The sequence below is a fragment of the Brienomyrus brachyistius genome, chromosome 1 (genome assembly GCF_023856365.1).
Source record: "Brienomyrus brachyistius isolate T26 chromosome 1, BBRACH_0.4, whole genome shotgun sequence".
NCBI classification, from domain to species: domain Eukaryota; kingdom Metazoa; phylum Chordata; class Actinopteri; order Osteoglossiformes; family Mormyridae; genus Brienomyrus; species Brienomyrus brachyistius.
In genome coordinates this window covers 20,549,695-20,693,059 of record NC_064533.1, presented here as the reverse complement: position 1 = coordinate 20,693,059, position 143,365 = coordinate 20,549,695, and the positions used below count along the sequence as shown (strand labels likewise).

Here is a 143,365-nt window from a genome sequence, read left to right as displayed (position 1 = left end):
CTATGGACTATCAGCAATGGTAGGAACCCATCAATCACCACACCTTTATTAAACAGTTTCAGCGCAAGTCAATGGGCAATGGAAAGCAAGGCATTTACAATGAACAGCCTATAGGGGCACTGCATGCAATGCAGGCTATATACATAAGCAGCCATCCTAATTCCTCCAGACAACAGATTTCGAAGAGATTCCAGCTACGAATTCAGTCATCACATCTCCTCCCCGCCCCCCATCTAACTAAGAACATCTTATTGAAAAGAGAAAGAGGTTATGTACCATATTTAAAGACACACTCCAGGGGTTACTGTAGATACAAATCAAGTAAAGATGTTGGAAGCCACTCGAAAACGACATGAAACCTGCTACTTATTTAATCCACTCAGAACTTCGGATCTCATTACAGTGCGGAATCCATCTTCGGGAATGAATGTAGACAGATACTGTGTTTTATTGTTATTATTTCTGGCAGAGAGAGTGTGCTGACTTCTGTGCCGCAGCGGCCAAAGGTCCACACCCAGATGGTATTAGCGGTACAACAGAGGATACATCAAACACGCTTTTCCAAGCATATATGAGCAGCATGGGCCAGCAGGAGGGCTGTCCAGCAGGGACGCACATCTCATCCTGCTCTGATTCCCATCAACGTTTTTAACTCTATTGTAGCGAAGCCCATTCTTCCTACCAAAACGAAACACAGTCATAGTCTCCAAATTTTTCCAGCAGGGGGTCAGGCCTGACTCTGTACAGACTAGTAGCCAATTTGCTGCACAACAAAACACTGTACAGCTACTACTCCTGTCGTGGTGAAGGGTACAAAGTATGTAGAGCTAGGTCAGTCTTTATGCAACCCACACGCACACAATCTGGATTCAGAAGTTAGCTGCCAGCTTAAATTCCAGGAAGGGCCCTACTGTTTGTATTAGTGATACACCAATAAGGAAATTTCTGGCCGATACTGATAGCTGATTGTTTTGACAATTGATAATGATGCAAATACTGATTGTTTGGGAGGTTCTGCTTAAATATGTTTAAAGGGCCACTACAGCCAAATAAAAAAAATTAATTGCATTCTAAAAATATGAAAAAGTATTTTTTGGTAAGGAAACAACTTATACATGAGTCCCAGAGCACTAACTTTCATAACTGTATACATCTTGATTTTTTTGTAACATTTATAAACAAAAAAGGGGCTGACCGTCAAGTGTTATCAATTTCCAAGTCATATATTCTATTTCCGCATTGTCTGCAGTGAATTTTCTTTTGCTATCAAATGTTTGCATTACTGACGAACCAGCGTTATTTGGCAGTACTACAGCCTATTGGAACAGATTTATTTTTCATAAACTCTTCATACTGTTCACGCTAACCTTAAGGTCAGCAATCAAATTTTAGCAGAGCAATGTTTGCAAAATGCATTTCTAACCTTGTGTTTATTAACATTAAAATAATTTCAAACAGCAATTTTTTTCCTGTTTTATATGTGGGTCAGCATATTAAAGGGAATTGTCGGCGGTAAATATCGGCTCATTTTTTAACCATCTGCCGATACCAATAGTTGACAAATCAGTACATCTCTAGTTTAAACAGAAATTTAAGTCCTCCAGTGAAACACAAATGTTTCACCGGAGCATCATGAAACAAAAAATCCAAGGGAGACCCCAAACTGTTGAGCAGCTGAAATTCTATATCAGGCAAGAATAGGACAACATTTCACTGTCAAAACTCCAACGACTGCTCTCCTCAGTTCCCAAACATTTACGGAGTTAAGAGAGGAGGTGAGGCTGGGATCAAATTCATGTTGAGCATATAGTTCTCGTAAAACAAAATATCTCTGTTCCGACATTTGATATGTTGTCTTTGTTCTATTTTTAATTAAATATGGGTATACACAATTTGCAAGCCATCGCATTCTGGTTTTATTTACATTTTACACAACATCCCAACTTTTTTGGAAACAGAGTTGTATATAGCAGCTTTTCGTATTAGGAAAGATGTTTAAACAGCTCTGAAGGGAACACAAAAACAGAGTCAGTTATGAAAACCACTAAAGATAGGCCAAAGGCTTGTATACCTGTATACCATAACAAAGTATTAATAATTTAATGAACATATAGGTATAGTTCCTTAAAAGTAAAACCAACCTGTCTTTCAAAGTACAAAAAAAAAAAATTCTGACTGAAGCAAGTTGCCGAAAATAAAAGCGGATAACATGCCATGTTTTAGGTGGATTTCAAGTTAAAGATATGTGCCAAAACAAATTGGAATCTTTTTATCTGAGGAATAAACGGGTATTGTTTAGGGCAGGGAATCAGGCCTGACCTCACAATTCGATTTTGATTCTTAAATCCCAGACTGAATTCCATTTGGACTATTCAATCTATGTTTAAAATTTTAGGCACACTACTAAACTGTTACCAGACTGTGGGCGTAAGTAAACGTTTGTATAATACCGAAAAGCCGGTGTCCGGGCAAATGTTTCACCTGTCATCCAAAGCCGTGGTGATGATTGCACATGTGCCAAATAATCACTATTCGTGACATAATTCTGACAGCCCTAACTGCAAAGCAAAGTAATCATTTAATTTACCATTGCATGACAAAAATGAGATTATGAAAAACAATATATAAGCAACATGAAATTTATTCTTGTACTTGAATACGCCGTAAATACACCAAAGTATTTTGGTTACACTTTTTCCTCTGCGGTTTTTGTACCCAGCCAATAATAAATTATACCTTCACAATTTTAGTTCATTTGCTTCAGTGTTACCCATGATGCTTGAAAAAACATAATTAACAATATTCTCATAACTGACATATCACAACCAATATCCAGTTACGTCTTATATGGTTTGCTTTTATTTCATTTTTGTGATTTGGCTTTTATATAATGTTCTCGCGTCACCATAAATTAGCGCACTGAAAATGACTGGTGTGAGAATAAAGCCCAACTTATCTTGATTTACTTACATTTATTCGCTCTATTACCATAACTGACAACGGACCAGAATGACGTTGTTAAGCGATTGCGCAATAGTATGGCAACCCTATTGGTGAGAGAAAAATTAGTGCAGCCTATACAATAAGAGGAATGATACAAGTAAAATTCAGTGAAAATATTCTCATTCATGAGGAAAAGGCATGAATTAACTAGATCGATCTTAGGATTTTGTGAATCTATATGAAAACGACAAAACCAGGATCGGGATTAATCATAAAATCAATATTTTATCGCACCCCTAGTCAAAATGGTAAAAGCTGTAATTTGCTTTGGATAAAACGTTGAAAAAAATTGGTTGAAACGAATGTAAATCTTCGATATGACAAACCCCGCCGCCACAACTTTACATCACCAAATAAGCTTCAGAACGAAACACAGAACTAGATCACATAGGCCTGCTTCATTTTAACTCTCTTGCAGCTACAGCAATACATTAATTTAAAAGAACAGATGCCCTGTATTGCTTATTCATTTTGTTACTGATATTCTTTTTGGTGAAGAGTAATACAATTGTTATTATAGCCACAATTAGAGAAAATTAAAACTGAAGGTCATCTAACATATATTAGGGGTGTGACGATATACTCACACGAGACGAGACACGATATTGGGTTGACGAGAACGAGATTTCAACAATATTTAAAGGAAAATTTCAAAGAGGAAATATATTACTGGAAAGCGGCCTTTTATTTGATTAATTTGAAAGACAAAAAAATGCTAAATAATGTAGATGTATGGTGAAATGTCTTAAATAATCAAATAATCATATGCAGTAAAGAACAGAATATCTAGCACCATAAAATCAAATGACAGGCTTCACTCCTATATGACTTTTCAATTGAACATAAATAGAATATAAATACAACAATATAAATAACAAAAATAAAATTATCTTTAATGTTTTCTTCACCGGTGCAGTGGATTTAAGTAAAGAGCTATGACGATGCTGCAAACGGCTTTGCAAAGCTGTATCGTTAGCCGCGGTGTACGGCGTTATTTTCCTACAATGCTTACAGATGGTTCGTGTTTTGTCTGTCACCCTTTTGCCGTCTATATTTTCCGTCGGGTACCCAAAATGCGGCCACACAAAAAATTTAAAGTTGTCTGGGGCATCTACTATAGCAATTTCGTCAGACGCCGACATGCTTGCAGCAGCTGATTTGCAGCGCCTTCGCGAAACCACTTTTCGCTCCGACGAGAAATCTCGTCAAGGTGTAATACCGTGAGATCTCGTAACACTCCTAACATATATGTATTCAAAATTCACTTATGGAAATAGACATCAATATAGTGAAACAACTCTGCGACACTAACCCCTTCCCATAAATATATGGGATAAATATTCAAATGAAAGAAAAACACTCAACCTTTCAAACAAACAGCACAGCTCAGGTGCAATGTACTTTACAACATTAACAAGCATTCACCAGGACAAGGTGGTAAGTACACTACCAAATTCACAACCTAAAAAAAAAACCACAAATACACAGCACAATACAAACGAGTAACAGATGGTCTGCCATAATTTTTTAAATTACAAAGTAGACAAACATTAAATTTAACTGCAGAACAGGTGTCTAGCTGTGGGTCAACAGTTCAGTGTATGAGTCACTCAAGCACATTGGTTTGATGTTGCGATCAGCACTTTTACACAGAAGGTTCAGGATTTATATCGGAATGGTGCAGAATTCCCTAGGGAGGTACAGTAAGGAACAGCAAGTCGCGTAATATAAAACCAGATGCTGTTCTAAATACTAAATTCCACACTTAAGTACAAGGCCTTTATTATATTACAGGTATTAGGACAAAATACATCACTGGTCTCCCGTGTGCAATGGCCAAGGGGTAAGGCTGAAAAGGGGAACAGGGCCATTATGGTGGTTGTTGTAGGAGGCATAGCTAAGCATAGTCTGACCCAACGAACACCCAGTCAACCGCTGATTCCCTATCTGATTAGTTTTCATTTCCCTGTCACTGACCACACTTGGCAAGGATAAATATTGGACAGGCACATAGTCTCCGGCTAGATCTCTATCCAGCAGAAGAGGAACGGATGCAGGAAGACTGCTAATGAAGAACTGGCACCTGTGTATTGCCTTGAGGGTCACTTACACATAAAACACTGCTCCTGCAGGATCAAAGAGCAAAGAGTCTGTGAGAATTTCACTTTCTAGGAGGGACCTGTCATCAGATTGGTCTATCATAGGTAGTCTGACAGGGATCAAGAAAAGCTTTAAGTTTTGCCCTTTTGAAGGTCAAGGCAGAAAGAAAAAATCTAGAGGGAAAGGAAAAAGGTCCAAGTTTAGAAACAACAGGCGTTCAGGTCTCCACAGAGCACTTTCACATAAGGTACCCACAGTGCAGCCCACTGAACTCCATCCAGCAAAACCTGGCATTCAGTGGAGCAAAAGTCAATAACAGGAACTCAATCATAACTGCCCCAGTTTCCGGTAGAGTCTCTGTTGAAGCTACCGCACGTGCTTCTGAAACACAGAGGGAGCCTCTGACCAAAGAGCAGGAAAAAGGGCTTTTGCTTTAAACATTTAGTTCTAACATTCTACACCAAAACCCACTCGAAGCCAAAATAAGTAATAACCAAAAAAGGTCACAGGTTCTAGCAAGTGGATGTTTAATTTATGCCATACTTATTTTTTAAGACACCTCAGTCGGCAAGAAAATTAACAGTCCAGGTTTGAGTCATTGGTTCCTATTTAAAGCAAAATGGGCAACAATAAATCAGAGGGGAAAAGCGGCATCTGTAAACATCATTTACAGTTACAGTTTCTTCGGCTTCATATCAGTTTCATAAATACTTTGTGTTCTACAATAGATTGTTGCTTTTGACGGCTCATTAGGAGTTTTCTCCACGACTGGCAGTCTAGTGACATGCAGTCTGAAGTCGTTCCCGCAGTATGATATTGGCAGACTCAGGTGTGTTTACACAAATACCACCATACTTTCTGCCAAAAAAGCTCATTTTGCATTCCTATCAAAATCAGAAACATTATTGCCTAAGGTTTATAAATTTCTGCATCTGCATTACTGACCACAGAATTCTGCCCGTGTTTGCATGCATTTCCCCCAGGTACACTGGTTTCCTTCCGCCCAAGAACATAGTTCTTCAGATTTAGAGCAAAGATTGGGATGGGTAAGCTCCAGATAACTGGACAACCAATTACCAAAACAGTTGACTAATTCAATGGCTAAAAAGATGGATGACTGAAGAGATGAACGTCTATCTATTTTCCTCCCCTATAAACATCACATGACACCATCCAATTTACTGAGACTCTAAAAGATTCACACTGAACAAATACCCACATTCCCTGAGAAAGCATCAGAAAAGAATGGAATTCTGTCCCATAATAAATACCACATTCCATTTTCTTTAAAGATTTTGACATTCTGTCCAGTCATTACCCAAAAGATTGATCATATGCGATTCTTTAGAGTGGCTGCGCGCAATAGACCCCTTCTACCTAAAGTGACTTGCAATTTTGATTCATTTACACACTGAATGTTTAACTTAATGCAGGGAAGGCACCCTTACTCTAGGGTAGCACGACACGGCGTCTTCTGAGAGCGCATCACTAATGTTTCATTTGCAAATTCGTGTTCTCTCGCCACTTCGCTAACAGCTGCTCTAAATATATAATTCTCATAATTCCGTAAACAGTGCCTGAGACGAGATTCCATCCATCCATTCATTCATTTCCCATCACAGGGCACATTCGCACACCAGTCGCTCGCACACCAGTCGCTCGCACACCAGTCGCTCGCACACCAGTCGCTCGCACACCAGTCGCTCGCACACCAGTCGCTCGCACACCAGTCGCTCGCACACCAGTCGCTCGCACACCAGTCGCTCGCACACCAGTCGCTCGCACACCAGTCGCTCGCACACCAGTCGCTCGCACACCAGTCGCTCGCACACCAGTCGCTCGCACACCAGTCGCTCGCACACCAGTCACTCGCACACCAGTCACTCGCACACCAGTCGCTCGCACACCAGTCACTCGCACACCAGTCACTCGCACACGCACACCTACGGGCAATTTAGCAACTCCAATTAGCCTCAGCATGTTTTTGGACTGTGGGGGGAAACCCCACAACGACATGGGAAGAACATGCAAACATGTTCATGCTCCACACAAGTGACCCAGGTGGAGACTCGAACCCCGGTCCCAGAGGTGTGAACAACAGTGCTAACCACTGCACCACCATGCCGCCCCCAGAGACGAGATTCAAAACTTATAATTCAAATCGTCCCTTCTTTAATGCCTTATGCAAGTTTCTAGATGTCAACAGGTAGTGGAACTGCCTTTTTGAAAGGGCTACTTAGGGCCTTAAAAGCACCGGGTCATTGGATTCATGGGGCGTCTTTTGGTAGCAGTGCTGTGTCTAAACAGAAGTCTGGGCAAGGAAGTTGACTGCATACACAGAAAGGAGAAAAAAAAACGTATTACTACAGGTTTCAGCTTGAAATCACAACAGCTGCCACATGATCATAATAGAAAGCAATCTCACCTGCCTGGCTACAGATTTATATATTCAAAGTGTCTTAAAACCATCAGTAAACTGTATGTACATACACCAAATGTTCACAGACCAGGCCTGCAAAATATCATGTAGCCACCAGGACAGTGTTTCCACAGAGGGACATTCTACAAGCTGCCTACAGACACCGAGTAGACTATGAGTAGACTATAACTCCACACACTATGTTTCCCATAGTTTTATAGTTTTGGGGGGGTGCAGATGGACACCGACAGGATTCAAGGTGTTCATGTGTTTCTTTTAATTACAGCAGTCTATATAAAAAATATAAATATAAAAATATTTTTAAAAACGCAGCTATTTTTCTCTGCGTTTCAGGTGGTTGACGCGACATTTTCCGACGCGCGCTCTCTGTCCGCTGGTGAGATTGTGCCTGTGCACGTGCATCGGGCGGAACTCCGCCATGCGCGATGGAGAGCAGAGAATTGTAAACGCGTGACCGTGTAGAGACAAAAATGACAAGAGGTCATGTAAAAAAGATAAATAACATACGGCTATTTAGTTTGTTTGATAAAAGCAAATGATGTATAGACCTGTTCTATAGGAAAGGTAACCTTAAATGACTTCTGTTGTGATCTGGCGCTATATAAAAATAAAATTAAACAAGATTAACTTCACCTTCAAAGGGGTACGGGAGGTGCCATTGGGGGGGGGGGGGGGGGGGGGGGCGGGGCGCCCCCCTAATATAATGGTAGGGGAAACGCTGCACTTCATTGGTCCACCAGAAGGTTCCATGATAAAACAATTGAAGGACTTTGAGACAAATCAGTCAAATCTGAGTTCTGATTACATCGCGAATCAAGTTACAGCAACTGGTTGTGCAAGCCTGAAAAACGTGAAATGCTGAACACTGCTTGGAACTGTTTCCCTAGGTTGAGTTTCATTATTCCAATACGAAAATGTTTCCAAGAGGCTTTTTATCCAGCCAGAGACAAAGTGGCGGCCCGACTTACTAACCTCCTAACTGTAATACCTTTCATGTCTCTTAAGATACCATAAAACTATACATAGGATAATATGTAAATTAAACTACATGACAAAACTGTTACATTTCACAAATACCCCAAGCTGACTATACTGCACTACTACCAGTATCGCTTCAAGTAAGGAGGCCGAGATGCGCAGATACTGGGATTGACTGTAGCGCCAAAAAACAGCGCAAACTATCCCAGGGCAAGGGTGCTATTAAATTCCTATTCATTAACTTTCTGCTGAGCACATTAGAAAGACATTTGTGAAATCTGTCGTGTAATGAATATTTTATCCAACTACATACGACATTAAAATATTCACCAATTTATAGATCTGTATCCAATCTACTTCGCGTTTATCTAGCTGGAATTTTCTGGAAACACACACGTTTATACCTATGCCCCTGATTTTCACATCGTAGCTCGCACGCCCAATTAGGAATGATTGTAACAGAATGCTGCCGTTGCCGCTGTCCTGCTTGTCCTTACAGTCTGTGTTCTTCGCCTCCCAGCCCGCAGGTTCTTAGTTAAGCTATAAGTTTGACCGCAGGAGAAGCAGCCCTTCGGTTCTCAGTCGAGGATGTCTCCACTGCCCTCATAACCAAAACGGTTACGCCGCCAGACGGTCTATGAAAGACAACCCAGCAACTAAAACCAACTAACCAATGAGTGTTTTAGCACTTTTAAAAGGAAGATTAAGCCAAACAAGATATACTGTAAATGTTTCAATGCAACTTATTTGCATTACATGGCTATGGGAGACTTCTCATCCAAATTACAGGACAAGACTGGCAAGTCCAACTGGAACTACAACCTGGAGTGAGCAACCCTTTCAGGATCTCCAGGGCAGATGAGCCGGACCACAGAGCTCGAAGCCAAGAGTAATACAGGCAATACAATACATTCTTCGCCTCCTAGGTGGCAGGTTCTTAGCTAAGCTATAACTTTAACCGCAGGAGAAGCAGCCCTTCAGTTAGATTACTGAGCGCCAAAATAGCACCTGGTTTAGGGGGGAGGTTATTTTATAAATATAATACAAATGTAATTCATATATCCATTTCCACATAATGGGTAACACACACGCTGTGCACATCTTGTGGTCTTTACAACATTTAAGCATTACAGGAATCAAATAAAACACACAAAAGAAACTGCTGTGAAAGTCCTACAGAATATTCCTAAATACAAATTATATATATACATATTTGGAACTGTGACAATTCTTATCGTGAAATGTATTTACCCACAGTCAATAGTCTACAGGTGAACCGAAAGAACAAATGGCATTCACACTCTTGGGGGAACTTTGTGGGAACATAAAACTTCCCTCTTTTCCTTCTGATTAGGTTTCCTCACTCATGCACACACACATAAAGACCATAAGGTAATCCAATATCAACATTATTCAGTACAGGCTAACCCAGAGACAGTGGAAAATGGTCACCAATAGCAGCCATGCCCATGAGGTAACCAGCCAAGTTAAATGACAGGAGAGCTTCTTTTCCCCAAGAACGTGTTTAGTTTGCATGGGGGGTGACCTACATTAATATGCACTTTTTATTATTATTCAACAGTACATTTAAGATTTAATAAAGTCGGTTTAAATACCGCGGCGAGCAAGTTTTAATCCAGTCATAAAATGTGCTTCTGTGCTGTACCTCTGAACTCTTTAAGAAAAACGGGGAATCTCGTGTCAGGTGCCAGCGAACATGATGCTGAGTTTCAAATAACACACAGTTCATTTGCCATGGGGCAATTTCTGACAGACCTGTACAACGCACTCAGTGCTGGACACCAAGCATCATACCTTCAAGTGACCAAAAGGAGGGGTAATTCAAAATCGAAAGGAGGTGAAGTGATTTGTATGACAGTTAATCTACTGTGAAAAAAATGTCTTTTAAAAGCGTGTGAGCATTAACCGCTTGATATTTATCAGGACTGCATGTCACAACTCTTGCACATATCTTCAGCTACGCCAAACAAAGAAAGAACATTATGGTTGTTAGTCGTACTCTCACATCAATGTTTGCACTCCAAGGACACGAAGACACAGTCGTGGGCGGCAGGCTGTCTAAACATTTCACCAGACCTTGAATATGGTATGTACCACAACACATGTACCTTGTCATCTGATGTAATCTATATACAGTACAAGTCAAAAAGTCTAGACACAGCTATTGAAAATCATTTGTTTTTCAAAAGGATAACTCTGTGCTGTGACAGCTGACCTGCCCCCACGATCTCCCAACCTAAACCCTACAGAGCTGATTTGGGATGAACTGGTTCGAAGAGTAAGAGCAAGGTAGCCAACTTGTGTCCAGAACTTGTGGAAACTCCTTCAGGACTGTTGGAGAAACATCCCAGGTGGCTACATCTCAAAGCTAGTTGAAGGAATACCAAGAGTCTACAATGCTGTCATCAAAGCAAAAAGGCAGCTATTTGAAGTGTCTGATTTGAGAGGCTGAACACTTCTCTTGCAAAATTTGATATGTATTACTTCATTGCCTTGAGGCCTTTAACTCTATGGTGAATAACAGCTAAAATAGAGACAAATGCTTTAATAGCAGGTATGTCCAGATATTTGACTGGCTCTGTACAGTTCAATGAACTACATGTCTAACCTTAACAACCAATTAAATGTTAATGCATTCATCAGTAGCATCCATGAACGGTATCCGAACATCTCCAGAAGATCTCAATACACACCATTACTGGACAGATGTTGGAGGTGGACGCTGTTAATTTCAAGTGTAGCCCAACTGAAGCAGAACACAGCAAGAGTAACTACTGTCTTACTTTGAAGGTGACAGATCAAATCAGACTTGCTCCACTTCATATCTATTGCTCACAACAAACATTATATTCAACTATTTGCAACGTTAAAGTAAGGTTGGGTTCTGCCTTTTTTGTGCCTCCTCTTCCAATCAATTACAAATCCTTAATTCTTTTTCCTGACAATGTACTTGAATAGAAGTGAATTAGTATGTGCTATTAGTGAACCAGATGGCCTACATTGTTTTTGCTATACACTTTGCAGTCACCAAATAACTGGAAAACACACTAAACCAGATGTGTACTGCTGTACTAGAAGTAGGAGAGATTACCATCCAGATAATGAAGCAGAAGCAAGTGGTTTGTGTTGTACTGATTCACTCATTCCATCATTCGTACTCATCTCATTTAGCTTCTCCACAGGGAGCACTGCCTGACTGCAAGTACACCTTGCTGCAGCCTGTGGAATGGGGCTAGGCGAGATGTGGGCAGAGCGAGATGTTACCCATTTACCATGTATGGGTGCAATGACGTTAATGGCGGATCAGGGAAGTAGGGTTACAAGACATAAATATGGCAGATGACATGGTGAGTATTAGTTGTTTAGGTTGTTGTTTTGAAATGTATTTGTTAATTTTTATATGCCTGGCATGTTTTAAATATTAACGTTAATGTGTGTATTTTCCTAATCTCATGTCAGTGAATCGTGAAACCTAATGTTAATGTGTTTTTATACCAATGTGTTCTGCTTAAAAAGTCAAAGGCAAGCACAGTGTTTGTAGACATTCTGTTTAGACTAGTAAACCCTAAGCTCTTTCAGCTCTTAATTACCGTGACACGACAAATATGCATTGTGCCCTCTGCCATCCTTACGTCTTGCATCCTTATATGGTGATTGCACAACATCTCACTCCCCCCCCCCCCCCCCCCGTTTCCGGCAAGCTGGAGTGGTGACTCTCTCCGTGGTTGTGCTGGTAAGACCGGGATGACATCGTCTGACAAACTTATCACACAGGTGAAGGAAGCAAAAGCTGTAAATGGTTGCATTTTTTTTTTGTCCACCAGTGTAGCACACATAAAAGTGTGCAGTAAAACAAGAGTTTCCAGCTCCAAAAAAACAATGCCATTGTAATGAAATGGCATTTTCAACGCATAACCACTCTTAGGTTTAGAACTGACTTTAAAGTTGTACTTACATATAAGGGGTTTAATGCTGTAGCACCTGCTTACCAAACATAATTGAAGTTTACAGGCCAAATCATCCACTCAGATCACAGAACGCAGGTTTCTTTGTTGTTTCAAACATAAATTAAGGCGGAAAAGAATTTTGGGCCTATATTGTGGAAAAGTTTGCCAGCCTAAGTTCAGGATGCTGAATCGGTGTCAGTTTTTAAATCTCGACTGAAGACCTATAACTTCAACTGCGCTTACAAGCAATTTAATACATAACACACCATAACCATGGCTGCTGGTGCTGCTGTATCTGGTCTTTTTTATCTACTATGCATGTCCATTAATGTGTCGATGCATGTTCTGACCACCCACACTCTCTGCCTTCCTTCACACATATCCGAATGGCATCTGGGGTGAGCATCATCGAAGCTGCAGTCCCATGGAAGAGTGACATCGTGGATCTGGGGTGGGCAGCCAGTTGACCTTGGACCCCCAAAGGTTTTTTTCTCCCTATTTGTGAGTTTTTAGTTCCTCTCCTCCATTGTCATCTGGCTTTCTTTCATTTCCCTGTCTATCCTTCTCCTTGCTTTTGTATTACTCTGTGTTTCGTATGATGTAATGTATCACAACACACCCAGGTAAAGTGCTTTGGGACAACACTGTTGTAAATGGCACTACATAAAAGTAAATTGATTATTCATTTCCTTATGACTGATTAAGTGTCATGCATTTGTGAAACAGTCGCGTCTACTCTCATCTTCTTATCTTTGAAATTATCTGCAAATTTTGTAAAAATAAAGGAGGCACATTTTGTCGTAAACATTACTAAGCATTCATTTAAATTATACACATACTAATTTATCCGTTTTCTTTTATGAATGTTGAGTACTTCTCCGTTAGATCACATTTACAAGGAAAGCATCTACCAAACACATTTCCTTATTTCTTCCAAAGAACTGACCGAGTACCTCACTAATGCAGCGACAGGCACTATAGCAATATAGATAAGGGTTAGGACGATGAAATCAGCCTCAGGTGATACACAGATAGGGATTAATGGAGAAATTTTAACTGAACTGATCATTCAATACATGCTTTTGGAAGGCTGCACTTGTCATATTGATTGGAGAATAATACAGAATATTCGTCTTTGTGCATCTTACCTCTGCACTTAAATATACATCTGTTTTTATTAACTCCTGGTTCTGCTTCATTCCAGGGCAGGAGACGTGTATCTTACCTGTCCGGTGATGCCCGTGATGATCGCCACTTTTCTTTTTATCGGCTGCCCATTTAAACTGGTGCTAGAAGACGGTGCTGTACACTGGGCCATTTCCACGGATGTTTAAATGCGGTCGCGCTGGATTACAAACTGCAGTACCTTCCGTGCAACCGGCAGGTAAATCGCGTGTAACTAAAGTGCACGAAGTGACGCATAAGGAACTAAAGTTCAGCAACCAATTGGAAAACAGCAACGCGCCGCCGCTCTGACGACACAAACGCGGAAGCCGTGTGGCTCCAGCTGCCGCTGACTGCCGACGCTTTTCACAGCGCCAACTGGAGGCTGCGCGAAAACCTGGAGGCTCGTGAATTGTCAAAAGTTAGGAAGTCAAGAGTTCACCGAAGAGGAAATGAAAATCCGATGTAGTTACTGCGTTGCTTGAACTGCATTATTTTGGTAGACAGTACGTTGTTGTGATTGCATTTTATTATATGTAAACGCATGTTTGTTAATGTTTAGTATAATGTTAAAAATACCGTTTAATATAATGAGTAAACTCGTGTTAAGAGAGTTTGTCATTATACTGCAGTAAAATGAAATTTCATTGTACTCTAGTATAATGACAATAAAGCTTTCATTTTATTTATTAATGAAAAATGCAAATATGAAATGTACACTTATTATATTGTATACTATTTTGTGTAAATAATCATGAGACGTGTGTGAGGCAGCCTTCGTTTAAATGTGAATTTGAAATTGAACTGAAATGTATTCTTCATTGTTCTCTATATTTTTATGCAATTTAAAGCAAGAAAATACATTTCAGAGATTCATACTTAAATGTAGGCTTCTGTTTCCGGCTGAAAACCCAATAAATCCAGCCAGTTCATCCTCACTCATGACTGGGATGATGGAAAAACAACAGCGTAAGGTTCCAGAGTAAGTAACCTGCCAAGCTGAGTTTAAATCCGCACAAATAAAAACAAATGAACCAGAGCATAAAGGGCTGCTCCACAACACTCCCTAAATGTTAAAAGCTTTTACCTGCCCAACCACTGACATGATTCTCCATCCTTCATTAACTATGAAGTTCATGAGCATTCAATGTATTTTTGGAAAATAAAGGGACCTCAGAGGGCTCATGGGTTATGGGAAGTGAGTTTACGGCATGCATTTTATTACATGCTTCAATGACCCAGGAAAGAGAATTACGTGTGGCAGTGAAATGTGAGATTAACATCAACTCCACGTTGCTCCTCAGCTATATCCTTCACGATGTATTTGACACGTCCCCCCCACCCTGTTCCCCATTATGTCAAGGGAGCTATTTTTGCTGGCATATTGTGGATGTATTTATATAACGGTAAATAAGCTGACAGACTAACAAGGCAAAGTTGTCCCGAAAAACAAATGTCAACGTATCAGAACACACATTGTTTTTCCTCTCTTGAGGTCCCTTTAGTCCCATCTGTAATACCCAGTTTTGTTTTATATTATGGTAAATGCTGATGTAGCATTAAGTCAGAACATAAAATTATTGGAAAAATATGTTCTGGTTCACATCTGCTTCAGTTGTTCCAAACTACTCTCTTCTGGGCCTCCAGACAAACTACATATTTATTCTTTTCCAAAATTACCACACTTGATTAAACCAATTAAATACCTAATTAACTAACTGATCAAGCCTTTGATTACCTAGAACAGGTTTGTAGAATATAACAGATACCTTGCTCATTCCCCTGCTATTTCAATCAAGCAAACTGTTTTGCCTCAGAATCTTCAAAATGTCCATCATTTCTTTTGATCATGAAGCATTGACTCACCCATCCTGTTTTTAACCTCATTTTCCCAGAATTCCCAGAAAATTGCTTCTGATAAAACTATCAGTAGTGTCAAGACAACTTGTCCCAGAATAAACAATAGATTCACAGGAATCTCAGTTATTGAGACTTCTTGAAGATATATCAAGGCTATGACATTGCACTTGCTGAAGGCTTCATGATTAAGTCTGGGTTAGGAAAACAAAAGTGTCCTTGAGTTTCTTTATTTTGTCAAACATAAATAATAATAGGATGGCAAGGTGGCCTCACAGGACAATGGTTGGGGATTGAGTTGTTTTGCACATCCTGTCAAGGACTGGCACCCCATGCAGGGTGTACCCCAGCCTTGTGCCCTATAATGGACTGGCACCCCATGCAGGGTGTACCCCAGCCTTGTGCCCTATAATGGACTGGCACCCCATGCAGGGTGTACCCCAGCCTTGTGCCCTATAATGGACTGGCACCCCATGCAGGGTGTACCCCAGCCTTGTGCCCTATAATGGACTGGCACCCCATGCAGGGTGTACCCCAGCCTTGTGCCCTATAATGGACTGGCACCCCATGCAGGGTGTACCCCAGCCTTGTGCCCTATAATGTACTGGCACCCCTTCCAGGGTGTACCCCAGCCTTGTGCCCTATAATGTACTGGCACCCCTTCCAGGGTGTACCCCAGCCTTGTGCCCTATAATGTACTGGCACCCCTTCCAGGGTGTACCCCAGCCTTGTGCCCTATAATGGACTGGCACCCCATGCAGGGTGTACCCCAGCCTTGTGCCCTATAATGGACTGGCACCCCATGCAGGGTGTACCCCAGCCTTGTGCCCTATAATGGACTGGCACCCCATGCAGGGTGTACCCCAGCCTTGTGCCCTATAATGGACTGGCACCCCATGCAGGGTGTACCCCAGCCTTGTGCCCTATAATGTACTGGCACCCCTTCCAGGGTGTACCCCAGCCTTGTGCCCTATAATGTACTGGCACCCCTTCCAGGGTGTACCCCAGCCTTGTGCCCTATAATGTACTGGCACCCCTTCCAGGGTGTACCCCAGCCTTGTGCCCTATAATGCACTGGCACCCCATGCAGGGTGTACCCCAGCCTTGTGCCCTATAATGGACTGGCACCCCATGCAGGGTGTACCCCAGCCCTGTGCCCTATAATGTACTGGCACCCCTTCCAGGGTGTACCCCAGCCCTGTGCCCTATAATGTACTGGCACCCCTTCCAGGGTGTACCCCATGGATGAATAAATAACAAAATAAAAAAAACAACAAAACAAACAAATGACAACAACAACAACAACAACAACAATAATAATAATAATAAATTATTATTTGGGTATAAGCTAAATTAATTAGTGTAAATGTTTAGACAAGTTTAAATAGCATGGTCAGTAGGTAGAATGCGACAGAAGGATATTCTAAGAATAGACCCGACCGGTCATGTCAGATAATGTTTCGCTAACTGAAGAGACTCCAGTTTGAAATCAGTGGCAGGTCTTAGATGAATCAACATCTTACTTGGCTGCCCACCGTCTGCCTCCAACTGTGCTCTGCTGGGTGCCCCCATCCTCACTGTGTGCCAGATGTATCATGTTGTATTACACTTAACAGAGAAAGTGGATCTTAATGCTGTACAATTTGTGCTGTCAGGAATGTCTGCCGAATGGAGTAAAACTATGAGAGGAAAACAGTTAAAATGCGTCAGATATAATAAATACAGCTATTACGTGTAATTTTGCTGTAGATCGTATGAGGCCCAGCCGTGCTATGCTACTCAGGGCACGCCGTGATTGATAACAGGCGAACATGTGTGTTTTCCATGTCTGTCTTGCTCCACTTCTGCGTAAGGGTGGTCTTAGTGCTCCCATTGAGTTGCACACAAAGTGGCTGCAACACTTTCCATAGCTCTTGTCTCCATCTGTTGGAACAACAATCTCTTGTAGATGGTGAGTCCATCCGGGGATGATTATCACCAGTGTTACACATCTTTGTTTTGCTGCATAGCGGCCCCTGCAGGCGGTCTCCCTTAGCCAGCTGTAGCGGAGAAGTAATTTAGCTGTTTGTGCCCCCCCATCCTACTGCGTTTTGATACCTGGAAGCTTTGAGGCCTTGGGTGCTGCCAACCCAAGGGGAGCCATGCTGGGGCTGATGAAGAACCAGTCGCTAATGCTGGGGGGTCAGAAACAGAAGGCAAGAATGGCAGGCAGGCAGGGAAAGGGGGGGGGGGATATTATTGCAAATGAATGCCTCTGTGTTGCCGAAGTTGTCGAACAATCCCAAAGCATCCCACCGAGGTCCCACACTGGGAAAACATTCCATCCTGCTACAGATCTCATGTTCCCATTGCACTACGAAGGAAAAAAAAGTCTGGACAGGATGTTCCGCCGAGGAGGCCACCCCCATCCCTGGCTGGAGGGGAGGGCTAGTTGGGGGGGGGGGGGGGGGCTGTGTCATGAACCAGACATACCCCTGCTGAGATCCTATCAGTTTGACCGACATGGGACGGAAAACAAAAAGACAGGGTCTAAAAATAGGCTTGGACTGGTTTAGCATCTAAAACAACAGGACGAACAGGCAGGACTGGGGTCATAACAAATCCAGGAACATTAAAAATGGCCCCAGACTCAGACGACTTGCCAATGTGCGCTCGCCAGCAGGATGCGTGTGGTCCATTGTCATGCAGCGACCGCCTTCCTTTCCGCTAACGGACACCCTACCAACGCCCTCCCGCCAGCTTCAGCTCTGCACGTAAATCTCTTCCCATCGCACTCTTTCATGGCTAAGCAGCACCTTCAGTAATCAAGGCCTTCCTCCTACACTAGGATTCTTTCCTTATCTCCTAGCCTGAAGTTTGGGTATTCTATATCCATGTTTAGGGAACAGGCGAGGGACGCCTTGTCACAAAGACCTTCAGCTGATGGTTTTAGCAATGGATGGTAGAGATGCACATGCCTGATCCAGGAAGCTAACCCCCTATCAATCACCACCTGATCACTCAGGCTGGACTTTAGTAGTGATGTATTACACCACACCCATGTATTACAACACACCCGTGTAAAGTGCCTTGGGAAGTTGTTGAGAATGGGACTATATAAAAGCCAATTGAATAAAATATATGATTATTAGGAACCACCTGATGTTGACTCTTGGCATTTGTAAATCATCCATCCATTTTCCAAACCACTTATTCTACTGGGTCGCGGGGGGTCCGGAGCCTATCCCCGAAGCAATGGGCACGAGGCAGGGAACAACCCAGGATGGGGGGCCAGCCCATCGCAGGGCACACTCACGCACCATTCACACGCATTCCTACGGGCAATTTAGCAACTCCAATTAGCCTCAGCATGTCTTTGGACTGTGGGGGGAAACCGGAGGAAACCCCACAACGACATGGGGAGAACATGCAAACTCCACACACATGTAACCCAGGCGGAGACTCGAACCCGGGTCCCAGAGGTGTGAGGCAACAGTGCTAACCACTGCACCACCATGCCACCCCCAGTTGTAAATCAATAGCTTGACAATTACGAACTTTGTGATATACATGCAACTAGGCGTCATCAATGCTGAGGCCTAGATTTCATATTTCAATGTGGCAGAAACCTATAAAGCCGAAAAAAAACACGTTTTTATCTCTTGCTTTATCTGTGGGATCAACAAGCCCGAGGAAAGAACTCTTAGGTTTCTGAAACAATAAGCAGATGCTGAGAATGCTCAGATTTCCAGTTTTACCTGGAGACTGGCCTTTATTCTTATGAAAAAGGAGAGTGCCACCCCACACTTTGGCTGACATGAGGCAGAGAGGTCACACTCCAGGGCTTGATAGACCTTTTCCAGAAATTACTGTGATAGTGCCACATTTGTTAACTTATCCTGTACGCTTTTTGTGTTACGGAATTCAAGCTTCTTATCTTGATTTTTTTCCCCTGTTTTCCCCTTGGCTTTCCGAGGGTAGGTTTCTGTGGGGGATTCCTGTATTCATAGAGAAAAACAGAGCACTTCTCAGAACCTTTATGTCAGTGGTTCTAGACAATGACATGACGCATGAAATGTTCCAACTTTACCATCTCCATCAAAATGTCCCAGGGCACGATGATCACCCATCTGAACCGTTGCCATGCCAGACTGTGGAACAAAAAGAGTACAAGACAGCTGACTTACGAGGTAAAAAGGACAGACTTAACTTGGAAACAGGGAGAGAAATGTGCATTACACTTTAAGTACATATAAGCAAATTCTTTTTGCAGAATTTTAAAGTCTTTTCTGGGTATTTAAACATGAAAATTACACCAAAATCAATAAGAACAATGCACTCACTTTCTTGTAATAGTGTGCCGCTCAACGGGTTAGGCCTTGGTGTCTTTGATCAGAAGGTTACAGGTTTGAATCCCATGCTCAGTAGTGTAGCTATGTCCTGTTGGACCCCAGAGCAAGGCTGAGCAAGGTCCCTAACCTCCCAAAATTGCTCCAGGGCTGTTGGATAAATAGCTGAGTGCAAGGTGAGCTTCGAATGACGCGATGATGTGGCTGGACTGGAATGATGCCACAGGAGATGCCGTGTACTGGGGACGGTTAGCAGCCAGAGAAGCAGAAAAAACAGCACTATAGGAGAGAGTTTGATATTGGGGGGCACAACTTAATAATTGAGATACAATCTCACCTGTCCCTCCCCCCTGGAGGAGGCACAGAAATGCGTGTGTCAGGGCAGCACCCTGTGTGTGTTTGTTTGCTTTTGAAATCCTATTCTGACCATTGTTTTGTTTTTTCGCTTTTTAATTTTTTATCGATGGCTCAGCAAGAGCCGGCTGGCTGGAGCTCACCCAGAGGTCTGTGTATTCCACACCCGTTGCAGTCTCCCACCCTGCCCCCCTCAGCCATCTGCCCCCCCTCCCCCATCCCCGCCATCCCTTGCCGAGCCCTTGATGTCTGGGTTTCATGGGAACGTTTCGCACCACGGTCACCGCTAACTGTTCACCCACTACGGCCCCGCAATGTTTTTCTTGGCCAGAGGGAGCGGGGGCGGGCGGGGGCTCGATTCGGCCAGAAAAGTGGGCGGCGCCCAGCTGGATGGAGGTTCCCGCTCATCGATCATGCTGGGGGGGCTGGTTCGGACACTGGACTCAGAGTGAGGTCTGGTGGTGTTTGGGGCCAAGGGGTGGAGGGGAGGCGTTGCCGTAGGGAGACATGTGAGATGGATCATACAGGCTACTTTGATTCCCCCTTGAGCTCTCCCCCAGCAATAGGGGGTGGCAGCGTGGGAGAATGTCACAGATTATCCCAGAAATATATATATATATACCTCCCCCCCCCACTGATACAGCCCCCGAGCAAACCTTTCTTCAACAAAAAGAGATGGAATACAGATTGGCATGATTAGCAGCACCCTCAGGGGGTGCTGGAGATGAGCCAAGTATCTCTGAAGCCTGGCAGGACAGCAGCCACCTCAATGTGGAGCTGATTTAGCCACAAGATGATTGCAGCTTCCAGCGCCGCCTTTTGAACATCAGTGGAAGGGGCTGCAAGGTCAGCGGTCATGAGGTCTCCTGCACAGAAAGTAACGAACAGAAATGTCAGACGCACAAGAGCAGAAACTTCCCTTGAAAACGAAGCAGCCGACGCCTCCTGTGCAATTGGCAACTTTTTCGCTGTTATTTTAGTTTCAGACTTTCTCAACAGTGTCGTATGTCCAAGAGCACCTGCCTAAGCGTGCAGAAAAAACACGGAATGTAGATTTCGGACATTCGGACGTTTCGTGATGCGTAGTCAACGATTTTGAACTCAGGCTGACTGGCAGATGTATATTAAAAACACACGTGCAACGCGCTGATACGGTATTCCTTTTCGGCTTTGCACAAGGTTAGCATATCAGTTATCGGAATGATAACAATCCAGGTAATGCTCCTCTAAGCTGGTCTAGCCGGCCGTTTGGGTTAAAGCATCATTCAGTGGAGAACAAGGTAAATATTGACTGAGTGGAAACGTAGCGCAGTGGAACAAAGGCTTCAGTGTTTGCCGTAGGCTTCATCCACGCTGCTCCGGCTGGCCCTGACTCTCACTTCTAGGCTGAACGGGCCCTGGGACCCTGCCTACGTCTGTCCGCTTTCTTCAGCTGCCAGCGGCTGCTGGATGTACACGTGGGCGGCCATATTAAACCCCCCCCCCAGGATCCACCACGGTCAACACCGCGTCCGTCATCCTCCTACGCCCACCCTTCATGACCACCATGACCCTCCCCCACTGGGTGACCCGAGCCAGGTCCCAGTCCCCCCCCCTCTGCCCGGAGTGATGGATGAAGGGCCAGAGCTATCTCACAGCAGGGATGAGGTCCCCAAAACGCCCCCAAAACCCACAGAGTCCCCCGTGCCAAGATGAAAAGTTTATTAGCCAGTAGGAATCTCTTATTCTCCTGTTTTTGCAACTCAGTTACTGCCTCGGGGATCCACTCAGTGGTTTATTAACTGCTCGTGAAGTATGAAAAGCCTTGATGTCTGCCAACCACGTTCTTTTAAAATACGTCAGGTTTTCTCCTGGACTCAGTGAAGGGAAGAGAGAGCATGGGAGAGCCATGACTAGTTTTGGTCAGAGGCAGTGAGGTCTTTGTTAGGACATGCAGTAATTACCGTCTGAACAAATATTGGTTCAGACAGTTACAGTAAGAAGCCACATGTATGGAGAAAACATTCTGGGTGCTAAGAGTATCCATTCATTAATCCATTCTTCATCCATCCATCAGTCACCCACTTTTTATGGTCACTTAACAAGTACTGGGTCATGGTCAGTCTGGAGTCTATCCCAGGAAGGAGGTCTATTGTAGGGGGAAAATCCTTAGGAAGATGCAGAACAGAAGCAGAGACAGACACCAGAATACCTGGTCTGCTGCTTCTCCTTTGATTTTTTTTTCTCACTGGCTTCAGGATAAGTTTGGTTTGATTCCATAGATATGATTTGTTACTGCAGTTGTTCGGATGAATGACGAGGTGATGCAGTGTCATTGGCTGCAGAGAACAAACTACATTCATCCCGAACAATGTTCTCACCGCGGAATGTGGCCACTGACCTGCTCTTCTTATTCCCAGTATGTCTGTCTATCATTTTTCAATGACACTGGTGGAGTCACCCAAAACCGCACCTCTTTAGAGAGAGAGAGTCGAGGCACTCAAAGCTCTAAACACCAACCTGGAGCTGGTTCAAACCTGTATTGCTGGAAGTATGACGTGATAATTCTGTCCCCCAACCTCTGTACTACCCACACATGCATCAGGGACAGATTTAAATGCAACTGACATGCAATGGGAACAATAATTCGGCTTTTGTTCAACAAAAAGCCCTGTAGGCTCCCACGTGCCCCCAGCCTGACCCAACGGAGTTTTGCTATGACTGAACAACACATGAGCTTTGACTCCAGTCAACTAATGAGTATAGCAAGGATTTGGAAGCTTACCTCCCCAAACTCCAAAATGACTGTTGCAAGCTTGCAAGCTTTCAGAATTTCACCAGCACAATGACAGGCGCGACTCTATCACCTGAATGTAAACACTCCACTCCACACTCCATCATTTCATAAGTGTGTACCACTGGACCACATCTGGGACACTCCCAGTCTGCTGCATTAAGGATAAAAGTGTTTCTCTCTCTGCCCCCCACCTCAACCCCCCCTCCATAGTGAACACGGACCTGATTTAAGTTTAACGGCCGCAGCGAGGATTTAATCGAAAACGAGACCTGTATTGTTAAATTATATACAGGAAACTAGTGTTACAAAGGGCATTTTTAAGCAGGGGTTGTGGGACGGCAAAGGTGAAGGCTAGGATAAGGATTTTTTATTTTTTGGGGGGGGGGAATGCTTCAGAAATCATCTTTGTGTGTGGGTGGCAAGTTAACCAGATGACAGCGGGAGGGGGTCCGAGGTCAAGGGTTCTGTGCCCTGAGGTGGCACCTGCGTCCTGCCCCATGGGGGGGCTTTGGAACCAGCCACAGCTTGTTGCCGGCGGTGTTTTCCAGACGTTCCGTGGCGGTTCGCACCCTTCCAGTAATTCACTGGAGGGGGGGAGCGGATAAGTAAATTCACTTTGTGTTCTTTTTGCTGTGGCGGACCTTTTTTGACAAGGATACTTTTTGTTATCTTTTTGGGCAGATGAGTACAGCTGGTTCTGATTGTGTGAGCGGAGATCGCCTTGGGACGCCTCCTCTCTCTCTCCCTCCTCTCTCTCTCCCTCCCTTTTAAACATCTTAAATTGAATTTCTCACCGTTTCAACAGGGAACAAAAAATACGGGCCCCGGACCAGGGAGGGAGAGCCACAACTCGCACACAAAACCCCATTTAGACCCTCGCCCACAGGCTGCAGAAACCTGGCAAAATCACTTTCACCTGCTTGGCTAAATGACTACATGTTAAAAGTAATAAAAGCTATTAGCGGGATCAGATTTGCCCCGCATGTGTGCTGATGCAGAGCTGGGCGAACTCCCACTGACCTGGGCTGTCACATATCTTTCTTTGTCCGCTTGAGTTATTTAAAAAAGGCTGCCAATTCTCAAATAGCTTCTCGGGGCATGTCAATAAGACCTTTTATGAAGCAGAACCCTGCAAAAAAAAATAAAAACCTTTATTGTATTTTCAGACGCAAACGTGGCCCGGCAGAGTCGCCGGGTGGCTGGCGTGTAGAGTGGGCCGCAGGCGAGAGGGGGGAGTCGATCTTGTAAATTTCTGCTGTCCAAAAAAGCTGAACACCTACTTGTGTCACGTCCAATGAAAACGTACTCCAGTCTCTCCAGTTTGGACGGGGCCCCCCCTCAGGAGCAATATCAGTGCAGAGGGAGGCGGCAAAGCTGTGAAACGATCCTCATGTGGGTGCAATACTTTTTTTGTTCTTTTTTGCAAAACGAGTCCACTGTGAGGACGAGCATTAGCTATACTTGGCAGCCTGAGGTTTGCTTGTGTCCTGGCGCTTTCACCACAGCTAACTTTTTGAATCGTTGTCATTTTTTTTCAGCCCAATAATTTAAACTAAGTGATTCGAAAGGAGCAGATATGGTCCAAAGAATCTTCCTCAGTGTCTCCTGAGCGGCATTAAGTCCTTAGGACTTTCTGGATAATTCTGCTCTTGGCCAGATAGTGCCGAGTTCTAGGATGAGAGGGTTGCCTGCCCCAGAATGCACGGGGGTTGCGGTGAATCGATGAGGCGTCAACGGGGGGCATGACTCCATCCTGGCAGACTCGCGCGATTCTGACGCGCGCAGTGTAACACGTGAACAAATGACGTGGCGGAACCCAAAAGCTGAAGTTTTTCTCTTGCTGCCATTACCTCCAGTGAGTCCCCAGTGGACTCTCTGCCTCCGTAAATCAAGGAGGATCAAGTACACTCAGTGAAGGGCAGGCAAAGTTGAGGCAGAGATCCCAGGCAGTGGATGCATGGTGGGGTTTTTCTCAATTTTAATTTGGCCTCATACTTCCTTGAGATTGAAGGAGACGCATGACTGCAGAAATCTCCAGAAAGGTGCGTTGAGAAGTGTCGTTTAGGTGTTGTAAAACCGGACCTGGGTATGGTGTTATTTGTCTGTGAGGTTGGGTAAGCGACTCAACACAATGCATGTGAAAGCAAAATCCGCACCTCCAGGCTTCACACGTGGCAGCTAACGCATGTCTGTTTGCTAATGCGTCTTGGGACGGTACATAAAGTACTACTTGTTTTATTTTACTGCCACTTTAAGGGCTGCTCAGGTGTAGTATGCATGGGGGGGGGGGGGTTAAGCACAGTCGTAATGGTGGGGAATGGATCTCTCCAACCTGGCAAATGCTGTCGGTTATTTTCCTGCCTATACACAGAACAAATTGTATGCTGCTGGACGTAGTGTCATGCCCGGCTCGTCCGCTCCTCGTGTGTGCCACGCCCCCTGATTACCCACGTGTGTTTCCCGGATTGTACCCAGCTGTGTCCGTTTGCTTTCAATCAGTCTTGTGTATTTAAGTCCTGGTCTTACCTGTTTGCCTTGTCTGTCATTGATGTAAGTCGGCGTTTCATGTTTCCTGCTCCAAGTCAGTTTAATAAACCCCAGTTTACCCCGACTTCCGCCTGCTTTCTGCCCGTTCGCCTCGCACGATCGCCGCTCTACCCGCGATCGCGAGCGTTCCCGTGACACGTAGCCTGGCTTAAGTCAGTTTGCACTAGTTTTGCACATGTATGTCAAGCTAGTTGCTGGACAACCTACATTAAAGTATGAATATATGCCACATAATGTAGATTCTGTGGTGTTTCTGGGGCTGGATTCTGCTGCAGTCCTGACAGCATTGCAGTCTCTGCCCACTGCAGAGCCATGTGCTGGATCCACACGGCCAAATTATTAGGTTCTTACTGAGCAGATCACAAAGCTATCTTACGAAGAAGCAAAGGTTAGGGTTTCTTTTTCGAGTAAACATCCTGCAGCCATGAAATCCAACACGACAATGTTGACGCACAACAGAATGATTCTCAGCTGTTCTTAGTAACAACTGAGCTTATCCTTCTAGTGCTGCTGTTCCATGTTTTAAGGGTGCAATCAGGCCAACTATAAGCCGGAGCCATTAAGACAAAGGACAAATTGGCTAACACAGTCATAAACACATGATTGCACATCTTCTGCATTAACAGCTGAAGTATCTCCTGAGCATTTTTTGCATGTTAGATGTTTCAGATTACTGGACCCCCTGGGTTTGAGGAGGTGATGGAATGGTTAGGATCGTGGGTGACAGGATCCCATAAACCACATGACAACCTTATTTATGCAATATCTCAGTTTAATTTGAGTGCCTACCAAGCGGTTTGTCCTGTATGATAAGCAAATACAATTTTGTTAGTTCAGTCTATAAAGTTCCATCCATCCACCTTCCATTCTGTTACAGGGTCATGGGAGGCCTGGAAACTGTCACAGGCCCAAGGTTGGCTTACACCATGGGTGGAAAGACAGTCAATCCCAGGGTACTTACTGCGTATTTATACACTTGCAATTTGGAGGTGTGCATTAGCCTAACTGCTTATCTTTTCAAGCCAGGTGGAAACTGGAGTGCTTAAAGGAACCCGCTTAACACAGCGAGAACATGCAAACTCGACGTGCGGAACTGAGGTGAGATTCAAACCCTCAGTGCTGGCAGAGGGAGACGGCAGAGCTACCCACGAGGCTTCTGTGCCACCCAGATCCAAAGAAAACAATAACAAAACATTTTATTATTTTGTTATTTTTCTGCAAGACCATTATTAAATTCCAGCCTAACCCAGCAAGGGGATAACTAGATAATTGTGTTAATAGGATCAGAGAGGGGATCAGAGGTCGACGCTGGCAAGAGCAGACCTGCGACATCCTGGTGACCTTTTACCTCCTTGGCTGACCTCGCAGTGACCGTACCGGGCCAATGGTCTGAGCAGTTTTACACTCCTTCTCACGCGGTCATTCCCCTGACTTCAGCAAAACCCCTTTCTCCTTCTCCCGACAACTCTGGAGAAGAAACCCACCAAATCTAGATTCGGTTTATTTTTTCAGGTGAGCAAACTATATCAAATGTACTGGTTTCTCAGTTGTTTCTAATTAGGCTTCTGGAATTCTGCTCTCTCGTCCGCAGAATGGACCCGGTCGACCCAGCCCTGGCTGTCGTGAATTTCATAGAAATTATTTGAAGAGAGGGAAGCTGCCTTATTATGAGAAAATAGTTTTCATTTTCTGCTTTCAGGCAACCGCAGGATTTAAGGGAAGGACGGCTTGCCTATCACACTAGTACCTTGAATGCTTTTTCCTGCCGATGCTTTCGATTTCATGGTTTTGCGACTATTTTTGATTAAATTCAAACACTGGACATATCGACCGAGACGGCTGTAGGAATCCTGTAAGAAGCAGCATTGTTTCATTTGTTTCAGGGACTTTTTATGAACAGGCAACTCAACAATTGCCACTTTTTTACCTTCATCACAGTTATTCATTTCTATTCGACCATTTTTGTTTTCCAAGGTATTGATTACAAATGAACAATGGCACAGATGTTCAGTTCTAGAACACTGCACCTCCCTTAAGCAGAAATACAAAGTACCTCTTTGGTCAGTATGTCAGTGTGGCTTGGCTGATGGGATAAAAATTAGAAATCGGTCCTGGATCATGAATTTTAGCAGCGCCGGGGGGAGGGGTCCTCTTTCATAACTTTTGTCAAGTAATTTATTTTGCCACCCTGCAGAGTGAAGTTCACCTTGGTGAAAAACACAGCATAATTCTTTTGTCTTGTACTACTGCCCTCTAGTGGACGATGCAAGAAGCTGGATTTCTCTCTGCACTCATGGCTTCCAAGTTGCATTCAGGGCAGGCAAGAAAAAAAATTATGAAGCTGTTTGTCTCTCTGCAGCACCCTTCGTAAAGACAGGAGAAAGTCAGCCTACAGCACAAAAATGACCTGAGATCAGTGTTTGGGACCGGGCTTCTCATTTCCCTCTCACTGGACACATTTCCAGCGCTGAATGAGATCTCTCGCATTGGTGTTAGCTCATATTACATGTAGTATATTTGTGTATGTGACAATGTGAGCTGGGAATGCACACACACTAGGTCTGGGCTGAAATCCTGTGCATTTGGAGTCTTGATTCACAACGTAGGTGTGTTATTATGGGATGGGGAATCCTGCACAGGCCTAATTAAATAGCAAATGTGTTAAGGTAGCTGAGCCGGCCTGGCAGGAATCCATTTATAAACTGAAAATGAAGGATTAGCTGCATTAAAGGGGGGCAAACAGAATGGAAACAGATGTCTGCTGGAAAGTCTGGTCGTAAGAGTTCCGATTTATCAGAAGACTGTGGGATATTCTTGAAATTAGTCAAGGCTTTGATGTCACTGTTCAGATTTCAAGGCTCAATCATAGAAGAAAGAGACCACAGAATGAGGAAATTTAGTTCCTTATGAATTATATTTGTTAATATTACCTTTATTATTGTAAAATATTAAGTATCGCTTTGTCAGGCCACAAATGCAATTTCAGAAGAAAGCAGACACTGAAAGATAAATTATAAACGTAATTTAAAATCATTTGCAAATTACTGAGCCTTTAAACTCAAACGTCCAGGAGACAAACCACACAAGAAAGAAATCAAACAAGCACAGGAAAAAAGAAATAGCACGGATGCAGATTTATCGAATTTAGTCTAGAAATCAAACATAGGCAAACAGGTCACAACTTCTAAACTGATAAAGCAGGAAACTTCCTTAAACCAGAATTGCGCTATATTAATGTAAATAGGTAGTGTAAAGCCTTCGTGGAAGGTGAGGAAACAAATTCAAAAATTGGACACATAATCTGCCGTCTGGAATCGGAGAAACAAGAAACGGGATTCGACGGGCAAAAAGTAACACGTAGCGATAGAACCTTAAAAGCTGGGAAGTCAAACTACAATCCTGAATCTTGACCTAAGTAGCAACAGAGGCTAACAGGAGGAGGGTACCATTGATATTAAAACTGCATTCAAACGCACTACTTTCAAAGGCACATTCGCGGGGACAGGCCGCCACACACAGGTGTCATTCGTGTTTTAGCTTTTCTGTGGTCTGTGTGCATGTTTATTTAGCAGCAGCAGCAACACAACAACATTTCCAGTGATGTTGCCAATGTTGCAGGACATGAGAATGACATTTATAACATGCATCTTGTCAGATGGGGAGACCCCAGGATGATCCCTGTGCTCAACAAGGAAGCTTCAGTGTCACATTTGGCAGCTCGGCCTGTAAAGGGAGCCTGTAAGGTATGACCATGTCATAACCTAATCCCACAATGTGAGTCTCACCCAACATTTCAGAGTCCCTCCCTTTTGAAGTAGAAGTTTCACTGGCCCCAGAGAAAGTCATCAAACATTTACAAGCGAAAGCTGAAGATAGTTACAATGAAATACTAAGTGTCAAATTTGCAATTATCACACATTCACATTTTAGGAAATCTTCCTTCACAAACCCAGTAGCAGTCAAAGCACATGTGGCTCCCTATGCAAGCATCACCGCTGGCATTGCCTATCTGAGACAAAGTGAAATCAGCTTGTAGGACGGTGCCCCCTCAAATATCGCCTAAATGGTTCACTGGCACTGCGTAAGCCAATTTCTGGGGCAGACACTCAGTTCAGCCCATTCTTAGACAATATTAACACATCCAATCTGACAGCACATAACATCAACAGTGCTGAAGCAGTAAGTGAGAGACAGGAGTCAAAGGACTGGGTTTGTGCTGACAGTGATCAGGGTGTCACTATGAATGAATTGTCCTCTAGGGAGACTCCTTACTTACACAAATCACGCTCCTGAAGTAAGAAGTTAACCTTGCATTTCAATGGGAGAGAAAATCTAACACAAAGACGAAGATAATAATGAATTCCTCTGCAATGCTAGTGAAGGTGAAATCAAAAAGTCTTCAAGTATTCTAGAAACTATGTCTGTCTTAACTGGTTAATTTTTTATGAGCTTTAAAATATTTAAGCATTTTAAGACAAAGTTAACGAAGTTTCCCAAATAAAATATTACTCCATCTTTCATGAAGTTAAAGGGAAATACCAAATATGTCTTGAAATCAAATCGCAGATATAAACAAATGACAATGTCTGATGATTTGTTAATTATATTAAAATTTCTAACAGGGCTCATAAAAGCGACACAATGGCAAAGTTTGGTAAGACTACATTTTTTAAATGTATAAAACAGAAAAAAACCCCATTTAGTGTATGGTATAGATTGAAAGGTTAAAAAATAAAAAAAAATCATTTTAAATTACACATACAGCATTCAGTTAGATCAATACAGCTCTGTGTTCTTAAAGAATTACTTATGTTTACTATGATATGCACATGTTACTTAAAAACAAATTGGATTGCACTCGTTTGTTGAAATAAGCACTAAAAACATGTAATGCAATTTATTTACATTGACCATTAAAAGAAAAAATTTTATACCCATTTATTAACCTAAGAATTCAAAACCAAAGGAAATGATGTCAAAATCAGTAATGTCAATGTACTACTTAGAAATTACACACAACTCTTGAAATGACCAAAAATGTAATTAATTACATAATAATACATACATGTAATTATTTTTTTAGGCAGATTACACACTTTAAATTCCCCAGTCTGATGTACTAATTCAAACCCAGAGAATCAAGGGTATTCTGCTCACAAGTAATGGCAGACATTGTTGCAGGCGCAATTCAGAGGAAATCAGATAATTATTTCTGAAAAAAAAAACTAATTCGGGACTACATTCCTACGCTTTAAACATAAGACTCAAAACCGAAAGCATGGGCCGATATGGACAAAAATCATCTGCTAAATAAATAAATGCAAATAAATAAATGAACAAATGAACTGGGCTAAACACTGATCAAGAAAACACATCTCCATATGGTACACGTGCTCAAATCACCAGGTACAGCATTGCTGTGCGACTAGCTGTTTAAGTATAATATTTGCTTATAGACCTGCATGTTTAAAAATCAGTGACATTTTTTGAGATACTTGAGTGGTTTGTAGCTGTTTTTGCATCATAACGAGGGAGGGGGACTCATCAGTAAATTATGATGCGTCGAATGCCATTTAGCTGGGATAAGCACCTTTGCTGTGGTGGAACTGCACCAAAGACCAGCTGGCCTAGATGGGCCCATGATGGTGCATGGCGGAGAGGCAGGTGTGTTTGGGTACAGTGGTGTTGGTCCAGGGGGCTGGGCCCATGTGATTACAGGGCCGGCGATTTGTAGTCCTACTCTGAAGGAGACCGAGACAGAGAGAAAATAGGTAAATCCTTTGGGCACACGGACAGCTTACAAAAAAATGCTTACTCTTCAACAAGTATAATAGGAATAAATTGTAAATTTAAATAATGGTTAAGTGCAATATTATGAGGTTATCTGCAATATAAGAAACAAACAGGAAGCACAGAGTGAATGATTGTGACAAGAAATATGACACTATTTATAATTTACCTACCACTTTTATCCAAAGCAACTTGCAAAGAAGGTTAACGTTACGTGCGCTATATGATTTGGATACACAACCTTTGCATTAACAGTGTTCTACTTGTTGAGCTACAGGAACAGTAATTGACTAGATTTATAGCATTTGTATAAAATTTAGCTGCAATTGAAGGCGAAGTTCTGCTAATTCGCTAACCACTAATTAGCAAAGTTAACTTTTTCGTCAAAGGATTAGCATTTCATGCTAACTTTGAAAACCATTATTGGACCAATTAGCTAAATATAGTTCCGTTTTTAGTAATTCAAGAGCGAAAGAGAGAGCACCTGAAAACGACTGTGCTTTAATGTTCTATTATCTTATCAATATTATATAATTACAGCCTACATTTGGGTTTTCTACTCTAAGTATACAGTGCACATGTAGCCTCCACTATCAACTTTAATAAATACAATTGGGAAAATGGTTAAAATAATTTATATAATTTAGATTTCTTCGTGTCTATGATGTGTAGCATAGAAACTATGGCGAAAGATGTCAGTTATACAATTTTGCTAGTAGGATGTCAGTATGACTATCGACATATCTTGTTAATTGTCTATTTTTGCTCAAAACCGTTTACTGCATGCGTGACAGAAAAGCGCCAGTCCGACTCTAGATAACGCGCCACTGCCGCGAGGCGTGAGTCACGCCTGAAACACGCATGTCATGTAGACCGTGTGCTGCTCTAACCTGAGAACATGGGCGCCGAAAGGAAAATTAACAGGTTTCGCAGCTGCTATGCAATCCGGTGTGTCCCGGACCTTACAGAGGCAAAGTACGTTACTATAATAACGGTCAGTTTACTAAGTCTACAAGTTTACAGTAAATCAACCGTATGTTGGTTGTTGACTGCAAACAAATTTTAATTTCATTTGTTCATTTAATTATTTGTGTGAACCTTGATCATCATTTGATCTTGGTATGCTACACTGTTCTGGAACGGTATATGTCTAAGCGACAACATATTAAAATTACGGCTCTCTAGGTATGTTCTTAATAAAAGTTAGTGGCTAGTGACTGTCGTTAGCTGTTTTGCTTTTCAAAATTTTTTAGCAGTTTAGCTTTATCGAATTAGATGTTGGAGTTAGCAGATTAGCAGTTATCGAAGCTAACTTTTTGGTTAGCTGTGCCCACTGTTTATTTGTACCTGGCTGGATGCTAAGCACACTTCATTGGTTCTGTACCTGTACTCAGTACAATAACAATAAAGTTGAATCTCATGTAATGTAATCTAATCATCTTTATAGTGTCACTGGACTGTGTTGCTGTTTAAACACTTTATGAGACACCGTAGCAAACCTGATCAGCTGTTCCCAGAAGGAGGTGCATGGGATGAATGGCACTTGTTTTTCTGGAGGGAAAAGTGGAGTTAGTTTCAGCGAGCAGGTCAGCCACTGTAAGCATGCTTTTCCCACAGGAGCGTAAGGGCGCAGAGCAGGTACGCATACCTTTTTGTGCAGGTGATAGTGCAGCTTGCGGTCTGACAGCCAGGGGTGCCTCAGGGCCTCTGCTGCACTCATCCTCCAGCTATGAGGTCAGATAAATAGACATGGGCCACCATGCCAAGCCTGGACCTTCAGGAGACTCACAACTGAGCCTGAGGAGACTGAGCTGTATCCTTAATTATTTTTCTGTGGTATGGTCCATTTGTTATTTCATACCAGGGGTGTCCAATCTTATCCGCGAAGGGCCGGTGTGCATGCAGGTTTTTGGGGTAACCTGTAAGTCAGCTGTTCAAGCCCAGGTGTGAGGACTCATCAGTCCTCTAATTAGTAATCTAATTAGGGAGGTGCAGTGAAAGCCCGCCTACACACCGGCCCTTTGCGGATACGATTGGACACCCCTGTTTCATACCGTGGTCCCACTACACAAATTCATAACTTATTTGTTTATTCATTCTTATAATTCACTGCTTTGCCTGCACTGTCTTGTCTTGCATTGCACACTATTTGACCAATCTCATGAAGCCCCATCCTCAACTGCAGTGCAAGAATTTCATTGTGTTACAGGGTGAGTGGCGGTGAAACTTGGACCTTGGACTTGCTAGCGACATACAAATTAGCAAAGTCCCAGCTGCTTTGGTCACAGTCACCGAATAACATAGCTGTGGCCTCCACTGCAGGTCTGAAGGTGACCATGTTCATCACTGGAGCCATTTAAGGCCAGTGCCCATAAGACTTACCTCTTGCTCTTGACTAGGAGCCTGGTGATGAAATCTTTGGCCTCGTCAGAGATATCCATAAACTCCTCATCCTCAAAGGTCCACTTGCAGGAGAGGATGTTGTTCAGTGTCTCATTGTCATCCTCTCCAAGGAAGGGCGACAGTCCGCTGAGCCTGCCAGCAGGTGGCAACATTGGAGAAGGAGCTCTACAATGTCACTGTGCTGAAAGACCTGCATCACTATATGTAAAGTCTCTCTGCTCCAGGTTGTCCATTTCAATAGCCTTGTATAAACGAATGAACCAATAGCCTTGTATAAACGAATAAACCAATAGCCTTGTATAAATGAATGAACCAATAGCCTTATATAAACGAATAAACCAATAGCCTTGTATAAACGAATGAACCAATAGCCTTGTATAAAAAAGGCACCACTTTACAATAAGACTCCATTTTGCCACTTATAAATTGTAGTAACTCATTAATAAAACACCGTATGACAATGTTTATAAATGTCTGTTAACGACTTACGAAGTCTTACAACCTAATTGGTAACCTGATTATAAACCATTCATAAACCCTTCATAAGGGTAGTCTTATGGTAAAGTGGTACCTAAACCAATGAACCAATAGCCTTGGTTTGTGTCAGGTCACGACTATCAAATGTCAGAGTACAGTGTTCTGTATGCACTCAAAATGGGTTATTAAGAGTTAGTGAATAAAGCTTTGGAATATCATGGATTCACTGTCCCCTCAATGTGTCTGTGTGTCCCCCAATCATGGTTCATGTCAGTGGGCACCCCCAGCTGCATCACTCACAGCATATAGGTAATGACTCCCAGGCTCCACGTGTCTGTGGGGAATGACACAAACTCGTAGTTGATCACCTCTGGGGCCAGGAACTCTGGTGTGCCAAAGTTAATCCGCAGCTTCTCCCTGGGTTTATACCTGAATTGGGCAGCAGGGGAGGATTCAGTGAAGATTCAGACCTTAAAGTACATCTGTGCGAAAGAGTAACACTCGTTTAAATGAAGAAGATACTTATTTAACTCACATAATTATGATGACCAGTTACCTGCTATATCAAACACACAATATTCAACTGGGATATGTGCTGATCCAAATAATGTAGGACATCCAGTTAAATTAAGTAAATACTGCTCTGAAAAACATTAGCAGTAACAACCAAAAGGGGACATAAGAGGTATCATTCACCTCCTTGCCAGCCCGAAGTCGATGATCTTTATTTTGTTGGTTTCTCTGCTCACACACAGGATGTTCTCAGGCTGCAAAAGCAAACGGAGTTTAATCAATCCAAGGGGAGTGATACACGCTGTAAAGACAGGCCATGACAGTGTTTCTCAGACTTAGTTCTCTGGTGTGGAGTGTGGCACCTCACCTTCAGGTCCAGGTGCAGAATGTACCTCTGGTGCATGTACTGCAAGCCCTCACTGATCTGTCTGATGAAGAGCACCGTGTCCAGCTCTGTGAGCTTGTAGTTCTCGTCAATGATGCGGTCAAACAGTTCACCTCCAGCCACACTGCAGCAACAAGGATAAAGCATCATGCCACCCAGCACGGAGACCTGATCATCACCCATGTAATAAGCTAATAATGCACTTTTTTCAGTTACAAGAGGAGGTTACCTTTCTGACAAAGCTAACTAAAGAAATGAAACAGGGCTGGTAACATTGCACATGGGATGACCCTCACTAGATGGCACTGTGGAAATGACAAGTATATTTTTGTGCCACAGATTAGGCCCACCTGATGTCATAAAGCTGAGGGATATAACGACTTATTCGGTAAAAATTGAAGTAAATTTATTTGCACCAATAAATAGGATCCTTACTACTCCATGACTAAGATGATGTCATATCTTGACTCATAAGCTGCGTAGAGCTGGATCAGATTGGCGTGGCTGAGCTGGTTCATGACCTGTATCTCATTCTTCACCACCTCCTGTGAACAGAAAACTCACAGTTAAGGCCCATTTGCACTCCTGCATTGCTCACGCCGTGGCCTACGCAAGTCGCCTATGCCGTTGTGAGCATTTATACTTGTGCACCCGGTGTGTGCTGCATCACTCTGCAATTACACCAAAATGCTAGTTCGCTGAGTATGGGGTGTTTACTAAAACATTTTTACTTTATTATAGGAAACAAAACTTGCCAAGCGCTGCAATTTTAATGACTGGTCCATTTCAGGATTATGTAGTATACATGTAAAATTCAGTATTCATAACTTCTTTTTTTGCTTTATAAATATTGCAATAGAATCTACGCTATAGGTATGGCCAGAGGTGGAGATTTCAGATCCAGAGAGTATAAATCCAATCCAAGATTTTGGTTTCAATTAACTAGTTGAGTACTCTGTGACTGTGACTCTTTATACTCAAATGGTTGGTTGAGCGAAATCTTGGTCTGGATTTGTACTCTGGACCTGAAATCTCCACCTCTGGCCATATCTACAGTGTAGATTCTATGCAGAAGTATAAATCAGCCTTTAGTTGGATGGATGGAGGTGATGGATGGAGGTGATGCACATTCAAACAGTCTGCGATGATACAGACCATTTAAACATGTTTGATTTTTTTTTAAATGTTATCCAGGCATGGTCACATGTGTGGCCGCATATGGTCATGTGTGTGGTCATGTGACGATTCTGACACAAGCAGAATGACAAAGCTTACCTTCTCTTTTTGAGTTCTTGCCTTGATGATCTTGGCAGCCAAGGTGAGACCGGATGAGTTTTCAACACATTTGTGAACCTGACCAAACCGACCCCTGTGAATAAAAGTGCAGAATCAAGTACATATTAAGTTCTCATGAGACGTCGGCCATCCCCTCCATACACAAAAACACTGACATCTAGCGATGGTTTACTGCTTTTCACCTTGATTCACACAAACTAACTCAACCTAAATATGTATAAAATTCTTTCAAGGCATTCCAATTGTGTCAGACAAAACAGACAGCTAATGCGAGACATTTTTTCATAAACGGCCACCTGCCCTTGAATGTGAGAAAAGTAATCTAAAAGCCCCCCGAAAGAAGGAACTGCAGACGTTTAAATGAAGAAGAGGCTGGCGGCTTCTCTTTGAAGAAATAGATTATCACTGGCTGATTATCTCTAAGTCAGCATGGGGTATGGTTTCACAGACCGTATGGTGGTGGGGGGTCAGTATATAAATAAACAACCTTTACTCTGGACTTACCCACCATGGGAAAGGATACTTGTCTGTATTGGGATTAAGATTCCCTTCCCACATCCCTCCCCCTCATCCAAAACTGATGTCCCTTTTCATACATTGTGTCCTGGAGATTTGGTTCCACTGACATAACAAAAGCTTCTCACCCTCCCAGGATCTCCTCCCGGTTTACGGTGTAGAAGTTGGAGATTTGGTTGTGCTTGGCCGACACGATCCGGTGATCGAAGGGGGCAGGTGGTGGGGGGCTGCAGTCTGAAAGGTATCCAGAAAGGAGGAGTGAGATGGACGGGAAGATAAGAAACAATAGCTTCAGCCAGCTAGGGAACATTTTAAGTGATGAGGTACAAAGCATGCTTATATATACATGCCGTACAAAGTTTAACCATATATGACCAAAATGAGACTCAACCCACGATTTGAAACAGACAGGGCAGATCTGTAACTCATGACTCAAAGTTCACATGAAGGACACTGTAGAAATTTGTGGTCACTGCTCAGTTGGAGCAATGACAGTTCTGAAGCCGCAAGCAGTACACCACACTACATTAGCATCCGGATGAAACACCATAGTCTCTTTTGCTACTCTGTCCTCACTGGAATGTTTCTGCCAAAACCAGTGGACAGATGTATACACACAGATGTGTGTGAGTCTGATTTGGTTGCATTCTACACATTATACTATTCCTGGTGCTAACTGGACACCAGGGGTGATTTTAGAATTTTGTAAGGTGGGGGGAGAGGCATAAGGGGGGGCATAATTCATACAGAAGACTAACTTTATTATTAGCCAATGATATGTTTTGAATCAGTGAGTGACTGGCAGGAGCATTCTGGGGGCCAATCAGCCTTCACCTAGGGCCAGTGCCCCTGTGGCCCCGCCCCTATATTCTCCTTTGTTGGAGACTTCATAGCCTTTTGTAAAAGGTGCCTGCAGCTCACCAATGATGTACTCCTCTAGTAAGGCCTCGCCATCGTTCTCTTCATCCTCCTTCTGCTCCTCTGCCTCCACCTCGTCTTCCACGGGTTCTGGATCCCTGCTTGTCTCTTCCACGCGACTCTTTTTGTGGGCCTCCTCTTCGCCCAGGAGCCCCGCAGTGACCCTTCTCTTGGGGCCAGCCTCGGGGGCCTCATGGCTGTGGGGCAGGATGCCCGGGTGAGACAGCCTCGCAACACGCCCCAGCTACAGTGCTACAGGCCAGTTTCTATGAAGCTTCCCCTATCAGTGCTTTATATACTTGGCAGTTCATCAGGGTCTAAGGATTTACTTTCCAGAATATAAATGCTCACTTTAAAACATCTTTTGAAAATAAAGTTTCACAACTTCCAAATTCTGTTCTCAAACCTCTTCCCACCCCAATATGCTCTGGAACCTTTTTCTAATGGCAAATACATGTTGACCCATCCACTAGCCCTGATCTAATGACCCCGGTCACCTAGATTCACAGGTCTGTAAGAGGCAGAAATCAATAAACTGCAGGTACAAAGTTTGCCCCAACAATTTTAAGTGCCACTTTCTAAAGATAAAGAGTGTATTTCTGTTGTATTTAAAGATATAGTGTGGCTCTTTAATGTATATGTCAAAGGCTTTGAGCACCCGCCCCTCAAAAAGTCTGCATGGGACCGATGATCTGAGTAGGTTGATGGTTTAAGAACAAGACCTGTGCCTGGGCTATGACTCCTGATGATGCTGGTAAGAGCATGAGAAATACACACCTCTCCAGAGGAAGGGCAACTGGGAGAGGCAGATGTTCGTCGGTGAGCTCAGTCTCTTCTCTCTGAAGTTCATACTCTGTCCCTTCATCCTCCTCCAGAGCCTCTTCCGCATCCTCCTCTTCGTCCTCCACTTCCTCCTCGTGTTCTGACTCAGTGAAGTGCTCCTCGTTCTCTCCTTCCTCATTCACTATGAGGCTGTCCTCCAGCTGTGTGGCCTTGTCCTCCTTGTCCTGCTCCTCCTCTGACGATGACAAAGCACTGCTCTCCTCACTGCTGTCCACGGTTGACTGCGGGATGCTTGGGATAAGGCCGGGCAAGCAGTCACTTCCTTCTGCATCTTGGAGCTCTGGTGTGGCTGGGCGTGCAGACCGCTCTGCATTCTGCTGGTTGAGCTTCTGGATCTCTTCGAGCAAGAGCGCCTTTTTCTTCAGGGATATGGTGTCTGTTGAGGTCCAGACAAAGCACAATGCAGTGTTTGCAACCAGCACAACCACAAGCTTTAAAACTCCGCAAGCAGGTTCATCCAAGATACGTTTAGAACTTTAGACAGACAAAAAAAAATGCAAAAATAGTCAGAATGTTCTACGAGATCTGCTGCTCGTGAGGTCCTTATTTAAACCATTTTGTTGAAAACACACAAAGCCATTCCCAGAAAACAGGGCTTTAAGGGTAATATACAGTACAAGTCTTAGGCATTCAGAGAAAGTTATGTCTAAATGATCTTCCTGTTGGTCTGAAAGGGGTGGCACGGAGGTATAGTAATTAGCACTGTTCTCTCACACCTCTGGGAGCAGGGTTCAAGTCTGGCGTTGCTCCATGTGTATGGAGTTTGCATGTTCTCCCTGTCTCCTGCAGGTACTCTAATTCCTAATCAATCACCTCATTGAGTTATATTACTAATTAAGTTAATTAATTATGAGAGCTGGCAGTGAAATTTAATTAATAAATGGAATTGCTGGGGTGCCCCTGAGGAGAGTCTTGGTGTTCTTCTAGCCATCCAACAAGATATCAGTTTTTGGAAAATAGTAGAAATTCTTGTTTTTTTTTTTTTTATCGTATTACTGTTAATGGGTGGAATGGTGGCTCTGAGGCTACGGATCTGTCCCAGCAATCAGAAGGTTGCTGGTTTGCCAGGAGTGTTTCCTCTCTGTTGGACCCTTGAGCAAAGCCCTTAACCTGCAATTTCTTCATCCTGGGCTAGATGTTAACCTACATCCAGCCCTGCAAGCAGGTCCTCCAACTTGCAGGGAAAGTTTGGGGGTTGGTGGCAGAATTGGGACTCCAGCGACTGGAAAAGACTCACACTGTTCCATTCCATTTGAACTAGTGTGGTGCTGAGGTATCACCCCCTGCACGGCTGCCCTTGGGTTCTCATCCCTGAGCTGGTTTGACATGTGGTGGGTGCGGCAACACGCTAAATCAGCACACGCTCCTTGCCTCTCTCCTCTAACTGCTAATTTGCATATGTTCTAATGTATATTGTGTTTTTTTTCCAGCATATTTACACCTATTCCCAAGAAAAATAGTAATAATTATTTTCTTTGACTGCCTTTGACAGTATTGTACCCTCTGTTGCTATGCTACATGACAATGTCAAGAGAACAGCAGGTCACCAAAACCCATGCTGTGCTGTACCTCCTGCATCCGGAGGCTTCTTCTTCTTCTGGGTCTTCAGACCGTTGAGGCTTGGGCTGAACTTCTCCTTAGCATCCTTGGATTTCTGGGCTTTCAGCTGGGCAACAGAAAAGGTGACAGGTATGGATACAGATACAAGTCTGACGCTGGGTGTTTGTATTGAGAGACAAGGGTAGGCATATAAATTTTGCGGTACTGTAAATAAAACTGTTATCCCAGGCACAATGCACCAGACCAAGGGGAAAGACAGGTTGAATGCTTAACGAGGAATGTCCTCCAGGGGGCGCACTTGCGCAACAGACAACAAAGAACAAGACCAAGTTGTTTGGCTACCATACCTGCAGATACAGATACATTAATATCTGCTATTTATATGAAAAACAGCAGCACTGATAAGTGACTGTCAGAGGATAAACATTGTAGAAAGCAACTTGAACCTAGCTCAAAGCATAATCTGTTATAATCGTTACTGACACCTACTGACAGACTGTATAGTGCAGCTGTGGTGTTTTCCAAACAACTTCTGAGAACCTCAGGAGATTAAGTTACGCCTTGAACCCACTGCACCAGTAACTGCTATGCCATACTCAGGACAGCCTTGACACTCGCTGTATCTCTAAGGTTTAGTCATAACTGCACTTAAGGGTCAATAAAGTCACTCACAATTTACACAAAACCCACAGTGATTATGAAACTGTTACTCGCATAGATAAAAGTGACCGACTGATTAATTGAGCTATCAGGACTTCCCATATTGGTCACAGCACCAGTGACTAAACAACTAATATGTTCAGGTGTTAGGTTAAGTTCAGCTGTTGGTTTACTTATATACTGCATGGCCACAAGGGCACAATGCTGTCTCCATGCTCCAAGAATAGCACTCTCTGCCAGAGATGAATGTGAGCTGTCAGGTATTTTAAAAGACCCATGGGTCATATACGTTTTGTTTTGTTTTCGTTGCACTTCCTGCAAAGCAGTTATCAGAAATGGCTGCTGTCTGAGCTGAAACCAAATAGCAGTGCAGAAAAGCCCCCCCACAGAAAAATATACATATGTGAGTAGCAGAGTGTCAAGCCTGAAAACCCGAGCAGCCTGTGATTGGTAGCTAGGCCCCCCTCGGTGATAACGCAGCATATGCACCAGGTAACAACAAGTCTTAGGAGCCAGTGGGTTACTAGGCAGTAGGCTTCATACAGGAATGGGAGGGGGGGGGCAGCCCTGTCCCCAGCTTACTGCATCCTGCTCTACTTGTTTGCCAGAACATGAGAGTAACTGTCACCTCAGACAGATACCTTCACAGCCAGCTAAGCATGCCTTCCATTTGCCAAATGGATCTGTTATCGGTAGCTGACTGCCTGTTTGAACACACTGTTCTGATATTTTCATTAGGGTGTCAAGTAAAAACTGCTTTTGCTCTAAATATTCCCTAACACTGATATTATGAATAATTTCATATAATTGAGATGTAATCACAAAAATAATACCAAAATATAGCCACATGCGGCGATTATTGGGGTCCAACCACATGCATGAATAGACGCCACATTTACCATCAGATGTTCCATCAGAATCTCTGTAAATGAATGTGTATTAGGTATGGAAGCATTTTGTGTTTGTATGGCTTTATAATATCTACATTACCATATAAGGGCTTTTGGACTATGGGTGTTATTGCACCACCAGAAACTCAACTGACGTCTTTTTTGTGACTTGAGTAGAGGAAGAAATATTGTACCGTTACACCAAATTTCATGATTCTCAGTCATTTACAAGGGTAATTATAGCCTGCTGAAATTTGATTGGCTGTTGTCAGCCATGCTTGACAAGTAGATCAACTTCTGTTATATGATTTGTTGGAACATCTGGCCACAAACACGCACACAATATGTAGCCGTTTTGGACCCCACCCATTTACTGTATGATAATGTTGCTGTCTCACTTATCTCTGTACCTCAACTGTATACCATGTAATCCATCACACCGTGCAATATGGCTGTTCTTGATCATTTCCTGCATTCTCAACTGAGGTTTTCCCAAGTGCAATATATTTATCTCATGTGCAATAGTTCATGTGCATTATGCCCCCTATACTATTTTATTATGTACTGTATTGCTATATGTTACTTATATCATTTTGTCCCCTCCTACTCCTTAAACTTTCTTTACTGAGGCTTCTGTAGGAAGACCCAAACATGATCTCATTGTACTCATGCAGTGACAAGAAAGAGCTTATCTTTTTATATCCAATGGTTTCTGACTTATAAGTTATTTTGAGTTATGGCGCCCCCTATTGGGTGACTTATGAAATTTGGAGAGCAGCCTAGGATTGTCATATCAACTAGACTTAGTAAGTTTATTGAGAAATAGATGTTCCTTTGATGAGAAATAGCTCATTAAGTACAAACAGTTCATATCCAGGAAATTAATTTGTCTTTACAGTGATCAAAATCCTGTGGATAAATTTTTGTCAACAATGTCTAAAGATGTTGTACTTCTAATTTTGTGTGAATCAGACGAATGGCTTAGGGCGAGTTTGAAAAAGTAAATTTTACGTTCAAAATTACGCAAATCAGGAAAAAAATATAAGTAGGTGGAGCTACATAGTAAACTTTTTTGACATGAGCCAGGGAATGTCTATAAAAAAAGAATTTTGTTTCTTTGACTCTGTTCTGGAGATATAGATCCAAAGGTCCAACACTGAGATGCAGCACCACCAACAGGCTGATGGGTATGATTTTGCTTGCCTGAGCAATAGAGGCAATTCTGCAGCACTCCACCAAATGTGGTATTTCTGCACCTTACGATCTGTGCTGCCGTATCGTTTTAGCGCAGAAGAAGAAGAAGCGAAATCCTAGCAAATATAATAAGGTACCAGCACTGTGAGCTTGGACCCCAAATTAGCAATAAACAAAGAGATGAGAATAATGGTTTAAAACCTGGTTATGTATGAATATTTTGTATATAAAAAGGAAAGATTAATACATTTACAGTATATTGAATACACACTAAACTAATCCATCCATCCATCCATCCATCCATGTATCCATCCCTCCCTCTATAAATCCATCCATTTAACTTCAGAAGCTCATGCAGTAATGAGGTCTAGCAAAAAAAAAAAACACAATTAAAATAAAATAGAATAAAATACAAAATAAATACACAATTTGTTAACTTTTAATTTAAAAGTACATCTGCTTTTATTCATTTATATGATGGCACATTTTCAGGATCACATGGCCACCTCTTTGTTCCGAAATCTGAACTCTTCTGTGACTAAACCATCATATAGCCTGTTATTACTCACTGGAAAAATACGACAGCGGGCAGGATTACTATGCACTGCCAATAGCTGCCCAGTTTAACTCAACTGTCACAGCTGGGATAATATTCTCCACTGTGTTAAGCAGATTGTTGATGGTAATCAGAGACATGATATGACAGAATCATCCACTCATCTCCTGCACTGGTTACTTTGTGTCAGCCATAAAAGAGACACTAGAGGTAGCTGAAGCTGTTCGAATATTACAGGTATACAGGTATGTGGTAATAAACTTACTGCAAATTTTGTGGACAATGTACAAACCATGATCAAAGAATAAGCCGTGTTGTTACCGAATTCCCAGCACGTCTGATGTGACCCACCTTATTGGACCTTTTGTTGGTTGATTGGGGTTTTCTGACAGCATGTTTGACCTTAGTATTTACAGTGTTTTTCCCTTTAACGCTTGATGTCGGAGAGGCCTTGCCAATGCAGATTACTTCACTGAGCTTGGAGGTCTTAGCTCCTAGGAAGCCAATCACTTGCTGAAGGCCAATAACCAGCTTCTCCACCCCTTCCAGCTTCCTGGTTTGCTGCTCTGTCCTCTGGTTGACAGTGGACATGATGTTGGTCATTTCTTGACACATCTCTTTTACATCAGAAGGACTCTCAGTCTCAGTCTTCTCCTGCTGACAGACCTCTTCCTTGACTACCTTGAGTATCTCTACCTCCTTCTCAATGCCACCAATGTTCTGGGACATGCCATCCAGCCTGTGAAGGACCTTCTCCTGGACCTTGAGAAGCCAGTCCATTTTTTCACTGAGGCACTTGATCCAGGTTTCAATGAGATTCTGACTTTGCACCTGTGGCTTCTCAGACTCCATGGCTGTCTTTGCAAGAGGAGGTTTGTGGCCCTGCAAGGGATTTGGGTCGTAGACCTTTGCCAAGGAATTGACCAGAGGCAAGCTCATGGTGTTGAGGGTCTTGACAAGGAGAAATTGTGGAGGATTCTCTGCTGGAAACACTTCAACGGATCTCACAAAATCATTTATTCATTCCCTTCTACTTCATCAAAAAGCGTTCACTCCGTAAGAAAACAACAATCAGAGAATGCAAGATGCATGAAGTTATAAGTCCCAAAAATGAACAAAACAACAAAATCAGGCCTGAGGCAACAGAAATGGCAAGCAATCAATGAAAAGTCACCAGAGAAATGAGTTTGAAATGAGTTTGAGCTGCACTAAGATCTTACAGTTAGTCACTCGTTCTTCGTCCAGTGCAACCGGATCCAACTATAAGAACTACCCCCCCCCTCCCCCCCCAACCATACACTCCCAACGTCCCTGTCTCATTTACACCAGAGGATCAGCGAATGAGTGACTGTGGCTCCCTGAACCTCAGGACTAGTGTGTGTGTGTGTGTGTGTGTGTGTGTGTGTGGGGGGGGGGCTTCTGTTCTGGGTGACTGGTGTGATATCTGAGATGCCCAGAATGCCCTGTCCGGCTGCCAGGTGCGCTGGAATTTGGATCATTTACTGCACTTGATCATTGCTAATGTTTCCAAGAGAAAAGGGCTATGACGAAAAATTCCATGGCAAAGATTTTCTCTTTGCTGCAGCTTTGGCTACAGGGGTCTGATCAGTGTGATGAGTTTCCATCATTTCTTGAAAAAAGCAATAAAAACTGCATGTGATATTACAATTAACATTATTGTTAATAAACTTGAGGAAACATATATAAAGTTTTTTTGTCTACATACTTACACATACATTAGATGCATTATTGCATTTCTTTTAGAATTTTTACTGTCTAATAAATGTAAAATGTATAACATTATGGATTATCGGACAAAGATTATGATATGGCTGACCAGCATTTTTGTTTCAGCTCTACTGTGAATTGAAAATTGCCTGGCACCACAAAACAAGTAATCAATGATGTATTCACAACTGGCGTCGATTCTGTAAAATGGGCTTTCCCTGAGGCGATTCCGAACGGCAGTATGGGGGACCTTCACGGGGTACATTTCAGCAGATAACAAGGTGCTCGTGTCACCGTGGTACGTAGGGGCTCAGGGCAGAAAGTGCTCTAAAGCCTATGTTTGCCACTAATATTTGCAAAGGAAGATCGGGAAGAATCATATAAGCAATGTGAGTTAAAACTCAAGTGAAAAGCTCCAACCACACATATGGAAAATTTTACGCATTTGGAATTTTGCATAAAAAAATTAAAAAATCACATGGTAAACGTCATGCAGCACATTGAGAAGATGGACAGAATAACCTTCCTGGGAAAACGTTCATACAGGCCTCTAAGCTGGCTTGGAGTCAGACTTCTAGTGAAAACCCATATTATACCACTTTTAGGATATCTGAGATGAATGCATTCTGGGAAGGTGGGGGAGAGTTGTTGAGAAACAGTTAAATGATATGCATGGGGTGTGTTATTGAAATAGTATCCCTACCACATTATCCATATGAAACCTATGCAAAGGGATGCAAATATGAAAGTGACCTGTGTCACCTGACTCTCTGTATTGAGTGACGGACGTCCTGATTTGTCGCAGATGGCAAATCCCGGCCACCCATCGCGGCTCGCCTGTGCCCATTGGATGGTTTGGAAAAGAGGCCACCACCACGGCCGGGGCTTGCAGCAACATGGGTGCTATTTTGGAAATGAGCATTTGCACAATGCCGGCCAGTGACAGGTGACAAGGACAGGATTAGAAACAAATAAGGACAGGGTGGCCAGAGACTTGCTGCACCTGTCCCCCTTGGGGGCTGATGGGTAGCAAGACTCTGGGGGTGGGGGGCACATCAGTTATTCTGCAGCCCCTTTTGCCTATCAGGAGAAAGCCAACTTGCATGTCACCAAAACAAATGGACCACATTTACCCAGGGTAGATGGATAAACAGTGCATCACATACTTTTTCCACCTTCTAGAACATTCTGACACTGGACAACTTCATCATGGCCTAATTGCAGGACATATGATAGCGGCAATGCAGAGATGTGCCAAATATCTCAGTCCCAAAATGCTGCTTGTCGGCCACAGGATGTTTAGGTGGGAGATGTGTGGCTCAGTAGGTTGGGCCTACTGTGTTTGGGAACAAAGGGTCGTGGGTTCAAATCCCAAAGTTGATAGTGTAATTTCACCATCATCCCCATGAGGAAAGGCCCTTACCCTTGCTCCAGAGATTGCATGACCATGCTTTCTTAAAAAAAAATGAACAAAAGCAGCTGCTAAATAAATCATCACAGTATATATGCAACCATCCACCCTCTAAACATTTCTAAAAATTCCATACACATAGAATGGAGGTAGGACCCCTAAGCCTGGAGGACAGCATCACACACTGAGCTGTTGTGCCAAAAGAAACTCCTCAGGATATTCAAAATGCTCTTTAAAATCCCCCTGGATGTCTGAGCTCAATTCTCTCCCCATCTCCAGGCAAATCTGCGGAAACGTGAGACCGGAATATGAAGTGAAGCTGTTGCATCCCTAAATAGTTGAAAACTGGCTCATGTACTTCACCAAAACAACCCCCCCCCCCCCAAAAAAAAAAAAAATAGAAACAATTATTATTACTCATCTCTATGCTTGAAGTTTCATTCTGAAGGTCGTGCTTTAGACCTTCTGGTCACATATGACATTTGCAAATTTGAGGAGTTTAAAAAAGAGAGGGTGAAATGGCCACGCATGCTGACACTAAGACAAAAAAGGCCACACAAAGTGACAGACACGGGTCCGGCAGTGTCATGGGTCACGCAAGAGGTCACACAAGAGGTCATACAAGAGGTCATACAAGAGGTCACGTGGGCCTGCATGACCATGGGACAGTCAACCAAAAAAAGATCCAGAATTTTTCATATATTGTAAACTCCATCCACAGCATTTCCCTTAATTGCTTAATCCTGCACTGGAATTTTCACAAGAAACTTGAAGCAAAGTTCTTTAAAAAAAAAAAAAAAAAAAAAAAGCTGCTATGGGGAGAAGTGAAAATCATTACTTGGACTTTTTCGATGCAGGCGCCCCCTGTCTAAGTCAGCGCCCCCTCAGAGGATGTCACCTATGTTGCCTAATGAGCTATACAGCTGTCAGTAACACAGCTCTGTAATTATACATGTGTAGACTTAAATGTGACTACAGCAGATAAGGACATGCTGTCTCAGTGGCTGCTGCCTGAGGGAGGTTGATGCGAAACACTAGAGCAGCAGACTGGATCTAATCTCTTGGTGGCGCTGGAGAGAACTGCAGAGGCCCCGGTAACAGCAGGACAAGAACGTGCATGGCGGCTGAAATCCCGCTGACAGCTTGTCACACAGGGTCTCCTGCCTGCTCCTCAACCAAATGCACTGACCAATCCTGCCCTGAGAAGACCTCAAATTCATCAGTCCAAAAATGACTCACACTTACAGGCTCACAAAACCCAGCACACTTCTACCTCTTTACCTCCACTTATTTCATTAATTAACTGAGTGACTGAGAACATAAATAATCTCGTCTATCTGGATGCCATAAACAGACTTCAGTATAATTCATTTCATTGAATGGATGAGGGTATAGCAAATGGATGGATGGCATGATGGGTGAATGAATGGATGGATGGATGGATGGATGGATGGATGGACAGTTGGATAGATGACTGTCTTTCTTTGAGAAGGACAGTCTTGAAAACCCATTACAATAAAGACAGGGGTTTTTAGGCATAATGTTACAACAAGCAACCACCAGGGAATGCTGTAACACAAGCCATCGCAATGAGGACCAGCATCTACATTCAGAACAGATCACATAGTTTTAAAAATTCTGCTGTGAAGTTAGAAATTATGCATAATATGATGTGCACATGGGCACATGGGCTTATCGAGAACAGCGTCTTTCAAGCAATTCTGTTTTCTTTTGTTGCTGAAGTTCAGGTGCATCTTCCATCCTCACTAAGCAGAGTGCAGGTACAGCCTACAATAATAGGTAACCAATCCTACCGAATGACACCTACATGGTACAGAGATAACAATAGCGTCACATTGATGTTTTCTGTACCCATATATATAGTGTTACATTGGAAGGGGGTTAAATTCTGACTCCAAATTCTCCCAATGTTTGTAATCCAAGATCCTGCAAATGCTATTAGCATGTCCATCATAGACCATGTGACCACAGAGCCCTTATTCCAGAGTAATAATAGATGCTGCCAAATAGCAAAAGTCTCCACTGCCTTGTTAGGAATGGAAAAACGGCAGAGAGTAGCATCCATACTGTCCTGATGAGCGTTTCGTGGCCCATGTCATTAATTAGGATTAAGGTCTTAAATCCTCGCCTTCCACAGCCCTCCACATGTGCTGCAGAAGTCACAGACTTCTGGTTCTTGCAGCATGAATGTGACGGGATGTACCAAACTCTGAGCTGCTGGGGGGAGGAGGTTAGCGGCCTTAGAGGCTATGTTTTTATCAGTGGGTGCAGACAGATCGAGGCAGTCAGACCTCCACGTTGTGCATCCTTCAGCCTACTAAAGAGCCAATCAGAAAGCAGCAGCCAGACTGCACGTGCACTCTTATAGAGCCACGTGTCAGAGCAGGAAAAAATATATGGTTGTCAGCCAGTAACAGGGAGGGGTGGAACTATAGTTTTGGCCAATCAGCTCGCAGTCATCCATCAGCTACAAGGACAGGACTCCATCTGAAGGTCCACAGGGTTAGCAGAACTGAGAATCTATTTTGATGTGTCATGTTGTGCTCAGAGAATAGACAGAGTTGCAAAGTGATGGCCAGGAATAGGAACATTGTCTCGGGAGGTTGGGTGATTTGCTAAACGTCCGCTTTGGGTCTGTAAGGCTTCCAGGCTACCTGTTCTGTCGTTTTTAGGCTTTAGCATTTATAATGTTCAGAAACTACAGTTTCTACAACTTGAAATATTGCGCCATTTTTGGAATATCTGTAAGGGCTTACAGGTCTAAAGGTTGAATGAAATTCAAAGTTACTAAACCACAATGCAACCCTCATATAAAATTAAATACCTATTTATTTTGAGAACAGTACTATTTCCACTAAGCTGTGGTTTTACTTCTTCCTGGGTTGCTCAGATCTGGATAATGAGGTCATTCAACTACACACCTGTCCAAGTTTAATAAGTAAAACATTATTGATCATAGTATATACATCATTTAAACCTTCATGGTTGTTGTTGAATATTTTAGAGCTCATATTTTTGGGAGGATTATGTCACTGCTTAGCAAATCCCTACCGCCTATGTCTCCCTCATATTTATGAAATCATACACTGTTACAGTTCAGTTTTAAAGTCGATTCAATTTATTTTTATATAGCGCCTTTCACAATAGTCGCCCCTAGACACTTGACAAGAGTGTGCAAAAATCCACCACTGCATCATTCAAACAAAATGGTGCATGAAACTAGAAAAAGGGAAAGAATTAAAAATATGTTAGGTTTTAACCTCAAGCAGATATTAAACGGAAGCAGTGTGTGACCCACACTGCACACAATCATGGCGCTGCCCGGTCAGACGTCATTCCAGGGGAAGAAACCCAGTTCGGACGTGCCGGCCTCTCGCACAGCAGCTGGGCTTGTTCCCGTGTCACAACGCACTCGTTCTTGCCATTTTTTTTTATTACTCTCCTTAAACATTTTAATAAAGCCAAGTGCTGACAGCTAGTGAAACTGGCCCAGCGAACTGGCGCCTGCATGTGCGTGGTGGCTTGGAGTCTCGTGGCATTGATTCTGCAATGGCGTAACAGGGGAGGGACTGTTATACGAGACAACTAAGGCTGGGGAGGAGGACCGTTGTGTCCTAAAGACAGGTGAGCATCAGTCGGAGCAGCAGTCAGCCAGTTTGGGCCCTGAAGCAGAAGTGCAACTTCACCGTCAGCCAGGTGGAAGCATTTCCCGTTTTCAAAACCAGAAAGTTCATGCTCTCCTATATTCATGTACTTGAACAGACAGGCCGAAAACTATCATGCTGTATGCTGTGTGTCTCAGCAGGTTAGGATGCTGTGCCTGGAAGGTTGTCAGTTCAAATCTCAGGTCAGCAGAATGCGTTTACTGATAAATAAAAACAAAATACATATGAAAATGTTTCAGTGTTACTCCGTCATGGATGCATAAACGCGTTTGCTTTATGATCTGTGTGGATGGGGCTGTTTCTGGCCCAATCAGAGTCCTGTATTCGTGAATGAGTCACCAAGTGAATTAATGAGTGAATTACAGACTGATTGCTGAAAGAGTGGGTGACGGGGGAGGGGGCTAAGGGCCATTGGGAAAGTCTAGAAGCCCAAGGCAGGGGGTGGGTGGGGTGTGTGACTGAGGGAATGAGAGTTCAGCAGTGTTATATAAGCACACTGATGACATAGAGCCATGGGTGCTATCCAAATGGGGGGGGGGGGTGTTAGAACACTTGGCCCAACTGTTATTTTACTTTCATTTTGTTCATGGGTGTAAGGTGGGGGGGATGTCTCCAATGGCATCTCCTAGGGGGTCCGGGGCAGGACTGCCCCCCACCCCCCCTTGATGGGGAATTCCTGATGTGTTTTGTAAAAATGTGCTGTTCAATGTTAGGTGTTTTTGCAGCCATCTCTGATTCACCAGCTTGCCCCTAAATGATTTACACTAAGTGCTTCGCTTGTAAACCACGGATACTGGATCCAAGCTCCTCCCCCGTGCCGGGGATAACTGACCCCATCCGGGACAGCACATTCCCCCAGTCTGCACATTCCTGATCCTGCCTGACGCTCTGATCACGGATGATGGATCCTGTCATAGTGCTCCAACCGCACCATGCAGATGGAGCTGGTGTTAACAGAGAAGCTGGTTCCAAGGTGTTAGCACAAACACGGGTCCAAGAGATGCATGTTTGCCGTGCGTCAGAGGTGGCAGGGTACTGTACACACTGTACAACCCAAATCTCCTTCCTTTGGACATTACCAAAAGCATTACACAGCTCGGGCAGAAGGAAAACCTCACTGACAGCATGGGCAGACTTTAGGAAAGGCAGCGGCACATGATGATGAAGACCGTCCCTTAAAGAAGGAAATTGATTCTTTTTTCAGCTAAAAATACAGGAAAAAACAAGATGTCTGCCTCTTAGTGTTCACACCTTTGTATAAATCTCTTAGACATCACTGGGAGTGGAGGGAGTTTTAGCACAGAGCAGACACAAAGATTCATTGTGTGTGAACGGTACTGAGGTGTTCTGCCCCTAACTAACATAATGGAGCACAAAGGAGCATAAGATGGGTCACGGTGCCATACGCCCACATGCTAACAGCACTGGCGCTACCGCGTCAGCACACAGGTAGCCCAGGGTTCATGGGGCCGAACAGGAAGAGAACATGTGTGCATTCCACATCACTCCGCAAATCAGCTGCAGTGAAGTGCAAAACTTGTAGCTCGCCAAAGGAAATGTACATTTTTGTTTGGAAATGCAACGGTGAAATTCCCCTGGCAACTGTGGGATTTGAACCGGCAGCATTCTGATCCCGGGTGCAAAGTCCTAACCCACTGAGCCATTTGTCGGATACTGGATGTTAAATCCATTAAATCCATTTATCTGAGCAGTAAGCGTATATCTCCGAAGAAATATACACTATTTAACATGAACATACACAAAACTACAAATATACTCGAAAACAATATATACAAAAAAACAACAGTACAATGAAATTAACAAGGATTTCTTCAGTTCTCCAAAAAGTTACTAATCTTACTGGATACTAGTATCTGCAATTGTGAGCTGAGGAAAGGTTTTGAATGCCTAAGCTGTCACACTTTAACATATAGAAAATCATAGTTTCATAACAACATAAACATCATTTAAATATAATTTTTTGGAAGGCCGAAGACTATTCGACAATACCATATATGCCAAAGGTAAACCTGTCTCTTTGTGGAACAGATTAAGCCTTACAGAATCATCACATTTTCCACTATGGGAAAGGCAAGTAGGCAGGTAGTGCTCCATGAGTGAATCTGAAACGTGAAAACGTATGACTTTCAAGTAATATTTATTCTGAAGTCTGGCAAACATAGCACATGCTAAACGGCAAGCTAATGCTAACAGTCATAATAATGCTAACGTCACGGTACTGCTATCAATCTTAATAATGCTAATGCCACAGGAATGCTGACTATGCTAATAAAGTTAGCGCCATGGAAATGCCTGCAGTGCTGTTAACGCTAATGCTGTGGGAACGCTAACACAGAGGAGTACCACAGAAATCCCGGAGCATCATCCAAGGCCAGTCCCAGGCAATTGAGAGCCGTGCTTTTCCTCGGGCAATGGGTCACGGGGTGGGGGGGGGTGGCGCCTACCTGTATTTCAGGTGGAGTGACCTTCTCCCTCGTCTGCTTATCGGTTAGTAAAGTCCAAACCCGACCCCAGAAGAAGGAGGCCACCAAGCAGACACTGCCCACGATCCAGATGTCCTTGTCCATGAGGAATTCCTCCATGTTTCCACGTTTTCCTGCCCTGAGCGTGCTCAGTCCCGTCCTCTGGGTTCACCCGAGGCCCCTGTGTTTGAGGACGCTGGCCTAGCTGGAGGAGGTAGGGGGCGCTGAGGGCTGCCAGGTTTGAGCAAAAGCTAGCTGTTGACGGGCATGCATGCCACAGCCTGATTACGAAAGTGCGAGGCCCCCTAGGGGTGGGGTGGGGGGGGCTGCCTAGTGCTTCTGGTCACACGGTGTCCCCAGCGACCTATAAGGAAACACGCGGCGTGTCGCCTCTGATAAGAGGGGACAGGTGTGTATTGCCCCCCCCCCCATTCTCACCCCCCGCTTCTGATGCAAGGCACCCAGCACACAGACGATTAGCCTGCTGCAGGCCAAGCATAACACAGCTATCACATATGCTGGGGTGAGCCATGAAATGGAGTGAGGAAATATAATTTCAAAAAATGGGAAAAGAACATGGTGGATGACACTTTGGAAGGGAACATTACAGGTATTTTGATATTCGGGCACACAGATACTCCCATACACATGTATGTGTTTGTTTGTGCATGTGTGTGTTTGTCTGTGTGTGTGTGTCTGTGTGTGGTATGTGTTTTCTCATGCTTGTCTACACACACATGCTTGAAGACCAGATCGTACGATGCATTTTCAGCATTTTCCCAAGATTAGATTTTCACTGTGTTATTCATGCAGCTCAGAGCCCAGATTAAGAGAACCTCTTGGGGGGGGGGGGGCATAAGGGTTGTGTCACGAACACCCAGTGCCCATACAGCTAGCAGATAGCGGATAACCGCCTCACAGCTGAAGACAGCTCAACTGACCTTTCTCTAATTTGCACTCAGATCCAGTTACCTGGAGTTTGCCAGCGCAAGCTGGGCTGAACTTGCAATGCAACAACCATGCAACTAAATTAACTTAAACTTATAGTTAAGGCGGAAGATGTGGATGTAAATATAAAGATATAGAAAGAACTGCCTGTACTTTACGCTATTAAGCAAATTATCTCAGCCTGGAAGCCTTAAGGTTCAATAACAATATCTCTTTTAAAGGTCTTCACCTGTCAAGATGAAGATCTCTAAAAACACTGGACACTAGGTGGATACAGACACTGGGGGCTACTGGATGTTGTTTCTACAAAGCATGGAATCAGGTTGAATATCAGGTCTCTGGAGCCTGACTTAAATATACTGCTTCCTCTGGTTACAGCTCAGATCGTCACTTAGCAACACATGAGTGTTTTCATTGGACAGCAGCCTTGCATCTCATTGGGTACATTCCCTTAACTCCTACTTGGGTGAGCCAATGGTCACAAGGACAAAGGTTCCACATGATCACTAACCAGTCTATTGTTGTCTTTTAATTGATATGGTCTTGGATCTTTTCCTCCTCTGTACCAAAGTTTTGGGTTTGACAGCACAAAGAAAAGCTTAAGAACAGATTTTCATTACTTGTGGGGATGTAGCATCCTAGAGAGTTAGCTGGTATGCCTGCTAATTTGTTTAAACCTATTCAACCCTAATATTTGCTCATGAAAAGCTCCTTTTGTGAGAACTGCACTTACACAGGTTATTTTTGAGAAGAGTCAGGGAATAATTTTTGGATTTTCCATCCACCCATCCCTGTACACAGGACAAAAGGTTCCACTCAGAATATTCCATTTTTCTGGAATGACTAAAAACCTGTTGTGCAACGTTATAAGCCACTATATCAGCCAAACGTATTACTTATACAACTAAATATATAACCTGACCATACAAATCATTAGTTCCTGAGCAGCAAAGGAGAAATTAGAATTTTGATTTATGTATATATATGTATATATAATGTAGTGTAGTGTAGTGTAGCATAGTATAATATAGTGTAGTATATTGTAATGTATATATAATATAGTGTACTGTAGTGTGGCATAGTATAGTACAGTATAGCCTATAAATGAGAATAAGATTTGAAAAAGCAAGCCAATAAACTTGCAAATGTAGCCACATGTATCTGTAACATTTGCTGATTAAAAAAAAAAAAAACATTTTAGGCAGGAACGTCAAAAGCAGACTCCTACAGACAATATAGATGAAATACACAGCTTTTCAGATCAGTCATGCATCGCCAGACTTCTCAAGCAGTTGCCAAAATCATCCACAAAGGGGCGCCCCATCACCACACATAGATCAACATTAACGTCCAGCGTGACACATGCCTAAGTCTCATAACCCCGGATTTGTTACATTCTAGGAATGCCATTTACATCGTTGCGATTTTGACCCTATAAACACCTGCCTATACCAATATACTTACACTATATTTTAAAACGTGTGCTTGTGTTTTGACACGGCCATTTTTGAATAGCTATTATATATTGTTTATTTTATATCTTTTACAGTGATTTTCGGTCAAATGAATGTTAAGAAAATATTACAACACCCTGGAGTGTCTGACAAAGCCAACAGCTTTTGTCTAGAAAACTGCACCGCACTGCAGTGTGCCTGGAAAGGGATCTTACACTATAAATATCAGTTTTTTCCCCCTCTTTTAGTATTTCAAGATACTTCACCCAATCACCATAATGAGTCTGGCAGCTCAAAAATCAAACACTGCGACCCGCTGAGAGTTTTTCTCGTTAGGCAGGGGAGGGGAGAAGCCATCAGCTGTATGGTACCTGCTTAAAATCACCTTCCAGCTCGGTGCGCTTCAGCTCCCAGAAACTCCGCATAGTCTCCACCCTCTCCGGCGGCCGGAAGAAGTCCAGTTTCCCTGCGCAAAGGCGACCAGACCGGCTTCGTATGGCGCTGAACCCCGACACCTTGACGGATGACATACTGGACGGAGCAGCCCATTCTGATGATAGGACACGCCGGGGATCTCCTGAAAAATCCGGCTGGGTCGAAGTTACCGCTGGTGTTTTGTGTACACTGAAATAAACGAAAACAATACGCCTGTTAGAGGTTTTGTAACTAATGCTGCTCGAGAGTGTGAGCAACATTTGTGATCACAATCTACTACAAAGTAGCAAAATATAAAATCAAGCAAAATCTTGTGACATATAATGGTAGATTTTTGATATTCAAGGATGTCATACGTGATCTATGTAATTAAGCTTCAGCTGAATGGGATCAGTAACATCTGGATACATGATATGCACTTTGCCGTTCTTTGGTGTAATATTTTAGCATCGTTGAATAAAGTATATCACTTTATACTACTCAGCATGTTATGTAGGTACACGATTCGTAATTTCTGTTACGAATCATAGGGGAAAACTCGATTTGTGGTTTTTCTGGTTTCAAACGGTCTGTTACTAGGGTTGCCACCTGTCTCAGTTTCCCCGGGATTGTATTCTGAGCAACTGTACCGGAAAATTCATATTCTTTTACGGGACATTAATTGTTCCGATTTTATGCGAATATGTACATCTAATTTAGCGTTTCATACCTTCAAATAAAACCTCACTTGGTTTCCTTCTACTGCTATTCTATTCTTTCAGATCATATTTATATATCCAATCCTGTGTCCGTAAACAGTTAAAAACGGGTAAAACACAGCGACGATTGGCCAAGTCTATACTTCTATTTGATTGGTAGCAGAAATGCGAAGTTTACCTTATTACCTAGCAACTGCGCGGACTGTCAGTCTCCCTCGCGCATCCACATCTACATCAACGAAAAAGCGATTTACAACATACAACTGGGGGGGGGGGGGGGGGGCGAAAAGAGAAAACTTTTCTGAATGAATAAGGCAGAACTAAAGAGACTTGAGGGATGTTGCACAAAGCAAATCTGACCAGATAGCTTGTCAACTTACATTGACGCGAAATAGGAGGAGAGGTAAGCGACCTTCCTATTGGACAATCCTTATATTCAGCTTAAGTTTTCTATCGAGTTTTCTGGCGAATGGAAAAAGGCTGCTTAGTGGAATACGTAGAAGGGGACGGCCTGAGTGAGCAAACTGCGTCTGCGCCAAGTCAAATACGGGTAAGAGGCTATAGAGATCCCTGTCTCTATTAACATAGTGCATGACAAAAATGGTTTAATCATCACCCCCCAACCCCCACCCAAAAAAGTGTCCCGGTTTTTCAAAAATCAAACGTGTTAACCCTATCTGTGACAAACTTTATTATAAAATGCGGCATACTAAATTCTATCCAGTTTCATTTTATTGTGGACATTGTCTGAAAATAACCAGATATTAGATGAGCATAAATTCTTGCTCCTCAAACACAAAGTGTATTTCTGATTTTAGGGTTAAAGTTCACACCCGTACAACTTGCACCTGTTTTTGGACTCACTTTAGTTTTAGCTCAATGACATAAGCTAACTGCATGCTGCTTATTTCTAAGCCATCTAAGCCATTTCAAAAGTCCATCATGGCTTTTATGAATTAATACAATGGATATTAAACAAAATAATAAAACGGCAATGAAACTAAAGGCGCCCAGAAATATGCAGTCTCTGAAAAAAAGGTAAACATTTGTACCTTTGCTTCTCACTGGGACTGTACCCTTGTAACTGTACTTTTACGGTACAAAAATGGACTCTGAGGAACATCCCAAAGGTACAAACAGCATTAATGTACCAGCAATGTTCCTCAGAGTCCATATCTGTACCTTAAAAGGTACAATTACCTACAGATAGGGGTACAATTGGCAAACCCTTGAGGGTACAGTAAGAAGCAAAGGTACACAAAAACACTGTACACTGGCAAAGGAGATGCTGCCATGCTAGTGCCCGGTGTTATGCTGAGTTTTGTGTGCCTACTGAGAACTGCATGCAACTCACAAAGTACTGTTTTTCTGTTGGATAAACTAGAATTTAGAATTTAGTGATTAGTCGTCATTGTTGACCTATCACAACACACAATTTTTTTGATTTTTTGCAACACAACAACAAAACATGTCCTCTGCATTTAACCCATATGTGACATAGCAGGGGGTAGCAAATTCAGCGCCCGGGGAGCAGTGCTTGGGGGTGGCACCTTGCTCAGGGTACCTACTGATTATAGCTGTCAAGTAATGCATCCCCTGTGCTTCAGAAAAACAGAATTCTCTTTAAAAGAAATGTTAATGGGGGATGTCTTGCAGAACTGATGATAGCTAAGCCAAAAGAGCCCCAAATATGTGCTGGTGGCCCCATTTCATCCTAAGGCTTAAGAAAAACAATAATAAGAATAATTCCGGGGATGCATTATTCAGCAGACCTGATTTTATAGCTGCCAAAATCTGTATCCACCTTTTTTCAGCCAGGATGACTGTAGCATATCTGGAATTTACACTGAAAAGCCAAAACTCCCTAAAATACATATAACACCACTCCATTGTAAAGTGTTTAAGTACAGTTAAGGTGTTTAAAAAGACAATTAAATGGGGATGCATTAGTCAACAGGCTAGATTGTAAAGCTGCCAAGATTTGCATCCCCCTTCTTTTCACAGGGTGCACAGGCAGGCAAAGCTAGGCATAACACCAACCCATTCGTGCTGGATGTCAGACGTGCTGGTTCTGGATTAGAGGTGTCGGCAGGAGAACAACTGTAAGGGTTTTGGGTCATTTCCCTCTTTGCATCCTCATGACAGATAGTTTCTAAATAACAATCAGCATTGTCCATAGGATAGACTGTAAAGACCATCTCAACAGGGAGCTCCATAAGGCATGATGGCCATGGAAGACGCACATCCATTGATATGCTGAGCTTCCAGACGAACTGTTCATGTAGTTCTTTATATGGCCAACAAAAGGTGGAGATTAACAGGTCTGTTAAGAGCAAAAGTTGCAGAGATTGAACCATTTCAAGAATGGTGAGGTCTCACCATTACGGACACTAAAGTTATCAGTAGCGTATATTTATATCGGGTGGAGCGGAAGATGGGGAATTTCCCAAGATGCATTGCTGGCTCAAAACCTGCATGCAGATACTTGTCAGAGTACAAACAAAGTCACACATTCCTATTTCAGTCATATACATCCTAGATCAAATCAACACACTACTTAACAGCACCAAAAGCATCTAGGAAGGAGCCCGGGTTATGTGGGATGCCATTTTATGATTGGCGGTGGTGTGTCCAGGCTGTCCTTACATGAGGGTCCAGAGAACTCCAGCTGCTTGCTAAACATTATTTTTAGGAACTTAGAAGAGCTGGGGAGGTATGTTTATGTGTGCTTGTGGTCGACTTCGCGAGGGTTCTGGCGGGGTGTCAATGACAAACATTGTGGTTGCAATATTTGAATGACCCTGAACATGGTGTCTAGTGTAGCAGAATCCAGATGCTCGTTCCTGGCTTCTGCATCAAAACTCTGGACCGGTACTTCATGGGCCAGAACCAGCAGCTGGATGCATCTAGCATGACCCGCTTCCTGCATTCTTTCCTTCAACTCCGATTCCCTCCTTGTTACTCTACTCTTCTCGGCACGAGGCCCGCGACCGCGGACGGAACGCACCAGGCAAGCCTGTGAAGATGAGCGCAATAAAGGTGGCCCGTGTTCCTCCGCCAAGGCGAGGCGCGTCAGCCCGGGCACCATGCACTATCGTGACAGACATGTTGTCCTTCACTTGGCCTGGCGGCTGGGGTCATTTGTCAGTCTCCTTTAAGGGCCCTTCTGGGGACTTTAAAAACGACTTAGTAATACTCATAAATATAATAAATAGTGATTTTATTAGATAGGGTTGTCGTGAAATGTCTGGAGAAGGGTGGAACTATCTGAAATGTATTAGTTGCTAAGAAAACTACTGATTGATAAACCATAAAATATGTTTTGCGAATCAACATTCCTCCTTGGTAAGTGGTGGCAGTGGGGACTCCTAGGATTTAAAGAGATGTGATTGTGTCATAAGAATTAATGGTTGTACTAAATTAATGGCTGTATTGAGTGAGTTTCTGTGCATCAGCTGCAGCCAGATGGTACTACAACCAGATCTGGTGTTAGTGGCCAATCAAAGCAGCCAAACCCACTCAGGTGCATAGGTGGCCCATCTCATTTAATTTGTCACTGAACCTCAGCTCCCTGTTTGTCATCCAAGATTTGATTGACATATTACAAACATACATTTCAACTGTACTTTCTGGCTAAAAATTGTATACAATTTTCCCAGACAGAGGCGATATAATTGCACCAAAGATGAACTAAGCCATTTTTGTACACAACTGAAAATTAAACGACACATTTGTCAGTTTATATATCAGTAAAAGACCTTTCAGAGTCATATTTGATTCTTTGTTAAGCACATTTGTTGGAACCAGGATGGGAAAGATGCCATATAAAGTGAATTGAACTGAATTGAATAGTTCTCTGGGGAATCCTGGATCATTTTCACTCAAGATCGCTGGAGCTATTAAGATGCAGAGAGTTACAGACACATGAAATGACTTAAGACTTAAGATATCTGCCACATCTGACCAGTTACCAGGATTATCTTTAATAAAAAAAATTCAGCAAACCAGTTTAGTGGAATAGCTGTCTGCTGGCGGTTCTGACCCGACACAATGTCCAAAGGGTCACATGTTCATCTTTCTTTCACAGTGCAGCATTAGCAAGGCAGTGCAGCAGAACCTCTCAAACAGATCTCAAGATTCACGAAAAAACCTTCCAAAGTCCAAAGCTTCACGGGGCCATGGAATATATCCCACCTGCCCCAGAACACCCCTTCTGGGGTACCAGGGTCACGCCGGAAACTATGTGTTGGCTTTGTAGCACAGCAACGGCCTTGCGGTCAGCCCAGGTTATGCGGGGGCAGGTTTACATACCAATTTAGGAGAGCCCTGTTTCTATGGTCCTCCCCATCCTGGTCTGAAAATAAACTCAGACTGATCCCTGTGTTCCACTAAACATCCATCTTGCAAACAACAGAATGCAAATATAAAATGTTACTAATGATAATAATAAACATCTCTACGCTTATTCAAAGAATTTTGATGATGGTGGCAACTGCTCCATGCATCAGCATGCCTGTGTTTTGTTTAGACGCTATATTAGCATTTGGTATGAATCCAGCCGACCGGCATTACAGGTATTTATTATTCCCATTTGGGGTCCATTCAATAATCAGACACAGATCAGGGGTCTTGACAGGGGAGTGTCCATCACACAGTTATTTTTGCGGCCTAAATCACAGTGTAGAACTATCCTCTGAACTCCTAAACATCACAACCACATTGATCGCAAGCCCAAGACATCTCTCATCAGAAAGACTCACTGTAAACCTGGTACCAATCTCCATATAGCACCCAATGCTGTATGTGAAGGACATGCAAAAATATTATACATTAACACGAATAGCTAACGACACATTTATGAGAGCCGTATGAATTCAGACAGTCAAAGAAATAATTAAATTGAAGGAAAGGGCTTCTAACAACAGAGCTTAATAGTTCAGTGACTCACGTTTGGTGTTTGGCCATGTCAGCTATGCATAAAGACACCTTCTCCTTCCCCCCCATCACAGTCGTCCTCTCTGACTCCCTACTGCTGGTCGCGCTGCCTGAGGGACAGAAGAGGGTCTTGAAGGTCAGGTGCCGGGTCGACAGTCCTGGAAGAAAGCCGAGGCGTCCGCTCAAGGGAACTCCCGGGATCGGATGTGGAGACTGGGAGGGGGCAATTTGACCACGCAGCCCTGTGGAATTCCAAACAGCCCATATGCCGCTGCGCTTGATCATAGGTTTGGCTGAGGGGGGTTGTCGCTGGGGAGGGTGTGGGATGAGTGGGGGCTGCTTAAGAGGAGCCACCTGATAGGCTCAGGAGAGATAGGTCTCCTTCACCTGGGATCTTCTGGGGGCTTCATTTAGAGATTTATGGACCAGCTGACTGTCCGCTGACATTTACTGAACTGTGCTCTTTCACCATTTCTGTATTGCTCCGTCTCATTTAGCCAGTAAGATCAGAAAACGAGCAGAAAAGAAAACAGTGACGTCTCCTTGGTCACCATTCTTCACCATTTCTAGCAGTTTCTGTAAGAGCTCACTCTGGATTTTGGAAAGCTTAATTCATGACTTAACTGGGTGTCAGAAAGATGTGCGGCCGTTCTGTCAGAAACTGCCACCCAAAGTCTTTGTCGGGCTACAAGTATAAGTATACAAAAACACATCTAAAGAGCATCAAGTTTTGGTGGAAAAGTATATCTCCTGTTAAAACCCACTGAAGAGGCCACCAGGGTCCAGTTGTTTATGGGGTGAGATGCTTTAGACATGCTGAGGTTCCTGACCATCCAAAGAAACGGCTGTTGTCTTCTTTGGCTTCCACCTGCTTGAGCTATGACAGAACACTAGTATTACGGCACTGGCTGTGAATAGACTTTTATTAGTCCTTTGCTAATTAGTGCTGTAGTCAGTCGGCTAATTCCTTCATGGTGATGCTAAACGTTTGGGGTTCCTGTCATTCTCCGTCTTGTAAATCACCCTCAGCATTGGTGTGTGACTGGAGGACAGAAAGTCGCAGGACAAAGGGAGGTAGCATGAGGGAATAAAAGGATTAACTGGCATCAGGGGAGACTGGTCATATCTTTCAGCTGAGTTCCTGGGTCCAGTTTTGGTTCCCAATACATTAACATATGATGAGGAAGCCTGACTTCAGGTAATTGGCAGACTCATCTCTAAACAACAAAAACTGACTTTTGGAAATTTGTTCAGAGGATAAAATTTACCAAAAAATGAGATGTAATTGTGTCATAAACATTCATAGTTGTACCAAATTTATGGAGGTGCCGAATGAGTGGTTCAGGAACCAATTTAGAACATCCTGTCAGTTTAACATCACTGGAGGTAGGAATGCTTAATGAAGATCATGACTAAATTCTGGGGGCAGGTACAATTAGGCAACCTTACATTGCGTCGCACGTCTTAGCTGTGGTGAACATCTCCTCCCAGTGTACTGAAACTGTTTAATAAGGACAAGGCAATTCTTTGACAGATTTTCCAAGCAGGGAAACTCTGACTACATGCAAATGAGATCTGATATTCTGTCAGCTGTCAGACGAAAGATGAGTCTGATGAATCATGGGAAGAATTTTGCTACTGTTTTGTTACCGATGCCACGAATAAGGACTAGGGGCTTTGAGGTGCAGGGTCTAGTTTTCATTTTGTGCATCCTGCTCATCACTCTTCCCTCGCACGGTTTCCCTTTTGCCAGGTGGCCGGAGTGTCCGGATCGACCTTGATTTACGGTCTCAACACTTGGCACGTCAGAATTCCTGAAGCATTCTGCAAATGGTTCCAATTGGTGCAATAAATTAGAGAATTTTTAGCTTTGTTGGCGCCTTCATTTAGGGTGTCCACCTAATCCATGTCGGGGGGGGGGGGGGGACACTATGAGCTACTTCAGGTTTTACAAACTATTTTTAAACCGAAAGGCCCCTGTGCTTGGCAATTAGTTCAGTTCTTCTTGTGCTTTTACTGGTTTGTTTCCTTGATTGAGAGACTCATCCAGCTGTTTCACATTAACATTAGTGGCACATGCATGATTATAGGAAACTGACCAATCACCACCCAACAAGATCTCAGAGCTAAAGTGAAATCCAGGTCCTTTTAACTGGAATGGTAGTTTAGAAACCCTGTCATAGCTCATAGTGTCTCCCCTGACATGGATTAGGTGCTCACCCTACCCTCATTACAGGGACAACTTAGAATTGCATCCAAAAAAACACCAATAAACAAAACCCAATGAATCACACCAAATCCTATGACTGGAGGGTGGAACAACTGCAGTCACCTGCCTCTCTTCTCAATACACCCTCCACTGCCAATCAAACACCCTTAATAAGGACATTCACCAACAAATTCTTACTGGTAACGATGCTAAGCACTATTGTCAAAGATTTAGCTCTTCATTTATTGCTGAGCAATTTCCAAGCATTGGAGCATCCCCAGGTTCTTAGACAAGTTTCTGTGTTGAGTACATTGTCAGGAATGTCAGTTCACCCTTGTTAAAGACTACAGACCCAAGGACAGCAGTTTCGTTTCTGTTGTGTGTTCAGTGTTTGGCACTGAGGAGCGATTCACTATTGCCTTCTGATATTTTCAAATCTATAATTACCAAAAAGGTCATTTTCATTTCTCGATGCCAAGAGTTCTTTACACTGGATGCCCTGGAACACTAGTATGTTTTTTCATTCATAAGCTTTGCCATTGCTGTAAGTTTATTAATGGAAGTGACAAGACTGTGGTAGACAACCCAAGTGGAATACATACAGATGATATTTGACTGAAAGATCTCTTAACAAATTACATCAGAAGTTTCATCCATGGAACAAAAAGTCACAGTTTAGTGTGTTTGTGACCTGGCATAAGAAAAATCCCGATTTCTTTTATAACTGTTGCGCTGTTGTTTGGCAAGTTGATATGTCAATATTACCATGTTTCATGTACTTCCAAAACCAGCAGCGTCACACCAGGCTCAGACTTCCTCTACACTTTATCTCTGGCCATAACACAGTTATCACAAGAAGCTCCCCAGCTGGCCAAAATGGAAACCCCTGTCGAGAATCAGTTGTCTATAAATTGTAGCTGGGCTGCATGTGACATTTGGACTCATATTGACAAACAAAATGGCTCAGAGCATGGTATAAATGGGAAAATTGGCATATATTTTTATGTGTCCTCTTGTGTTGAATATCCTCAGATTCATTCATTAATATGCTAGAAATAGCATTTTATCAGCTTCATGGATGTGCCATCAAATGGACTTTCACATAGAATTGCCCAGCTAATGTTTGTGTTTTTGTCCTGAGCTCTTGGACGTCCACTGACCCCAGGACTCCAGAAGTTGTGTTTAGACTGAAAATCTGCTCCCAGACCCCCCTCCCCCCAGAGAGTCGGCAGGGAACGGCATGTTGAAATGCTAAAATGTGTGTGTTTATATAAAGTGGACACTTGAACCTCCTGCCTAGCTGGAGCAGAGGGAGCTGTTAATGCTGCTGCCCCAGTGTAATTGAAGAAAGTCACGCTATGTCCAGATTGGATGGAGGTATACCGATGACGTGTGACATGCCTGTCATTAGATGGCAGAGTTCAATGGAGAATTTCCACAAAGTATTTCTTAGCATTAGCATTAGCTTAGCATAGGCTTAGCAAGTTGGGGACGAGGTTCACAATAGCACCTCATCTCCATCCCTGTCTCTTGGGGATGCTTCAGCCTTCCATTATATTGCTAAGAAATCAAATTGATACAGAGAAACAATGGAAACTCTCAACATTGACCCACGTATCAGTTTTTCAATGCTTGTCTTTGCTTTTTTTGAGGTTACTTCCTAGAATTTTACTTTCCCTCCCTTTAACTCCTTTTCTGCATTACGTGCAGTCACCTTGCTTTGGTCCTTAATTTCTGACTCACATTTCGCTCTGCACCACATAATCCTGAGAGCGCATTGACATGGCAGTATTTTCCGAATCTATTCATAGTTTTTTCTTTTTGTATGTCACATTCAAGTGTTTCCAAACAGTGTAACGGTTCATGGTTGGTGCACTAATTAAATCTGAATTTCCTTTACAAATATTCCCACCATATTGTATGACAGATCTCTGAATCTGAACTGAATTCAGAGCAGAAGCTAAACCTGTTGTTTTTTTACCCAGAATTTTCTAACACTCCTTGTCTCCACAGTCTGTTTTTCTTGCTCACAGTACCAACCAATGGGGTGACTGGAAGCAGCAGAATGGGGGTGGAGTCTCGCAGCATTAAGGGAAGTTGCCCTACTCTCCCCCCAATTATCTGCCCACCTACCCCTCTGGCTTCCAGCCCAATGTAGTCCCCAGATTCCTTCCTTGTTTGGTACTGGGCTGCTTTTTTCACACTGATGGAATCTGAGAGAGGCCTTCCCGAAGAGGGGATTAGCCAGTCCATCTGGGAGGGGGGGTATGGGTGGACCTGGTGGGCGCCGGTGCCAAGGCCCCCGCAAGCCCAGCTGTCCTCTCATTAGAATAAGCTCAACTCCAAAGCTGGTGCCGACACCAAAGAGGCTGCTGTTGTTTGTGTGAGATACCAGAAGAGGTTTGGGCAATAGATACATCCATAAAGGACTGTAAGCCTACAAAAAGGAGGGTACACTATAGTGTTATTCCAGGAAGCTGGCTATAAGAGCTACTGGGAATGTCACGCGTGCAGCAGAAAGACTTACAGCTTCATAATCCTTTAGGACGTTTGCCCCATGATGTCAGAGGGTCTCTATTTTGTCACTACTGCTGTTTTCCTTTCAGAACATTCTGTCCCTGCTCATTAATGCTGCCCATTTCCAAAGAGCCTAGGAAGCTGAAAGGGTTGGTTTCTTCACACAAATGGTTCACATGTAGGACGCAACAGCCTGATCAAGCTAAGATCCTCTGACGTGTCTAATAACCACACTATCCTATAATGACGGGTGGAAAAATACAATAGGGAGGAATGCTTTTTGCCTTGTAAGTGCAAATTTGTTCACTGATTATGTACGTGAATTATGCAGGTATGTCCGATCTTCAGGAGAAGGAGGCCAGAAGAGTTACCAATTATTTAAGCTCTCGACCGACTTGCGCCCTCAAAACCACTCCTCTATAACTGCTTTGATCACACTACTAATTCCACACATGTACACAGTTGTGAGCTATTTCAGCAATCGGGGGACGGGGGGCATCCAGCTCTCTGGCACAGGACCAGACATAAATCAGAAACACTTCAACAGGTTTAACCAAAAGACGTTGCAGTTTTGTATTTTGCAGGCATTGTGTGGTGACATTTGTTTTCGAAGCCTTGAGAGTCGCTGGTCTTTCTAAGTATGCTGATTGTTCCCCTAGCTTTTGCAAAGGAAAGGGTGAAGACCACTGAATTCTTCTGTTTGTCATTCGAGCTCTTGAGTGTTGAACTTTCAGGGTGGAGGTCGGAAAGCTCCCTTCAGTTCCAAACAGATCACCTTCTATCAACAGTAAGTCATAAAGTCCAGGAGGGGACTGTAGAATTTTTTTTTATGGCGTGGCAGAAGTGGTGCCATAATTCATACGTAATTCATATGTTATCATTAGCCAATGATATGTTTTTAATCCATGACTGACAGGAGAGGGGCCACTCCAAGGGCCAATCAGCTTTCAACTGAGGCCAGTGTCTCTCTGGCCCCACCCCAGCATATACCTCTGCATGAAGTATATATATGAGAGACCTTCTGGTTTGCTTTGTTTATACAGTGTCTGACGAAAACATTACTTGTGTAGAATTCAGAATGTTAGCACCCATGCGAACAGAGAAAAGTCAAACACCTCACTTCCCACCCCCACCCCCCCCCCAGCCAGGGTCTTAAACCCAGCTTAAACATGAGTCAGCTTGCCGCTTCTGCATTTTTCATAACAGCAATTTTATGGCACTCGGACAAATCAATCAATCAATTTATTTCACTTGGTCAATTTTTTCAAATATCATCATTTAGCCACAAACACAAACTGTTTCATTACATACAATCCATAAGTGGAAAGGGGAGCAGGAAGAAGAAGAATCTTGCATGTCCTGCCCCTTCCTCAATAATTACAGAGTAAATTACATATGGCCATATACATAAACATAAAATTGAATTACTGGGGGCAGGTTGATCAAATGTCGACTCCAATTGATTCAACCATGATAATCTTTTTATTGGCTTTAGCTTAATTCTGGAATTTGCGGGTGGTTGTTTCAGATTCTGATCACACTTACACATGATTTTTATAAACCTGCAAACAACACAGTCTCCATCAAATTATTTAATCCTAAGTCTATAAGAATGTATTCGTTATCAATCTTCAAATTTCAAAATACTCTCAAATTGTAACTATAAAAAGTATTGCACCAATATTTTAATACGTGCCACAGCCCATAACTTTCTGAAGCACAACGTAACCGCAACATTCAATGGACAAAAACAAGCCTTGCGTGAGATTACCGTTGTTGAATCAGTGAAAGCCTCTTTTGACTGATGCTTTTATCTCCTACTACATGTGTCCTAGGCTGCAAAGCATCCTTTAAGCAAACAGGTTCCATGATACTAAAGTCACTGCATAATTAACTAGTGCGCTTCACTCCCTTTTCAGATTTACTCAATGCAACCTTTGTCTTGAGTGTGACCGCGCCTCATCTTAAAACCTAGGTACGGATCCTTCAAGGAATTCAGTTCCTGAGATAAACTACACCGGACCGTATATTCTTCTTAGTAAGTATTAATGGCCTGTGATTTGTATTTATGATGAAATAACGATTAAAATCTAATTGTGATCTTGGCATATTAGTTCTTGTTTAGGTACCTAAATATCACAAGGTGCGTCTTGACGCTAACGTTAAATATTGCAACGACTGCTGGGGTTCAGCATTTGCCAACTTCCAGATGAGTGTGGAGTGTGACAGCTGGAGAAATGCGTGTGACTGTGGCCATCGGTTAAAGGTTCTCCTCTGAGACCCGGGGAAATACAGCGAAGACGCAATACCTAATTGCAGAATCCTGCAAGTCTTGTATATGTATCATGTTGTTCTTCCATCTGTCCAGAACACATTTGCGTACGGTAAACTGGATAATTTTATTAGGGAGAACTGCATAGCATATGAAATACATTCTTATTTACCGTGTTGAACTTACGCAAATCGCTGCGTTTTCCCAAATAATTATTGTATATTTACGCAAATTAACGTACATGTATAAATCTCTGCAAACATCATTCACTCGTCGTCTACTTCCGGTGACTAGTTTCATTTCCTAATTTCAACTGTGAAAACCACAAGGTCTTGCAGCTCGTAAGTATTTCTTATCTTGTATTTAGTAAGTTACCAGTGCCTGTGCTGTACTAGCAGCGGTTTAGCCACGTACCTTAAATGTGAACCACGTCACATAATCGCCCGCCACGAGCGATTTTTGTGTTTCATTTGAACGTGTAATCGCTTAGTACAACGAACTTAAAACTCAAAAGTAATTATCGTTCATTGAACACATCTAACTATAAGCTGTGGGAATTGTTCTTCTTTGGTGGGGGGCAGTATCTATCACGTTACATGCAAGTGTCACTTTCTGGCGTTTCATTCGTTTTTTCAGCCATGGAAGATCTAAGCAGTGCGAACACACAGTTCTCTCTGAACCTCTACCGGATCCTCTGTGAGACCAAAAGCAATGGCAACATCTTCTTCTCCCCCCTGAGCATCACCTCTGCATTAGCCATGGTCTACCTGGGCGCTAAGGGGAACACCGCAGCTCAGATAGCCAAGGTAGGGAGTCCCACTGTTTCCGTATGGCTGTGTGGTTCCATGTTGTAGACCAAGATCTCTTCAACTACAGGGCAAACGTTCCAGCCATTGTCTGTCAGAACAGGAACAAATAGAAAAATTTGAGTCCACTTTGACAGAGCTATGCACTGAGCAGGCAGCAGTGTTACACAGTTGGCTGCGATCAAATTTCAGCCTGAACCTGATCCTCCTGGTATACGCTTTCACTTGTATACATCTATTCCAGACACAGTGATGACCTTGCATGTGAGGTAACTATCAAAATAATAAGAATCGTGTTTAAAATGTCACAGCTACTGCTGTAGGACAAGGTAAAGTCTCTCTGATAAAAGGAGACACGCTTGTGAGGTAAAGGAACTGAGGGAAAATTGTACAGTGAGGAACTGGTTCCTGTTTAACAGCAAAATGCATTTTATTAGAGAGTACAACACCAATAGGTGTTTGAAATAAAAGCCCTAGAATCCTCTCTGACTGATTAAGGCTCTCCAGTGTTCCCTTTATTTTATGGTTTCAGCAAGAATAATTAACCTCTTGTTATCAGATTGTACAATGTTTGCACTTTGGTTGCCCATGACGACCAGACAAACAGGCTTGGCTGTTACTATGAATGATGCAGTAAATCTTTTGCAAACTTATATTTTCCTGGACTCAGTGGCTGCGGGGCTTGAACGAACTTTGTGACTTTCTGTGAGCAGTTACCACTGACGATGCGCAACCCTGTCACCAGCGCTTTGGTGTCTTAAAATGTTGAAGTTGCTCTGTAAGCAACTTTTTAAGAGACTAACAGTTGCAGCTGCGATACTGTGAGGTTCTGGCAGAGTGATGCTGTTGGAATCTGGTGAATTATAGAAACACGTCATCAGACCGTGACAACGCCCTTCATTTTTTCACAGGGTCTTTCTTTCAACACAACGTCTCATGTCCACTCAGATCTACAGAAGTTTATTTCCGATATTAACAAACCTGATGCCCCTTATCTGCTGAAACTAGCAAACCGTCTATATGGCGAAAAGACTTTCAACTTCCTGCAGGTGAGTCACAGTCAGTATGTTTGTCATTGTCATACATCCTAATGTGACTCACTACAGCCAACATCCCAACTAACAGAGAACTTAGAAATGTTACAATAAAGTAGCAGTAAAGTTCAAATACAAGTTTTATGAATAAGAACAACTTAAACTGGCATTTTGAACTACCACAGGAGTTCTTGGACTCTACACAGAAGTTCTACAAAGCAGACTTGATGCCAGTGGACTTTGTAGGGGCCTCAGCGGCATCCAGGGGCCAGATCAACCAGTGGGTGGAGGAGCAGACCAATGGTGAAACCACTTGTGTAAATCTGGGTTTTAATTTAACTTGTATGACGAGCCACTACCTCCCAACCAAAGTTTTTCAAAAGCCAAAGTAAATTCATATTTTAAAGCTTTGTTTCCAAAATCAGCCTTCAACCAGTAATCTTCCATTTGTAGGTAAAATTAAAGAACTTTTGAAACCAGGATCTATCAACTCCATGACAAGAATGGCTCTCGTTAATGCCATCTATTTCAAGGGAGATTGGTTGAAAAAGTTTGATGCAAACAACACAAAGGAAATGTCCTTCAAAATCAATCAGGTAAAATCATAATTGCTTATGGTAATGGTGCTACTTAGCAGACTTTTAGAATGTGTCAGTTGTCATGGTGTCTATATTTCTTTACTTGTTTTGTTGCCAGAAAGAGTCCAAGCCAGTCCAGATGATGTACCAGAAGGAGAAGTTCCCCTTCAACTACATCTCAGAGTATGAGCTTCAGGTTTTGGAGCTGCCATACAAGAGCGAGGAGCTGAGCATGTTCATCCTGCTGCCCCAAGAGGCCAAAAATGGCTCCAACCCCCTGCAGAAGGTGACCCCAGCTTATAGTCACATGAAATCATCATTGGTGATGACATGTCAGGCTCACTGGATCAGAAGCTTCAACCAGTATTTAGGAAACAGAAACCTATGCAACAAAGCAGCTCCTTGCTGCTAATGGTATGGGTAATGAAAGGTCTGTAGGACACCAAAAATACCAAGGGCAGCTATACAAAGTAAACATTTAAGATCCTTCAATATACATGTTTAAATTCATAAGACCTTCATAGGTCACCTTCATATAATCCTGTGGTTCCCAGCTCAGTGCTCAGGCCTTGTCTCCAGCCTCTCCATACTTATATACTGTTACTCCACTTGTCCACCAGAGGCTGCTTGGCAGATAATCATTGAAAACGTAATGATCTGTTTCACAGACGCCGTGAGCAGGGGAAAACTGACAGAGATATTTATATAAGTATCATGGTAATTAGTTTCAGGTGCTCAAAACCCCAGTGAGCCTGAGCCAGAGAACATTAACCAGGCTTTGGGAAGTTCTGGGCTTAGCTTATGATTCTCCCTGTGATACTGGATTATACCAATAACCACAAGTTAAACATCATTTGCAAACTGCAGAGAGAAATGAAATTCAGTGGTTGTTTTTCCTTTTTGTTGCTAATTTGGTTTCATTCCCTGCACATTAAAGCTGGAGAAAGAGCTGACGCTGGAGAAGATACAGGAATGGACAGAAAGGGACAACATGGATACTGGGACGGACATCTGCGTCCACCTGCCCAAGTTCAAGCTGGAAGAAGACTATGAGATGAAGGCCCCCCTGGTCTCTCTGGGCATGACGGACGTGTTCGATGCAGCACAGGCTGATCTTTCTGGGATGAATGGGAGTGGTGGCCTCTTCCTCTCTACCGTTGTCCACAAATCCTTCGTCGAGGTGAATGAGGAGGGCACAGAGGCGGCAGCAGCCACCGCCGGTATCGTGGCTTTCGCCATGTTCAGGGAAGAGCACTTTGTTGCCGATCACCCCTTTCTGTTCTTCATCAGACACAAAAAATCCAAGACCATCCTCTTCTTCGGCCGATTTTCCTCACCGTAAATGAGCAGCTAACATCTACCTATGTGTTTCTGTTAATCATTGCCAGAATACCTTCCTATAGCTTGTAGATGTACAACACACAAATGCATACTTAATTCCATTATGAATGATTTTTTTTTTTTTTAGATTAAAAGCAATTTTCAAAATATCGACTGTTACTTTTATACAGTAAAAAGCAACGGTGGAAGCACCTTCTTGTGGTTGATATCTTTCTTTAAAGTAAAACTCTGGGTGTGCAAAATCTTTGGTTTTATAAAGTGAAACTAATCTTGTCGATCCGGATATCTATTCCTAGTCATTGTGTTTACTACTCTGTACGATCTCTTAAAACTATCAAAATATATGTTTCTTACACTTCTTACATTTTTGGTGTCACTGATATGTTCTTCAGAAATTCTATGTGAGTATGGTTCTCTTGATATATTTAAATACTCGACGTAGAAATACATATTAAGGATCCACACACATGTAAAAGCATTGACGTCTCTCTTCAAAAACAAGTAGTCTATTATGTACGTGAGGAGGCTGGGCAGCAGTCCTGTTCATTCAGTGAGCTAATGTGGAGAAAAAGTTGATACGTCTCAGAGTTTCTGTATTTTTCTTTCGGCAAATAAAATTTCCCCTTTCTGGTGTCTTAGAAAACCATAGTGTTATCTATTGCCTTTTGTACACTAGAGGAAAATATTGTTCTGCACGATTGCTTGGAACTGGTCGAGATTATTTAAAAAAAAGGGTCGATGTTACTGATACAATTGACTGCATACAAGATACATACTAAATACAAATAAAATATTCAAAGCATCTAGTGAATTAAACAGAAAAAAACAGTATACTGTCACCTTTCTTGACTCCTAACAGTATTCGTGACTGGCATTTTCTTTTTTACCATTTAATACAGAATTTGGTTAAGTTGTTGCAAAAAAGACCGAAATTAGTCATGTTCTGTACATCCGGACACCTGTTACAAATATGAATTCACTACATATAATTAAGTCACACCACATAAACTTAAGTCATTGGGGTTTTTTTAAAGTGTCCAATTATTTTCGCTTCATATACTGTAATAGTATTAATATCTGGTTATTTTCCCTCTACGTGTATTAAAAGCAAAAAAACGTAAAGAACGATGTAATTGCATCTTAAGCCCGCCGGGTGTCACCCTATTTTTTTCTTGTAAATATCCGTGCGCACTGATCTGGATTAAACCATCGAAACAGGACACGAAGAATAGTACATATTAAATGAACGCAACTCCGAACGCAACAGCTCCCTAACCAGTATCGTTATAAACAAAGTTCCAAATATTGTTGTTTGTATTGGCATTAAATAGCTTTAAATATTTTGAAATTTGTCATTTTGTTTGGAATTAGTAGGTGGGGCCCCTCTGACTTGCTGACGATAGTACTGTCCTATGTTATGGTTTCTAATTGATCGCAAACTGCGGTACTGAATCGCTGACATTGTTATTTCAAAGGAGATTGACCGAAATTTGCGCGTGCAGATGCGCTTTCGAAAAGCCTTGCTTGCAAAGTTTTAACTACTACGCTCTCATTAACCGTTTACAAAAGACTGACGACGATAAACAGAGGAAGATGGCCGGGAGTGGCATGGCCCAGAAGACCTGGGAGCTCTCCAACAGCATGCAGGAAGTTCAGAGTATAGACGAGATTTACAAATACGACAAGAAGCAGCAACAAGAGATCCTGGCCGCTAAACCGTGGACTAAAGAGTGAGTTTGCGGTGCACACCTTTAAAGGACAGAACCAGGGACGAACGGGCCCGTGAGTCGCACCTGGCTTGGCGTGTAGCGGTGGGCCGGCTTCCTCATTAAAAACCCTCATACACAAGCTTCGATGATGGATCCATGAACCCTATCTGATATGAAATAACTGGTTAACTTTCTAGTACTACTATTAAATATAAGCGGACAATAAGCAATATTTATGGGGTTTATAATGGGGTAAATTCGGGCAGTCGCGTATACGATGCATGACTATGACGTATGCCTGTGGCAATAACTGGGAGATACTGTGTATATATGGGTCTTTTTTTTGCATTTTTGCACATCAGCCATCATTATTTCAAGTACTGCAAGATCTCCGCCCTGGCCCTACTAAAGATGGTGATGCACGCTCGGTCCGGAGGCAACCTGGAGGTGATGGGACTGATGCTGGGGAAGGTGGACGGCGAAACCATGATCATCATGGACAGCTTCGCCCTGCCCGTGGAAGGCACCGAGACCCGGGTCAACGCGCAGGCGGCCGCTTATGAGTACATGGCGGCGTACATAGAAAACGCCAAGCAGGTCCCGGCCCGTCTCGTTGCTTGTATACTATAAATGTATTGCGATTTTTATTTATTTATTTTTTTGGTGAACTGTGTTTGCAGCTCACGCATTTTGAACAAAGTCTCCCAGAACTGTTATGCAAATCGCAGCAGCTTGTTTTAGACACTGTACTTAAGCTTTTATGCATGCAGTACAGGTGGCATGATTTTAGATTTGCTGGCATGCACAAAAACTTGTTTTTTCATTACGTGTAATGTATTTTTATTTTATACGAAGCGGTATAGAGAACGGATTTCCTAAATCACTGGATCTCGCCCTTTTCTCCGTTCTTCGGTATTAGGTTGGACGCCTGGAAAACGCCATCGGCTGGTATCACAGTCACCCAGGCTACGGCTGCTGGCTCTCCGGCATCGACGTCAGCACACAGATGCTTAACCAGCAGTTCCAGGAGCCCTTTGTGGCGGTTGTAGTAAGTACCACTATACGCCAAATCGATAAACATTTTTGTTATCCGTTTTTCACGTTTTTTATGTCGTGTTTAATTTGGCATTAAGACACCGATTTATTTAAATGTGCAAAATTGTTCCATCGTAGCGCAAGTCTTTTACAGGAAATGTTAGCATAGTGTAATTTTGAGTTGCATTCCTTTCAGATTGACCCAACTCGAACCATATCTGCAGGTAAAGTCAATCTTGGAGCCTTTAGAACATACCCAAAGGTAAGAGATTTATTTTTCACGTAGAATTTTATTTTTCCCAACACAGCTTACAGCTTGAGCGTTATGATTGATTAAATATTTATTCTTAGATTACACCATTGCTAGGTATATGTACTGGCTACTGATCAGCCACTTTTCTCAGTAAAGTGATTTCTTGCTTTATTGATTTGGTCCATATTGTTAATTATATATGTATATAAATTTCACTGAAGCATCCAATGCAGTACTGCTGTATAATAATAGTTGTAGAAATGGGATAATATTGCCGAGCTTGTTCCCCATGCTGTGCTGTTGATTGTATATTGTAGACGCAAACTCTATTCGTAAGCTTTCGTAAGATGCTAATGTTCAGAACTGAAATAGAACAGCATGTCTGAAAATCTTCGCTTTCCTTACAGGGCTACAAACCTCCAGATGAAGGGCCCTCGGAGTACCAGACCATCCCTTTGAATAAAATTGAAGACTTCGGTGTGCACTGCAAACAGTACGCATACGGCAGAGCCAATCTTAGTCCTGTAATTGTCTGGTTAAAAATAAACGGGTGAAAGCCAAGGAAAGGCAGCATTTTTCCATAATGGATTCCAAATGGCCACCTAATGCTATGACCTACAAACGATAAGGTCATAAAGACACAGAGCTATTCCACATTTAACATGTATGAAAAAAATTGGCATTGAAATTATACTAGTCATGGTGTAGTTGACAGTTACAGATGCCTGAATTATCTGTGACAAATCAATGTTTTGTGGCTGTTTTTATTGTACGTGATTCAGCTGAAGTCATAGAGGTATGTTTTTCGTAAATGCAGTTTTTTATGTTTAGGTACTATGCCCTCGAAGTGACTTATTTTAAGTCCTCCCTCGATCGCAAGCTGCTTGAGCTCCTTTGGAACAAATACTGGGTGAACACTCTGAGCTCGTCCAGCCTGCTGACGGTGAGTGCGAGCGTGCGACCGCAGTGCGTGGCTTAGCCCGTGTCCTTAGTCTGGGCTTTTGTCATCTGGTCTTTCACCATTTATATGGCAGTTTCTTTGAATGCTCAGTATTTTTGCATGATGTTTATTTTTAGACATGGGCCAAAAGGTGTTTTAGTTATGTCTATATACTGTTGGTATTTTGAGTAAGTAATTTCATGGAATATAAGGTGAAAAGTAAAGTAGTTTTAATTTGCCTGATATCTTATGCTTCTTAGAAGTGGTTCTTAATGTGCTGCACTTATCCAAATAGCATCATGCATTGGGACTGACTGATTTCTGGTTTAAAAAGATCGCCGTGAGAGTTATATCATTACGGTTTTATGCATTTTGTATATTTAATACTGTGTGTGATGCTTGCACTATGAGAGCCTGTTATCTGTTTTTATTGTGCTTGTGCACAATGACAGTAAACTTCACTTTGGCTTGATGGTGTCATACGTATGGGTGGGAGACACCACCTTGCCTTTAGCTAACATACACGGGTTGTGTTGTGTAACACATGCTATTCGACCCCAGACCGAATTTAATGTGCCACTAATGAATGTGGTCTAATGGCTTGGCGTGACACACCTTTTGCCCCTCCCCCCAGAACTCAGACTACACCACGGGGCAAGTTTTCGACCTGTCTGAGAAGCTTGAGCAGTCAGAGGCCCAGCTGGGGAGGGGGAGCTTCATGCTGGGCTTGGACACGCACGACCGCAAGTCTGAGGACAAGCTAGCCAAAGCCACACGGGACAGGTATCACGCTTACTTACATTCTACTGCCCTGAGATCTGACCAGTGTATTAGTGGTTGTTTGACCATTTCCCATACTGCTGTTTCAAGACAGATTCCAGAGTATGTCATATGCATGGTAGACAGTCAGTTCCACTATGCAATGAAAATCTGCAGGTCCTTCCTGCCATCAACACAGAATGGTACCACTTTACAATAAGGCTCCCATTGCCACTTGTAAATGGTAGTAAGTCATTAATATAAAGAAAACTTATAACTTGTTTTAAATTGTCTATTAATAATTTACAAAGTGTTACAACCTAATTAATAACCAGATTATAAATCATTCATGTACCCTTTATATGGGTAGCCTTATTGTAAAGTGGCACCCACAAAACAAATATCAGAAATACAAATTAAAGTACTTCCATTGAGACAGTAAATACAGTTGTGCTTATGACAATAAATACGTAGACATGGTGCAGTGTAACGTTTTTGAGATCTACCTTGCTTTTACCTGAAATTTAACACTCATATTGGGCACTTTTCAGCTGTAAGACGACCATAGAAGCCATCCACGGGTTGATGTCCCAAGTTATTAAAGACAAGCTCTTCAATCAAATCAATACCTCTGCCAATTAGGCTGGTGCAAGGGGGTGGTCTTGCTCCATGACTGCGCCTGGCTTTATCGCAGAGATCCTGCTGTGTGAGTGTGTGTAATGGGGCTCCAATTAGTGTCTGCTGTTTATGTAAGGCTGTGTTTCAGCTTTATTTGGTTCATTTCCACCATTGTCTGTCATTTCAGTGTATGTTCAATAAATACATTTTTGACAGACGTTTTTGACGCTTGGATTAATGTTGTGTAGCTGCTAGTGGGAATGTTTATATATGACATAATGACTAACTTGTATTTGTTTAACTAGGTTTTTAGTTCATGTACAGTATTATAGAGACAGTTAAGTGTCAGTTACAAAGGGTAATAAATCATTAGTTTTTCGAAGTTTGGGAATGAAACGTTCTGCCTTTTGTCTATCTGCTATTAAGTAATAAAGAAAAAATGGATGACCTTATATTTTAGGGTTCTCGCAGCAAATCTATAAAAATTCCTGAATTTTATTTAATCACCAATAATCACTATTCTACAGGCCAACCCAGATACCTTATACTTCATAAGGGGAGAGTTTCAGGACTAATTTAAAAGCATTTCTTGAAAGTTACCAGCTACTTTCCAAATGCATTGGGTGGTCTGCAGTTCTAACTAATGTATTTTCTTTTTCGGTGAGCAGCAAATCTGACATCTTTCTCGGTTCAGTGTAAACCTACACTGTGATATTTACATCACCAGGGATCATGTGAGCCATCACTCTCACACAGATGCCTTACAACATTGTAACAAGGACTGTGATTTTAGCAGCTCTGTCAGGGGCTCATTTTTGGCTCTGGTTACATAATGGAATTAACATCAGCATGCTGGTTCAAAGATACACAGTACCCCCCCCCCCCCCCCCCCCCCCACTAAGGGAAGACGCAGGGTGGTGTCTTTATTAGTTACACAGCCAGTAACTATCAGGGTTCATCAGCCTTAACTGTGCCGGTGATGCAGTACAGGAACTGGACAAACTGTGGTTCATTCAGTCCTCATTTCTCTCTGTTCTTCATCATGGAGGACTTAGAGGGGGGCTGTGTACTTTAACGCCGTGGGGAGTGATACTACGTAAACGTTTTGTTTATTTTAAGCCAAAAAAATGCTATGTGGTGTTTCATATGGTTTTGTATTTCTGAATCGATTTATTGAATGGTGTTTACGGTACACCTACAACTGAATATTGGACTCATGACATTGGAACAAAGGTCTGTAGTTTTTAACCCGCATAAGGCCTTTTACTACTTACATTGATAAGTCTGTAAATGGGTCAGATTTCTAAGATTTATTTTACTTGCAAAACCTATACAGTGAGCAATTCCTAAAGCGGGAAAATTTGAAAATTCAGTAACAACAGTGAAGTGAAGTACAAGTTGAAGGTAATTAACCTTTAAATGTAATTTATTTAAATATCTAAGAAACAGTCCAGTGTGAACCCATTTTCATTTTCTGATAAATCTTTCTAACATCATCTTTACAGCAATGCAACATCAGCACATTTCCTTTTTTTCATTTTCCCCAAGAGCTCCTATTTAATGAAATCATGCTTTAAGCTTAATCAGTACGAACTGGTACAACTGCAAGATAATTATTTATACCATTGGCGTCCAGATTTAAAAAAAAAAAAAATTATATATATATATATATATATATAAACAGCAATGTGAAGCCATTCAGTCAGCAAAGCACAGAATGAATTGCAACATTTCACATGATCCAATTGCATATTTCACATAAAATAAAGTCAGGAGTTTTAAATAGCGGAATTCCACTCCATTAACTAAATGCATAAGAAACGTATTGTAATAATAAATAGACTCCGCAACCGTAATAAAAGGCCAACGACCTCGCTGTGCAGAGATAAGCACAGGACCTGATGAATGACTATTTATCCCAAGCCTGGCCTCTGAAACCAAGGTGCTGCAAAATAGCTGCTTTCTTACGGGTATCTGGTAGCATTCATGTTTACTTTGGCTATGAAAATAATGTAAACAAGCACAGCAGTGCATGGTCTGTACCCTGGGGTGGCGGAATCAGTGCAGCGTTTCCCCTCCACTCCGACGCAAGGGCGCCCTAGTCACTTATGGGAAGGTTTGCCATTGTATAATAATGTGCTAAATCTACAGAGCTGAATGGGCGACGGCTCCTCAATCCAGCGTGTTATTATGAAGAATGGACCAGCATCTTTGTTGTGAAGAGTAGCATGCATTGTTACTGAAAGGGAATTCCACTGTGGCAGGTTTTATCTCATCATGTCCTAAGTCTAACTTACTCATGTACAGCCATTGCTTTTATGACAAAAATGTATTTTCCTTTACTATTTATCTTCTTTAACATTAGCATGTCAGTTGAAATTCGGGCTAGCTGTGTCAAAAATGAGAATATTTAATTCATAACAAACATCACTGTCTAGCTCTGCATTGTAACTGAAATTGTTAATGTGACATTGTTTCAAACAAGTATGTAAATTAAATTAAAAGCGAAAGTGTGTCATTTATTTAGTTGGAATCCAATTTTTGCCAATAAACCATTTCAATCAGCAATGTTTTTGACTGTAACTTATTTTAACTGTACTACCCCAGCAACAAGCCTAATCCAAATTCCATTAAATTAGACACATCAGAACACCTCATGAACAATGCAATTAACATTTGACATTTAATCCATTACAAGATAAATACTTACAAAAACAGATTTATAATGCCTAACATATATCATTCAACCGATGATTAATGTTCAGTAGTAACCCAGTCCAAGTTTTTACCACCGTCCTGATCAAGGAATATGCAATCAGATTCCAAAAACTGAAGGTCTTTGCTAACTGCTTGATTCTACTATGCTTAAAAAGTAACTTGGGCCTATTCTTAAACATTAATTTCCTCTTGAAAGACGGTTTTGTGAAATGATTTACCGTTTAACGGGCTGCTATAGTGATATAGTGAAAAAATATACAAGAACAATTGTAAAGATCCATGAGTGCAACGAGCATAGGTAATTTATTTCTGCCAGACCAGTGTAATCCATCTAGCGTTCCCTTTGTGAATTCCCCTGTTTGTTCTAGATCCTGTTACCTTTGGCGAAATGACATTACTTTACAAGAAAGGACGTTAATTAACATTTTATGTTATGGTATTCTGTTTAATCAAAAGCGGCTCAAAGGTTTTGGCCGTTTATTGCCCGTCATATTTGAAAATATGTATTGCTTTGTAGGTCTACTACATGCGACAGAGAATTTGCCGCTTGCATTAGATTACGAAAAACCGCCAGTTGTTACTAATGAGTAATATTAACAATAAATATTTTCTCCGGGTTTCAAGGAAACATTCCGTTACTGCAGGCACCGAATGCTTTAGGCCTACTATTTAGCTGACAAAACGCACGTTTTCAACAATTGTTCTGTTTATTAAAATTTACCACAACCAAACCAACCTTTATTCTCCAATTTCAGTTTGTAATAATAAGGCATACATGCCCCTAGGTGTAAAATCTAGAGTTTAGTTACATTTATTCCGATGTTAAGTTTGTACTTTCACGTAGGCGTATAATAAAGAACAAGATTATCAAAAACCTGTTGCACAGTTGTATAATTGTAAATACAGTACCACGATTGGTTCATTTTTTGAGTTCCACTCCAATGTCGTTCTTGTAAAATGAGATGTACCGTGTCAATGCTTTAAAATAAAATGAAGATAAATAATGTCAATATAAGCGCAAACACAAAAACCCGCATGCGTCCCGTTACCATAACAACCGGCCCGGCCGGGCTAAACAAAGGCGTGCAGACTCCGAGTTAAAAACAAGTTTAAACAAGAAAAAAAAAAAAAAACGTAATACTTTGGGCTAATACACAGTTGGGACATAAGAGGTAGGGTACTATTACGGTGCTGGTGTTTAAATGTTTAGAACTATAACGTGTTTTTGATGTACAATTTCGGTAGTTTTCCAGTTTACCGTTAGTTAACCATTGCTAACTAGCCCTAGCTCAGTCATATACTGTACGTACACAAATACACATATGAAGTGTACAATGCAGGATAAACACTGATAATAAGCCCACACGTTCAAATAAAAAATGTTAAGGGCAGGAATTTATTAGGCTATGCCGCTTTTCACGTTCGTGTTTTTTTAACTTTTAAGTTAAGAAAGGTTTTCTAATTTGTTTTTATTATATGTTCTTGTATTATTATTTGTACCTATTATGCCAAACATACTTTTGTAAAGCAACAATTTAAAACATTTAAATCGTACTAAACTGTCATATTTATACAAATAAATAGCACTGTACCCTGTAATGGAGTAGCGTCGCATCCGCGGTGTACCCCTGCTTTTCACATCTCGCAACTCTGACAAGGATAAGTAGTTAGAATATGGATGTAGCTATATTTTAAGTGTTGGTTATGAGGCATTATGGCAGGTATGAAACTATTCATAAACAGGTAAATCTGCCACAAACCTGGAAATACCTAAAGTTGGTTGGTGTGGGTGGGAGGATCGCGAATTAAAGTTTTTGTGTAATTGTGCTAATAGTATTTTTTTCTTTTACAGATCTTTATTATTGGCCAGTTAAATCATAGCGACAATTTTAGCTGGAGATTTCTGAAACGTGAGCTCACCATAAGCAGTCATGGTCTCCCTGAATGTGGACCTGGTTGCCAAATGCCACGCACACTTGAAAAACAGAAGAAGCATGTCCCTTTCACAATATCTAAAGAAAGTCACCCACCTGAATTTTTCCAACAAAAATATTGAAGATATCGTAAGTATAAAACTTCACTGGCTCTCCTTAATGTTATATATGTAGGAAAATACAAAAATATATAAGAATTACAGATACATTTGGGTCAGTTGTTCCAGCATCTTGCTTGCTTTAGATTGCATTAGTATCGTTAAGGTGATGCAGTATTGCAGTGGGAAGCATAGTCACCATTTACATAGCTGTGCATTTGCAGGGGGATATTTCCATGTGCAGAAACCTCACAGTCCTCTATCTGTACGACAACCGGCTGACACAGATCTGCAACCTGGACTTCGCCTGCAGTCTCACACACTTGTACATGCAGAACAATAACATCAAGCGCATCGAGAGGCTCTCCTGCCTGCAGAGGCTCGCTAAGCTGTGAGCACGAATGGGGCTGCCTGGCGATGGCATCAGATGGGTCTGATCACAAGTGTAACGTCATGTTTAACAAGCTGCCCCTCCGCCTTCCTAGTCAAAATAAGAAGTCAAAGTATCGTTATTGTCATCTTCAGCTGTATGATCCATGAGTCATACATGGAGATGAAATTACGATCTTGTTGGCCATACTACAAAAAAATAAATAGAATATAAAATATGAATATGAAAGACACCTAAACGTGTTAATAATATAAAAGTTATTAAAGATATATATAGTAATATTATTCTTTGATATTAATCTCACACATAAACTGTTCTTCATGTATCAGCACTATTGAATGATTACTGTTAGCCATTGTTTGCACCTTAAGTTTTATTAATTCTCATGTACATTTGTGTCGCCTTGGCCTCACAATGGCCACAGAAGTATTTTATCTGCTGGTGGTCAGCATTTCTCATATAATTTTGCTGGCTGGGGTGCGAACACTGAACTCCAATAATCTTCTGTGCCGTTTGCCTCAGGTACCTGGGGGGCAACAACATCTCTGTGGTCGAGGGGCTGGAGCAGCTGACGGAGCTCAGGGAGCTACACCTGGAGGGTCAGAGGCTGCCGCCGGGGGAGAAGCTGCTCTTCATGCCCAGAAGCCTGTTGGCCGTCTCTGTAAGGAATCACCGTCGGGCACATTACAGTCACCTTCATCCCCATGAAGGTCACGCTCAACTCACACTTGAAGAGATAACTCTATTACTATTTACTATTATAAATGAATGGTCCAAAGAAAATAAATAATAAATTACTAACTAGCATAAATGGGGGAAAACACAACATATGTTGTTGGTCTTTTTACATTTGCTTAATCTGTAATGTGCACTTTAATAATTCAAGCAATAAAATTCTGGAGACATATTTAAGACAACATAACTGTGGACATCCCCTATGTAAGTGATAAAATGAAGAATGTAATTTTCTGATTTCAGTTTATTCTGCACATTTGAATGTGGTAAGCCTGTTTACTTGAAATTTGCAAGTGTAAAATAATGTGTATTAATGTTTATAGTGAATGGCATGCTAGAATGATACCACAATATGTAATCTGTATTTTTTTTTTTTTTTACATTTTTTACACCAGGAATCATTAAACGTTTTAAACATAAGCAACAACAACATTGATGAAATTCAGGAACTTGCCGTCCTTAAGCAACTGAAACAGCTATTTGTTGCCAATAACCAACTTCAGGATGTTGCGGTAATTCTTCAAATTCTCTTGATAATATTTAAAGTTTGTCTTAAAACTCAACAATCGTATTTTTCTGACAGTAACCACTATGAGCAGCAGAGAAACATAATCATAATAATATAGTATTTAAAGTGATCTACATTTAAGATTTACATACCAATATAATACTATTGTCAAACATTGTTTTGTTGCATGTATTCTGAGGGTTCTTACATAGCAGAGGTGATCTCTTGGTACTATGAAAAGTCATGAAAGGTAGATTTGTCGCTGAGAGTTTAGCTGTCCTGTGTTCAGCCAGGGTGAGAATTATTCAGTAAATCAGCAGAGTTCTCCCCAGGGAAGCCATTCAATGACATTTTAAACAAGCACACATTTTCTGCTTTCTCATGTGAACTTATTTTCTTGAAATTACATTTCCAGTACATCCAGTAAATCCAACTTTCTTGCGTTTACTGAACATTTTCAAGAAATGTGTTGTTTGCTATCCCTAACTTTGACATGACTAATACAAAATCCACTGAATAGACTTTTAAATATTGAATACAATATAAAATATAATATTGGTTATGATAGTCACAGCAGGGTCCATCAGGCACTTATGCATACTGTGGCTTTATGTATTTTTATATAATTATATGAATCTCTCTTACATCTCCGGCTTTCTGAACATGGCTATATTGTGTATTGAGGCACAGAACATAATACATCCCTTCAGAGCACATAGTGAAAAATGCAATTAAAAGTAAAATGTGCATATTAGTGTTTCTCTGTCCAAAGTATCTGTAAGTGCATGTAAAACAGTTAAGGTCATGCACGGAGGTATCATTAGCTGAATAATACAAATTGTCTCAGATGAAACTGAGGCAGGTCATTTTTATAAACAGGAACTACTTTTCAAGTCTAGCAGATATGACCTTTAATTTATACAACCCTTTGGCCTATTGATTGTGCATATACAGAGGTTGAAGGGATCAGTCTATTTTTAATCAGTCTATTTTTATTCACAATCGAGAAGAGACAATACAAACATTTACAATAGATTATGACTGGCCGTCAACCAAGTGATAAGTGGGTATCCCCATAGTGGCTTTCTACACGACCAGCGCACATGGACACGGATCGACACTGTGCTTCCATGTAGACCCGCATCCCAGCTCACAGAGTGGCGGTTTTGCTGCTGGGAAGTTTTGCCCTGAGTTCCTTGGAGTGACGGGCCTGATGCGATCATTTATCAAAGTGTAGAAGCATGCCGGTGTTGGGGGTGGTCCCCACAGACCTGATTACACTTCAACTGGAAACTGGAAGCTCTTTGGCCGAGACAGGAAGGCGATGACGAACCAGGGAGTGTCCAGAGGGTTATCATATTTCCACCCTGAAATAATGCGCTTTTAGATAAACATACCACAATGGGGAACATGGTTGGGGTCACGCACCCAGGGAGCCTAGTTAGCTATATGATATTAGGGACATTTTCATTAAATAAACAGTAAATATAGGTGATGTCTACAAGTTTACTCATTAGTGCTCTAAGCTTTTCTTCCATTCATTTTTCCATCAGTTTAATAATTCAAGGATCTCTCCCCATGTCTCCTAAAGTGCATTTCAAGACAATTTATAAAATTAGTTTAAGAATGGATTATATTGAAGGGAGTTTATGTGCGACCTGTTTAGTGTTTGTTGGTTGCCAAATATATTTTACTTTTGATTAAATATTAAAAATGACCATGATCAGACATGCTCAGATGTACTTCATTGGAGTCTGGGAAACATCCAAATACAAATGTCATCTGTGAATGCATGATTCTATTGAGAATGGTTTATTGACGTCTCTGAACTCAGTTATTTATTGTTTTTTAGACCTTTTTGCATGCAGTTCAATATAGAGCAGATTTTTCCAGAATTACAGTGATTTTCTAAAAAAATAGCTGTACACTTTTAACAAATCAGCTTAAAAGCAGTAAATGTTCTTTGAGATTCTAAGTGGCATCTGCATGAATTAGATACCATCTCTGTTGCACATTTTCAGGAGCTAGAAGCCGTTTTCAGCCAATGGCCGGAGCTGTGCCGGATGGACCTGAGTGGGAACCCGGTTTGTCACAAGCCCAAGTACTGGGATACTGTGATAACTGTGTGCAGGAAGCTTGGTGAGCCAACACAACTAAGCACTAGTCATGTTCTGTAACAGACTAGTAACACATTTCTAAAACCCAACTCAGATCACTTACACTTCATTCACACTCTGAAATGAGGATCAGATTTTACATCACAATCTCAAAATATATCAGATATTAGAGTAGACTCACACTGAAGCTGTGATTTATGAGTAACAATGAATTGCTGTTTGTATTTCTTTCATGAGGATCTTACGCTGCTGTAAAGATTGTAATAGCAGTACATTCCATATGTAGTCCCCATCAGATTATACCGACTCTCTGATACCGGCACAATATTGAAAAGCTGCTTTGTCTGTATTACACAATAAATAACTCCTTACTTAAATCATACAGCCTTGTAGTGAGGCGTGTTCTAGGTAACATGTATTTTTGCTGCATGTGAAACAGCACAGGGTAGATCTTAGTTTATGTTCTTCATGTGTCATGGTTATGATGTCATACAAATGGTGGGGATGTATTCTGACAGGAATTATTTTTGTGTCTGTCAATCTTGTAAAAAACATAAACATATTAAATGTGTATATGTATACACACACACACACACACACAAATACAATACAGTGCAAAAGTCTTTGGCAGTCAAAAAAAATGTTTGATATTTATTGAAGTAATAACTGTACATTTGCTCGGAAAGAAACACAATGTAGAATCAGAACATATGAAAATGACCAGTAACACTATAAAAACTAACAAAAAATTCTTCTGTTCTCACTATTTTGACACTATTTTGTAACTATTTCACTATGAAGTCACTATTTTGTTAGCCAGAAGAACATCACTTTGGTTCACGGTGATGTATTTAGGATGTCGAATTTACAATAAATTGTACATAACAATGTCTGTAATTCATGATATTTCTTTGCAGACATTTTACTTATTTAAAATTGCTGTGCTTGTTTCATGTCACTGACCATGTTATACAGAGGAGCTGGATGGGAAGGAAATTAGTGAATTTTCCAGACAGTTTCTAAAAAACTGGAAAGCCTCAAGAGAGGTGAAAAAAAAAGTCAGAGAGGAAAGACTAATGACTGGACCGACAGCCTACCTGTTCCCTGGTAAGGACACCTCTGCTTGAAATTTTAAGTAATGTAATGTTGAGTAATGTAGGCCTGTTACACAGCAAACTCGAGGAAAGGATTAATGATATATAAATGAGGGTTTTAGAATTATTTTGTCTATATATAAATATATGTTTTGTATTTCATCATCATCATCAATATTATTATTGTTATTATTTAGTAGTTGTAGCAGTAGTATTCCTAAAGTAGTATGGTTTCAGTGCTTACATAATTATATTTGGCTTCAGGTTACCGTACCTACTGTATTGTATTGAACAAAGTAATGGTACTTGCAGAGTAGTCTAGTGTGACTGCACTATCTTTGCGTAATCTCCAGATGCGCGTCTTTGCCCCTAAACGCAGCGTGTGTTTCTGTCAGCTCCTCATCCTGGTCATACTGTGTGCAGCACTATGACACGCCGATCATTGAACTCTGGACCTGCGGAGTGCAGACACACGGTGGTGCAGTCCGGAACGAAAACTATCGCCCGTTAATGCCGTTAGTGGCCAGTCTAACACTGGCATTTTGGTAATCAATATTAAATCTTTACGTGCATTTCTTTTCATGCACGGAAGGAGTGTGTTTATAAAATATATTTTCCCATTGATTTTAAACCTAATCAATGACTTGTCTCGTTATGGCCAAAAATAATGCACATTATGAGATTTTACCGTAGATACACTTCATACCACTTCTCGTTTCCTTCCTATCTACCAAATGCTGTGTATTTATCGAATACCTCTAGGCATTAAAATATTATTTTCTTTGCCATGAAAACACAACCTTCTCTGCCTCATCCCTTAGATCTGTCTGTTAGCACATATTCGGCCTTTCCCCCATTTTCACCTGTTTTGTGTACCGCTCTTACCAACTGTCATGGTACATTCACGCTGCTTTAAAACTTGATCACCGGTCACCATCTGTGATATGATCTATGATTTTGCAAAGGCCAGTTATACTTTGTATATATATTTAATACGTTCGTTAATACGTCATAGTAACCCATCCAATTTTCCCCCTATTTTTGACTGACACTGGACTGTACCATAAATATCTTACTATACAAATAGGTCTAATACTTAGTGACACCAAAGTTATTACACTTAAGTAATATCAGAATGTGGGATCAGTTACACATCCCCAGCTGAGATGGTCAGGGGTCTTATTGGTCTAGATATAGGATTTGATTTCTCTGTCTATCACTCATATAATTCATAATATCACTCATATAATTCATCAAAGCAGGTGTATGATTCTTCAAAGCAAACTGGTCTTTTACGTGGTCAGAAAAATTATCTTAGTGAAATTTGTAAATGTCTACATTTACGCATTTTAGCCTGTTGCAGTTTATCCTTCATTGCTCATTGTAAAAGCTTTATTCATTCAGTATGAGTCACATGCCAGTAGTCACACTTATCAGGACAATGACTTCTTTAAAACACCCACCCCACCTGCGCATTGTTATTTAATTCAAATCAAATTAAATCAAATCAAATAAAAAAACTTTATTTGTCCCGAGGGGCAAATTTAGGCACTCAGAGCAGTGTTGCACAGACACAGAACCGGACATTAACGAAATAGAACAAATAAAATAAAATATCAGAATAAAAGTAATAATAATAATAATAGTAAAGAAATAAAGTGATGAAATGGTTTCAATATATACATAAGGTGCAAAATTGCAGTTGCAAGTAAGTAAATTAACAGACTAACGTAAGATGCAGAATTAGGCAGGTGAATAGGTAGTGGGGAATGAGAATATGGTTATTCCTTTATAGGGTTTGGTGCATAAAGGCAGAGGGTGATAGTGGCTTCAAATTCACATGTTGAACAGCCCTTGGAACATAAGTGTTTCTTCTCCTTTGTGTCCTGCAATCCTGGCAGCGGATTCGGCGCCCGGAAGGAAGCCACTCAAAGGCTGGGAACAGCACATGTGAAGAGTCCTGTAGGATTCTGAGTGCTGTTCTCAGTGTTTGCAGCTCACATAAGGAGGACAGAGTTCTGACTGGGGATCCACTTATTTTAGAGCACACCTGTTTAGCCTTTACAACAGAAAGGCAAAGAGCAGCACATAGATATTAAACAGAACTTGGCGAAAAGTGATTACAAAATGACTACTATACCTAGAGTAAATCACAATTTACAAATTTATGAGCAATTATAGGAAGGTACAACTAGCGCACGTGTGCATGCAATATTTTCAGTAATAATTAGTGTGAAATACATAAGTTTACATAAGTGGATGTGCGCGTAAATACTTGGGAGAAAATGTTTCAATGACTGTATAACCGGTTTTTCAAACTTCCTGTTCTCTGTCAAGCAGACTACGGACCGTGAAGTTTTCAACAAACGCAGAGGCGCCAATTCTCCCCACATCCGGGGCCATATGGCTCTGTGAAAGCTGTAGCTAAGTTTAACCAAACTGGATATCGGCACTGTTGACAGATCATTGCCTCTGTGCTGACGAATATATCCCACATTCATATTTAAATAAGCTTCGTTGTTAAGCTTCGTTTTAATACACTGCCAATGGTATGTATGGCTGCACTTGTTTCAATCTTAGACCAAGAACTGGAAAGGCGTACTGATAATCAAAATGTTGTATGTTACCCTGACTTACTGGATGTAGGCTATACATCAATCCACGTGAATATGCCGAAGTCCTATTCAAAAAGAATTTAAAATTGTGTTGTTATGATTACCTTAAAGTCAAGCAAGTTGTTTTGACATTAATTATTTAACATCATTCCTATGTGTTTTTGGGCAATTTTATTTGTTGAGTGAGAATTAGAGTTTCGTTGTACATGTAGAATGACAATAAAGATATTCTATGAAAGCAAGAATTGTGTCGCAATAACTCAGGTAGCGTTTCTAATATACTAATGCAACATACAAGACAGTGGTGCTTATGGGTATGAAAAAATATAAGGAAAAGTGTTTGAGAGCTTCGTTAATTTCGTATAATATCTGCATGATTTACTTGTTACAGTATAATTCAAAAATACCAAATAAACAAAGCTACTTATGTATGGTAGCAGTCTGTTTGTCGCTTTCCTTCTGTTAAATTAAATATTTCAGTTGCAGTAATAAGTATGCCTGTCTTAATTTCACAACATTAAAAACCCACAAAACAGCAGCAAAGTGTTTTGGCTGCGATTTTTTCCCCCAGCATTTGGTGCGTTACGTATAATTTTATTCAGTCATCTCCAATCACATTTAACTGTAATACAATAGTAATTCCGTGAATATTATATCAATTCATTTACTGTCAAGTTACCGGGAACACCACAGAACAATGCATTATGCCGACAAATAAACATGCCCTTGTCTGCTGGGTGCACACTTTATCGTTAGTCTGTTACGCTATAATACAACTAATATAGCCACAGAAAGGTACGCCATTAAGAGAGAATACATTTTATGTAAGATATTCACTGCACTCCTAAAGCGGTATTTCAAAATCAAACCAGTAGGTCAATATGAAAGATTCAGAACACAGTAATTAGCGTAATACGCTTACCTGGCTTTTTCAGCTTTGATTCATAATTTGTGGCCCAGAGCAACGTGGTTATTCCATCCTTACAAAAACAAAATTTATTAAGAACAGTCTGTGATGCTCTACGGATAATTCCAGTCGTTAATTTGCAAACATCAGCTTTGCGGACATTGGAAATCAGAGTGATTAATTTACAAGTCTCGCAAGTATTTCCTCAAACTAGCCTGTTGATTGCACTGTTTGGGCTTATTTATTGCCTGCTTATTTACATCAAACTTAGATTAAAGTGCAGAAAATACGTGATACCGACCACATCTAACCATTTTGTCTCAGCTTGATAATGTTTATGAAGTTAATCTGAAAATAAATATTTCGAGCAAGACAAAGTAAAATTGATGTATTATATAAAATCAGAGGGAAATGGTAGGCTGATTTGAATTCCGGAAATTACATTAAATTACCCAAGATCTGGAAAACTTTAAAAAAGGAGTGCTGTGTAGTAAGTGGAAGTTGTGCTTTTTATTCAGTGGTGTGCATTAAAAGAAGAGAATACTAATGTAAAACGTTGCTTATTCATCGTGAAATATAGCTTTCCGTTTTCCAGGAGATGTAACTAAGGGGAAAAATTGTGCTTGTCTCCGGTTGCCAGTGATTTTCGCGTGTTTGATTAATTATACCGGAGTGAGTAGCTGCCAACTTTTTGAGTTTTAGTAAAATCGGGGGTTCGTGAGGCATGTAATTTCAGTCAGGTGAGAGCTTCAAGTCTCAAGCCCAAGAAGCAGCGCATTTTCTTTAACAACGTCCACTGGTTTATATAGCTGCGGATTACTTTCGTTCAACAGAGTGAAGAATTCATCCACCCGGAGAGAGACCGCGGATTGCATCAGTCTAACAAAACACGTGAAATTTCACAAAAGAGCCTTTGGCAGAAAGGTAAATTCGGTTGATACAGATGTTTGTATGCATTTAACCCTAAATGTTATATCAACAATTTTTCATATTATAAATAGACGGCATTAAAGCATACGCCATAAGGAAGATTATAATATTTATTTAAATGTGACACAATCTAAATTAGAAAAAGGATAAGATTTTTTAAATTCTATTTACAATATGTTTCACTGTGGGAATTAAATCAGTAAACGTTTTAAAACTGTGTACCTGAACATGATTAACTGGCATGCATCTCCCCAAAACAACATATTATACCTTAAACATTGACGCACTGGCTGTATTCATTGGAAGCAGAACTTAAATCCTAGTCACAATTAGTAAGAACAGTTTTTACACGTCCTCCAGCTCATTTGTACTAACTGGTTCCTATGACTGGAAGATACTCATCGGTTATATAGGATGGAAATGTCACGGTGACAATGGACAAGACAACTGCATCAAGTTCAAGCTCAAGTCCGAGTTCCAGGGTGGTCAAACCCAGCGGCCTTGGTATTAGAGGACGCCCAGCTGCGGCTAGCGCAGCCCGAGAAAGGAGCAGAGTACAGACTCTGAGGCACGCTTTTTTGGAGCTTCAGAGGACACTACCGTCAGTACCACCAGACACCAAACTATCCAAACTGGACGTCTTGATTTTGGCCACCACCTACATCGCTCATCTAACTAGAACTTTGCAAGATGATGGAATACAAGCGGCAGAAAGCACAAAACAAACTGAAGTGTTAAACGCGATGAAAGGCGAGGGTTATCTGCACCCAGTTAAAGTAAGTATAAGCTATAGAGCGGTGTTCATTTATTCGTAAACATAGAACTGTACAATGAATATTACATAATCAATACATATTACAGAATTATACATATTACATAAAACAATGCATAATTTAAAATAAAATTGTCATTTAATCAATTATTATTATATTATTAATAACACAAAACCAAATAATAAATCAAAATATTCATATATGTCGTTGCATATAATTTTATTAGAAATAGTTTTTCAAAGCTATTTGTTATGTGTACTGATATAAAATAGCTATGGAGTCTACTGGAAAGTGTGAACGTAGCTTTTTAATATCTTTAAAATTTCACAAGTGACCAGTGTCTGTTTCGTAAATATAGGCTACACACATAGCTCATAGTGAAAAATGTAACCTAGTAATTTCGAAGTTTTGACGATCGAACTTTTTTGTTTCTATTACTCTTGTATTATATTGTCATACATAATCCAAAAAACACTGTACCCAAAACTCAGTAGGCCTAACATTTATAAATTCAGAATAGATATATTTTACACATTATATGTTAGTCTATATGATTTGTGATATAATATCATCTTGTCTTACAGAAATGGCCGATGAGATCCAGATTGTACATTGGGACTACTGGACATTTTTTAAACTTGGGTGAAACGAAGGACTCGAGCAATACCCAACTACCACCTGCTTCTCGGTCATAAATTACTTGGCACTTGACTATGTGGTCCTCTTCTGACATACGTGATGTTTAAATTTTACTTTTGTTAGCGAAACGATGACGTCGTTTTCTGAATCTTAATGAAATGCCTATGCATGCCACCTCCCACGTCAAGTTTTTAACAGAGATGTTTTTCCGCTACCTTATGGTTTTCATAATAACGCCAGCATAGAGAAATTGCAGAAATTAACATGCATTCTTCTTACAGTTAAAGGCGTCGAGACATTTCAGTGGGATTACGTATTGTGAATCGTATAAACCTTCACGAACTGTTTGTATATATTTTCAATTTCTTTTGGATTCTTTATGTACTGTAACTCTGTAGATTTTGAGAATTTAATCTTCCAGCGATGACGGGCATGATTATTTCATATTTTACCCGCTGGTTTTGCACTTTCACTTTAAGCACTTGCACTCAAAGCACATTAAACAGCTAAACTCAGCCATTTCAAATCATCTGTCAAAAAAATGTCACTAGGTAACGAAACCATATTTCCATATTATGTGACAAGAAAAGTTGCAAACACTGCACGTACATTGTTAAGTAATAAAATTACGGGAATAGATCAAACCCTTAAGATTACAAACAAACGAGTCTGTGTGTTCTGTCAAAAACGTAGGCCTATTTTTCCGTTACAAAATGACAAACGAAACAAAATTACATTTTTGACTAAAGGTAGGCCTATTTTATGGTATCGTATTAATGTATATGAAAAACTAATTTATCAAAAAGTACTGTGTATTTTTTTTTATCATTTTCATGTACAGTCTGCTGTTCAACGGAGTAACGAAAAGGTTTATAGGTGAAAAAGAAACACATCAATGAAAAGAAAATAACCAATGCAATTAGCAGAGTTCCTGTAGCCTAACTACACTGTCAGAAAAATGGGCACAGTCCTGTTTTATTTTTGTTCCCCAAGGTACAAACAACATATTAATGTACCCCCAATGGTACAAAAATGTTCCTCAAGGTACATTTACCCAGTTAGGGTACAACTGGCGGACCCTTGAGGGTACAGCCACAGTGACTGTGACATTGACAAGTACTGGTACTTTTTTCCTGAAAATGTATTTCATGAGAATCATTATCTGATTTACAATTTACCTTTATTTGTTACGTCTTATTTACATTTATCCCGTGATTGAATTGTTATGCTACATTAAACTGGTGAACTTTAAACTACTAAAACTAGTTTTGTAACTACAGCACCTGTATATGGACTGAAAAAAATAATCACGAAAATAACTCTGTCGAATTTAGGGATTCCGCACACTCAACGAAAAATATACAAATAAAAAAAATCGTTGGCATATTTCATAATTTAAGACATCTTGCTCCAAATTTACTATGAAAAGCCACATAAAATGAAAAGTACATAAATCCCAGACTTAATCGGTGTGAAGTTAAAAAGATTCTTCATGCGCATTCTTGCGACAGCCAACCACCAGGTTCAATAAACATTTACTCCTACGATATAATTGCCCCTTTCAAGGCAACAACACAGATAATTCAGGCATACTAGTAACTAGTGCGAAGTAGCTATTACTTCCACAGTGACCCGGCAGTACTCATTGAGACGCAGAAGGCACGCCGTGCGCATGCTCCGGTATCACTACAAAGGCGATCGACAGAAAGAACGCGATCTTTTGCGCTTACTTCAGCCTCGTGGGTGTGATGGCAGCTGCGAGACGTAGGGTGTTGAAAGGACTTTTTCTTTCGATTTGCGCTGGAAATGCTTGCATCGGTATGTATAATAAAATTGTGTTTATTAAGGACGATGTATTTGTGATATTATTTCGGTTTCATAATAATTCGTTTGTTGTCCACATCTTCATTTCCATTAACTTCTCCAGTTCACTAAGGCGAAAATTGCAGTTTTAGTTGGTTTAATTTGTTGATTGTCGTGGCATTTTGTCTTATTTAGTAATAAACACGTGGGGAAGATAAATTACATACATTAAAATGGCTGAAGTTACCGATTGTTCACCTCTGGACACTCAAACCACGTGTAACTATCCTGAAGCGCATGTCTAAAATGCTTAGCTGGCTAGCTAGCTATTTCACCTATAAGGTATTTAACCTCACTACTAAATAATGCAACAAAATGCTTTTTTCTGAAGTTTTAGAATTTTATTTTTGACGTTTTATCAGTGTTTTCCTGAAGAAAACGGTAACTAGCGCAGAAATATAGTTGTCCGTGAAAGAATCTGAATGTTCTCGTATTGCGGAAATCCAGTTTGACTCAATCGCCATAAGATCCATTTTAGTAGTTCAATCGTGAGTGACTCTCGTTTCAGATTGGTCACAGTACCGCAAGAGAATTGACTTATGGGTCTTTTGCCTGTGGGGATTTTGGCCTGCTCTTGGTGAAAGTCCTGACTTTCAAGTCTTTGATGTAAAGCTGTTGCCAAGCTGTCCTATTTAAGGCCTCTGACATTCATTTCATCTGTCATGAGAATTGTCTCCTCCTCCCATGCCTTTATTGGCTCTTCCATTATCTTGAGAATTTAAGGGAAAACTAATCAAAGTCTGGATGCAGGATGTGCAGGTGTGATTCTAGCCTCCTATAAACTAATTGAAAACTCTTCTGCCATCCACAGAACTAGTCTGGGTGTCTCTGCCATTTTTATTGAACTGTGCGGAAACCTGAATGCCAGATGCTGCAGTACACGGGTAAGTTTTTTTTTAAATATATATATATATATAAAAATAATAAATAAATGCTAATGTGACGTCCTCCTTTGAAAATGGTAACTTTAATACCTGAATTCACGGTGTTGGATGTGTCTTGAACTGTGATGAATTATTTTTGCCGTTTACCCTTCAGACCAGATTGGGGTGATGACTTTCATATTATTCTGAGTTCAGTGACTCCGACCTCAGCATAGTATTGAATATGATGCGTTTCATACAAAGATCTTTTTTTTTTTTTTTTTTGTAGGCATGAAAATGACCTGAGATTAAGAGCCAGGTGTTGAAAATGGCCACTGAGTTGAGGGTATGTACTGTATGTCTGGTGGTGCACTCGCTGTGGTGGGACTGGATCTGTGATGATACTGTGTTTGCCGTTTACCCATCAGACCAAATTGGAATGTTGAAATTGAGTATCTGAGAATCCATTTATGTTACTGACTAGTTAGTGGAATGGTGTATCTAGTTTTGTCAGTAGCCATGACACCAAACCGCTGCTTCCATTTCCTACAGGATGTACAGATTAAGGTTCCAGACCCGAAAAGAGTGTGGGGAGCCTGAAAAATGTCCACGTAGACTATGGTGAGTTGGACTGGGGATCAGATACAGCAAATGGAAAGAGGCTGACTGGTTGGTCATTGCTTCTGAAAGGTTTAGCTCTTCCAACCATTTTGGGATTGGCTCCAAGCCACCCTGAAGCCCAGAGCAGGACAAGTAGTTACAAGATGGACGGACTTCATAGCTTAACTTAATGGTTGTTTTTGCTTACAGATGTGGAAGCTATCCAGAGGATGGGCTTCTGCCAGCAGAGATGGCTGTCTTATTTAGGTGAGAAATGGATTTTTGTTGGACAAAACCTACATAGCATAAATCCCAGCAGTGTTGGTTGGTTCCTGTAAACCAAATTTCTCCTCTAGGATTTAATGGAAACAAGGTTGTATGAAGACTCCTGGCTCGCCTACTAAGAGCTCCACAGTGCTTGTTCTGTATTCTAGCTGGCCCTTTGTCTTAATAAACCACTTTAAACCTTACTTGGTTCTGTCCTGATTTGGTTCCTACTACCAATTTCAGCTTCACAGGTTCTGTGCAGTGTTTTCTGCAGACTTTTTTTTTTTTTTTTCTTCCCTAAATTGAAATTGGAGGAAGGTAATATCTTGACTTGTACAGCAGAGCCATTTCATATTGCCTTATCTCCCACCTCCTAGTAACAAGAAGTTGACTTTGATCTAGCTAAACTAAATGAGCTGGGGTACATTTTAAAATGAGCAAACATAACGACTTAGTTTGGCTTGCAGTCCAGAAGCATGGCGAAGGCCAACAGCAACCTGGTTCTCTACTCTTCCGTGATGTAGTTTGCAGCCCCAGGTGCATAGGCATAGATGAAGTTTAGGATCTGCTGGTGCAGCTGATCCAAGGCCAAATCCCTCTGGTGTAGGGATTCAAGATCATGCAGGTCACAAGGGAACACAACCTCAGGAGGAATGGTGAGTGCAGAGGCACCTGTAAATGTATATTTATACTGTAGCTATATGAGAGAAATATTTTTTAGAATTTCTTGACCTTCAGCTTATGTTCCTTAATATCAGCAATGGCTCTTAACTAAACCAATGACAACTGGGCTGGGTCACCGATTAGGCAAACATAACTGCCACACCCATGGTCTGATGTACAGTGAACAAAGGAATTGGCAACTGGGAGCTGAAAGGAAACATGGCCAGAGTAATATTAATACTCACCGTACTTCAGGGTGAGTGATGCTTCACACAGCAGCACTGCAACCACTGCATCCTCCACTGACACCATGGTCCTTAGACTCAGTTTACAGTGAGCCTCTGCCATGGAGACACTAGCAAACAAAGACAAGGTGGACTTGGATACACTCAATATCAGACATATCCAGTGATATCCTCTGAGGAAACCATAGCCTGCAGTGTTTGTGATCCAGCCCTCAATTCATTAGAGTCACTGTCAGGACATAAAATAATGGTATTGACTTAAATCTGATGATTAGCCCAGTTTCCAGTGGGCAGCCTATTTTCACTCACAAATTGGAGTTTATCTCAATGTTAATTTAAAACTACTAAAGCAACCCCTGTGGCCTCATATCACAATCACTGCAAGTCTGCCAAAAGAATAAAATTATTCAAGGATTCTGCAATTGTCACAAGCCTGAGCACGTTCTGGGTCAAAATGCATAGTAAAAATAGTAAAAATACCCCATCTAGTGGTGAAAAATAAATAGCATCTAAACGACTTGTAATGGATTTCTGCTTCTGACCATGCAATTGCTGAACTCGAAAGACATGCTCCACTAGAACGCTTATTCCTAATTGTCCATGAATACTCCTGTGCTGTACTAGTCCCTGATGACGTTGTGCGTACAGGAGTCTAAAGTAGGCAGCTGAGAGTGAGGGGCTTGGTCCTGTACTGGAGCGCAGCCTGCGGCTTGCTGTATAATAGCCATGGATCATCCTTTCCGCTTGGGGGCTGAGCTCCACCTGTAGGCTGCGTGCATGGTCCAGGAGCTGGGCAGGGTGTTGGTAAGCATCATACAACATCCTTTGTTCAGCAAATGCAATTATTCTTTCTCCACTAGTTTAGTTATGGGACCGGATTGCATTGACTACATTTTCTTCTTTGTGTGGAGAGCATGGCATGCTCTTTTATCCAACCAAGTCTAATAAGTAAACAATTCCATGTACATATTTTACCTGTTCACATAATTTTAATTAATTCAGACAACATATAATGGAAGACCTCTTCCAGTTACCCAGTTATGTAAAATCTGTCAAGTAAACATGGGCGGAGCTTGGCATTTTGAGCCATTCCCTGTATATGACGTACATCCTGGTAATCCTGTGTAGTGAACTGCATGCTGGCGCGGTACAGGGGTTCCCCTGGTGTGATGGCGTGCCTGAGGGTGTGGATGGTGAGGGGCAGCAGAGTGCGATTTTGGCGACATTGAACCACCAGGCCGAAGGTCTCTGCAAGCTGGGCAGGAACTGACCCCATTTCCTACAGCAAGATATTCAATTATGATGCAGCATTTCAAAATTCTGTGATCTTTTAAATCTTTTAAAAAAGTAAATTTTGTGGATCACTAAACCCAATTCAACTGCTAATCACACACAAACAGCCAAATTTCTCCAAAAGGGATAATGATTGCTTCCCCATTCTAAATTTCTGCCCAATCATCTCAGCATGGCTATTCATATATTTGAAAATTGAGAACATTCTCCTTTTATCTTGGTACACATACAGTACCAGTCAAAATTCTATACATACCTACTGATGTTCATATTTTTCAACAAGATAATGACCCTAAGCACACCTCAAGCTTACTAAGCATTATCTTGAGAACTAGGGAAAAAAGTGTAGCGCTGTGACAGATGACCTGTCCCTCACAATTCCTGGGTCTAAACCCTATAGGTGGTTTTGCATGAGTAGTATCAAAAAGAGCAAGGTAGCCAACTTGTGCCCAGAACTTGTGGAAACTCCTTCAGGATCATTGGCGATGCATTACAGGTGCTACACCCGAAAGCTGGTTGAAAGAATGCTTTCAGTGAATGAGATGTTGAACATTTCTCTTGGTTAATGCATTATATGATATGTATTCCTTTACTGCCTTGAAGTCTTTCACTACAGGGTGAAACACATAGCTAAAACAGAGACAAACACAATAAAAGCAGGTGATCCCAGACTTTTAACTGGTACTATATAGAGAGAGGAAGGGATAACTGTAATCCACAAAAAATTAGGTTCACATGGAGACATTTTACATGAGCTTATTGAACATGCCATCCTGAGTAAGCACAAATCCTGTATCAATCTGGAGTGCACTAACCACTGAACCCAGAATGATACTATCTCCCTTCACTGTCCTCTTGGCATGAGTGCCTGTGTCACCCAGTGCCCAGAAGCTGCACTGGACCGGGAAGGAAAGCTGTTGATCTGCATCCTCTCCATACTTCTTTGCAGGAAAGAACACACTGGCGGTCCTGCTCTCCAACACTGAAAGAACAGTCAGTGGCAGAAAAGTTAGCAGCAGAATGCTTAACAGTTTGATGGCAGTTTAAAAGCTGGGAGCTTAGCGATGAAATAGGTCAATCAGAAGGCAGGATATTTGTTGCAGAGGGTTGGTGGTGGAGAGGTTAATGGTTGAAAGTGCACCTGACTGCAGCACCTCCAGTTTATCCTTCTTGTACGTTGCTAGATCTCCCAGGAGGCATATGCCCCCAGTGGCCAGGAAAGCAGCACCAGCGTGAATGTTGGCCGTCCCAGCACCATGTTCATCTTCAGACAGGGTGGCAAACATCTCCCCAGATGCCTGGTGTCGTATTCCCCGACTTGCAAGGGCCAGGCTGTATGTCATCAACCTTCAACAACAAGCTTTTTTATGTACCTTTAAAACCAAGTTTATACTGTTAATTTGGTGATGTTGGTGAGAACACCTGTCTATGATGAGTGTGTCACTACTCAGAGCCAGTACGTCTAAGTTATGGAGTGAATCCTGCTCATCCTCTCTAGTTTGCACTAGGCTCAGGAGCAAACCCAGCTTTAGGGTGCTGTAGAGGCCTGGAGGAACCACAGGTGACCCGAACATGCTGGCCATGACAGCTGTAAACCTCCATGGTGAGCAGGAGGTGACCACCAACAGGGACTGGAAGTTACTGCTGACAGATCCAGGACCTGAATGCAGGGGCCAAGACTGAGCACCCATAACTCACAGCAGCAAATGATAAAGCAGAGGATTATATCCAAACACAAAGTCATAAATTACAAGCGGGAGTTACTTTTTGGCTCCCATGGTTGAACGCTGCTGGCCTCTATGCTCCAAGTGACATGTGGCCACTGGTGAACATGTGCTGGAATGCCCACCACTCGATACAGCTTACCAATCTTCATGGAATCACACAGTTCATCTAAGCATGGAGAATGAAAGCAAACATTCAGCATATTTCTCTAACATTTTACAATCCATTTTCCCCCTGTCAACTACCCTTGGCTGAACACACTGGCCTCCTGTTAGCCAAGGAAAGCAGTGGGTAGTTAATATGTGCACCCCTGATTCATGGCCTTGCCCTCTCTTTCACACTGCAAATGAACTGACAATGTGTGGGAGGGGCTAAGCTCTGACAGGATGAGTCACACGACCCTCAAGAAAGGTAACCAATAAACTGTCTCCCCCACCATAGACATAACGAATCCCAGGTTTTTCCCCTCCCTGTCTCAGAGAAATGAATCCAATTTGTTCTGCCAGTATGGTCTTAATCAGCAAATGACATGGTGCAAATTCTAACTATGGTCAGTGCAGTAGGACTCAGTCTAAACAGAAATAAAAAAATAATTATCTAGATCATCTATTCACAAACCTCCTCACACTAATTGATTTGGAAAGATATAGACCAGGCAGATGCAGATACTGAAGAATAACAATTATTTCACTAACTGTAGATGATTTGTTGTAAATAATACATATTTCCAATCTTTTTGCATTCCTCAAAATTGTTTTTAATATAATGGCATTTCATGTTTAACTGGAAATTTCTAATTAATGCCCATTAATGCTAATTTAAGTGAAATAATTCTTAAGGAAAAAGACCCAAAACAGCTCACCAAACCATTAAATGGGGCCTACCTCTGAGGAACAAGGTCACAGACTGGTAACGGAGGGAGTGTGGAGGGTGGGTACTCAGGATATCCACAGCACGCGCATCAATCATCTCTACCATCTGCTTATCTGTCATAAAGGCACCATGAGGAATCCCTAGGCAACCATGCAGCAGCTTAGGGCTCCATCTTCTTCCCTTTCTTACTCAGCTGTTACCTTAAACATTTTAACTCTTTGGTTTCAGGAAATATAGTATTATAGAGTAACGTTTCAAAGGATAATCAAACTGGACCAAATAATATAGAAATAACCAACCAGAAACTGCTATATGTAAAAACCCTCCAGGTCTACTTCAAAGGTTGCCCAGCGGGAGGCCACAGTGATTCTCTCACCCCCCAGCACCCTGGACTTCATATCCTCTCTGAGAGGCGAAGAACACAGCTTGCAGGTGAAGGAGCTCCTCACCGTGGCAGATTCTGTTGCCCCTGGGGTATGTACTCGAATGTGATGGAATCCTGTAACAGCAGGCAGACCCCAGGACCTTCCTATTACTTCAGCATTTTAGTCGTCTAATAGTTTACCGGTTACTTTATATTGTCCACATGCCAACATATGTATAATTTTACTGGTAGTTTACTGGTAATTCTGTGTTATGTATCCACATAATATATGCCATTCCCTTAGTTCCAGGACAGGCACGTCCTGCTGATGCAGAGCCACTGCCCAAGTTTTCCAAGTCCTGTTACTAGGGAAAACCTGCGCTTCCAATGCGTATCTTCATTCTTGATCCAGCTAACAAAAAAGCTCATTTGATGTATCCAGAAAAATGCATCCAACCACATATAAAGTAGGTCACGTAATGGTTCCAAATGTAGGAAAATGTACGCATCATTAATAAATATATAAAATGTCTATTAATTAGCTATGCGTTAGTCATTTTAAAAAGCAAACATGAAGACATTTTCATTTACACATTGTCATGTGTGCGAATGCAGCTTAAAGAACCATTTAATGGTCATTCAAAAAAAAATAAAAAATCTGGGTCAGAGATAAATCAATAGTTCAAGCAAGACTGCCTAAGTAAGGGCTCCGTGATAAAAACCAGCATGGATGAGCACAATGGCTTTTGTTTTCATGGTTGTTTTTTTTTTTTTTTGCTTGGAGGAAAACCTTCTGATAGATTACACACTACAAATAAGATGTGTGACATTCAAGCACAAATACACCAGGCCTTTAAAGTGCTAATTATTCCATGATTCAGAATGTGAATGCTAATGCTTATGGATATGTATACAAAGTTGTGTACCATTCTTGTTAAAATGTTAAACGAACAGATCACCTGGGAGAACAACTGAAGCTCTAGTTAAGGCTCAACATCTGTCAGTGACTGCAGTGTGTGGACATACTGTTCATACTGTGTACAGAGAAGCATTTATCCCGACCATATAGGATGACAGTGCACTGGGCAGTAGTTAACTGAGAGTCTATTGGGTATGTTAGGGACCCGGAAGCTGATGAGGCCCTAATGCATTCAGATACACCTGGATAAGCAGAAAAATACTGTGCCACTGCTACTAGATTTCAGCCCAGAAATGATAATATAGCATCAGTTCTGGCTGGGTTACCTGTGGAGCAGGGGCAAGTTCCCTGTGTGCAGAGAAACCGGGCACCCTGGGTGTACTTGGTGACCCGGGTCATGGCTATGACCAGGCCCTCCAGAGCTTGGGGGCGCATGGGACTGCACACACGTGGAAACTTATGCAGGTCCAGCATGTACCCGGGGAGGGGAGGCAGCTGCATGAGCTTCAGCACCACATTCACCTGATGGCAGGACAAACAACATCGTGGTCTACACAACTACAGTGTTGTTCCACTTAGAACCAATGCTCTACTACTATATCATCTATAAACAAGAACATTTAAAAACTTCAATTAATTTCTTTAATTGCCATGCCACAGCTTTTCAAACCATGCTTTTTTGCACAACTAAATCCATGGTGTTCAAAGAGAAATCATGGACTACAATACCTGATTTTCTGTATCTATCTTCTCAATGAGTGATAGTGTCTTAATTGACAGGAAACACACCTACAAAACAAAAAAAACCCCATCGTAATTAGGTTTGCAATTCATCAATTACACTAAACTAACGTTTAGTAATTCACTTACTGATTGGAACAAAGCTGTGGCTCTGAAAGAATCGTGCAGGACCCAGTCCCCAAGGCGGGCATCGGTTTCTATTACATCGGAGGGATTCACGGTAATAGAGAACCGGTACACGGCCCCCGTTTGCTGGGGATCTGTAAGAAGTACAGTTTAACATCACATAACCCTCCCCCCAAAATATATGCAACACGTATATCTCAAATAGGTTCTCAAAAATACACATCACAGCCAATTGGGTGAGAACATTTTACTATTTAACAGCTTAACTTCGGTTCGGCATGTTTTGAAACAACCGACACGTAAGTCAAAGTATATTTTACGTGAAAGACGTATGCCGTAGTAACTCGAAACCCCCACTTGTCCTAAAATACACCTCGTACATAAAAATCAAATAGCGTGCAGGGACTGTTACATTTACAAAACTTGTACACCTGGGCAGGGTGATTCAATGGTTACTCATTTTATGAAATTTGTTCTTCCTAAAAGACCTAGTGGTACGGTACCAACAAATTTCGGGGACACTCTTAAAAAAACGTTTAATGTTCTTAAAGATTTACTGCAGACATTGTCTTGCTTTCCTGCTCGTTACACCGACGTTAGGTTTTATAGCGCCAGGCTTTTTTAGGTAACGCCGACCAGGTAGAGTGGTGACTCCAATGGGTACAAATAAAAACTAAACCGAAAACAGCTCAAACGTCGCGAAATCGACTATCCGCGTCGCTTTACTTGGGTGTCATTGTGGGGGTTGTCACACACTCACCTCCCAGTGCTTTACAGTCTTCAATGAAGCGTCGCAGCCCACCGCTCCTGTCCAGGTAGGACACGGCGGCCTCTTTCATCTCCTGAAGCTCTGCCATTTTCCCGCCGCTTTGGAAGAAATGGCCGCGCGGCCGCTGCTGTCGCGGTAACTCTTATTGAAAATACATTAATATTTGTAAGTAGACGCTTGTAATCCTGGAAATTAATGAGGATACATTTCGATTAATTGTATTTTCCCAGATATTTGTGTTTATAAGGACTGGTTAAAACTTCTCAATGGAGCGAATTTTGGTCGAATTTCGAGAGGAGTAAAAAATGAAGGAACTATATTTACCTAGGGTTGTCACCTCAGTAATGTAAAATATCCTGGACACGCAGTCGTTGACTAGAAATAATGCGTATTGCTACACCCTTCCAAAGCTTTAATTTGGTCTGTTTGATAGGGAAATTATAATCGTACATGACATTGTGATCTCCAGTATTTCAAATACATTAATAATTATTTATTCTATAATCTAATGGCTTATTCTACTAGTTATGACACATACTTAGTTACATACATAGTATGTACATAGTTACATACTTACATAGTTAAAAAAAACTAACCTAATCAATAACGTGATGAAAATGCACAATGCTTTAGTCATCACTCACTATACAGTGTGTGCAGAGTGTTCCTTGTCATGAGATTGTTCGGCATAGTATACATTCGAGTGTAAAAAAATACACTGTATAGTTTCTATTAATCTTCTGCAGCTCTGACTGAATACAAACACATGCACACACACTACATGAACAAATGTATTGTGACACACCTCTCAAACACTGAATTTAAGTGTTTCATTCAGATCCATTGCCATAGGTGTATAAAGTCAAGCACCTAGCCATGCAGTCAGGCTCACAAATATTTGTGATGCATTGGATCATTCTGAAGAGCTCAGTGAATTCATGCATGGTACTGTCCGAGGATGCCACCTTTCTAAGGCAGGTTTGGAAATGTCTCGACTGTGGAATATCTAGCAGTTAACTGTAAGTGGTATTATTGCACAGTGGAAGTGTTTAGGAACAACAGAAACTCAGCCAAGAAGTGGCAGACCACGAAAGGTGACAGAGAGGGGTTGCCGAGTGCTGAAACGCATAGTATACAGAAGTTGCCAATGCTTTGTTGACTCAATAACTGCAGAGTTTCAAACTTCCTCTAGCATTGACCCCAGCACAAAAATCTGAACGCTGAGAGTTTCATGGAATGGGCTTCGATCACCAAGCAACTGCATGCAAGCCTCACATCACCAAGCGCAATGCCAAGTGTCGGATAGAGTAATGTAAAGCACGGTGCCACTGGACTCTAGATTAGTGGAAATATGTTCTGTGGAGTGACAAATCACGCTTCTCTGTCTGGCAGTCTGATGGATGAGTGTGGGTTTGGCAGATGCCAGGAGAATGTTACCTGCCTAACTGCATTGTGCCAGCTGTATAGTTTGGTGGAGGAGGGATAATGGTACGGGGTTGTTTTTCAGGGGTTGGGCTGGGTCCCTTAGTTTCAGTGAAGGGAACTCTTAATGCTTCAGCATACCAAGGCACTTTTGATAATTCTATGCTTCCAACTTTGTGGGAACAGTTTGTTAGTTCCAGTATTTCTGTGCTTCACACACAAAGCCAGGTCCATAAAGACATGGTTGGGTGAGTTTGGTGTAGATGAACTTGACTGGCTCGAACAGAGCCCTGACCTCAACCCCATCGAACACTTTTGTGATGAACTAGAGTGGAGATTGCAGACCAGGCTTTCATGTTCAACATCAGTGCCTGACCCCACATATGCTCTTCTGGATGAAGTGGAGAAAATTTCCACAGATACACTCCATAAACCCGTTGGAAAGCCTTCCCAGAAGAGTGGCAGCTGTTATAGTTGCAAAGGGTAGAGCCACTCCATACCGGGGCCTATGGATATAGGTTGGGATGTCATAAAATTTCTTTAGGTGTAATGGCCAGGTCTCCCAATACTTTTCTCCATATATAGTGCGTGTGTGTCTATATATGCCATGCTTTCTTAGAGGGTGGGTGCCTGTATCACAAAGCAGGATTTCTTGCTTAGCCGGATAACTTTTTGGATTTAAGGTAGTCTGAGCTAAATGTAAATTACAAAAGTAAAGGCCATTTAAATTGGGGTACTTTGAGTTATCTGGCTAAGCAAGAAATCTTGTTTTATGATACAGGTTCCAGAGGTCCCCAGCTATTTTTTCCCGTGAGTGAAATACCACCAACAACACAAACCTCCACTGTGAGGTGGTGTGGTGTGTGCAACACTTGTTTTGAATTCTTATTTCTAACAATAGGTCTCTGTATTTCCCTCAACGACAAATACATTTTAAAATAAAATATAATCATTTCAAAATAAGACACAAAAATCATCATGCAAAGAATTTATTTACGAATAAGTCTGCATTAACATACAACAGAAGCACACTCATACGACTGTATGTTATGGTCATTTTCATGTTCATAAATACAAAGGTTGAGATGTGCCTTGAGGAAAAAAAAAGAGTTCCCTTTTAAAATACTCTAAAAATAGTTCGTTTTGATTTAAATACTTGGCATAGTTTTCAAAATAAAAATATGTAATATGAAAGATAATGTATTGGGTAGACTAGAGTACCAAATGCAATTATTTGCAAAACATTTTCCCCTTCCTTCCCTCTCATTTCATTTCATTTATTTTAATTTTATTTCATGCAAGAAAAGCAATGCCTGTGTACAAAAAAGCATTTCAATTTCATATGAAAATAGAAAATATTACAACACAATGTGCATAATTATTTATGTTGCACATAACCGGCAATATAAAAGATTAATGACAACTAGTTAGAACAGTCCACTTGGTAAGCCAAGGGCTGGGGTTGGTTCCACGGACAGCGTGGTGGGTTGAGTGAAATCTATAACACTGGAGCCAACAAACATACACCATCAAGGTGTTCAGATCGATGACAAACGAGAACAATGATGCCATCAAGCATTACGGTCAAGACCAACAGCAGTAACATCATGCCTCCGGTCTTATCCTGCCAATCATACCTCAGAAACATTCTCTTGCTATTAAGGTCTGACCGAGGAAAGTTTTTCACGTCTGAAAACTCATCCTGTTCTCTCATGTCCATATTGCAAGCGAACAAAAGAGAAAAAAATGACATTTGTGGCAAGCAGAAAGACACAAACACAATTTTATTGCTATCATTCTGTATGGAACATTTCAATGTTTAAGTCCCGTTAAATGAAAATGAGTCAAAAATCAGTAGTTTCAACAGATTTGCGTTTCATATTATGTAATGTTAACACTTCAGCTAATGACTAAAAACTAAGGTGAAGCAGTTTGATGATTATAACTGACCTGTTGTGGAGCTTTTATGAGATTAAGATGCAAGAAATAATACATTAATTAGCTTTAAGTCAAAATAATGTAAATATTTTCACATTTAAAAACAAAAATATAAACATACCATTTTAAAATCTTGTCATACTACGCATTATAGTATTTTGGCCAGATCTGCTTTCATATGAAAACTTTTACACTATTACGGTTGTATGTAAAATGTATTACTTAGAGACTACCAATAAAACTGTTAGTATTTCCAAATATTTATTGGTTCAGTAGAACTTACCATAAACAGTGTGTTCATGGCACACTGCATTTATTATTTGAAATTTCTTTTCATTTTGTTTATCCTTTTTTGAAAAGCACTATTGTAGAAAATTCTGTATATATTATTATAATCATCAGGCATACAATACTTCTTAAAGCTTAATGAAAATGGTCAACAAAAACAATAGGGTTAAATAAAAATCTCAATATATAGATAAAATATACTTTATTTTGTACATTAAGCAGGCAGATTTGATGGAATAAAAATAAATACTTTATGAAATGAAAAGTTTGTGATGTTTTGTATAATGTTTAAAATCTGTGGTAGACAGAGAGAAATGTGCGCGTGGACACACCCTTCATGGCAAATATTTAAAGCAAGATCTTCACACTGTTTAAAGCATGTCTGGACAGCATTGTTCTATGCAACAATATTGCTGTTTCTGATACAATGAAATGCACCAGTGCTCTTAACCTGATCAGACGTGTTCCCTAGCTTCAAAGTAACCCCCCCCTGGAAAAAAAGCTAATAATGAAATCAATCACTAGAAATACTCAGCTGGTTATGGCACAAAATAACTTTTTTAATGATTTATGGCGGATGGTCATGTGCTAAAAAAATAATCAGTTTTTATAAAGTTCTAATAAACCTTTACATTTTAAACTATATATATTTGGTGTTGACAACACAGATTGTAAAGGAACATTCTGCACTGCTCTTCTGTCGTTTCTATTTTGTTCAGAAAACACAAGCAATTACATTCACATATTGACAGCGATCTGGTAACTAAACCGTGAATGTATGAGCAGTGCTCGTTTTGCAAAAACATTTTTTTTTCTTCTGAATATTAAAAAAAACCTTGGTTCACGTTACAGAATTGCATAACGTTGGTGGGAGAAACTGCGTTTTAGAGGGAACGAGGGATGAGAGAACAACATGAGAAAAGATGCCCCTCCCGAGGGCCACACCCCTTTGGCAGTAGAAGAGGGTTCAGCACAGCGCCCGATGACAGTGTACACAATGCTCGTGTCGAAGAAGAAGGCCATTTCCGCAGGACTGGCATGAAATGAAGGCATTCTCGTGGGTTGCCAGGTCACAGTGTCGGCGCTGATTTTAAAATGGAGATGACAGTCCGGGTCTACACCCTTTCGACTAGACTAGGGTCATAGGAATCTGGAAACCAAACAGAAAGCAGCAGTTACTTTACTTGTCTATGCTGTGAGAAAAAATATCTTCAAAACATGCAGAGGAACCAAAAGCAAAGTTGTAACCCTGCATTAGATCTGAATTTCTAGTTCACTGAGTTAAGTCTTGTGAAGGCTCAGACCTTCCTCCCTCATCAACTCTGCCAGTATTGTTAGAAAGACCATTTAAACCACACCTGCAAAAAGGACCAAACAGGTTATCAGTGTTTGTTGTCCAAGGTTCAAATGTCTGAATCACAAGTGATTTAGATTGTTCAGTGTTATAAAGATTTGCTTCACAGGGATTTAATTGCAATGTAGCCATTTGGAATTTAACCTTATTGATTCTTATGTGGTACATTTTAATTCATAAACAGTTTGTTTTTAGTATTTTAAGACAAAATAAAGAAAAGTGCTCTCATATGCTACACTTCATGAGAAATGTAACAAACTACAAATACATTCTTTTTCAAAGCTATATTGTTTCCATTTCGTTCTATTCCAAAAATAAAAATGGTTTTCTTCCAGGCAAATTACCTGGATTCTACTGTATCCAGGAATATGAATCACTGGGTCATCTGCTTCCACCTGGGAACAGCCTGGTTTGCTAAACTAACACAGTCTAGTCGCAGAGACAAGCTAAACTTTCAGCACATAAGTTCACAGACTGACCTGAGGGGGGCTGCGGATCCCCATCTTGGAGCTCTGTTCTTTTGGAGGACATACTAAAGCCTCGGGGTAGAGTAAGCGCCCTCTTGATGGCTGGGGTAGTATTACGGGACTGTGGCTGGGGCCGGGCGGGCTGGGACTGTTCCAGCATGCTTGCCCCTGCCCTGGCCTCATCCTCAGGCTCCTCTCCCGAGTCCAAGCTCCTGAAATTGAGGCGTCTCATCCGTGACACAGAGTCTACTTCCTTCATCCGGGCCAAGCGATCTGCTGCTACCTTGCAGGATGAGGCACCTAGCCTGCCCTGCAGTGCTTCGATCATCCGGGACGTGCTCAGGCCCTTACACCCTTCATCAGCATTGGTCCTCACAGACAGAACTGGCTTATTCTCAGGGCCCTCTGCTGCTCCCGGTTTCTTTCCAACGCAGTTCCCATTATCCTTGCTAAGGTTATTGTCCTTACTGGTTTCCATCTCGTCCGCCGTCTCACCTTCTTGTCTCATATCTGATATGGATGCCTCACTCACTTCTTCACACTGGTCGCTCACATGCATTTGCTTTCCGTTGGCACATTCTGGAGATTTACTACCCAGATGTTCGCTGTCATTTTCTGTTTTTGGTTCTTCTGCTTGTTTCCCCTCTCTCCGGTCCACCACGCCCAAAGATTCAGCAGGTACGTCTATTCCTAATATTCTGGCTGCCCTCTCTTCAATGGACTCATTCTCAGGGATGCCCTCAGCACATTTGACTTCATAAAGCTTGCTTAGGTCTTCTGCTGGCACACTGTTGACTTTCTCTTTCAACAGCAGGGTCTCCAGATGCTTCTCCGCCAATGACAACTGCTTCCTCCAATCGAAATGTTCAGAAGTGTTGTCAGGAGCAGTGACATCATTTATGTCATCGTCTGGTACATCATCGACAATACAACGTGTCCCCCCCCTATTGTAGAACCTATCAAATTGTCTTTTGACCATTATAACGTTCACACTCTTTTCCCCACTGAATTTTGGCAGTGAGTTCCCTTTCTTTGACTTCCTTCCTCTCACAGCTTTGGAAAAGGAACTTTCCAGTGTGGAACCTGCACTGCAGTATCCTGCACTCTTCAGTGTTGTTAGAGGACCTGTGCTCAGACTCCTGAATTTGTTCTCTTTCTTCTCTTTCGGCACTGGCTTTTCCCTTGACATCTGCAAGGCTTGACATACATCCTCATAGTCAGGGGGACTGGTCAGTGTGGAGGCATCCTGCATCAGTTGTCTTGGAGCCCCTGGAGCTTCTGTGTACACCGTTAATCCCACATCCTTCAGTAGAGACTCTGAGGGAACAGTAATGTCTGGCTTTAATGCCTTGCGGTCACCTTGTACATTCTGGAGAATGTGAGTGGTGGCATTCTGGTCTGGTAAGCCAGCTTCTGACACCACTGGCGCCTCTTCTCTCTGCAGTCTGTTGAAACTCACTGCCTTCCCAACAGGTCTAGAAAATGCGCTCCTCACCTCTCGGTATTCTGAATCTGTAGCAGACGTCCAGCTCCTGAAAGCAGTCTTGTTGTTTGCGTTTGGGAACTCATCGGACAGACTCGTTCCCTTATTGTCATCCAGAACTGTCAGCAGGGGGCTTTCAACATTAGTGCTGGTCTTACTCAGCTCCAGGATGTTTCTGTATGCCTCATCCAGGTTCTCTATACACTGGTCAACACTTGGCGTCTGACCAAACTGTTCCTGAAGCTCCTTGTTGAAAGACTCCAGTTCCTCTATTGCATCCCCTGGGCGTCTACTGACAGGCTTTAGCAGGAACTGACCGAAGACCTCCGGGCCACTGCCGGCTGCCGGTTTGTCACTCTTTTGGGCTGGAAGGTAGTCCGCCTCTTCTTGGCTTCCTGAGAATTGTGGTTGCTGAGTTTTGTTCTTGATAAGCTGGTTGGAGAAATTGGCTGTCCTTGAGAAGGCGCTGTTGCTGGAAGGATTCAGGCTTTTCTGCCCCTTCATTGGGTAGCTAAATCTGTTGCTGCAGTCGGTGCTTATGCTGCTGTCGGTAGTGGTGTCAGGAGCAGCATTGCCCTGGTCTTGTGCTTGCTGGTTTGGGGGAACCTGAGGAGGTCCCTTGGACACCTCAGGGGAGCTGGTCTGCGTCTCCTGGTCTCTGTACTGGTCTCCAGGCCAGGACCCGGGGTACTGCAGCTCTCTGCATTTGTTCAGCTGAAGGATTGGCCTTCTATAAGAGGGTCTTTTCCGTCCTTTGAGACTCAGTGCTCCACCAGTCAATGGTCGCCGCTCCAATTCAGATGAGGATGTGCTTAGGAGGCTTTGGTTTTGAACATGGCTCCTATTGTTTTCGGTGGAGCCCCCTACTGGATCTGGCACTCTCTTGTTGTTATTCTGATCTGACAACTCCCCGTTTGACTGTGAGTGAATTGGGACGGACACTAAACAGAATATGGTCTCAGTGAATTTTCTTTTTGAGCTCTTTTCTAATTCAGGGCAAGGCTCGATTTTCTTGACTTGTGTTACAGTCTCACAGAATCCCTGGTTCAAATTTGCATTCTGCTGAGATGAGATGTTTTGGAAAGCCGTGTAAGATCGATCTTTCTGATACTTGTTACAGCTTTGGTCAGATGCTGTGGAGTTGTCACTCGCCTTGTGCACACCACTGAGCCGTCTATTTTCATTGTCTTGCTCACTATTAGATCTCTTGTCAGTGTCCATATTGATATAATGTCCCTTTGGCGGGAGAAAGGCACTGTTGTGTGAAGATTGTTCAAACACTGTAGCACGGGGAAGCTCTTCACTGATGCTTCGGATATTGTCTGGGTAGGTCAGTGAGTTTCCACACAGCCCTCCTGAGATGTGTCTCACACGGGGGTCATCGAAGGGTATGTACTGAACACATCCCACATGCTCTTCTGTATATCCAGGACATATCTTTTTCCTAACTTGTGCACTTCTGTCCCTCTGATAGTCCAGCCAAGAGTTTCCTGCCTGTCTGGAAGACCACTTCCCACCCTGCTGAAAGGGCTCTCCCTTCCACATGGAGTTTGACAATATTTCACCAGACATCTTTTGGTTTCCTTTCTGCAGCAAGGGCCTTTTATAAGATGGAGGCGGTATGTAAACCGGAGGCCCTGCGTTGGACCCCGTTGGTTCTTGTGCAAAATAGTCTGGCCTAGAACCCCCACTAACCCTTTGGGAGTGCAATGCTTTGTCTCTTGGCTGAACCCCCATATCTCCGGCAAGCATCTCCAAGCTTCCCCGTGTTTGCTGGTGAGCCTCATAGGAGGGTGGTTTAAGGGGCCTGCTAAGCCTGGGGATTGGTAGAAGAGACTTAGGAGCATCCCTACTGCTTAGCTCTATGTGGAACCTCCTGGAAGGTCCTTGGGATTGGCTGCCAATGACCCTCAGGCCAGTGAAGGAAATGGGTCCCCATACTGGCATTTCAGGATACTGCGCTCTTTCCGGTGACAGCACCCTGGGGAGTGATTGGGATTTCCCTCGTGTCCCAGGGTGGGTGTCGCCCCCAGGGACCAATATACGCTGCTGCTCACGTGCCCACCTCTCGCCTTCTCCATCGGAAAGCTGTCGCCCCAAGTCCACTGCTGGCTGCCAGTCTTCTGTGCCCAGACTCTGACATTTCCTGTCCTCAATCACCATTCTCTGCTCCCCATCTCGGAGCCGGGCACCATCGTCCCACCTCTGCCTTTCATGTCCTAGCCCATCCGGTGGCATTCCTGCCTTGCTGAAGCTGCTTCCTCTTGGATCTCTCCTATCTCCAAAATCTAACAGGATGCTGAAGTCCTGACCCCTCCTTCTCCAGTAGGACACATCCCTCCCATCCCTCTGAGAAGACAGACTCCTTGGGTCATCGTAGAACCTGCAGCAGAAATACAATGATTATGTTAGTGAGATTTCAAGCAAACAAATCTTGCAAATGAATATTATGATGGGGTCAAAAAGCTATCTGCTAGCTCGATATTCCAGTCAATACTACAGTTTTTATAAATAACATATATAAACAGGCAAATACAGCAAAAAGTAAATGGCCACATTGATATTGTGCTTGCATTTAAACACAAACTCCGCCATCATGCATTCTTGATAAAGTATAACTGAGAACCATGATGTTGTGTGTGCCAGGCAAAAAACACCGTATTGGACACCAAGTACTTTGCATTACAAGGGTTGAGTCCAAGAACATACATACTAATGATATTTTTGTCTTTTGACAAAGCTATGTGGGTCATCACATTATGAAATAAGGTTTACTGGCTCACCAGAGTAACACAAAGTGTGTGCTAAGACAGATCTGATGTATTGTCTGAATGAAATGTTTGGGGCACCATTGTCAATTAGTCTTAAAGGTCCTTTTAATGAACCAATACACTGACATTTTCTGAGGCACAAACCTGGACTTTTGACAGATGAACAAGTGTATGGTTTATGCTAATGGTTAGGTGCCCTTTCCCAAAATATGTATTTTCTCTGTGAACAGTAGATATGATGAGTTTGAGGGTGACATTAAAAAGCAGGTTAAGATTAAATTCTACAGATTCATTTCAGTTATTTGTTGCATTATCGCTGATTAAATATAAAATTCCCTATCTATAATTTATGGTTGCTGTTCTTGTAGACTCATCTCATTTTGGTTTTGTGCAATGATTTTGGCAAAAAAATATGGTCCTAAAGTATACTGCCCCTAAAGTATCTAATCTGCCTTCTTAAGACGTGCTTCTGCCAAAATTCTGTAGTTTCCTGAGTAATAGAGTAATTCTCTATTTACTGTAGTAGGAAATACAACCTCTAGCATTTTCCCATCATCTGGATTCATCTGTCAGGATCAGCCTCTGTCCTGTCCTGTCCTTTTCAATATGTCGGTTTTATTGTTCGGTCTGCAGGTGTTGCTGGCCATCATGTTTGGCAGTAGCTCCTTATGTTTCTCCTGTTCCCTGGGCCACTGCATGGGTTAATGGGCTAAGCGGGCAGTTATGTCATCCAGGCTTCCCCTTCTGTTGTTTGAGTTATGATTATAAAAGTAATTACAATTTATAATTATGTCTACATAACTAGTTACAAAGAAACATAAATGTTAAATATATATTTGTGTATTTCTGCTGCAGTGGTTGCTCCGTTATTCCGTGTATAGCATTGGACTGTTACGTTTTGATATTTTAGTTTCTCCTGGTGTTAGATCCTTTGTTGATTGCCCTCATCTGCGTTCCTGTGTTGTTAGTGCTTGTTAATGCCTATACCTGTCTCCTGTAATTGCATGCCCCTTTTCCTCTCATCGGCTCGTCATTTTGTCCAGTTGCCTTGCCTGTTCCTGTGCTGCTTCCAGTTTTAGTTGTTTTGTTTTACTTTTAATGAAGCCCTTTTGTTTATGAACCACAACGTGGATTGTCCGTCCTTCACCATGCCTGTCTATAACACTCGTCCTCATCTTTATATTCAAGACTCAACAATTCTTTATTGTCAACACATCCATGTACAAGTACACCCATCCATCCATCCATCCATCCATCCATTTTCCAAACCGCTTATCCTACTGGGTCGCGAGGGGTCCGGAGCCTATCCCGGAAGCAATGGGCACGAGGCTGTACAAGTACACAGTGCACTGAAATACCATTTTCCTTGGTCTCCCTATGATGCTACATATACACACAAATACAAAAAAAAATCATGGAAAATTAAGGAAAAGGAACAGAAAACAATTACGTAGGACCCTCTTAATAATAATAATTTAAAAATATAGGACTGTTTTAAAAATTATAACACAGTGGCTGAGCAATAGCAAGCAGCATATAACAACAGAAACTGAATATTCTAACACATATATTCATATATAAAAATAATACTGGTATGTATAAAATGTGTTTTGTACAGTACATAAGTTTTCTCCATAGACTTTTTTTCTCCACTTTCTTGGAAAATCCAAAGCAGATTCTTAGTGTCAAAGATGCCTGAAAGCAGTTTCCTTTGGATATGTGGGAACATTGTGTGGCGATGAATAAAATGAACTCCTGGGTTGAGTTCCCCTTTAAGCACAACCCTGACAACCTTTGTTCGGCCTGAGCTGTGACCAAAAGGGTGCCAGCACCTAAAAATCTGTGTGCATTTCTCCATTCAAACACAATCCCTTTGACTGCATTACAGTAAAACCTATGTGTGTCACTGGTGATGTTCCCAAAGGATATGCCATAAACATAGATAAGAAAAGCACATTTGGATGCATGATGAACGGAAGATTCTGGGCTGTTTTGGAATGCGACATGGTGGGATACTAAGTTCGCCTTCCCGGTAATTTCAGAAGGGAGGCTGGCCCAAAATTCCCATGAAAGTGCCCTAAGATATTCTTGAGGATAATAGAAATCTGCCGCGCCCTCGACCTGAGACAGACTGCCCATTACTCTCCTCAAACAGTCCAGTGTTGTTTGTTTATCTATTGAAATCACACAATCGATGAGTAAAACAAAAAAAAGATTAAAGGGAGAAAACAATGACTAAAACGCTAAACTAAAGCGTTAAAGCAATTTTAGTGAAACCGTGAAAATTGGGTGTGTCTATCATTATCCTCAAATACATAATATAAATGTATAAATTAAGAAATACATATATCATGTGATATCTATCCATCTATGCATCCTCCAATCACTTCATCCAGTCCAAGGTCACGGGGGAAAGCCTGGAGCTGATCCCAGGCAGCACAGGATACGCACATATATAATATACACAAACGCACACTTTTTTTGCAAGTCTTCCTAGTACATTAGATGACGAGCTATAATACTATTCCAGGTAAGTGGCTGGGCAGTTATTTGTTGATGGCGCCAGCATCAAAAATGTTCGCTTTGAAGCCGAAAAGCTAGTAGATGGTAACCCGCGCACAACCCCCACCTGGCAGAAGAATGACATTCCACGATTCAGCACGGAATGCTGAGCATATCGTCAGCAAAACTGACAGAAGAGGCAAATATATTTAGATCTGGCATTTTAATAGACATGAATTGTACATTTGTATGTGTTATAAAAACCAGTTTGTTAATCAAAAGGACAGGGGTGAGAGAGAAGCTAGTGTGAACTAGTGGGAATAGAGATTTGGTACCACGTATCATCAAATATGGGTCAGTGTGCAAGGTCATCATCAAAGGTTATTCTTTGAGTATGACATCAAATCTAAACCATCTATTCTGGCAGGTTAAATAAGACGCTTCACTGCCTTTTTTGCATCTAAAACTCATTTTGCCTTACGAAAGGGAAAAGGATTAAATCTTGACTCGTACAACATAGAAACAATACTGAAATGAGGTTTTAATTCCACCAGTCATGCAAACAGCCCAAAACGTACAAGTCACTAATCCTAAAATATTAGGATCGTTGCACAATCATTTTTTTGGAGGTAAATCATTTCTGATATGGTCTAATGGATTGCAATTTACAGATTCGCTATCAGAAGAATTGTTTAGTGTTAACATTTGTGTTCCTTTTTTGAAATGCATGAACTTTTCACAATTACCATATAAACCAGTTTCAGACCCCCAAAACTATCTGACTGCTCATTTTACAATCCACACCAGCCGAACATATTTAAAAACATATTTAAAAACTTCTAAGTAATTTCTAAGTAAAAGCATATGATCTTCTTTTAGGGCCTTTTTACGCTTAAAGAAAAACATCTGCATTTTACAGCTTCTGCAAAAAAGGGTGCAGCATTGCATTCTGGGTAAACAAGTGCTAACTAAATGGTATCCGCGGCAGTAAGTAAATAAAATACGTTACTGGTAAAAAGAAATAACCATTAACATTTATAAAAACACAAACGTTGAAGAAAAGGCCATTTTGAAGCCTACTGGACACATGTATCTGTCTTTCAAAATAATGACGTATCCGGGGAAAGCGTTACGACAATACTACGAGATATTTGCAGGATTAAATGTAAACAAGTAAATGAACTAGTCCTCTACTGCACAGCAGTGAATCTAACATTTGGGTTCTAGTGGAAAAAGAACAGCTATAGGGCTGAAAGTACGACCTGGTGAAGGATCCCGAAATAGGTGGGGCAGCATTACAGATCTGTACACGAGATCGGAAAGAAACACAGGTCTCTTCCAGCAACCGTCACGTTTCAGGCAGAAGCCGCTCCGGCGCCTCCATGCTAGAATGCAAACATCCTTTTGATCAGAGTATGCATCCATATTTAAATACATCGTATAATATTTATATGTTATATAAGGGGATGTGGGTTAGGCTGGCGGCCTTCCATAGGAACCCGGCTTGGATCCTGTGCTGGGTGGCACTGTTTACAGTACACAGTCCCATGTGGCGCCGGTGGTCTCGGGTTCACATTATCTATATTACTCTCCTTGTGATTTTATTTGGGTCGGTACGTAGTAGCAGTCGAGGTACCTGGGAGGGGGTGGGCTCGGCTATCGGACATCGATTCCCAGCACCTGAAAAACCTCGTGACCAATCCCACCTTTACGTAGCTCCCCCCATGGCGGTGGACACTGCCCTGGCCACAGCCGGAGAGGGTGGGGGGAGTCCTATGCAGACTCACTGGGGGGGGGGCAAGTTTTCTTGTGGTGCTAAGAGGCACTAAGGAAAAGCAGTATGAAAAAAGAAAAGAGAAGGAACTCACCCGCTATCTGTGGCAAGAGAATCGCCCAGGGACTGTGTGTCACCTTGGTAACCGCTGCCGGCTTTTCTCCTTTGGTTCCTCTCCCTGCATTCGTTGTCACTGGAGTAGCCCTTAGCCAGCGGCTGCCCTCCGCAGACATAGGCCCCCGTGTCCGTCTCATACCCGTTCGCTGTTCCATGACCAGACCTGTTCCCGGCGATTTCACGCCTCCAGTCAGCTTGGTGCCCCTCGCAGGGTGACGGGGCTTTACCGGGCAATTTGTATCCATGAGAAATCAGGAGATCCTGTACGCTGTACATGTTGGGTCTTCTATCCCAGGAGGGGCGGCACCGTCTCCTACCAGCAGAACTTCCAGCCGGCGTACAACTGCACCGCAGAGGCCATCACTGGGAAAACAGAGGGGGACACAAGGAGGCAGCATTAAAAACGATTATCCCCGATATCCTTTCTCCTTTGAGGGCCGGTGGGGTCGGAACAAAAAAAAAAAAAAAAAAAAAAAGCCCCCGTTTTTTAAGCCCTGTGACGATTCATGCTGCCTGCCCCTCTCCCTTTTCTTCCGCTCAACCCCATGACGATCCCAGCTTTGATCTGAATAACGTACTTACGCCGTTAAAAATCGCTCAGCGAAAAAAAAAAAAAAAAAAAAACAAAATAAAAGGAAAAGAAAATGCCAACCGTCTGGAGGGTGGCGTTTGAAGGAGTTCCCTCACGGAGGCCGACTCCCAGCCCCTCCAGCCTGGAAGCAGCTGTGGGGAGCTGCCGATCGAGAGTCTTCAGCATCAGCGCTCTGCGTTTCGGAGGACGGGAGATTTTAGATGGTTAACAGACCAGCCACGGCTCGGCTTGCAGCCCGTCCTCCCATCCCTGCTCTCTCCCGGCAACATCTAAACCTGGACCCGCGGCAGGAACGATGAGAGAGAAACAAAGTAACCGCACGGGATTTTATTTTTTTTCTGCTGCGGTCCGAAGCTGCGTGGGGAATGCAGCGCTGTGCATGGATTGCGCCACGTGCATGTGAGAGCGCGAGCGGCACATTATGCGCCGCCGTGTGCCTGACAGGCGAGGTGAAGCAAGGAGGAGCAGTGCAGGGAGCACAGCGATTTCTGCTGAGCGAGACGCCCTTCCCCATCACTCCTCATGCCAGAGGTGTTTCATCCAAACTCATTTAAAGTTTTTTTTTAAAAAAAGCTTAGAATCTATTCTGGGATTCTGGAATTTTTACAGCATGTGGTCATGAGAGATGTGTAAACAAAAACTGCACAAGTATCCAGAAATGACAAATACTTGCAAACAACATCTATTCAAATATATTTTATCAATGGTTTGCCCTCTCCCCTCTATTAACTTTATTGGTCAAACAGATGATAATCACAGCAAAATGTAATTTTGACTGTACAGATAATCATTGCATAGAGAACAATAAATTAGCCTTACGTGAAGGACAGTTTTGTAATTAAAACATACATATTTAGAGAACTGCACCGCAAACAGCATGAATAGAACAATACGTGCCATTTACGCATCGCTAAACATCATTTTCATTATTTAAAGACTGTCTGTGACGTTTGTTGGTAACAGCGAGTTTTCTAGTCAACTTTTATGCATCATATTTGCTTAATGGCACAGTTCTGAAATACAGCTGCAGAAATTGCGATATTAATATTGACACTGCAAGTTATAGACATGCAATACTCGCACTGCAAGCACTGTGATAGTCAGCTGGGTTAAGTTATGCTAAAACAATTTTACTCTGTCACAGGAAACTTTACTATTTTAATGATTGTTCCTTTTCAAGATTATGTAGAATATGTTGAAAAAAAGTCTAGTTTACTGCCGCTGCTTTTGCCTGAGCTCTGCATGCGCTCTCTCAACCAATAACGAACATTCCTGTCCTTGTTGTCAGACGCACTCATAGCCAGTGTAGCACGTTTGTGAGAATTTTAACAAAAATGAGCGAGAAGGAGAAAAGCAAAGAAGATCTGGTTACAGAAAAACATTAGTCCTTGGCCATATGGAAATATTTCGCATTTCATATAAGGAAAATTGAGCAAAAGCAAGCGATCTGTCCACAATGCTTTGTGCCTTTCGGCACACTTCACGGCAACACCACCAACTTACTTGACAGACTCTATTGGTAGATAATAAGTTCTATTTAGCTGTAGTATATTTTTGGCAAATTTCCAGCTCCTTTTTTGTTTTTACCAATATCACAACATTAATAACAAAAATTTGAAATACTGTGATGTGAATTTTTTTCCCCACTTAGGAGGGGAGATGTCCGAGTTTAAGTTGGTCCTCAAACTGATTCTCACACGGTCAGCTGACTGGGATTAAACACCCTGCATGTGATTTGCAACTGAAGAACAGCTCGTCATATCAAACATAGTCAAATAAAGCGCTTTTAAACCAAAGTTCCTGAGCTTGGTCCTGGCTTAGAAGTCCCTGGGCCGTCTCGACCTTGAACCTCTGTAGCTCTTGGCCACTTTCCTGTGTCCTTTCACACCACACAACAGGACCTGGGACCTTTATGCTAAATAAGCACGGAATACGCAAAAGTCTGTAGTTTAAACTTCTCACATAATTTCATATGAAACTTCACTGCTACACCAAAATAATAGAGGATAAATCATTCATCTTCTTAGTTATTTGGGGGCTTGATAGTGATCAAAACTGAACACAGCCTTTTATTTATATTTTACTTATATGACCCATGACATGTTCATGATTCTTGCAAAATCTGCCCAGCAGATCGATCTTTCATCTCCCACAGAATAAAAAAATTATGTAACATTATCACACTAATAAGCACTGGCAATATTAGACAAAAATATACTGGTTAGCAATCAAATTTTGCGAAGCAGAAATGTGGAGATGCAAGCAACTTCCAAGTTAGTGCCGGTGCTTTTGGTTAACCAATCAGCAAGCTACCTCTCCCCGGTAGTCTGTGTTCAAATGAAAAGTACCTTGTCCGGAGTAGGTACTAAGAAAGGGTTCTGGAATTGCCTCTGAGGAACTATAATCAGGGTAAGATCCTGCAATGTGAACACAACAAAAGTCCCTGGTTCTGAAAAAAGATTCTGGTTGCAGAAAAATTTTCAAGCAGTATCAAAGTGCCCTAGAGTCCAAGTTCTAGAGAAGAACCACGTCTGTCTGGCTGATGCCAGCCTAGCCAAAGCTCTGAATAGCGCTTTCTGCCACTCTGCTCTGCCATCTTGGACAGAGTTACAGTATCAGAAATGTCTAGCTAAGTGGTCCTCAGTGTGATGGATGCTGGTTTGAGGTTTCATCTACAGTGCGATATTTTGGAACCATGCTTAAAGACCGTGCAAACCTTGAGCCCCAGTATATACAGAATCTTCCAGTGTTCAGATGTCCATCATCACAGGGCTTATCTTCAGGATCAGCAACAGAGTTTCAGAGAGCTCTGGCTAAGGACTTCTGGTTATTACATTCCTACCATAAACCCAGTTTAAACAGTTCTAACCCCTTATGCAAAAAAAATGCTTTGAAAATTGCATGCAACAACGCTTGGGCATTTACAGACAAAACAGCCTGCATTATGATGGAAGCTGAAGGCAGAAATTTGCCTGGCTTTTTCCCAATACTTTAAAAATGCACAGTAATTAATAATAAAGTCTCCAGAGTATAAACACATGAGCTGCCCAGGGGTGACATAAAACAGCTTGAAACAACCCCGCTGATGAATAGTGTGTACCGTATGATATGTCTATATCTTATTTTTCTCAGTCCGGAAGCATTCCCCATTTTACTGGCACTGGACCATGACAACTTAGGTCATATAATGTATGTGTGTGGAGCAGCAGATTCAAACACAACTGATCTCACACACTCTCACCAGTTCTAATGAAGCCCTACAAAAACCACTGGGTGACGCTACTAGTCAACAGAACCATAATAAAACCTTACCATCTGTAATAGGCAATGTTACTGGTCAGTAAAACCCACAGAAAACCTGACCATCTGTAATAGGCAATGCTATTGGTCAGTAAATCCAGTAGAAAACCTGACCATGTGTAAAAGGCAATGTTACTGGCCAGTAAAACCCACAGAAAACCTGACCATCTGTAATAGGCAATGCTATTGGTCAAAACCCACAGAAAACCTGACCATCTGTAATAGGCAATGCTATTGGTCAAAACCCGCAGAAAACCTGATCATCTGTAATAGGCAATGCTATTGGTCAGTAAAACCCACAGAAAACCTGACCATCTGTAATAGGCAATGTTACTGGTCAGTAAATCCCACAGAAAACCTAACCATCTGTAATAGGCAATGCTATTGGTCAAAACCCATAGAAAATCTAATTATTTTTAAGAAAAGCGCAGCCTGTCTCTCATGCAAAGTCAACGGCTGTTCCCAAAACTCAAGTTTTCGGCGGCAGCGATATCCTCACAAAAAACCGACGCCACAAACAAGCCAAATTTGATGGTACCGCGTGACATTTGCGCGGTCCTACTATGGTGGCGGTTGGTGAGGAGACGAACGTTCCAGGTTGTCTGCAAGTTTTGAGGTTTCGGGAGTGCGTCCTTTGCCTGGTTTATAAATAAACAAAGCCTTTTTTTAGGTCTCTGTGTAGGCATCTGCCCTTTGCTGTGGCTGTAACGCCGGAGAGCTGGAGAACGCTGACAGTCTCCAGGCTGAGAGGTTTCGTGTCACCCCGTTACTCATGACCCATATAAGGCATGCAAGCCACTGGAGGACAATAGACATCACTAGGCCATCTGGCACTGAAGGGAGTTTTGTTTTGATTGTTTTTTGTAAAATAAGGAATTCAGATACAAATGTAAAAAGTGTTGGTGGCCTGTCAGACCTTCCGGTAAATTTATTTGCAGCCTACAAAGTCCTAACTTTTTTTTGTTCTTTTTGCATGCTAACAGCATCACAGTACGACGGAAAGGGTGAAACCGGAAAGTTGGAAAGTGGTTGGAAGTCATCGGAAACCATGTGACTTCCTCGTCAGCAGCGCTGTACTTCCTGATGACATAATCCAGAATCTGGAGTTCTTTCCATTCCCAGGCTGGAGGGAGGGTGTGTCTTTAATTTGTCATTTTTGTCCCTCCTTTCTCTCCTTCAGTGCAAACGAAGAGGCAAACGTGAAAACTTCTCATGATACTCGTACTGTGCCTATACTGTGAATGTCGTGTTGTCATGCAGGTGTCAGCCGGCTACAGATAGGCAAAGTGACTGACAGAATTTCCGCCAGCATCTACACTATTATTTCAAGAGAAAAGATACTTCAATTCCAAACTTGTGTCTAAAACTAGAAATGGACATTTTGCAGCAGACCCCCGAACAACAGTTACAGAAAATTAATTCTTAATTTATCATAATTCTGCAAATTCTTCACAATATTACTAGTTGTTTGATTTTAAAAAATTGTACCTGCTACAGTTCTAAACTGTAGGCCTGCTCCACAAATTACCTTCACACTATATTTTGCTGTTTTAAAACATGCTATATATGTGCAAAACAATGTTACTGGCATGCTAATGATATGTAGTATATCGTACGTTTATTTCTCATGAACCCCCAGTGGCTACCCAGTGACTTGGCTGACCCCTGCCATTTATCCCTTTATCTGCCAGATCTTCTCCACGCTTTATCCTGTTATAATGACTAAAGGAGTCTCACAAAGTTTCTTGAAGTTGCTGGCGACAGAACATCCCACAAAAGGGATAAGGAATCCACAGGGAGACTTTAAGAAGTGGCAAAGATAAAGTTCTTCCCAGAATTTCACAGCTATAACTGCTTTAAACTCTGGCATGAGATATAAACACCTTCTCCGCCACAAAAGTAGGCCCAGACTATAACTTATATGTGGCAAACTGTAGCGGCTCTGTTTCGAATTACCTAACGTTCCCCAATAACATGTTATCTAGAGTAGCTTAAGCTTCTGTTTTCTGACACTGCTGCCTGTGGTGTAGCACCATTTTGCTTCTCCAACAGGGTCACGAAGACACATCCTACAGTAAATTCTGTTTGGGTTCATGTGTTATTTAAAGCAGGGCAGAGACACCGAGGAAATGAGTGAAAAATACTACCCACAGTTAAAAATACACTTAGTCGTGGAACACAACCTGTATTAAGCACACTTCTGGAAGCTAACTCTTAGCTGAGTACCAAGGTCAACATGACCTTGTGAGAAATCAGACACTAGAATTACTCATACATGTAAATATAAAGTTAATATGTTGATCTAGTTGTTAAAAAGGTTTTTTCCTGGCTTATTCTTTTACTGTCTGGCCTACTGGAGCATTACTACTAGGTTCCGTTTATTGAATAAGGACTCAGACTGGCCCAACTGGAGCTACTGGGGACAGAAAGTACATGTCTGTGAACTTCCTGACCGAAGTGGAAACTTTGCACAAGTCTTAACACAAAGTGCTTTAAGTATTAGCAGAATTCTGACCTATGTAACCCCTAAGCAGTGAACACATCGGAAACCTGCGAAAGAAAACAACGTTCAAGAATCAAGAATTCCCATTATGCACGTTTTTATCATACATTTGTTCGCATGCAGCCACCACCCCGTATTTGTGAAGTTATGCAGTGTCACTAAACTCCCCAGGATTATTTATGTGCCCTACAATAGACTGTTTCCCAATTCCAGTATTTTTTTCCAATCTTACACCCTATGATGCGAGGGATGAGCCCCAATTCCCCCCCCCCCCCCCCCCCGCCCTCCACCAGACTCTTTCCAGGCAGTTGGAAGATGGATAAATGGAAATACATGTTCGGTAATCTCTCCATTAAACTGCACAATTATGTTTAAATTAAAGTTCAAATTAAATTAATCCACTACAAAACTTCAAATTTGCTTTAGATAAGATTCTACATAGGTGGTGTGTGACTATGCAAGAGATTGTTTTTGAGTCCCCAAAGCCAACATTGTGAGGATTCTAACACACAGCTAGAAGACCAGTCCTTCAGGTATTACCACAGTCATTCCAGGCAACCTGTGTTAATGTTATTCATTACACTGGAATGTTAGAATATACCATCAGCTGCGACAAGCTCCTGGCCTTTTGGGACCACATGCCTCAGCAACGTTGTGGCCTGGACAAGGGATCGTCACCTTTGGCTGAACCTTTCGGAGACCAAGCTTTTTGCCTTCCCTGCCAGCCTGACCATTCACCACAACGTCACTGTACAGCTTGGATCAACGGTGTCAGCTTAAAGGTCTGCTAGGGACCTATATGTAATAACAAATTACCATCTATCCCTTGCTGACCAAATGGCAGCCATCTCCCAGTCTTGGAGGTTATAACATCAGGAAGATCAAGCTTTATTTGTCATAATATGATGCTCAGCTCTGGTCAAGGCACTTGTCATCTCACAACTATGCTATTGTAACTCTTTACTGACAGGACTACCACATTGTGCTGTCAAACCACTTAATGACTATTTTTCTATAGATTAATCTATCGACCATTTTATCGATTGGTCGACTACGCTGATTTTCCTTCAGAAAATCAACTTTACCGTTTCATTTAACAATTTTATTTTGACAGCAACAAACCGTATGCTGCAGAAACTGGAAGAAAAAGTTGGGCAATTCCTCACAAGTGCGGACGCACGTCAGCCTTGTTTATTAACCAGCAACTGACAGAACTTCGTAAGATGTCCCCCACTACATCAAAAACCGCCAGTGCACTCACCCAGCACACATTACCTGCTGTGTCCCCGTGCATGAGGCACAATATATAAAATGACTAATGCATAACAAATCCGAACTCTAACTTTGGTGAATTCTGCTCGTAATATACTGAACTTTGACCTGTCATGGACAGTGTATATTATTAATATCCGCTACAATGCCATTGCAGGGCTTTAGATAATGTACATTGGCTTTTCCGGACTATACGCGCATTATTTGCGGCCACAATTTGACAAGCAGATCAGCAGTATGCCTAAAAATATTAATGAGATATGTATTGCGATGCCCAAAAGTAATTTATGTAAATTTGCTGTATCCTCATGCTTAATATATTCGGTTAGTGGAATCATGCAACACAAACGACTTAAGTCACATGAAGGTAGGGACAGATCGGCAGCCGCATCATCTTTTAAAAGAGAAGATACTTTGGTTAAACAAGGTGAAAGATGGTGGTGTGGTACTTTTTGCAGATTAAAGTCCAGAACATTTTTTTGTAAATATGGTTTTAATTTCTATTTCAATTCACAAATTAATTTATTTTATTTACTATTTGTTTTCATTTCAGTTTTTGTTTATGATAACAACACTGATCCCAACAAGTCCAACGTGCACAAACACAAACACACCAACATCCTCCATCAATGTAGGACAAGCCCAGATTTGACCCATAACATTTTCACAAAACCTTATTCAGTGAAGATTCTAATGCAGCAGGCAGACAACTTTATGGCTTTAATAATGAGTGTATTTAGCAGCTACAAGGACAAAAGATATTAAAAAGCTCTCTATTCTAGTACCAGTTTAATAAACATGAATAGGCAGCACTTAGCGTGCTTTTGCCAACCCTGGCGGTCCATCGTCCCGAATATCTTCTGTGCTTTTCCTCTTCAGGTGGTACATAGTGCTAGTGCCGCCGTGGTATACGCCATCGCGCTTTACACAGTGTAAAACCACCTTTTTGTTTTTTATAATTTGAACTACTCCCATCACTACATAGTGATATTAAAGGAAAACATCTGTTATAATGAATTGAAGCATTTTAGAAATCATAAAAGTAGTTTAAAAAAAATATATATGTTAAAAATATTGATTGATTGATTTACATTTACTGATTTAAAATATTGATGTCAACGCATTTTCAGAGTCGAAGTAATTGACTACGTTGACTAATCATGGCAGCCCTAAAATCACGGCGGATGATTCAGCATCCAACAGCACATTTGACATTCAATCAGCCCAAATGCTCTCATGATTTATCTCTCCTTGCCTCTTCTCACTGATGCAAGTGCTTCAAGGGAGCCAATTAAAATCACTGTGCTGGTTTTTAGAGCCCTTAATGGAATAACACCCACCTCCATTGAGTATGTATAAAGACCTACATCCCAACTTGTCCTCTTCAACCGGCAAGCCAACTCCATCAGGAGGTCCATTCACTAAAAGAAGAATAAATCTAACTCCAGAAATTTCTTTGTGTGGTTCCTCAATGGTGGAAGAAGTATACCATCCGCATGCAGTCATAACTATTTCTGGAAACACCTAGATCATCCAGCCACAGACATATTTCATTTTCATTCCCTTTTCCTTGGTCAGGCATTCAATACCAGATGAACTTGTATATTTGGACTCGTCTCATAAGAACTGGTTTCATGGTGTTTTTGATTTGAATAGTTATCCCATTAGGTTATTACAAGGTTTTTAAATGGATTGTGACGCAGTTGCTCCCATGCTATCCTGCACTTTTTACTAGTGATTCACTGGAAGCTTAGTTTAGCTGAACTTATACCTAGTTGGCTTCTTGACAATTGCATGCTTGATCTATTAGTTTCACCACTTGTACCTCATTTTCACAAAAGGGTCTGCTTAATACATATCATTTTTGGAAGCAAAAATACGATAACTTTTTACTGTTACAGGTATTCTTGTTTTTAACAGAAATCAGTTACAGTGCATCTTCATGTAACATGATCAGTCTACCATCATCACAATTAAACCAACAGCTCAATCAGGCCTAACTAAGTAATATGCCAGAGAGAAACGCTAAATAAATCCAAATGTCCAGGAGCAGGGTTAGGGGATACTGCTTCACGGAATAGTTTCCGTCTTGAAGGTGCTGTGTTTTATCATCCAGTCAAACTCTTAAGCCTCCTAAGGATATCAGTCACACTGTGGTGGAATAAATCGCAACTGTTTCCAATCAACACACAAGTACTTTCATTATTTAACATTGAGCATGATCTTTGTAACGCCTAAGTCACCTACAAATCAATGATATCAGAAGATCCATGCTATTCATACTTCCGCATTGTGTGGTGACTGGGTGAGCAGGACAATCCCATATTTGAAATCCCCCCACGTATTGGTGTGACAAGGGCACCCCACCCTCCTGTCACTTGCCTGCTGTTTCCTCTTCAACCGCTCTGACAACAACAGGGTTTGTGATACTTCCATGCGACTAAGTATCTACTTTGCTAAAAACCAACCTTTATGCTTCCAGAAGGCTTGATCTCTCTAGCTAAAGACTTATCCGATCTAGTACTTGAGCACCTTCCAGTTAACAGCTAAGAGACTTTAAATATTATCCACTTAACACCTATATATAACAATTACTGAATGTAAAAGAGATACACTGTTACTGGGGTTGATAAACAAAAGATAATTTCCTAGCTCCCAGATTTCTCAAAACTGAAGTGGACTCAAAAAATAATCTGGAGCTCGAAATGTGTCTGGAGTTAAATTCTCTAAATACCATTAAGAACAAATATACCACATTTGCCACAAAAATCAGTGAATGTAACGCATTGTTGCTCTGTCGGAATTTGGCCTAAAAATTGAAGAAATTCCACTGTGGTATTTACAACAGTTCCAATAATTCGCACTTGCTTCATTTCTAAAATGGCACACTTCATAAAAGATTAGATACAAGTCAAAAACTGCCAGGAAAAAAAGGCACACGTTAGCATTCAATGATTTAAAAGGGTTTGAAAAAAAGACCAGAACAAGAGTAAGTTAAGGAATTGGTCTGAGATCTATAAAAACGTGTGGAGCATGACTTGTTTTTTTCCTGCGGAGTTCCAGCACTATGTTGCTGTTAGCCAGCCCTGGCTTGTCTTGTATTAATTAGCACTCATCACTGGCCCAGGCTGCCTTAAGATGACAGCAACACGGTTTATAAGGCAGAAACATGGTGATCAAAGTCACCGCCCACGTCAGAATTCTGGTAATCAGACTAGGGTTCAGCTGACCAATCAGCACTTACTGATACGAAGAAAAAAAAAGGAACACACCATAACAAACATCTTGTGGGTAGGGCTAGGTGATATGACCTTAAATCAATATCACAATTAATTGAACGTTTTACCTCGATTACGATTATTTCGATTTAGTTTTTTTTTTGTGTACTGTAAATATGCTCAACTACTAAAGCTAGGATATAGGATATTTTTTCTAATGAAAGACATATTTATGATTTTAAAATTACTGAAGGAAACACACAAGTGAACCATTTATGATTATTGAATATTTCAAACAACTGAAATCAAAGCACAAATCACCTGAAATAAAAACGCCTTATGAAAAAGGTCACATTTAAGTTTGAAAGTCAAAAGATCCCTAAAAAAATTTGAAAAAACTAATTTTTGCATTTCTTGCAAACAAAATAAATTAGAGTGGAAACCATTCATAGTGGGGCGGCATGGTGGTGCAGTGGTTAGCACTGTATGGGGCGGCATGGTGGTGCAGTGGTTAGCACTGTATGGGGTGGCATGGTGGTGCAGTGGTTAGCACTGTTGCCTCACACCTCTGGGACCCGGGTTCGAGTCTCCGCCTGGGTCACATGTGTGTGGAGTTTGCATGTTCTCCCCATGTCGTCGTGGGGTTTCCTCCGGGTACTCCGGTTCCCCCCACAGTCCAAAAACATGCTGAGGCTAATTGGCGTTGCTAAATTGCCCGTAGGTGTGCATGTGTGAGTGAATGGTGTGTGACTGTGTCCTGCGATGGGCTGGCCCCCCATCCTGGGTTGTTCCCTGCCTCGTGCCCATTGCTTCCGGGATAGGCTCCGGACCCCCCGCGACCCAATAAGATAAGCGGTTTGGAAAATGGATGGATGGAACCATTCATAGTGATCACATCTGTCTGTGTGGAATTGATCACTATAAGTGGATGATCATTCTAACAAATTTTTTCTCTAACGGACAGATTTCCATCTAATTGACATTTCTGTATATATATACAGCATGAATATAAGGTAATAAAGTAGACAGCTTCGCTATTTACTAAATTTTATTGACTTCAAAATACAGTACTGCAGAGTTGCCGACTTTGGTTAGCTCTGGCTGGCATGAGATTTTCAATTCAAGACAAGTCTGCACATGCATTTATATGTATGTAAGAGTTTTATTACATTGTAAATAATCTGTTGGGTTAGCAAACTACCCCAGTGCTTTTGATATAGTTAATTTTAGGTTTATGGAATAATACAGATTTGCCATAAGATTTCTTGTGTGAGCATGCATCTCGTTTGCAAATTTTTTGCAGTTTATCATAAACTTTGATGAGTCTATGTTCGTAACTGAGAGAAAATTGCTTTCTGTTTCCTGTCATGTACGCAGCATTAATCTCAGGTAGCTATCCAGAAGCAGATTGGTTACCGAAAGACAAAGTAGGCAAGTAAATAAAAAGAATTACCATAATTAAAAATTTTCCCATATGTTGTTACGTATAAAAAGAACCACCACCAACCCCCCCCCCCCCCCCCCAAAAAAAAAAAACACTGTAAGCGGACTACTTGATTACTATAAGCAAATTATTTAAACAATATTTGTACAGGAATGATTCTGTCCCAAGCTTTTTGATCCATATAAGCAGTTGATCACTACAAGTGGCTTCTACTGTATTTTAAATATTGCTAGTGCTGAATCTGATTGGTGATATTAACTTTGGTAGCTGAAACTGTTTTTCCGCACTGTTTACATTTGACCTCTTTTTGTTTGGTGTCGTCTTCACTAAAGCACTAAGGCCACAATGTGTCCAAACAACAGACACTGCATTTTTTGTTGGTTGCTGGAGTTGCTCAGTGGGCTTGGTGTTTCAGTTCTCCTCCATGTTACTATTGCTTCCATGTCACAGACTTTGACGGGAGAAGTCACATGACGACACATGCGGTAGTATATTTTTAAGGGGACAGTAACACATACATGAACACATACTGTGGAAGGTATCGACAGATTTTTTTAAGTATTAACAGAATAAAAAATAATCAAAGTCATTAACATGGGCAAAATTACGTTGATTAGAGGTTCTGAATGTTGGTTTTAATTAATTTTCCATTAACTGCCCAGCCCTACCTGTGGGCCACTGAAGATTTTTTATTTTTACCTTATTTCAGAAATGTAAGGACTTTTATTTTGAAGTCCTGGAGGGAATATACACTATATGAACAAAAATAGTGGGACACACCTCTTCAATACTGAATTCAGGTGTTTCTTTCAGACCCATTGTCACAGGTATACCCACTCAAGCACCGAGCCATGCAGTCAGGTTTAAAAACATTTGTGAAAGAATGGGTCAGTCTGAAAAGCTCAGTGAATTCCAGCATGGTGCTGTTACAAGATGCTACCTTTGCAATATGTCAGTTTGTGAAATTTCTTCCCTGCTAGATATTCCACAGCAGGGGCCTTGCTAGACGTACAGTAAAGCTGTACTGGGGCACTGAGTGACCATTACTCAAATCATGAAATTCTTTTCATTGTTGCCCGCTACATGTATGAAATGTGTTATACTGTTGTATTGTTATTCCTCAGTCAAAATAAAATCATCAGTATTACTTTCAAAATCTTTCATTAGTGCTATCGTGTTGTCATTACTCAATCCTGATTCTTATTTTGCATGCACATATCCAGGTATTTATTAATGAATATGTATAAAAACACATATATGAAAGTTGGTTTGCAGTGTCCCCTATAGTTTAATGCTTAAAGCACCTTTAACTGGACTTATTAATCCATTGATTCTATCTTTTGTACTTTAAATGGACAGAGTACAGCTATTATTAGTAACGGAAAAGTATTGTGAAGTTAAATGGACAGAGTACAGCTATTATTAGTAACAGAAAAGTATTGTGAGGTTAAATGGACACAGTACAGTTATTATTAGTAATGGAAAAGTATTGAGGTTAAATTGACACAGTTCAGTTATTATTAGTAACGGAAAAGTATTGTGAGGTTACAAATGGACACAGTACAGCTATTATTAGTAACATAAAAGTATTTCAAAAATATTTTCCCACCCTGACCTTAGGGGCTCTATATACTGTAGCTAAAAACAGAAATACGTTATTATCCGCAAATATGTATTTTTATTTATGATGAGTAAAATCATATTTGCATGATATAAATTCATATCCACAAAAATAAGCTATTCACCTAAAAGGGGTTTTGTACATTTGTGGACCACTTGTATATTTGTGGATCACATGACATTTGTGACCTCCTTTTTATTTGTGGATTTCTGTCCAATTCCTACAGCAGCTGATCTGTAGAAATAAATCCACAAATATGAGGTGCAGTCATAATATATATATATATATATATATATATATATATATATATATATATATATATATATATATATATATATCGTATCGGGATATGAGATTCTGGTAATATTGCGCAGTCATGGTGTAAAGCACACAGCCACTGGACCCTGGAGCAGTAGAAACATGTTCTGCTGAGTGACGAATCACGCTGCTCTAACTGGCAGTCTGATGGACAAGTCTGATTTGGCGGATGCCAGGAGAACGTTACCTGCAAGTGTGCCAACTGTAACGTTTGGTGGAGGAGGGATAATGGTATGGGGTTGCAATTAAGAGGTTGAGCTAGGCACCTTAGTTCCAGTGAAGGGAATTCTTAATGCTTCAACATACCAAGACATTTTAGACAATTCTATGCTTCCAAGATTGTGGGAACAATATGGGGAAAGCCCTTTTCTGTTCCAGCATGACTGTGCCCCAGCGCACAAAGCAAGGTTCACAAAGACATGGTTGGGTGAGTTATGTGTGGAAGAACTTGACTGGCCCACACTGAACCCTGACCTCAACCCCACTGAACACCTTTGGCATGAACTGGAAGGGAAATTGCGAGCCAGGCCTTTACATCCAACACCGGTGCCTGACCTAACAAATGCTTTTCTAGATGAATGAGCAAAAACTCCAGAAGAGTGGCAGCTGTTATAGCTGCAAATATTGATGCCTATGGATTTAGAATGGGACGTCATAAAAGTTCCTGTAGGTGTGATGGCCAGGTGTCCCAGTACTTTTGTCCATATAGTACAATCCCTTAGAACAAGGAACTTAACAGCTGACTTAAGTCAATAAAATACAAAAAAACATCCATTTACTATCAGGGGAAAATTAAATCTCCCCAGATATAATATGCAAAGAAATCAATAATATAATCATCTAATGTATTTTATTTTATTAAGGTGTAATTTGTTCACATTATTCCGAGACTTCTGCATACTTTTGTCACCGGTCCTGACCGATTTAATTTGGTAAGAAAACATGTTTTTCCAAGCAGAAGCATAGTGTAATCCTCCTGTGAGTAAAACAGGCATAGTAAAACAAATGTGGCGTACGGAAACGCAGAAAGAGGACCTACCCATCTCCCCCCCCCCGACCCATATGGTTCACATAAATCTCCACAGTCAAAGATGCTGGCGCAGTCCCACCTTGGTTCTTACCGACTGAAGGGGGTTGGAACAGGGCGGGGCCTATGCAAGGTACAGCCTGCAGCTATACAATGGGAGTTTCCTGCATTACACCTTCAGATGCACTTGTACCATGTAGTTAGCACGTTCAAATGAATGATAACTTAATGATGATGTTCACCTGGTTATTGTACATGGCTGTTGTGGATGTTACCCTATACGTTGTACAATGCCTACATGTACTTGTACCTTTTGGTTTTCTATGGGGTATTAAAATCACAAATTCTTTTGTTAAATAAAACTATTAAACCAATAATTCTGAAATAAAAAAACAGGAGAATTTTACGACACATTCAACAACAAAAAAAAAAATCCCCTTTCTAAACTTAGGATATCTCCCTCTGCCCTTGCATATGATAATGTGGCATTGATTGCTGACTCAAGTTTATCTATGTCCAGCCTCAATTATGTACTTTAAATATTTTTCTGCTAAGTAACAGCTGTCTATGGGTGTGAAGTGCAGAAAAATACCTTCTAATCTCCTACGGTCGCCCCTTGAGTACTCACCTTACACTACTCATTACTACCCTCCTTCACATACTTCTTGTAATCTGCAATGACTAATTCCAAAGTAACATCCTCCTTATACTATTCAATGTTCTATAGCGGACGCCCAGGTACACTACTCTGCTGTACTCCTACTGTGGATACTCGAATACCCTAATCCTTACAATAAATCTTCTATATTGGATTTCTTTAGTACATTACTTAGCACACTAATACTAGCACTATAATACTACCCTTATTAGTACACTATTTATTTGCCTACTGTCAATAATCTAAATAACCACTTTCCAACACTAGACTTCAGAATTCTTGTACTTTCCCTAACAGACATTGTTTTCACAGGAGGTTCAACCTTTACAGCATGATCTTTGAATCGCTTTTGGATACAAACTTGTGACTCATTTTTCCATTTTACCCAATGCCTAATGACCAAACTTTTCCTTTGGGCCCCCTGCTAGCTAGTCTCTATCCCTCACATGGCCAACACACATACTGTAACTTTCTCACCTCTGACCCAAGAATGTGAAAGGCTCTGGACAATCCAGAACCAAGCTGAGAACAGTCCTTGCTTGTTTTGGATCAGCAGGTAGCAGGACAAACAGCCATCCTAATGACGCCCCACCCCCTTCCAAAAAAGAAACTGTAAGAACAGAAGGCTTTTCACAAAATGAAACACAGGAAAGTGATTGTTTCCTCTTGATTACGACTCTCCTGTCTCCCTGAGCAGGGATCCAGATCAGACAGTTTGCCAGTACAAATTACAGTGTCCTGTTTTGGTTAAGGAGGCTGATTTAACAGGTGGCTTGCAGAACCGAAACGCCTAATGCTACAGGACAGTCATTGAGTTCTTGCCAGTAAGCGTAAGGCTTTCACTTTAACCTTACTTAGGGACGGGCACTAGATTTCACTTATTATTACAGATAGACAGTTATGACTTGCAAAGCACGTTACACAATATTTTTAGACTTCCAAGGTGGCACACAAAACATAGGAATACTTTTTTAAATATAAAATTCATTATCATTTTGTATGGAGTGTAGGAATAGGGATCTGTACCCGTGTCTGGAAGGTTGTGGGTTCAAACCCCATAGCCAGTAATTATATCTCTCAGGGATGCAGGCTGACCCTGCTCTCTGACCCCAAGCTTTCCTCACCTGCATGGTACATGTTAGACTAGGTAGTCATTAAACCCTATGTCAAATTGATATCTTACTTTGTAAAATACCTCAGTACTATTACAAAGTGCAATATCATGGACAAACACAAAATCGATATAATTCTACAAATTATCGTGACACATTGTGTGGTGGATATGGGCCAGCTTTTGTGTTTCCATGACAATTAGAAACCGGCCCTATGCCCAGTGACTCTTCAATTAATGAAGCCCCTGATTGGATTAAGTCACTTTTTAGGGTTTTAAGTGGGGTCAGCTCAATGGATGTGAGCCCACGGGGGGAGACACTGGGGGAAGGGAAATGTTGGCTCTGTGTGATAGCTTTTGGTTCTATTTTGTCGTGTTTAGGGTTTCTTCCACAAGCCTTCAGTAAAAGGGAACACGGCCTGATTTTATATTTGAATTTTGGAAAATTTAAACCTCCAAACCAACAACCTGCAATCGCAGTATTATGTCACATTAAAATTCAGCATTCCGTACAATTTAAATTTATGCTGTTAGCAATATAGCATATGCATCTGTATTGCACCCTTAGAAACCTCATGGAATTATTATGAAATCTCACTGCAGGATACTCTGCTTGGGATCAGTATCGTCTAGACTGACTAGACGACTTGATCTGGCCAGGATGAATGATATGCTTTTTAAACTCTTCGTGAACTATCAAACCTTTAGATTTTTTACAAATAAGAAGTTATATAAAGATATAAATGGATCGGTTGCTCAAAAACCATAAAAAACGAGATTCACTGCAGGGACAGAGTACGAAGGTTCTTGCACAGCTGTGTCGCTGCGAGGCATTGCTAAGGTGAAGTCGATAAAATGGAGCTCAGGTGACGGAATTAGCCAACGGTCATGTGACTAGTAAAAAAAACAGCAACAGGAATTCAATTTTTTTTTTTTGGTGTAATTTGGAGTTTAATTTTTTGGGCAGGTATGATCAAGGAACCACTTAGGGTGCAAAAGAAAATAGTAGGCAATTAAAAAATAACAACTGGCCTGGTTTGTTGCATGGTCGCATTCTTCAATTCATAAGCAAACGGTAAATGAAAGCTGAGAAAATAAAGAAAAAAACGTCTTGTGGGCCATTCTGGTGACATGGCGATCAGTCACAAATGGATACACACGCATACATTTTTACTAGTAAATAATGATGCCGGGTCTAGTTTGTCTCTCTCCATTTGTGACTGTACAAGCAAGTGACAGTCGAATTTCCCTTAAATTGTCATCTGATTATGACATAATGAAATCTGTGTACAAAGTAAAGACAATTCCACATACTAATGGTAATAAGCATGTCCAGCATGAGTCACATGCAGACTCCACACACATGGAGTCAAGGCGGAGACTCAAACAGAGTCCTAGAGGTGTGAGGCAACGGTGCTAACCAGTGTGCCACCCCATGAATAAACAGCAAAGTATATATTTTTTATGAGATAAAACCCTCATATTGTTCATTAATTCAATTTTTCTACTGATGCCAACTCAACTGCCAATAAAAACAAAGGCGTAAAATTCAATGTGTACTTATTTCAGCACATGCACAAGTCACATTTGAGTGATACTTTCAAGAATCATACTGGGCTGCATTATTACAAGAGCATAATAAATTATATGATTTTAAAGGTCATTCTTCACAAATGCCATTACAGGATATAATATTCTCATATACGGGAGTCACTGTAAGGGATTCCTGGAAACCTGAATTCTATAAATGCATATTTTGCAATGGTGCTCAACACAACACTAATTAAGGCTGCCTCTGTACATAGTTAGATTCTTTCCAGGAAACAGACATTGCCGTTCTCTACATAGTATAAGATAAGTAATTATTTCTGGCAAAGGGTTCTTCCTCCATGTGCTTTTTTTTTATCCTGTTGCCGCGGTCAGGTTGACAAATTTAACGTAAAACTGAAATGTTAGTGAAACATATCAGAGGATAGGGCAGATAAATGCCTGTTTTGTACAGACTCTCATCCCCAGTAATGGTGGTGACCTCAAATTGACTTCAACATGCTTGTCTTTTAAAATGCTCATATCAAACTCATCGGAGACCACAGGCTGAACTATGCCGACCTGTGGAATAACTCCTCTTGCAGAACTGAGCGATGACACATACCTTAACGTGAACACTTCCATTTCTTTCCATGAAAAATGCCTTCCTACAAAAAAAAAACACTGTGTTCTCACCGGCCAGGTCGTACATGCAGATGGAGGAACAGAATGGCACACATACAAGGCATCTGTAAGTTAAATGTTCTGCACAAACACAATCCTTTTCTCACCTAAACAAAATGCTGCTTCAGCCAGAACTTTAAAGTATCCCGTGGAAATCAATTGCTTGGATAAACACTGACATCGTTGACCACTACTATATAATACACCTGCGCCGTTAAACTAGAAAGCTTAAGACAGGGGTCTTCTTCACAAGTATCTGTGCAGAAATAAAACAGTTGAATCCTGGGAACTATATATAGGCTTTCATCGACATATGATTTATCATGAGCAGTTACACTAGGAAATCAGGTCATAAACAGTGAAAAAAAGCATTATCTCTCTCTGTGACAGCAGCTCACATGGCGTAAGATCGGCTCCCTAAAATAATGTTGACAAAAGTATAAAAAAAAAACAAGTTCACTTGTGATTTGACCAAAGGCATCGTTCCTTCCTTGTGAGAGTACTCTTACAAATCCTGACTAAAGGTAAAGAACGATCACACTGGATTTTCAAATATTTAAAAATACAGAGATTTCTGTTCAACCTATATTTGAGCTACATTGTTTTCCATAGGATTAAAGGTTAATGATGGCTGAAAAACAATAGCAAATGATTCAACTTTCCTTTCGACACATGGAAAACTTCCTGTGAGGAAATAATTTCTGTTGGGTTTGGCTACGTAAGCCAAAGTCTTGGAAACGAAGGGATACAGATTAGCCTTAAGGTGAGAGAGCAACACAGTGGCCTAAAGAAATGCAGTGATTCCTCCCTCACAATGCCAGGTCACAGCCCAATAGGTGGGAATCGTGTCATTCACATTCTGTCACTGCCTTACTTCCTGACGACAGCTGCACACACAAATGCACATTGATTTACTGCGACCACGTAACCGACTGAAGTTGTTGAAACCACCCAACTCACGCAGGCTGCTGACCAAGCATCTCTTCTTCAGTTAACTTAAGGGATGTTCTGTCCTCCACTACCATCACCACCACCATCATCACCAATCTATCCCAGTCTTAACTCTCAAGGGCACGCCGATTTCCACGCACATCAACACCCAACTGTTTCATTTACTTTCACGGACATGCTGCCTCCTCTCCACACACCCAAGGTATCTCCTTTCATATGTGAAACACAGCTCCTGACCTACACACATGCGGCATAGAGATCTGCTAACTCGCAATATATTTAGTGCTCGCTGTCTCGTAAACTTCCTAAACAAGCTCGAAGTTCATTAGTATGTTTTATTCTGTATACACCGGATTAATGATTTCAGGCTTTAAAACGGTTCATCCTAAACTGAGAATACCGTTAAGACGTTGGTTTTCATATCAGATTTGATGAATACCGTTTAATTAACGTCCTGTTTACTCTCTGACATCTTTTTAAATAAACTGGCATTGTCCAACATTAAGGCAATTCCAATTATTTGCTGTACCGGCAAACAACCTACCGTTTTCTACACGAAACAATTAAAAGTTGGCACAAACCGACAACGCCTATAAGAAAATACCGTAACTCACCGTGAGACACCCAGAAGTTGACCAGATAGCTGGTTGATTTCTCCCCATAAAACAGAAAAATAAGCAAAAAGTGAAACACTATAGGGTTATAAATGGATACGGGCGGTACTGAAAGCAGGGATCCGCACAAGTTGGAAATAAATTAGGCTCTAGATCGTCGTTTTTCCCCTGGCTAACATGCAGCAGATCCCTGCACTGCCCCACCGTACAGTACCATACAGTACACCCATGCCGACATTTACATATGTCCTTTACCTCCCTGCCGTAAGTGAGCAGCCGCAGCCAGCCGGCCGGTCCTCCTCTACGATGCACCCAGCCGCAAAAAAGCCTCCAAGTCTAAAAGTAAAGGAAAAATATGCCCGTCCCTGGCTTGCTGCAGAGCAAGTTTAAGGGGCGCCGCGTTAAGCGTTTGCAGATGCGGCGTGCGCGTTTCAACCCAAGCGAATACGCTCATCCCCCGATCAGATCCCCATCCCGCCCTACCCACACCTCCTAAGAAAAAGGAGAGAGAAAAAAACGAGCCTAATTCTGCACATCGAGGATTTAACGAGTCCTCCTCTGCGGCGGTAGGTGCACATGGGAAGATGACAAACGGGGCTTTTGCATATAGCTACCTTGAGGATGCACAGCGCAGCGGTCTTGCAGATCTCCGCACTCAGCTCAGGCGGCTGAGAGCACTGTGCACAGCCCCCGCCGATCATGACTATTAAAGGAGTCAGCTGGGAAAAAAGGGGCACGGAGACGTGCGGAGTTTCCTCCCTCTGCACCGTTAGGAATGGCTCCTCTCAACGTGGGGGAGAAGTTGCTGAACGGGGTGCGTCATGCGTAGTGCGGGGTGCTCCGCACTCTTACAGTATCTACCGTGATTGCAATATGACCATTAAACGAGAGTACGAGGAAGGGGAGCGGTACAGCACCGCACTCCAATTCTGATTGGTGCCTCGCGTGCTCCTCAAAAATACCTACAGCATCTCATTACATCCCCGTATTCAATTTATAAATATAATAAATTATCAATATCTTAAACATAATGTGTAATATTGTTGTTCATTTCGACCAATTGCCGTAAACGTAAAGAGAGTGCTTTAGTTTCAATCCATGGCCATTGATGTTATATTGCTTTTTGAAAACAACTCGTGACTTTAAACATTCCCCACAACGGTGAATTTAATACTTTCAAAGCAACTACAGGTTTAGAAACGCATTGGGCCTATATTTACTCACGTACATATATACACAATACCTGCATGTTTTTACTGATAAATGCTAACAGATGGAAACTTGTTCTCCGTTTGTACCACTCCATAGAACAGAAGAAACAAATGCTTTCACAATATTGACACAGATGTTACGTATCACTAAATCCCAAGAAAAAGTCGGTGCATTAATTTTCTGTTCCTTGACTCCAGCATTCCTAAAATGGAAATCATTTTAGCAGTGGTCATGTCTTATACCAACGATGTTTAATGTTTATTATTCACGGCAGTTTGCATTTTGTCAGCTGTTCACGTATTATCCCTGAAAATATTTTACGTATTAGCAAAAGCTTCGGTATATTTTAATTTATCTATGTGATGCGTATCTGTTTCCTGAAAACCAAACAATTGCTTATGTCTGCAGCTGAAACGTGTCCTGTTCTTGTTATGCTCGTATTCAAAACAGCTATGAGGAAAGTTATAGATGTGAATTGAGAGGCGGGAGTACTATAGAGCACGCCTCGCTGATACTGTACCAAATGGAGCCCTTGCGAATAATTAGCCAAATATAAATTATCCTGAAACACCGCATTTGCTCGGCTCAGAAGGCAATTGCTGTATGAGTTTTGAAAGCATTATTTTTTGTATACCAATAAATTATGTCCCATCAGTAATGTAAATTCGGTTGTTGTTGCTTTTAATGTGGCACTCTGCACAGAATTACCATACATTACCTTACAGTATCACGGCATCCTCACACCTCCTGGGCTGTGGGTTTGAATCCCGTCCCTGGCTTTGTGTGTGTGGGATATGAATGTGTTTCCTCCCACAGTCCAAAGATACGTGATACAGACGAATTTCCCTTAATGTGTGTCTCCTGTGATTGACTGGCATCCCATCCCGAATTTATCCTGCCTGGGATAGGCACCAGGAACACAATGACCTTGTCTAGGATATTCAGCTATGGAAGATGGACTGAGGACACAACACAAGTCAAAATATTAACATTTGAAGTATGATGACCTAAAACTTCAGAGGGCTCTTTAGTCAAGGTTATGCATTTGTATATTAAGTAGAGATATTTGTCCAAAACAATATACCAGTCGAAGGAGTTTGATGTCAGGGGGCAGGGTCAACCAGCATCCCTAGAGAAACTGGAGTTAAGCACTTTGCTTGGGCAGACACGGGATCCAAACCAACACCCTTCTGAATGAAAGCATCTAGAGGACTGGAAATTTAATTAATTAAAAGGAACACATAGCACAGTGGAGTTCTGTGTCTGTACTGGGCTTAGTAACCCTGGGGCTTTGAACAACCAGTAATACACTAGTTCTCATCCCTATAGTGAAATGTTTAGGCAGAGACCGGTAGCAAAGGGAAGAGTTTATATGTATGGATTCCGTGTCACTGGACTGGCTCTATGTGCCCTTTTTTATATGTTTAATTCACTGACTAACTGTGGTTTTCCAAAGCAATGGAACCCATATGTGTTTGTGATTTTAGATAGACCACCCAGATACCATATTCTCTGTATTTATTTGTTGGAGACTAAGATTTCATTTAAAGTAAGTGCTTACCAGACACTTTCTTGCCTAAAGTGACTTGCACAGTTTATAATTTATACAGTTGCACAGATGAATTTTAAGTCGAGCTCTTAAACCACCATGCTTCTTACTAAGATCCCAATGCTCCACATTTACCTGCCCAGTAATTGCACCAGCGATGCTCGAATTGGACAATTTTTCAGGTGCGTGCATCACGAACATAACATCTGCACAGGAGCATACAATCAAGGAGGTCTGGTACATAAAACACACTCATATCCCATAGTCGCTTATCCAGTACAGGTTTGAAGGGAGCCCATGCTGGTAAGCACAGAGCATAGGATTGCATAGACGGGACACCAGTCCATGTCAGGGCACATACTCACATACAAACTAGAGTCACCAGATGGCCTCTGGAAGGGTATTGGGACACTCAGTGGAAATCCCATGCAGACACAGACTGAAGAAGCAAATATCACACACACAGAGGCACAGGCAAGAACAAGACACACAAGCCTGGAGGTGTGACGTCTCAGTGCAAACCAGGGAGCCACCATGCCCCCAACATAGGACTCAAAACATTACAAAGGTCACTTAAAAAAAGCACCAGTGAAGACCAACGACTGAGAGGAAAAAATAACAGAATATAAAGATCTTCATCCATCATGTAAAGAACACCTCTTTGAGGGATTATACGTTTTTCATAATTTTTTTAGCAGATGCTTTGATCCAAAGTAACATACATTATTTCTTTTTTGAACCTGTTTAAGGACCCAACAGTAAAATCACGTAGCTATTGCTGGGCCTTGAACCAACAACCACCCACTTACAGGCACCGCAATCTAACCAACCATACCATTCACATACCTATTCCATATGCCTCACGCTAGATGCTTTTCCAGTTCCAGACGTGTGACTCTCCGCAGATGTGCTCAAGATGTGTTTCAACCCAAGACAGTGTTTTCCAACTCTAGTATTTTCCTTGGTCACATAGGCAACACAGGTTCACAACCTGACACCAGAAACAGTCTGTTCTTGGTCTGTGATTTACTCACGGGATCAAAGAACTAGAAAACATGTTCTCACGTAAGATCTCTTTCCTCAGGAAAAAACAATGAAATATTAGGAAAAACAGCACGCAGTTGAATTGAAAACGCACCGCTGAGTGAATTGAGGAAAAAAATGCCCCACGCAAAAGCAAAATGAGTGTGTCAGGAATTGACTTGCTAAGTCCACGCCCCCTCAGATTTGGCCCTAATGGCTGCCTGTGTTGTCTAATACAGTGTTTCTCAACCCAGTCCTTCCCAAACAGAACATTTTTTCTCCATCCCAGCTGCCAACACACCTGTACCACATATTTGGTGCTCTTGGTTAGCCGAGAGCTGGGAGGGAGAAAAAATGTGGACTGGGTTGAATCAATGTCACTAAGGTCACATGTTTGTGGGCTTTGGATCGCATGTCAGTATCAATGGCTAGACTGGGTAATAGCACAAGGTTGCGTGAATAGCATGGTGATTAGCATCTCTGCTATGCT

General features: G+C 41.6%; 8 protein-coding genes and 2 long non-coding RNA genes across 25 annotated transcripts in view; 6 read left to right on the top strand and 4 right to left on the bottom strand.

Annotated features, from left to right (window-relative positions):
* Positions 1-13,922, bottom strand: part of gmds (GDP-mannose 4,6-dehydratase) — a 194,865-nt gene extending 180,943 nt beyond the window's left edge. For 2 of the 3 annotated variants that reach the window (XM_049015927.1, XM_049015928.1), the window contains exon 1: positions 13,715-13,922. In XM_049015927.1, the coding sequence (XP_048871884.1) occupies positions 13,715-13,807 (93 nt within the window). In that variant the 5' untranslated portion in view covers positions 13,808-13,922. The remainder of the gene's footprint in view (positions 1-13,714) is intronic. The other variant, XM_049015929.1, reaches the window with a different exon arrangement.
* A 12,005-nt stretch (positions 13,923-25,927) lies between these two features.
* LOC125743576 (uncharacterized) lies at positions 25,928-27,124 on the top strand. The gene is made up of 3 exons (XR_007398327.1): positions 25,928-26,468; positions 26,542-26,613; positions 26,797-27,124. It is a non-coding gene; the product is annotated as an uncharacterized LOC125743576 (long non-coding RNA).
* Positions 27,125-28,410: 1,286 nt separating this feature from the next.
* On the bottom strand, positions 28,411-53,092 carry mylk4b (myosin light chain kinase family, member 4b). 2 transcript variants are annotated; one of them, XM_049015919.1, is made up of 14 exons: positions 52,807-53,092; positions 40,226-40,322; positions 38,591-39,032; positions 37,817-38,010; positions 37,024-37,129; positions 36,359-36,452; positions 35,519-35,628; positions 35,066-35,207; positions 34,882-34,952; positions 34,486-34,614; positions 33,688-33,840; positions 32,954-33,032; positions 32,805-32,856; positions 28,411-31,256 (listed from the first exon to the last, which is right to left on the bottom strand). In XM_049015919.1, the coding sequence occupies exons 1-13, from the start codon at positions 52,942-52,944 to the stop codon at positions 32,809-32,811; spliced, it is 1,803 nt and encodes a 600-aa protein (XP_048871876.1). In that variant the 5' UTR covers positions 52,945-53,092; the 3' UTR covers positions 28,411-31,256; positions 32,805-32,808. The 2 variants fall into 2 exon arrangements, with proteins under 2 accessions (XP_048871876.1, XP_048871875.1); XM_049015918.1 differs by lacking the exon at positions 52,807-53,092 and adding an exon at positions 43,868-44,816.
* Positions 34,860-90,010, top strand: ppp1r42 (protein phosphatase 1, regulatory subunit 42). 4 transcript variants are annotated; one of them, XM_049015935.1, is made up of 9 exons: positions 81,137-81,255; positions 81,936-82,146; positions 82,340-82,506; positions 83,029-83,167; positions 83,637-83,753; positions 85,771-85,888; positions 86,842-86,973; positions 87,356-87,505; positions 88,862-88,900. In XM_049015935.1, the coding sequence occupies exons 2-8, from the start codon at positions 82,015-82,017 to the stop codon at positions 87,469-87,471; spliced, it is 921 nt and encodes a 306-aa protein (XP_048871892.1). In that variant the 5' UTR covers positions 81,137-81,255; positions 81,936-82,014; the 3' UTR covers positions 87,472-87,505; positions 88,862-88,900. The 4 variants fall into 4 exon arrangements, with proteins under 4 accessions (XP_048871891.1, XP_048871892.1, XP_048871893.1 ...); XM_049015934.1 differs by lacking the exon at positions 81,137-81,255 and adding an exon at positions 34,860-34,870 and having other exon boundaries at positions 87,356-90,010; XM_049015936.1 differs by lacking the exon at positions 87,356-87,505 and having other exon boundaries at positions 88,862-90,010.
* On the top strand, positions 67,813-72,242 carry LOC125743342 (leukocyte elastase inhibitor-like). 3 transcript variants are annotated; one of them, XM_049015924.1, is made up of 7 exons: positions 67,813-68,058; positions 68,929-69,098; positions 70,010-70,147; positions 70,318-70,435; positions 70,586-70,728; positions 70,829-70,996; positions 71,648-72,242. In XM_049015924.1, exons 2-7 carry the CDS (start codon positions 68,931-68,933, stop codon positions 72,050-72,052), a joined length of 1,140 nt encoding a protein of 379 aa, XP_048871881.1. In that variant the 5' UTR covers positions 67,813-68,058; positions 68,929-68,930; the 3' UTR covers positions 72,053-72,242. The 3 variants fall into 3 exon arrangements, with proteins under 3 accessions (XP_048871881.1, XP_048871882.1, XP_048871883.1); XM_049015925.1 differs by lacking the exon at positions 67,813-68,058 and adding an exon at positions 68,421-68,633; XM_049015926.1 differs by lacking the exon at positions 67,813-68,058 and adding an exon at positions 68,653-68,805.
* Positions 73,283-77,734, top strand: cops5 (COP9 signalosome subunit 5). Its single transcript, XM_049015930.1, has 8 exons — positions 73,283-73,781; positions 74,123-74,357; positions 74,680-74,808; positions 74,992-75,057; positions 75,456-75,541; positions 75,880-75,991; positions 76,623-76,771; positions 77,299-77,734. The coding sequence occupies exons 1-8, from the start codon at positions 73,645-73,647 to the stop codon at positions 77,387-77,389; spliced, it is 1,005 nt and encodes a 334-aa protein (XP_048871887.1). The 5' UTR covers positions 73,283-73,644; the 3' UTR covers positions 77,390-77,734.
* Positions 90,011-90,943: 933 nt separating the features above from the next.
* LOC125743492 (transcription factor 24-like) lies at positions 90,944-93,563 on the top strand. Of its 4 annotated transcripts, XM_049015940.1 has the most exons (4): positions 90,944-90,972; positions 91,316-91,406; positions 91,807-92,188; positions 92,770-93,563. In XM_049015940.1, exons 3-4 carry the CDS (start codon positions 91,847-91,849, stop codon positions 92,878-92,880), a joined length of 453 nt encoding a protein of 150 aa, XP_048871897.1. In that variant the 5' UTR covers positions 90,944-90,972; positions 91,316-91,406; positions 91,807-91,846; the 3' UTR covers positions 92,881-93,563. The 4 variants fall into 4 exon arrangements, with proteins under 4 accessions (XP_048871897.1, XP_048871895.1, XP_048871896.1 ...); XM_049015938.1 differs by lacking the exon at positions 90,944-90,972 and adding an exon at positions 91,051-91,222 and having other exon boundaries at positions 91,316-92,188; XM_049015939.1 differs by lacking the exon at positions 90,944-90,972 and having other exon boundaries at positions 91,051-91,406.
* A 927-nt stretch (positions 93,564-94,490) lies between these two features.
* Positions 94,491-96,620, top strand: LOC125743554 (uncharacterized). The gene is made up of 6 exons (XR_007398325.1): positions 94,491-94,642; positions 95,499-95,571; positions 95,840-95,896; positions 96,103-96,171; positions 96,361-96,417; positions 96,507-96,620. It is a non-coding gene; the product is annotated as an uncharacterized LOC125743554 (long non-coding RNA).
* A 108-nt stretch (positions 96,621-96,728) lies between these two features.
* Positions 96,729-104,413, bottom strand: mcmdc2 (minichromosome maintenance domain containing 2). The gene is made up of 14 exons (XM_049015920.1): positions 104,127-104,413; positions 103,370-103,500; positions 103,229-103,288; positions 102,826-103,021; positions 101,593-101,715; positions 101,228-101,329; positions 100,383-100,511; positions 100,041-100,278; positions 99,760-99,965; positions 99,434-99,600; positions 98,434-98,604; positions 97,972-98,114; positions 97,326-97,435; positions 96,729-97,089 (listed from the first exon to the last, which is right to left on the bottom strand). Exons 1-14 carry the CDS (start codon positions 104,221-104,223, stop codon positions 96,923-96,925), a joined length of 2,040 nt encoding a protein of 679 aa, XP_048871877.1. The 5' UTR covers positions 104,224-104,413; the 3' UTR covers positions 96,729-96,922.
* A 2,117-nt stretch (positions 104,414-106,530) lies between these two features.
* On the bottom strand, positions 106,531-139,941 carry jcada (junctional cadherin 5 associated a). Of its 5 annotated transcripts, none has more exons than XM_049015912.1 (5): positions 139,706-139,941; positions 137,468-137,510; positions 118,229-118,614; positions 109,617-113,470; positions 106,531-108,933 (listed from the first exon to the last, which is right to left on the bottom strand). In XM_049015912.1, exons 3-5 carry the CDS (start codon positions 118,525-118,527, stop codon positions 108,899-108,901), a joined length of 4,188 nt encoding a protein of 1,395 aa, XP_048871869.1. In that variant the 5' UTR covers positions 118,528-118,614; positions 137,468-137,510; positions 139,706-139,941; the 3' UTR covers positions 106,531-108,898. The 5 variants fall into 5 exon arrangements, with proteins under 5 accessions (XP_048871869.1, XP_048871867.1, XP_048871861.1 ...); XM_049015910.1 differs by lacking the exons at positions 137,468-137,510; positions 139,706-139,941 and adding exons at positions 139,092-139,131; positions 139,347-139,532; XM_049015904.1 differs by lacking the exon at positions 139,706-139,941 and adding an exon at positions 139,092-139,108.
* Between the last annotated feature and the right edge of the window lie 3,424 nt (positions 139,942-143,365).

Bases quoted from the DNA above. Each gene is read 5' to 3' on its own strand.
- mylk4b (XM_049015918.1), bottom strand. From the start codon at position 44,455: ATGAGCTTGCCTCTGGTCAATTCCTTGGCAAAGGTCTACGACCCAAAT. The intron at 40,323-43,867 runs GTGGGTCACATC...TCTGTTGCCCAG, and splicing joins CCAACAAAAGGTCCAATAAG to CTGAAAGCCCAGAAATCCAA. The intron at 36,453-37,023 runs GTGAGAAGCTTT...TTTTATTCACAG, and splicing joins CGGGAGGAGATCCTGGGAGG to GGGTCGGTTTGGTCAGGTTC.
- LOC125743342 (XM_049015924.1), top strand. From the start codon at position 68,931: ATGGAAGATCTAAGCAGTGCGAACACACAGTTCTCTCTGAACCTCTAC. The intron at 70,148-70,317 runs GTGAGTCACAGT...GAACTACCACAG, and splicing joins AGACTTTCAACTTCCTGCAG to GAGTTCTTGGACTCTACACA. The intron at 70,729-70,828 runs GTAAAATCATAA...TTTTGTTGCCAG, and splicing joins TGTCCTTCAAAATCAATCAG to AAAGAGTCCAAGCCAGTCCA.
- cops5 (XM_049015930.1), top strand. From the start codon at position 73,645: ATGGCCGGGAGTGGCATGGCCCAGAAGACCTGGGAGCTCTCCAACAGC. The intron at 75,058-75,455 runs GTAAGAGATTTA...CTTTCCTTACAG, and splicing joins CCTTTAGAACATACCCAAAG to GGCTACAAACCTCCAGATGA. The intron at 75,992-76,622 runs GTGAGTGCGAGC...CCCTCCCCCCAG, and splicing joins GCTCGTCCAGCCTGCTGACG to AACTCAGACTACACCACGGG.
- ppp1r42 (XM_049015934.1), top strand. From the start codon at position 82,015: ATGGTCTCCCTGAATGTGGACCTGGTTGCCAAATGCCACGCACACTTG. The intron at 82,507-83,028 runs GTGAGCACGAAT...CGTTTGCCTCAG, and splicing joins CTGCAGAGGCTCGCTAAGCT to GTACCTGGGGGGCAACAACA. The intron at 85,889-86,841 runs GTGAGCCAACAC...CATGTTATACAG, and splicing joins AACTGTGTGCAGGAAGCTTG to AGGAGCTGGATGGGAAGGAA.
- LOC125743492 (XM_049015940.1), top strand. From the start codon at position 91,847: ATGGACAAGACAACTGCATCAAGTTCAAGCTCAAGTCCGAGTTCCAGG. The intron at 92,189-92,769 runs GTAAGTATAAGC...CTTGTCTTACAG, and splicing joins GTTATCTGCACCCAGTTAAA to AAATGGCCGATGAGATCCAG.
- mcmdc2 (XM_049015920.1), bottom strand. From the start codon at position 104,223: ATGGCAGAGCTTCAGGAGATGAAAGAGGCCGCCGTGTCCTACCTGGAC. The intron at 101,330-101,592 runs GTGAGAGAATCA...CCTTTATGACAG, and splicing joins GAAGTCCAGGGTGCTGGGGG to ATAAGCAGATGGTAGAGATG. The intron at 97,436-97,971 runs GTACGCACAACG...TTTGTTTGCTAG, and splicing joins GCTGCCTACTTTAGACTCCT to TGTCTCCATGGCAGAGGCTC.
- jcada (XM_049015912.1), bottom strand. From the start codon at position 118,527: ATGTACAGCGTACAGGATCTCCTGATTTCTCATGGATACAAATTGCCC. The intron at 113,471-118,228 runs GTGAGTTCCTTC...TTTCTGCTGCAG, and splicing joins TCTCTTGCCACAGATAGCGG to GTTCTACGATGACCCAAGGA. The intron at 108,934-109,616 runs GTCAGTCTGTGA...TTTGGTTTCCAG, and splicing joins GGATCCGCAGCCCCCCTCAG to ATTCCTATGACCCTAGTCTA.